The sequence below is a fragment of the Pogona vitticeps genome, chromosome 1, assembly GCF_051106095.1.
Source record: "Pogona vitticeps strain Pit_001003342236 chromosome 1, PviZW2.1, whole genome shotgun sequence".
Lineage (NCBI taxonomy): Eukaryota > Metazoa > Chordata > Lepidosauria > Squamata > Agamidae > Pogona > Pogona vitticeps.
The window spans coordinates 96,895,267-97,017,162 of NC_135783.1; the positions used below are offsets into that span (position 1 = coordinate 96,895,267).

Here is a 121,896-nt window from a genome sequence, read left to right on the forward strand (position 1 = left end):
CCAGAGATAGTTCAGGCTTCATTTGCTCTAAAGCCTACTTCGTTGTCTTTCTGGCAGTCCAAGATATCTGGAAAGTTCTCCCTCAGCACCGTATTTCAAAGGGAACATTTTCCACCCTGTCAGCTTTCTTTACTGTCCAGCTTTTATAGATATGCATAGTGACCAGGAATACAAGAGTGTGGATGATCTCAGTCTTGGTCTCCAGTGACACATCCTTACACTTTTCTAAGTCTTTCACTGCTGCCTTTCCAATTCTCAGTCTTCTTCTGATTTCTTGTCTGCAGTCTCCCTTTAGATTGCTGATTGAACCAACTTATTCAAAATCTCTAACTATTTGAACATTGAATTGTTTAGTTCTTCTGTAGTCATGATTTTTGCTACTTAAATGTTCAAATGCAGTCCTGCTGATTGAGTCCTTTCCAACCTGGGTGTCCCATCTCCCAGCACTATCTCTTGTTTCATTTTGGACTGACTCATTATAGAGTTTCCATGGTAAGAAAAGTTTAGTACAGTAGTGATTTTACCATTGCCAACTTCTGCACAGTACTAACAAAAGGTAGCTTGAGTGTCACTGCCATTGCCTCCTCTGCTAGTGTTACCTTCAGCCACGGCTGCTGCCCCCATTACTATTGGAACTATCCCTTCTCTTCTGCTTATGCAGCTGTTACCCTTGAAGAAGGTGGGTACATCTTAATCTGGTGCCTCAACTGTGGCCATTCCACCTTGGATGACCTTGTGAGGAGTATAAGCTTGTAATGGAGTCTGGCCTCCTGAGAGCATTGTTTTGGTGACATAGTCAAATTTCTCCACCACATTAAGGTGTGACTCCAAGGAGATCCAATTCTACAATAATTAAATTATTACATATAGTGGAGTTTCTTTTTGGGATCATACTATGTTTAATTCCAGTTCCTATTTCCTGCTGTTCCAATTGCAAGATAGCACACTTTGAGATGACAATAGAGTTGAAGGTGACACTGCCTCTTTCATATGTACACAGTTCCAACAGACCTTTCTTTTCCTCTCTGTATCCCACACTAATACAAAGGTGTCTTTAATATATGCCGTCAAGTTACGTCCAACTTATGGCAACCTCAAATGGGGTTTTCAAGGTATGTGAGATGTTCAAGGAGTGGTTTTACCATTGCCACTTCCCAATGAACCTTCATGGCCAAACAGAGATTTGAACTCTCCTGAGTCCTTGTTTGTCACTCCACCCACTATAACACGCTAGCTCTCTTCCTAGGTAAGACAGAAAATGTGAAAGCTGCAAGTAAGAAATTAGGGGTGTAATCCTGAAAAGGTGGAGAAACAGTGTAGTTGAGTAGAAGTCTAAGGACAAAAAGAGCAAGATAGAAGGATGTAATCCCCAAGCCACCGAGTCTGATTTATCAAGGAATAAGAAGTGGAAATGATGCTGGAAAGAGGCCTCAGTCTTAACATTATGTGCAGTTGTCATGCAGCACAATCCTTTGTTTTAACACTGTGCAAAGTATATATGGGTTGGTTGTTGTGGGTTTTTTGGGCTCTTTGGCCGTGTTCTGAAGGTTTGCTCTTCTTAATGTTTTGCCAGTCTCTGTGGCTGGCATCTTCAGAGGACAGCATTCTGGTGCAGTTTGTTTGGGAGTTGAGTATTTATGGCTGTGGGTTCAGCTTTTGTCCTTTTCAGGAAATGGGTGATTATGGTGATCAGTTTGTTTTTGTTGTGGGTGTATTGTTGTGATAAGGAGGAGAGATTATCTGCCACTGTGATTGATGGGTGTCGTTAGCTGGTCTTTTGTGAGTAGTGATCACTGGTCCTTGTGGCTGGGTAGAGTTTGCTGGCCTTCTGCAGGCTGTATTTTTCAGTGCTGGGAGCCAAGTTTTGTTGAGTTTCAAACTTTCTTCTTTTTTGTTGAAGTTCTGCTGATGTTTGTGGATTTCAATGGCTTCCCTGTGCAGTCTAACGTAATGATTGCTGGTGTTGTCCTGTATTTCAGTATATATGGGTTTTCAGTTCAAATATTATTTTAATAAATTACAACCGCATGTCTGTCGGACCGGCAGGCTAGTGTGCTTTGGTCAAAATTTTGTAGACAAATTTCTCAAATACAAGAATTGTTCAGTTAGCCAATGGTCTCACTAAATGACTTGGGTCCAGGTTACCTGAGGGTCTACATTTTAATTTTTTTAACAGGCAGGCTTTTAATGTTTAAACTATTGCTCTGGAAGGTGCTTTAAGGAAGTTGTCTTTTTTATCTTTTAAAAAGTGTGTTTTAATTGTTTTAAGGGGATTTTATTTAGTATCTTTTACTAGTTCATATGTTTAGTTGTTTTTGTTGGACATATTGTAACCTATGTATGCTGCCTTTGAGAATGTTCAGCTGGGAGGGACCTTTCTGGACTGGAGTGGATGTCAATCAATCAAGTAATAGCCAATTGTTCTCTCTCTACCTCAACCCCCCCCCCACTGCCAGTCAGAGTCCAGTTTCTGTTAGCAATGGAGTCTGAAGACAGAGTAGTGTTTTGTCCAGTATGTAATTAGTCAGTTAGTAAGCATGAAACTAATTAATCAGTTAAGCATGGTGATGTAACCAGTTAATAATTTTTACACAATGTGAGATTTGTTTTTTATCTATGAAGAACTGTAAGGAAACAGAAACATTTTATTCTTTCTCATTATCAGTGTCTGTATTGAGTGTCTGTCTTGAGTGAATGTATTAAGACAGTAAGTGTCAAAGTACCAGTTGAGGTAAACTAACAAATAAGGGATGATCTAATGAAGGGATACTTGTATCTCAATCTGCTTTGTAGATTCCTGCCTGAACCATTTTATCCACCATTTAATTAGGAGAATGTTTATTTTATTTTAAAGCCACACTCGGTTCCTCATGCACTCTGCTCCAGTAAAAAATTAATTTAACACTATAATTTATTATATTTGTAATTGTTTTAAAATCTGTATTTTGTACTCTGTTTTGGGTTCCTTTACAGGGAAAAAGGTGTGTAGAAATAAAACAAAATTTGTAGTCCTGGAGGAAATCACTTTGTAGATATCCATTGAACATCGTTCATTCACTGATAGCAGAAAGAAATGCTAGACACTGGGCGCAGATTAATTTTGGAGAAAGGTAACTGAGTTGATATTTCAGATTTGTGAAATCAAACTTCAAAGAAATCCAATGCTTATGTCTTGAAAAAACAAGCAGCAAAGCAAGCAAACCAATTTGCCCAATCCAATAGGTGAGTAAGGCTCCTCTTTTAACATTCAGGTGCTTTCATCAGTTAAAAGAACTTCATTTCCAAATCATGCACTACTACCTCCAATGCCTGTTTTTGCCCGAACTGGTTCACATTTAAACATGACTTTGAAGATCATATCCCTCTTTTGCTTTTTTGGTTGTTTTTCATGCTGCCATCCTTTCCTTTTTACACCAGTTACTAATAAGAACAATAGGAAACTCACCAGGAGGGGTGCATATTGATGCCCAATTCTTGCCTGCCATCACTAATCTAGTATTTAAATAGATGCCTGGCAGCATTTTTAAAAAGTCCTTTTGAGCAAGCTGAAGGCAGCTTCGTTGCAAGCAGGGACAAGCAGGGCTATGCCATTCTCCCCTGTTCCTTTCTTCAACAACCTCTCCCCCTGCTACAACTCATGCTGTTTTGGAGAATTCCCTGAATCTCAGAGGTAGTTTCCCTGGTTTTTCCCCCCACGCCTAAGGGTTTGCAAGACTAAAGAGGGGAAGGGGGAGAAAAATCCCATTATATGAGGATTTTCTGCATTTTGCATGCAGTCTTTGAATGGGAAGGTCCTCTATATCCATCACGACTAATAGCCACTTGACAGATGCTATCCTTCGTGAATTTGCTGGCACTCAACATTCAAAGTTGCCAGAAATCCTTTTATGATGAACAATATCACTGAGCAGACCTGAACATGTTGTTCATTATGTGTTCTTTGTACAGCCACTTGTAAATGTTTCACAGAGCATTATATGGCTCAACTCGTTAATGTTTATGGCTTCTTGAGCTCAGAGAGAGAACTACAAAAAAAAAGGCATAGACTTAAAAAAACTGTTGAAATTTATAGATGGCTAGGCATGGATATTATTTTCTTGACAAGGAAATCAATGTGCATTGATAGGCCTTTTTGCCAGACTTTTAAAGAAGTGAGATTAGTTTATTGTTATTTATATGACCAAATTGTTTCATTGCCAGTAATCTGACAGTGCAAAACTACAGCCCTCCATTATATCCATAGTTCACAAAAGCTTATGTCAAATAAAACAGGCTTGTCTTTAAGATGCCACCAGACTAGGCTTTTTTTACTGCAACAGACTAAGATGGTGACTACATGGGCATTTGGCCTGACGTTTGGTCTGCTGTGGGGACAGGCTGGCTCATTCTTTTTGCTGGTGATCAGACAACATAATTGCTAGAGCAAACCAGGCAGTCCCAGAGCACACCTACCCACACGTTTCTAGGTCCCTGTCAGGGGCTACTGTTTTTTAGGTGTGGGTAGGAATGCTCCATTTTGGCTTGCTTCCATGATGTGCAGTAGCTAGAATTGAGCCAAAGCAGAGCTTCCTGCTTTCAATTTCCCAATATTATTAGAGGCTTAAATAGCTCCACCACTTAATTATATTGGGAAAGTGGGAAGGAGAAAACTTCCTTCCTTTGCTAGTATGTGGAGCAGAGGAAGGATGCAAAGTTTTTTTTTTTAAAGACAATTAAGGCAGCACTGATGTACTGGACCTTTTAGAGAATTTTTTAAACAAATTCTCAGATTATTTCCAGAAATGGGAGGAGACAGGTGGGGACAAAGTGGTTTCAAATCTATCCCACCATAGTGGAACATACCTCTCCTCTGCCGGGAGCAAAGCAGGCTCATCTCTTATTGGCACTAAGTCCTACCTTTCAGATCAGATCAGATCAGATTCTTTGTTCCAATATTTTTCAGATCTCACTGTTTTCTACTGCAGTTAAAAGAAGGGAGAAATAATCCACTTAGAATAGAGTATTGTTTTAATAAGAGGCCAAGGGGGATGGGAGGGAGGAAATAAGGTTGGGCAAAAACTTACTTCTTCCTTCCTTCTTCATCATGGTTGCTGTCCACTCTTTCTGAGTGCAAATGACCCATTTCTCCCCAGTGAGACCTTCCTTTTCCTTGCTGACTTGTTTTTGTACCATCAGTTTGGAGGAGAAAGCTGTGAAGGATTTCTCCCCCTTCTCCACATCCCCTCCCCATGAGTTCCTTGTCAGTTTTTCCATTTTAAAAAAAGTCTCCTTGGGAATGGCAAAGGCAGTGACAGCTGGAAAGGAGGCAAGTGTGGGAAAAGGCACAGGGAACTGGAGCTCAATGACAGGGTGCAGGAGACTTGAGGAGGCTCAAACACACATCAGACAGAAAAAGACACCTCTCTTATTGCTGCCACTCCCACTGCTGCTGTGTATATGCCATGCGGATGCAAAGATCATACCACATGGCATGCCAGAGCTCTATTCAGCCCTAATTGGCCTGTACTAAGCCGTTCCAAATGAGCCATATAGCCAAGTCCTGACACAGCTCCCCTCCCAACATCATGCCAATGTTAGAGAAAACAAAAGTGAAGCTGAGAGGGTTTCCCAGAAATCTCATTACTTTAAAAATAAAATTACCCCCTATATCTTACAGATGCACATTTTTGCCATCCTAAAGGTTAGGGAGTTTTGTAACATAGGCTTTTGCAAACTGCAGTACATTCCAAAAGCTCACACCAATTAACTTATATATTTTTAAGATGACAGAAGACTTGGGTGCATTGGGTTTTGTTTTGTTCTGGGTCCCCCCCCCCGGTTCTTCTGGAATAGACTAACATGGTTACTGCTCTGCTCTGAAATGACAGTAACGTGACAGTTTGGTCTGTACATCCTGCAATTGTTTGCTGTGTTTACCTGTCAGTGACTGTAGCGAACAGCCCTGACCTCACCTGCCCGTCGCTGCAGAACATTGGCGCAGGAGCCAATGAGAGAACGGAGGGCGGAGCCGGGGGGGAGGAAAAAGATAAAAAGACCGGGAGAGAGAGAGTCTGGGAGGGAACTGTGTGTGGTTTGAAAGGAGTGAAGTGTGAGTTAGAGAACTGTAAGCGTGGAGACTGAAACAGAGGGTGAAAGAGTTAAGAAAAAGTATTGTAATAGATTCAGATACAGATTTGCATCCTGTAATTTATTCTACATGTCCTCACTAATTATCATCTTCTCTGTTAAATAAATGATTCATGCTTTGGCATCACACGTGTCCTGGCTTTGACATGATATAAAAACTTTAATATCTGGTGGCAGCATCGAGGAAGGAAGGGTGAGACCCTTGTGAAGACCAGGGAAATAGGGACTTCAAAGGCGATCATGACAGTGACCAATCTCAAAAGAAAACACATGAAATGCAAAGTATGCAGAGCCAAAATAGGTGATTTGTCTGGACTATTTTTAGAAGGAAGTAAGACCAGGCATGATCACTTTGGCATTAGGAAAATTTTCTAACTCTGTTCTATTCACCTGCAATGTCTCTTTGATTTTATTGATTTCTTAATCTCAGTGTGTAAAACTATTCCCCATCTATCATGCATGCATCTACCATCTTTTCAAATCACCAGTGAAGGTTCCATGTTGCAGTAAAATCTTAAATAGCCTTTAAGGATTCTCTGACATTTATCTTGATTTGCCAAGTTGTTTTGCATTTCACATGCAAATCACATTTGAAAGGACAAGTGTAGTACTGAAGACTCTGAAAGTGCAGAAAAGGTGTGTAACCATAAATATACTAATGACATGTTAAAAATGAGGAGGCAAGGCCTGAGTTTCTTACAAAAGCCTGAACTATACCTTTCAGTGCAAAAGATAATGTTATGCCGTATAAACAAGCACAATGTTATGCCGTATAAACAAGCATCAGTGAACAGTGCAGTTATTAGAGACAACAGGCTTTCTCTCTGGTGAATGGGAAAGGGCCGGCTAATTAATTAATTAATTAATTTGTTAAGGGAGAAAACAAAAAACTGCTCTGCCTTTTAGAGAAACTGTACTTCATATAATATTATGCTCGCCTACAGTTTCCTAGTATTTGCTTTAAAACAAAAAAGTAGTTAGCTCCTTAAAAAAATCACTGAAACTCACAGCAAGGCAATTTCTTTATTAAAATCAACTAGAATGTCATAAAATGGCTCTTATTTAGTTGTTAAGGAGGCATAGGCAGCCCACAAGTATCAGTGGGTGCATGCTAGCCCTACCCTCTACAATTGTTGCATGGGAAATGGATGTGTGACTACAGTGTATCTGAAGAGGGAGAGGCTGCACTATCTAGCTCAGTGGTCCCCAACCTTGGGCCTCCAGATGTTCTTGGCCAGCAGAGGTGGTGGTGAAGGCTTCTGGGAGTTGTAGTTCAATAACATTTGGAGGCCCAAGGTTGGGGACCACTGATCTAGCTGCCATTTCCACATCTGCCGAAAGTCTGACCCTGGGGAGTCCTGGCTCCTGTGAAGGGGCTGCCTGGGTACAGGGATCCATCCCTCTTCATGCAGTCGCATTGCTGTGTTCAGCGCAGTGACAGAGGGATATGGGACAAACATTCTCTGATTGATGCATTTGGGTTCAACACTGGCCTAAAAGTGCAACAGTAAGCAAACATTAGAGTATTCCGGAATTCTTTGCTCATGTTAAATAAAACTAGTTTGTGGAAAGGGAAGCTGACTAAATTATCAGGGCTGGACTCACAAATGTTGCTGCACAACACAAAGAATCCTCACATTTCATGTACAGAAGCTGATTTTTATGGGTCACTGGATCTTTTTTCAGCATTGGCAATAGGACAGCATCTTCAATGACACCTGAAGGAATGATGCTAATGCAAGCCATGTGGCATACTGCTCCCTCCTCTGGCATTTCCTGCTGTCTTCTAACACCTGCTATCTGAGAGAATTGTTCCACTTTGCCTAACAACAGGGCAAGCCTTGCTTGAAATGGACGCTATAAAGCATGCATTTAGTAACAAAATTATTATTTAGGACAATTAAAACACCACTGAAATAGTCTGCATCTAGTCTTAAAACACGTTTCAAATAGTGCCGAAGGCACAAGATACATGCAGAAGGATTATGTTGTACCTGTTGTTGTGCAAATTTCAGGTATCCTGTGTCTAAAAACAAAGGACAAGTCTGGTTTCAGTTGTGGGCTTAGAGGAATTTATTACAGATCTGGATCTTTTGGCTCCCTAAACTTTACAGTACGTTTACTATAAAGAATTGTCAGTGATGTGTACAACTATCCCTTACTTATTTTTATGGCACCAGATTGCTGACTGGGCTGGTAACAAGGACCACACACACACCCCATTACAGCAGTGCCACTGTCTGCCCATCTGTTTCTGGGCACAATTCAAAGTGGTGTTTTTAGTCTATAAAGCCCTAAATGGCCCGGGGGCCCAAGCTATTTCAAAAGACCTTGTCTCCCACTGTGAGCTGGCTCCGGTGCTAAGAGCATCAGGAGAGGCCTTTCGCTCAGTCCTGCCACCCTCACAGGTCCATTTGGTGGGGACACAGGAGAGGGCCTTCTCTGTCGCTGCTCCCAGACTTTGGAATATCCCTCCCACAGGAGGCCAGGTAGGCCTCACCTTTGCTGCCCTTCTACAAGCAGGTGAAGATATTTCTCATTAGGCAAGCCTTCCTTCAGTGACCTGAGCATGATTTTTAGATGGATGGGTCATGTGTTAGGACTTTGGCTGGGTTTTTAGTACTACTTGTGTTTACCATCTCTCAGGGTGGTACTTGTTTGGTCTTTTTTCAGTATTTGTGTACTTACTGTTTTGTCTTTTAATTATGTAAGCTGCCTTTTTGTAATTGTTCTCAGCTATAAATATTGTCTTTTAATGGCGTAAACCACCATTGAATACTCATTGTTTTCACTTTTAAATATTGTTTTGCAGTGATGTCAGCTGCCTTGGGTCCTTTTTAAGGAAAAAGGTGGAGAATAAATGAATGAATGAATGAATGAATGAATGAATGAATGAATGAATGAATAAATAAATAAATAAATAAATAAATAAATAAATAAATAAATAAATAATGAGCAAGCAAGCAAGCAAGCCCTCTACCGCAAAGTGAAAGGGATTTCCCAGAGCAAGCACCAGCTAAAATGCAGCTTTGGAAGGTGCAGCAGCCACCCCTTTAATCTGTCTCAGTTGTTTATCAATTTACTGTCATAACTGCCCCCTCTCCCGATTCCTCAAAACTGGCATTTCATGAGGCCTCTGGGAGATTCCTTGCTCTCCTCAGACAGCTAGTTTTCCAGGTCCCCTGAGAAGTGGCAAGGGCAGTTAAACCACTTTATTTGTTGTAGAGATACAGTATATCCTAAAATATTTCACTCCCTCCAGTTTTTACTGTGAGCCTGGTACAAGCATTAGGGGACTCATTCCTGTTTCTCACATCAGAAACTCTTTTTCTCTGATATATTAGGGCCAAATTAGGCATGAAATGCAAAGACCACTTCTTAAGCCTTGATGCATTTTGTTGATGAATGAACAGTTACAGTGGAAAAACCAGAAAGAAATACAGTTTGTCTTTTGTTTTCTATGATTTTTTCGTCTCCAGTTTACTCCCTCCCTCGTAACAGGCTCCAGATGTGAATTTGTGTAAAGACCCTTGCAGGGAATAGGGTAGAATAGAAAAAGTAAACACAATAGTGTTAATCTTCTGTTCTATGTTGCCTATTCACAAAGCAGTTTTCCTATAAACAAATGGCTATTTAAAAATGCATATTTGCCTGTCACATCTTATTTGGCCTGTGAGCTTGTTTTACAGGCAGAATAGGCAACCGTCTGCCTTTGGCCTAATTCCATGCCTCCCCCACCACTTAATTTCAAAACCCCTCTGTGAGGAAATCAGTTCAGACCTCTGGAAGAGAGATCTGCCCCTCCTCCAGTGATCCCCCCTGGGAACGAGGGAAGGAAGAAAGGTAGGAAGGTGTGATCAGAGAGAGGGGGCACGTGCAACAGAGTATAAGCAGCAAAAAGAGACAGAAAAAAAGAAGGTTGCCTTATTTACGGCTCTGGACCCATTCCCCATGGGCACGTGGACCCCAACAGATTATCTCTAAGGAAATTTAGTTTTTGACAGGAAAAAAAAAGCCCTGAAGTTCCCCACTCTTGGTTTGAAGGATGTGAAGAATTCTTACCAAACGATTTGTTCTGAATGAGACAAGCTGTCTTGATGTATTGAGATGGCCTGTTAAGAAATGCTGACCCCTCTCAAATGTCTTGCCCCTGGCATGAGAATAACAGAAGGAGCTTTCCCCACCCCCCACCCCTGAGGTTTCTGCACTTTGTACAAAGTGACTTTCTCACAAAATTAGTCTCTTCGCCTTATGAGGTAGGGCGCAAACCTATAGCATACAAAGACTGGCTGATCAGCCAAAAGCATGGGAACAAGCCACTCATTTGATGCTTCTAATTTTTAAAAACCCACTAAAGAAGCACTGATTATGAGTTTGTACAAGTTACACAATGTGTGCAATTTAAACAATTTTGCCAATTGATAATAAATTCATTCTTCCAAACATGGGAACACTTTGTGGCACAGGTAGAAAATATCCTGCTGTCTGCAGGTGAAGATCCAATTTTTATCTTTTTAATTTTTTTACACAAGAATGAGACAAGAAAGATTTACCTCTCTGCTTGGTTTACATTGTGTATTTAAACCAGTGTAGTTGCTTCCCGTCTTCATATTTGCTCCCATGCAGATGGGAGCCCATATATAATGTTCTCAGCTTCGACCCATACAATTCCTCTGAAAGCATGTTTTAAACACCAAACCAATCATATAAATTTGTAGCATTCAATTCAAAGTCAGACCGACTTTGTTAGGTGATTTAATAATAATCTTAGAATTGCAGAGCTGGAAGGGACCCTATGGAAAATTGAGTCCAGCTCCTTCCAATCCACCCCTATATTTCCATCCAAGCTACCTAACAGAAATTCAGAAACCGGTTTGTACTTGAGAACTGGATTTTACATTAGAACAGTGGGGAACAGGATTTTTTTTTAAAAAAATGTAACATCTCTCCTCCAGTTCAACAAACAAACAAAACTAGGCTGAGGCTAATGCCATTCTGCAGTGGTGCTGGGTCTGCCAGCTCATATTACATGACTCTGATAACACTGTATGACATGAGTGATATAACTAGACATGACAAGCCACAACAATGGCACATTTATTGAAGAAATGCAAGAGGACAGGGAGGGGTGACTGGAAATCACGGACCAAAAACTTTTTTGCAGGATGGAAGAGAAAATGAAATAACTTTTCTGGGAGAGTCTGCTGAGGATTTGTTTTTTTTTTTTAAATTCTGGTCACTGAGTTGGTCTCTAGAAGAGGAGAGAACCTGTGGAACAAAAAGCCTTTGCAAGGCAGAAGGTGGTTGGTGCAGCACAACATAGACTTTGTAGTGCTGTTGGTAACCACTGATTAAGCAAAGTTAAGCTTTCCATTTAATGTGAGCATCTGGCACATTTTGCTCATCACATGGCATGTTTTTAAGAAAAAAAATTATGAGATTTGGAATGTGTATACTCAGCCTGATTCCATATTTCCAATATGAGTATGGACCCAGTTGGGTGAACGAGTGCCACATGCGGAATATTTACACAGTTACACCAGAGATGAGCACGTGTGGTGCTTCAGATGTTATTGCACTGCAGCTTCCTCATCAGTCATGGGGATGATGGGTATCATAGTCCATCAATATTGAAAGGGCCATAGTTACACCAAATTTAAACCATAAGGCTTCGATATGACAATAGCTGTAGAATATGATTCAGAACATCTGGCAATGCTGCTGTTTTGAATCATCCACAAGCTGGAAGTTTCCCTTTGGAAGCTCCGCAGATGTGAATTGGAAGGTGTAGTGAACAGCCCGGCCCTCACCTGTCCGTCACAGTAGAAGAGTGAAGAAGGAGCCAATGAGTGGACGGAAGGCGGAGCCAACGGGGGAGGGAGCTAGATATGTGAGTGTATGGAGTCTGAGAGAGTTCCTGTGAGTGAGAGACTGTGTGTAACTTGAAAGTGTCTGCTAAGTGAGTTAGAGATCTGTAAGAATGATAATTGAAACAGAGGGTTAAAAGAGTTTTAAAGTTATATCAGATGTGATTCAAATACAAGTGATTGACAGCCTATGATTTATCCCATGAATATTCATCGTTTATTTGCTTCCCTGATCAAATAAAAGACTTTGGTTTTGGACAGCACACTTGTCTCTATAAGTAATTGATATTAAAGAATTAATATCTGGTGGCAGCAAAGAAGGAAGAAGAGCGAGAACCTCGTGAAGGCCTGGGGGGATAGGGACTTCAGAGGAGATCGCCACAGAAGGCGAAACAGGATGTGACAGGACACCCAAAGATCCACAAGATCTTGTGCCTTCTAATTTCACTGATATGTGCCCCCAGAGCCCCCAAAATGTGTTTGCCTAGTAATTTCCTTCCCACTGGGATCATTTGTAGGAAAAACAAGAATGGCTCCTATTTCCCACCTTGATTGCACTGCAAATTAAATATGACCTAAGGCCTCGTGAAGCATGAGGTTTTTATTGGGGTGTGCCAATATGGCATTGTCCATATTTGGCCTCATGGGTCAATCAGGCCACAGAGAAAATCTGGACATGGGCAGATAGCAGATTATTGTTTAATTTCAGGCAAATTGAAAGGATTAATTAAAAGGAGTGGGCATGCTGCCCGGACAATTCTGGGAGTCGTAGTCCACAAACCCAAATATGCACACCTCTAATTAAAACATGTCTGAAAGGCAGGGTGACCAAAGTCAAATCCTTTGAGAGTCATTTAAAACTACCACAATAGATGTTCAGATAAAAAGAAAGGATATCACTCAGACTTGAAAAGGCACAAATTGTTCCCAAAATATGGCAGCATGGTTGGCACTTAAGTCACGGACTGGTTTCAGACAGGCAGCTGTGAATATTAACTGACCACAGTGTGTCGGCCATTACATAATACATAACACATGGAATTGCAAGTGACTTTCCACCTAATCTGCTACACAGCTCCCCGCTTGTTTGCTATCTTGCTGAGTTTTGAGCCTGACCCCAGCAGTGGGCGAAAAATATCCACAATAGCTGGGGGAGATTCAGTTCACCATGTGACAAAAAGAGTTTCAAGCAATCCTTGTACAGTAAAAATAAAAAAGTAATTTATGCAGGGCTTATTCATATATAGTTACTTTATGTCTGTTTGCCCACTAGTATCAAGAAAGAGTTTTAAAAAGCTTTGTTTTGAATTGGAGGAGTAGCTTACAATGTTTAATTAGGAGGATTAAACACATTGCTAAATGGTTGTGAGTGGGAAGGGTTTTTTTTTTAAAAGGAAATATTGTGTTATGTCATTTCCTTCATCTGCAGTGCAGTTCTCGGCCGGCCTATGCAGAAATAAACTCCACTAGATATAGTGGGGCTTACTCCAAAATGAGTTAGTACAGATTGGAGTCCTATTATGTTAATATTTCATATTCTAAAGATATAACCAGAAAAGCATGTGAGCATTAGAATCGTTGGCTATAATTCTGTTTGCTTATCAAGTGCATAAGGATCATCCTATCAGTGTCTTTCCCAGTCCCAGTCCCCTGGACAGGCTCCCTCTCATAGGAGTGGGGCAAGAACTGACTGAAAAATTGGTCACCCAACCAGTATCATGATGGAATTGTCTGAGGGGGAGATTGGCGTGCGGGGAGGGGGGGGAAAGCAGTTTGAGTGTGGATAAAAATGTGATTAGGATTTTGGCTGTAGAATTACAGGATTGTCCTGTAGCCCAAGGCTTTGGCTGATTTTCCTTTGATCCCACTCTCTGCGGATCCATAGGTCTCCTTATATAGCTCATTGTAAAGCCAAGTGTTGCATGTCAATAAGGAAAAGGGACAGTTTTCAAATATTCTCCACAAATACATACACATAACACTGTAGTCAGCTGTAGTTCATCAGAGTTCTTTCTATTTCATATTGATTTCTTTCTTTCTTTTTGTGTCCATACAGAGGTGATCTAGTGCTAAACTCAGTAGTTTGTTTATTTTTTAAAATATATATATATATATATATATATATATATTGGGTCAGCCAGGGAGAAAGATCTTGGGGCTGGGTGTTCCCACTTTTCAAAACATCATGCCCAACTTAGTGCGTCGCCAGAATGTCACCCACAGTCACATTCCTTTTGGAGAATGAAACAACAGCTCAGATGGGGGAAACACTATTCAAATTGCTTTGGCCTGAAAAAAAGCAGAAGGTGGGGGGGGAACTCCACTTTGGAAGCAAAAAGGGCCAGATTGATTCACATTGGCCTTTGCATTGTGTGATCAGTTGTACGGGGGTGGGGGTGGGGAATGAATGTGTCCATTTTACTTCTGCTGTGAATCCTGTGCCATTTACACATGAAGTCACAGCCTTAGTTGCATTTTTCAACATATATTCCAGAACTGGACAAAGGATTCCAGGTTAACATCTCTCCAAAGCAGAACAGAGGGATACTATTATTTCTTGACCTGGATGCTACTTCTGAGGCAATTGAGAACGGCAATCACCCTTTTTTTTTTTGCTATCTATAAAAGTTCTATCAAAAGATCTACTGAAAGTCCAGTTTAAAGCTCTGTTCAAAACTACTTTTAAAGTATTTTAAAAACACATTGAAATACTGTGCACACCAACATTATAGTAGATATGTACTGACCTGTGGTAAGTTCACCTGCCAATATATCTCTTCCCATGTCATAACCATGCTTTCTTAAAAAGATGAAGGTACCACATTAACGGCTTTTATGTTTCTGCAGATCAAGCTCTTCTGTCATTGGGAAAAAATGGATATTTCACAATAGTAACAAAAGAAGAGGGGAAATGGAAGAAGCATTGGGTGCACACTTGAGGATCACAAATGTATGACAACATTGGATGTGAGTGAATAAGATCTGGTGATTCTTTGCTCAAACAGCTGGTGTGGAAGAAATAAAGATACTCTTAACATGCAATAAAGGTGTTTTTTCCCCATAAAACTGGAGGCTTTGGAGATGGTCAGCAAATAAATCAGCCCTTCTATCCATCCACCATCAGCTGAAGACCCATCTTTTCAGGCAGGATTTTAACAATCATGATTGAAATCCCTGATTGCCTTCTTACAGTTACAGTAATGTTTTCTTGCTTTTAATTATTCAGTTGCATTTTAATTAACATATAGTTTATTATTTTAATGTTTATTATGTTTTTAATTCTATCCCTTTTAATATTGTGAGCCACCTTGGGTCCCCTTATCCAGAAAAGGGAGGCCTATAAATAAAACAAATAAGTAAATAATAAATAAATAAATACAGAGAGCACATATTATTGGAGGGAGGAAGGCTCAGCAAGTTAAATAACAAAGGAACATAGATGAGAAAATGCAACAAATAATAACAAACATTCAATACATCAGAAAATCAGCCAGAGAAGCAATAGCATTTCAAGGGAAAAGAGTTGTGAGGTTTTTTTGCCTTTTTTTGGTTGATGAAAAAAAATGACTGGGTACCTGGTAAAGGTGCATAATATAGAAACAACATGAGGAAAGTAGATATATTAGCCCCCCAAAAAATACAAACAAAAGTATGCGCAGTCCTCAGCAATATGGTTCCCTCCCATTAGGTCCCACTCAAAGGCATGAAAAAAAAACTTGGGGGACCTTGTGGTTCTGACGTGTGTGCAAATATCTCCCTCTTGTTTTTCAGGGTCTTATGAGATAGAGACAGACAGACAGACAGACAGACAGACCTGTTTCAAGAAGCAATGCTTCCTGAAGTTGTGAAATGTGTGTAATTGTGAAACAATGTTAAAAGGAGGAGCATGCAGTATGTTTCATTGGAAATGTGTCTGGGATGTAAACAGTGGTTTCGTTTGCATGCACAATTCCAGAGTTATGCATGACAAAAGAGATCATGTTGCTGGGAGAAAATTTCTGAGGATCGGGAAAAATACATTTATCGGAACATGTGCTTTGGCCCTCAGTTGCATCACTCTGGTTAAATAGCCATCCTAACTAACGCAGTACAGTGCTCCCTTGACAGGCGAAAGAAATGTTTGTCATGGCATATGCCTTCTTCATGGCATTCTTGAAATGTAAAGTAATGCACATTGGGGCAAAAAACCAAATGTTTCTTTATAAGCTGATGGTTTCTGAGCTGTCCGTGATGGAGCAGGAAAGGGATCTTGGTGTGCTGGTGGATAGCTCGATGAAAGTGTCAACCCTGTGTGCGGTGGCAGTGAATAAGCCCAACTCCATGCTAGGTATCATTAAAAAGTGGATTGAAAATAAAACAGCTACATTATAATGCCATTGTACAAAATGCTGGTAAGGCTGCACCTGGAGTAATGCATACACTTCTGGTCGCCGCACCTCAAAAAATACATAGTGGAACTGGGAAAGGTGCGGAGTGACTAAAATGATGACTGGGCTGGATAGAGGGAAGTCCTTTTCTCTCTCATGCAATACTAGAACCAAGAGACATCCACTCCAATATAATGTTGGGAGAGTGAGAACAGACAAAAGAAAATATTTCTTGACCCAGTGTGTTGTTAGTCTGTGGAACTCCTTGCCACAGGATATGGTGATGGCATCTGGCCTAGATGCCTTTAAAAGGGCATTGGACAGGTTTCTGGAGGAAAAGTCCATCGCAGGTTACAAGCCATGATGTGGATGCATAATCTCCAGGCTTAAAAGGAAGGTACCTCCAAATGCCAAATGCAATGAAGGGATATCAGGAGACAGGGATCTAGTTGTCTCGTGTGCTCCCAGAGGCATCTGATGGGTCCACTGTGAGATACAGGAAGCTAGAGTAGACGGGCCCTTGACCTGATCCAGCAGGCCTCTTATATTTTCCCCCCTGTATCTTGCATTTCTGCATGCTTTTTTTTTCTTTCTGGTCGATGGAAAGTAGACATAGGCTTACTTTGCATCTCTCCTTGTCCAGACAGGGATATTGTTTTGTGGGAGGGAAAAAACAGAAGTCTCAGACAACATGCACTTCACTTAATGTCTGATTGGAGTTTGAATAATATACTCGCAGATGGAATCTACACCAAAATGTTGCATTGAAGGATGGTCCAACCCTCTTGTCTCTTTAAGAGTTCCTATAAATGTCCTAGGATTCTTTCTTGTATTATAGGACGCCAAACATTGAGGCACTGAGCTCTACCTGAATCTGCAAAGAGGACCTGGCAAGGAGGAAAAAGCAACATCTCCTCAGTTTTATACTTTTTGTACAGATGCTTCCATGAACTGAATAAACTGAAGTGAGCCAAAAATGTTCTAGTATACTACCTAAAATAGAAAGAGAAGATAGTACACTGCTAACTGATCTAGCAGTTGAAACAGAATGTTGCTTTTTTCTCCCTCAAATACTACAACAGGGTTTCCATGTGTTCACCATATCATGGTTTCGGTTCTTTCTTCAGTTCTTCTTCTTACTCCTTGTGTGTTAGAGGTTGGATGGCATCATGGCTTATCTGACTTCAGATGCAGCTGCTGTAAACATCAACACTGCATCCAAGGGCACTCTCCAAGAGCTTCTTTTCTTTCCTGCCCATCTTTCCAAGCTGTTTTACCTTGAATGATTCACTATAAACATCTGTACCCTAGGTTCTTAACTTGTGGTCCGCAGACTGCCAGGAAGTCCCAATGTCCTCACAGGGGGTCCGTAAAGGCTTGAAGAAATATTATGATCTTTTGCAGTTAAAATAGAAAGAATGAATGAATTAAAGCAAGCAAGAAAAGAAAGCGGAGAACAAAATCCCAATTTTCTTTGCTTGTTTGTGTAAAACTGGGCATTTCTAACCTATCACCTTCAATAAAAACAAATAAAAGTAAAAATTGGTTATGAAAATAACTGTTTGATAGCACATGGTGAGACCATGCAAGGGAATAATGCTGAGTGGCTGAGAGACAGCACGTGACATTTCTGGCAACTGCACAGATGTTCAGAAGCCACGGGAAAAGAGTCAAGAGTCAGTCAGTGCCAGTGTGAACGATTGCTCGGATGGACTTTGTGATCATGTTTCTATTTTGATTTCTGCTAACGAAACCGTTTGGTTATTGTAGGGCAAAGTGACTTTTCAATATCATCGCAGTAAATTTCGTAACAATACCTTTTGGCTGAGCCTCAGAATGGATTGCTGGCTGAATTTGAAGTGTAAAAGAACTGATGCTGTTGATGAGGGTGCATCCTGTTCAAAGCAAAATGAAACTTCTTCCACTCATCTTAAAAAGTGTCACTGTTATAGCAAGGAATATCTGTCGACAAGACTCTTCATGAGAAACTTTAAATAAACCTTTGATGTGCTTTCGGGTTTTAAATCTTGAGTTAAGCCTTGGTGGTCTGTGGCAACAAAAGATATTTAAAGGAGGTTTGTGATAAAGAAAAGGTCAAGAAGTGCTGATCTGCACTTTTCATTTCCCAAAACATAACAAGTATTCTAGCTTTATGCTTTTATATGTTTTTTATTTGTCAATCATTATTAATTTTTCCTCACTCTTTGTTTAGTTGTCACCCAAGTAAATAGCTATCACTGCATGATTAATCCATTTTTCAGTGTTTCTGTTTTTTTAATGGTAGTCTGTGTTAAAATCCATTATTAAAAGAAAATAGGAATACAAAGCATTACACTATGTGGTTTCCAAAGCCAATTTTACAATTTTTTTGCATACTCGATTCTTCATCTTCAGGAAGCTGTTCATCTGACCTTTATTACATAGCTATTGTCTCACTGTTCTTTTAAGCACATTCCAATATACATATATTTGTTAATACACTCCACATTTCCATTTGGATCTTTAACTGCATTTCTTGGGCTGCTTGCTTTATCCTGATTATTGTGAGCTTTGCTTTCTTAAAATGAATTTTTAGACTTTGTTAATTACTCATTTCATTGACTTTATCATGCAACCATTAGACAGCTGTATGGTAGCAATAATGTATTATCTGCATAACATATGTTGTTGATAACCTTTCCATTGATAACTGTACCATCATTTGAATAATCAAGTGTTTCTCTGAAGCTGTTCTTGGAAGACAGATTGAAAAGTAGTGGCAAGAACATACATTCTTGTATCAACCCCCCCCCCCTTCTATGTCATCTGATCTTCTGCCTTCAGTTGCCAATTTTGTGACTATCTCTTCAATGAGGACTTTGGTTAGCAAACAGCTCTGTCCGCATGCTGTGCCAGATTCTGTGAATAGCTTTCTAGTTATGTACTGTAGTTCCTATTTCCCCAAGAACTTACAGTACATGCAGAATAGGGCTTCTCTGGTTCCAAACATCCTCTGAACCCAAACTGAATGTCTCCTCCCACCTCTTCACACTTAATTAATGGATTATGTTGGAAAGAAGTGCCTCTTTTAAAGAAATAACAGAAGGAAATGATTAAAATGACACTCTCAGATTAGTTATGGGAGTTTTTTTAAAAAACTAAACTTTCAATAACAAATTGTTAATTGAGCATATGAGGGAACTGTTCCAAAATACTTTATTAATGGTATCTAATACCAGCAAATTTTTAAAACAAGAAACAAATCAATTGTTTGAGGTCTGCCCAATTAAATACATCAATCTATCATGTATGGTAGACCGGGGACTGGTCTGAAAATTATGTCAAAGGTTAAGTATATGGCTGTATTGATCTTAGGGTATCTGAGACTTTTAAACCCCCTCATAATATTATAGGTTATGTTAAAGACTGTATTAATGTAAGGCATTGCAAAATGATCTAGAATAATTTAATAGCCACAGATGCTCCTATACCTATTTTAGAAATCAGCATTAAAGTTATGATTAACAAAAAATACAGAGTATGAGAAAAGTGGTTAAGATTACTGAATATCTTAAAATAAAACACTGAAATAAGAAGATGGGATTGTTGTGACAACTGGAGACCATTTATTCAGTTTATGAGGATTATATATTAATTGATTCAACTCATTTGGAATGATATAATGAAATACTAAGTTGAACTCACTTCAAGAGACCAACACATAGATGGTTAAATATTAGTTATGTCACAAAGATAGATTATTGTATTACATACCTAACAATAAGATCCATATATTTTGAAAGTTCTGTAAACATTATTCCTTTCATTTAGTTGTTATATCTAAATTTATATACCATATATGTGACATTCATTTAATCTGGACCATGCATTGCTAATTACTCTTATTGGATTAGTGATGTTCTAAATTATAAGAAACCCTGCTAATTGAGGAGTATATAATAGGTTTTGTATGGTATCAGTGTTGAATTAAATTGTTATAAATTCTTCCAGAACAACCTCAGTGATTGTGCTTTCTCAACCTGTCGTGCTTCTCAAGAAAGGTCAGAAAGTCTGTGTTTTGTTACAACTCGTGTTGGAGGTTCAAGCTGCAAATCATGCCCTTTCCCATAATAATCCATTAGTCTTCACCCATCCCCTCCGAAGCATATTCAGCCCTCATCAACTTGTTTTAGAGGTTTCCCATTCTTAGAATCCCTGTCTAAGAATCCTTGCTGCTTCTACCTTTGTGATTCCCTTAACCCTGGTGTGTTTTTCTGTGAATATGTACTGTAAACTCTGCAAACTGCAATAGCTGAGTGGAGCTTCCACGTTCAAGTGCAGTTTACCTCTTGCTATTGGACAATGAGGGAAACAACAGGAGATTGTAAAATTTGCAGAGGCATGTAGTTGAACCACTGTGATAAACAGAACCACATAACTACATGGGCCTTGATGTCAACTGGCCTGAGATTTCTTACATTTGTCTAATATTTTTATCCATGTGGGCATATATAATGGGGGCAACTTTGGAATGTATAACAAATCTAATGTAGAGTTAAGTACGTATATATGTGTATCTATAGCTACATCTACACCTGAGCCTAGGTGGTGAAGGGTGCATGCAGCACTTCTAAAGGGCCACAGTAAAATCTGAACTGCCACCATCATTACGATGTTCCTGGATGGATGATCGTTCTAAAAGTTTATTGGTGATAGGATTTTCTCAATCCCTCTGGTACAGTTCTGTGCCTTGTTAAGTGAATGGAGATCAGATCTCCTCACTGAGGGAAACAGTGATGTAAATTGGATAAGGAGTAACTACCTTTTCTGGTTCTGTGCTTCCTTCATCCAGGTTTACTTGCTGTTGGTTCACTAGACAGCCTATAGATAACATTGCACACACACCCAGTCACTGTTGCATGGTACACACCTGAACGATATGCCTCTAGATCTGTATATGAGCATCAGTACATGAAACCCATCAGCCTGCACAAACAGTGCCATTGACTGATGACAATTGTGTTGCGTCAAGGGCCGTTGTCGTCTGCTATCATTATGATCACAAGTCAAACGACAGATCCTTCATGTCGTTGATGTCGTCTAAAGCGCAATACTGGGCCACATTGCTGCATGACTGGGACAAAGAGATGATGATACAGTCTGGTTGCTATGGCAACAAAGGAGGGATAGTTTGGGAAAAAGAGAGAGAGGTTCCAAACACCCACTCTTATTGCTGTCAAAGAATTCTTGTTGCTGTAAGGAACGCTATTTTTAAAAAATGCTTTACACTCTAAAGTGCTATGCTTTTACCTATTTCTGCAGACTTTCTAACATGACACTTTTTTCTCAGTTTAGCTGCAGAGAGAGAGAGGGAGGGAAAACACAGCACACACGCGCTCACACACACATACACCGAGGCCGCGTTTTCTGCATGTAAAGTGTGTGTGTATGTGTGTGTGAGTGTGTTCTTTAAAAGGCAGTGGTTGGCTGGTTTTCCGGACATGATGTGGTTGAAGCTGTCATCGTAATGGAAATTCATTGCTGTAGCTATGGTAAATCGAGTTTTCTGCCTGTGCTGAATGCATTAGTCTAATGAGATGTTTGCAGCTGGAGAGCGGAGCTGCTGGAGATGTACGGTGTGCTAACAGACAGGGAAAAGATGGCTTATGGAAAGGTCTGTGTGCATGTGCTCCAGATCCTCTACTCTTTGGGCCAAAATACCTGGTGTCTCTAAAGCAGCTGATCCATCATTAAGCCTAAGCAATAGGTAAGGGGACGGAGGCTTTTGTGTGTGTGTGTGTGCATGTGTGTGTGTGCATTCCCCCCATGCTTTGTTGCTGTCATTGAGTCACCCTGTTATTAAAAGCTGTCATCATATCAGCATATACTGCTATAGACACCAATATTTCCATAGACCACCGCATCTTCATGTGATTCATGCATGGACACATGCATGTGCATATACACTCTAGGTGTATAATTTCAGGGAACGATGAAGTTTATCTTAAGTTAAACCATCCTAATGTTAATTAATAGTTACTTCTTTGGAACAGTTGAGCACAGAAAGATGTCTCTTCACATCTGCATGTTTGGTGGTGTTGGCTTTCTTAATGTGTGCATATGACTGTCAGCCTGTGCGTGTAGTTGATTCTGTGTGACCAGTGAAAAATCAGAGTGGGGCTTGAAGATTTTTCATATGTCTGTCAAAGTGGACTTTCCCCATTTCTGATGAGTAGAGGGGTGTGTGTTTGTGTGTGCTACTTATCTGAGAACATAAACAGTGTGTTCATCTCATAGATTTTCTGTGAGACTAAAAATACCTTGAAGCATTCAGTCAAAACATTATTTTAACTGTGTTTCTTGAACATTTATACTGTACTGATATGCCTCTATCTGCAAATTGCAGGAATCTCTGCATATCTGCATTTTAAAGCATGGTGATTTTAACCTGGGGAGGATGAATGCAATTATTAAGTTCAGAGTGTTTTGCCTCCTTGTTATTATTTTCCCTCTTTTAAAGATGTATTTTTGGAATGCATATTTAGTGGTTAGACAGTGTAACATCCAGAAACAAAAAAAGAGCTTTCCACAGTCTTCACGTAAACCAGGTGAAAAGCATCTGTCGCTCGATAAAGCTCTTTCAGTGTTACTAACCTCAATACCTGCCACTTCAGACCAAGAAATTACCACTAAGTAAATGAACAATGAACATTTTTGGAAGTTGCTTTTTCTTTCCTCCTTTCCCAGCCTTGTTGGCTTGTAAATAAAGGGCTATGCATTGGGTTCAGGTGGTTCATTTCATTAAAAAAATAGTGTGGAGTTTTCTGTTCACGTGTGATATTTTCCTGAAATGAATATCTTATTTTTAAACAAAGTGCCTGTGAATTTGTGGTCAACTAGCCTCTAAAGGGTGGGTGTTTTTAAAAGAAGAAGAAGAAAACCCTGATTATTCCATGCTTCTAAAGCTGGAAACCATAGACAAATGGGAGGGGAAAAACACAAACGGGGTAGAACATACAGTGTATTTGTGTGTGCACCCAGGACTGCAACCTGAATCATAGCTGAATTAAAATGCATGAACCTTTTTTAACCACACAATGACTATCTTGACTTGGGATGAGCCTTTAAGAACAAATCCAAAGCACCTGTGAATTGGAGGACGTGATCCCCAAACCAATAAAGCCAGAGAAGTTGGATTTATATTGATTTGATGTCCAACAAATTAATTGGGTTTGTACTAGCTTCTATCCCACTATTCTGGTACAACCTATCAATAGCTCAGGCTGGAGAGGTTTCAGTAGCGCATGCCAACTTTAATTAGCAGAGGTTCTCTTGACCTTTACAATTAAACTGCTTTGAGAGGGAGATCTTTTGCTGATGTTAGATGCACCATATGTTATTCTTAACCATGGATGTGCAGTTTTAAAAGAATATAGTTTAGGTGATGATTTATAATTTCAATAAATTAAATCTGGTTTACTCCAGTGTTACTTGCAATGGTTGAATTTCCACTTCTGTGTAACAAGAAGGAAACAACCATGTCCTGGGCTAGATTTTAAAAAAATATATCAAGAAGGATTTTTCATCAGAATCAGTCCTGACATATAGCCTTGCATAAATGTGGCAGGAGGATAAATTTGATATGTTAGCATCTTCAGAGACTTGTCTGAAGCATTTGTAAGCAGAACACTTTGTAATACACAGGTGAATACTGTGGGGAGCAGACTTAATACAACAAGCTGGCATGTGAGTCTCATGGCCTTTAGCAACAGTTGACACTGTAAATGAAAAAATACTGACCACACAGCCTGCAAGTGAGGATTTTTCCCTACTAGGCACTTCCTAAGGTTCAGCTTCCTGAGCCAAGCAACCAGATTCATTTGGTTAATTTTTACCCCAACCGGTCCTTTTAATTACTGTATTTCAATATAGCAATAATTTGCTATATTGATTTGAAAGTGAAGTGGCACAGAGTCTGCCCATCCTAATCTCCTCCTTTGCAGCCCCACAAATGCTGTTTGCTGAACACTTTGTTGGGAGGTGAATAAGGGAAGCAGAGAAAGTGACACCCACACACACCCGCACACCCCAATGTGGCACCTTACTCCTCTGCGGGAGGCAGGCACCTTTCACTTACCTTCTCAGATGTGATCTACTAAAAGTTTTCAATATACTGGACTGGAAAAGCAGCACAATTTTTAGCTTCTGGGAGTGAACATTTCTGCACCTCTTCCCCTTCTCTGTAGCAATGCCCATATCAATTAATGTCAACTCTGCAGCATCCCATTTACTTATTAATCTTTTTATCCAGAAATTAATGCTAGGTTGTATCTGTCAGTGTTAGAGACAGAACTGTCTCACTAAAGATGACAGCACTCTGTGCAACAAAGATTTAGGTTTAAAGGGGTTAGACTTATTAATGGACTACAGGTCCATCCGTGGCCATAAGGATTAAGTAGAACCTCTGTGACTGGAAGCAGTATATCACATGCAGAGGAACATTGTCTACATACCCTGTCTGGCTTTCCAGACGTTATTGGCTGGGCCCCAGTATGTACAGGAGAAATAACTCATTAGCCTTTGCCATGATTAAGCTGAATCCCTTTTCTGTTTGTATATTTCTTTCTTCCTTTGTCATATGGGGCTTCTTTGTCTTTGCATCTTTGGAAGGTAAAGCAATTGGGAGCCCAAGGCATCCACAAGAATATTTCTCTAACCAGGTGCCATGCTTTTAAACAATATTCTCCTGCCACAGACTAATCCACCATGCGTTATGGCAGCTGCCCATATATTCTATTCCATGATTCTGATAGTGCATGTATATCACATTTGCAATTAAGATAGGGGAACTGGTGCTTTGCCCCAGGGCACCTACATTTACAGGACACTGAAATCTGGAGGTGATTCTACTAGTAAGTGTTAGGTAAATAAACAACATGTCCCAGCCATTAAAAAAAGAGAGAGGTACAAACGTTATCTTTTAGGAGAACCCCACATTCTCCCCTTCCTGTTTCATGGAGGGCTTGCATGCCTCAGAAAGGAGTGGATGGGAGATGGTACTACTTGCTCTAAGTGCCCAAATGGCTGATTACAGCTTGGATGGATATGCTTTAGTAAACAAACACAAGGCAAATGCTGCAAACTGGATAAAGTATTTAAATTGCTGGTGTCATTTGGACAGAATGCTGGCATGGTAGCTCAGTGAATGGAAGGAGTAAGTGGGAGGAGCCAGGGACTCTGCATCCCAGGAGAAAAGCTAGCCCCTGTCCCACCCCCCCAAGCAACCTCCAGAAGAAGGGAATGATAAACCACTTCTGAGTGTTTTATACCTAGAAAACCTTGGAAAGGGTCACCATAAATCAGAATTAACTTGGTGGTATTTATTTATTTATTTGGAGGAGGCTGAGCTGTAAAGCATTAAGTGCCCAGGTCAAATTTTCTGTCTGCCATAGTGTCAGCTATTTTCACCAAATCCCTTTCTCTCTGCCTCTATCCTCCTTTCCTCTTGAATTTCACCTTGCTGTAAATTGGCGCTCTCTCTCTCTCTCTCTCTCTCTCTCTCTCTCTCTCTGTGTGTGTGTGTGTGTGAAGGACCCCATTACCTCAAGTGCCTTTGGTAGGAGAGCAATTCCTCCCCCCTCCCTCCTGGCCATTGTTTAGCAGGGCAGTTTTCATTTTTCCCTTTGAAGGGAAGATGGTGACTGAAGACATGGCAGGAGAGGAAAGAGACTGTCTCCTTCTGAGGATTGTCTGATCGGTCTCTGGTGGAGATGGGCTTGTCCCCTCCATCTGTCTTCCTCCAAGGCAGGATTTCCCTTTCATGTTCAAGTGAATGGAGAAATTTCTCAGTTTACATGGAGGGGAAAGCAGCCCTGCCAGAAAAAGTTTGGACTGGCTTGGAAGCCCACTACTTGCCAGACTTTCTTCAGGCGACAGAGTCTGTGAGACATGAACCTCTCCTCACGCCATATGCTTTTCGGCACCCCACTCTTTCTAAAATAATTAGCTTGACAGGCACCTCCAGATGACTTTGCAGGTACATTGATGACACTTGGGGAATCACACTTGTATAAAATGGGTGCAGTCTCCTCTCAATACCCAACATGCACAGAGCTTTGTGAACAAACAGAAAAGTGTGAATGGACAGGGCTTCTGTAAAACAGATTAAGCTCCCTTCCTGTTTGGTCACACCACACTTAGCCACTACTCCCTCCAGCTGGCATTCAGAAAAAAAAACATTCAAAAATGGTCCCTGTTGTATTCACTAAACATTTATTTAACCCATCCAGATATTTGTAGCTTGCTTCCCCTATAACAAGCAAGGTAGTGTTCATGTCTGTCTTTCTCCAACTTATCCTCAAAATAAGTTCTATCAGTTAGTTAAGGCTCAGGGACCCAGGATCACTAAGATCACTTAGGTAATTAGAAGCAGACATTACAGTAGGTCATCATTAAAGATAAAAACACATTAATGCTACAGAAACATTACTGAGACAGCCTTTTGGGGTTTGTGAAACCTCACTTCAGAGAAATCACATGCTGAAGACCTGAAGCCCAACCACCAAACAACCAAGCTAATTTTCACCCTTCCAGAAGTGAGAGAAGCTCCCATTGTAACATATAGGTGAAGATGAAATCCTGTTGCACAGCTCCACCTGTGTGACAGCAATAATGTCATTGGCAGTTGAAAGCTTCTGATGATTAAAGGCTTCATTTTGTGATTTTAGGATGCATTAATGTCATACACAATGTAACAAAGTCATACCCTGAAATGGCAAAAGGAAGCCTTTAATCAGCCATAATCTGTCGTGGACAACGACACCATTCCCCATGGCACAAGTAGGCCCTGCCCAACGGAATGTTGGCCTTGAACACTTTCCTTAGTTACAGGTTAACTCTAACTTTTGTTTCTGGTTTCAGTAAGGATTTGAACTTGGGTGTTCCCCATCCTTCTAGCCTATTCCTCTTCCAATATACCACACTGACCTTCTCAGCTATAATCATAAGGGTGGAGGAGGGGAGCGGTATGGGTGGAATCACAGCAGGGAAAATCCCAAGTGTTCAGTTGGTGGTCAGAAAGGAAACTATTTAAATTTTCAAGAGAATTACTACATAAGTTCAAATGTCTGCTGAATGATTTAAAGTGGGTTTTCATTCAGTTCGTTGTCGTTGTTTAGTCGTTTAGTCGTGTCCGACTCTTTGTGACCCCATGAACCAGAGCACGCCAGGCCCTCCTATCCTCCACTGCCTCCCGTAGTTGTGTCAATTTCATGTTGGTTGCTTCACAGACACTGTCCAGCCATCTCATCCTCTGTCGTCCCCTTCTCCTCTTGCCAGCACGCTTTCCTAACATCAAGGTCTTTTCCAAGGACTCTACTCTTCTCATGAGATGGCCAAAGTACTGGAGCCTCAGCTTCAGGATCTGTCCTTCCAGTGAGCACTCAGGGTTGATTTCCTTTAGAATTGATAGGTTTGTTCTCCTTGCAGTCCAGGGGACTCTCAAGAGCCTCCTCCAGCACCACAATTCAAAGGCATCAATTCTTCGGTGGTCTGCTTTCTTTATGGTCCAGCTCTCACTTCCATACGTCATGACAAGAAAAACCATAACTTTGACTATTCGGACTTTTGTTGGCAAGGTGATGTCTCTGCTCTTTAAGATGCTCTCAAGGTTTGCCATCACTTTCCTCCCAAGAAGCAGGGATCTTTTAATTTCGTGGCTGCTGTCTCCATCTGCAGTGATCATGGAGCCCAAGAAAGTAAAATCTGTCACTGCCTCCATATCTTCCCCTTCTATTTGCCAGGAGGTGATGGGACCAGTGGCCATGATCTTAGTGTTTTTGATGTTGAGTTTCAGGCCGTTTTTTGCACTCTCCTCTTTCACCCTCATTACAAGGTTCTTTAATTCCTCCTCACTTTCTGCCATCAGAGTGGTATCTGCATATCGGAGGTTGTTGATATTTCTTCTGGCAATCTTGATTCCGGCTTGGGATTCCTCCAGTCCAGCCTTCTGCATGATCTATTCTGCATACAGTTCATCCAGAGAATGAGAACTCATTCAGTTACACCAGTGCAAATACGTATGTGAATAATACACATCCAAATACAACATTCTATATCCAGTGGTCATATTAGAGAAACCGTATTTACCAGAGACACTATCAAGCAATGGAAAACAATAGTAATGTGTGATCCATCCACTAATTCATAACTCTATTAAAAAATCAAATAGGTACAGAGACAATTCTGTGCTAATCAGTTATATCTGGGGAGAGAGATACAACCCCTCTATCAACTGTGGGATGAGATGCTAAATGTGGGTTAACTGCAATATAAAGCAAGCATCCAATTGTTGCATCAGCACAACTTGGGATCTTCACAGACAATACGCTTAGTATACTAACAGACAGTACACTATATATGATAAGCAGTGCTCTCCTTTGTGGTGAAAGAGATCAATTTGTCCTAGAATGTGCTTGTTGTCACCTCTGTATCTTGCATATTAGCATGTTGATTGGTTACTGGGAGGTATACATGTGATTAATTTTCTAAATGAAATAAGCAGTTGCAAGAAGATGACATTGCCAGAGGGAAAACATGTTCAATACAGGGAATTCACAATCCTCTGAATGTTTGGTTTGGTCCTTAACCTGTATTGTCAATTAATTAAATTTGTCAAAATGAGTTGTCCTTGCAATGTGGGAACAGTGAGCACAGTGAATGGGTATAGCTATCTGGCAAGCTTCATTAATGAGTAATCAGAAGCCTCTGTGTCAAATCAGATGCCAAATCTTAAGAATGATTTACTAATCCAGAGAATAATGAATGAGGAATGGCAGAAAAGTGAAGAAGATACTCCTTTGTGACATACAGCAAGGCCTTGCTAACAGACTCTTTGATGATGAGAGCTCTCACTGGCTGAACACACTCTTCTTGAGCTAACTGAGCTAGTCCCAAAGGTAGTGTTGGAGTCTCCTTAGCTTGTTTTACTGGGAGACTTCAACATCCATGCCAAGCCAGCTGTGGGAGGAGTAGTTAAGGAAGTCTTCATGACTTCCATGGCAACCATGGGCCTATCCCAAATAGTATCTGCCCCCATTCATGCTGAAGGGCACACTTTAGACTGGCTTTCTGTACCAGAGTAAATGCTGAAGATCTCTGTGTGTTGTCTCTGCAGTTCTATTGTCATGGACAGACCATTATCTGGTGGTGTTTAGACTCATGAGAACTCAGAGCCTTTGCAGGAATGGACATGGACTGGAGTGATGATAGTGGAAAACTTTGAATGAATATGAAGACTGGCTAAGGCCAATTGGAAGGCCTTCTCTGTAGCAGTGGCAGCAGCAAAGAAGTAATTTTTCTCTGCCACCATTGCATCTGCACAGAGGCACCCAGTGGAGTTCTTCTGAGAGGTCAAGACCCTATTATGTGCTGGCCCACAAGAACAGAATGCCAACCACACTGTAACTCACTGTGAAGAATTTGCATGACACTTTGCAGACAAAATTGTCTGGATCCACTCTGACTTGGATGCCATAGCTGTTACAGGCCCTGTGAATGTAACTGCAACCCCTATTTGATTAATGAGTTTCAGTTTCTGGTGGTGTTGACAAAACTGGTGGAGAGACAGATGCTGTCACATGTCTTCTGCGCCCCTGCCCATCCTGGTTTATAAAAGCTGCTTGAAAGGGACTGGTTGAGTGGGTAGGAGTAGTAGTGAATATCCCTGCATACCAAGGGATGTGGTGGCGCTGCGGGCTAAACCGCAGAAGCCTGTGCTGCAGGGTCAGAAGACCAAGCAGTCGTAAGATCGAATCCACACGACAGAGTGAGCACCTGTCGCTTGTCCCAGCTCCCGCCAACCTAGCGGTTCGAAAGCATGCAAATGCAAGTAGATAAATAGGGACCACCTCAGTGGGAAGGTAACAGCGTTCCGTGTCTAAGTCGCACTGGCCATGTGACCACGGAAGATTGTCTTCGGACAAAAACGCTGGCTCTATGGCTTGGAAACGGGGATGAGCACCGCCCCCTAGAATCAAACACGACTGGACAAAAAATTTCAAGGGGAACCTTTACCTTTACCTAGGATCCCTGCATGCTTAAAGAAGGCAATAGTAAAATCATTGTTGAAAAAGCCTTCCTTAGATCCTGCAATAGTGAATAACTACAAACCTGTTTCCAACATTCCTTTCTTTGGCAAGATGTAGGAGCAAATTGTGGCTTCTCAGCTCTAGGGGTTCCTGAGTGAAACTGATTATCTACTGTAGATCCATGGATTGATGGATGACCTATGCTGGGAATTGGACAAGGGGAGTGTGTCCTTCTTGGTTCTACTGGACTTCTCAGTAGCTTTTTAATACCATTGACCATGTTGTCCTTCTGGCCCATATCTCTGGAATAGGACTTGCAGGCACTGTCTTATAGTGGCTCAACTCCTTCCTGGAGGAGAGAACTTAAAGGTGGTGCTGAGGGACTCATGTTTGACACCTTGGCTAATGGCCTGCAGGGTCCCTCAGGGTTCTGTTTTGTCTCGTATGTTATTTAAACACTGGGAGACATTGTCCAGAGTTTTGGTGTTCGCTGTCACCTGTATACAGATAACACTCAACTCTATGTCTCCTTTCCATCTAAATTCGAGGAATCTGTTTTGATTCTAAATCAGTGTCTAGTATCATTAATGGTCTGGATGAGGGCAAATAAACTGAAACTTGATCCAGACAAGATGGAGGTGCTCCTGGTCACTCGAAAATCAGATCAAGGAATAGGGTTGCAGCCTGTGATGGATGGGGTAACATCCCCCCTGAAAACCCAGGTGTGCAGCCTGGGAGTGTTCCTGGATTCATCTCTGAGTCTAAATGCCCAGGTTTCAGCTGTCACCAGGAATGCATTTGCATGGTTAAAACTAGTGTGCCAGCTATGCTCATGCCTGGAGAGACCATGGTGACACATGCCTTAGGTACATCTCAGATGGGTTATTTAAACACACTGTAAGTGGGGCTATGGCACTATAGCAGTGGGTCCAAAATGCAGATTGCTTACTGGACTGTACACAGAGAAGACACAACCCCTCTTTTATAGCAGCTTCACTGGCTGCTGATCCATTTCCTGGCAGAATTCAAAGTGATGTTTCTAACCTATAAAGCCCCAAATTGGCTTGGACCCAAGCTGTCTCAAGGACTGCATATCCTTTCATGAGCCTGTAAAGTACAGTGGACCCTCTACTTAAAGAATTAATCCGTATTGGAATGGTGGCTGCAAGTCGAAAAGTCTGTAAGTCGAATCTCCATTGACCTACAATGCACTGAAAACCGATTAATCCCATAACCAGTGGTTTTTATTCTATTTTTATTCCATTTTGTTTTTTTTCTGGTCTGTAAGTCGATTCTCTGGCTGCAAGTCGAATCTAAATTTTGCAACCAGAGAAGTCTGTAACTCGAAAAGTCTGTAAGTCGAGCCGTCTGTAAGTCGAGGGTCCACTGTATTAAGGCAATTAGTAGAGAGCCTTGTGGTGCAGTGGTTAAACTTGGTACTGCAGCCAAAACTGTGCTCATAACACAGGGTTCAGTCCCACATAGCTGGCTCAATGTTGACTTAGTCTTCTATCCTTTCAAGGTTGGTACAATGAGTATTCAGCTTGCTGGGGGAGGGGGCAAGGTGTAGCCTGCATAGTTAACTTGAAAACCACCCAGAGAGTGTTTAAGTGCTATGGGGTGGTAGATAAGCAGCATGCTTTGCTTTGCTTTGCTTTGCTTTGCTTTGCTTTCTCTTGGTCCTACCACCTTCACAGTTTCCTTGGGTAAGGACACAGGAGAAAGCCTTCTCTGTTGCTGCTCCCAAATGCTGGAACTCCCTCCCTCAGGAGGCCAGACTGGCCTCATCTTTGCTGTCCTTCTGCAAGCAGGCAAAGATCATTCTCTTCAGGCAAGCTTCCCCTGAGTGAATGGCTGCCGAGTGTGGTTTTTAAAATGGATTGTGGTACCTTACCGCATTGAATGTGTTTTGGTGTTGCTTATGTTTTTTGATACTGTATTTATGGATTCTTTTAGTGTTGCATACTCATTGCCACTAATCTTTAATACTACCTTTTAATTGTAGGCTGACTTGGGTCCTTTTTAAGGAGAAAGGTGGGTTAAAATGTTTTAAATAAAAATAAAATAAAGTTACTCTCTTCTCTTTACTCAATGAGTTTCATTCAACGTGGTGTCAGTAGACTTTGATTCACATGATGGCCTATCCCATTTCCCCCCCCCCCCCGCCACCTCCTATGCTCATGCTGCAGATGGGAAGGTGCAGATGAGATGTGTCCAATCTAGTAATGGATGGACACAGTTGGAAACAAATCAATGCCCCTTAACTATATGCTACCCATTCCACAGTCAGAAGTGGGCTGGGCTCACCTATGGCTCCAACAGAGAAGAAAGGCCGAGGTGTCCAATGGAATGACAAAGGGACTGCTCTTGCTGTTCCCCAGTTATCTGCTGCTTAAAGCAGTTGCTTCACTCTGCCTAATGATAGGGCCAGCCCTGGTGAAATGAATGATTTATTTATTCAGAAATACGTAGTTCTATAAAAATGCATGCACCTGTACAAATCTGGCAACTCTGAAAAAAACCAAAAGGTTCTCGGAATAGCTAAGTATTTTAAGCACTTAAAAAAACCCAAAACAAAATTAGTCTGGTAAATATAAAAATACACCAGGTAAAGATACACCAGATGGTGTACTTCTTAACTGCCTCCATACTCTTACAAAAGATGAGAATAATGAGAAATGGGGGGAAAACATATCTTGACCTATTCCTTTTTATGAAGCAACAAGGATGTTAACTCTTCTGTCCACATTTTTTCTAAGCAAGAGGTAATAATGTCAGTGGAATATGAAAATGAGTCAAAGGGCTGCTATAGAAGGTGGAGAGGATGAATCATCCTTTGAAATACTAATTTTGAAAGAGAATTTCATATTTAAAAAGATAGCAAGACACCTCCAGAACTTGAAAGAGAATATAATTTTTTACTTAGAGGTGTACATGCTACCATGTTGTGTATGAGGGTTACATTTTCTTTCTGTTAAATTCTACAGAATTCCTATGAAATATATAAGAAGTTGCTGTTTTCCAGCACCACATTTAGAAATTTCCCAAAGAATAATTGCTATGTAAGAGAAAAATCCATCAAGTCTATACTATTATGCTGCAAGTGGACTTACAGCATTGCAAAATGCTAATGTTGTGAGGAATCTAATCACAGGTATCACCTAGGTAACCAGAGATTGTAAAAGAACTTTAAAAAGATTAACTATTGCTACTGTATGTTCATTGTTTCACAAAAGGTGATGGGCATATCTTTATTAGACATGAAAGACAGAGAGGATGTGCAAAATTCTGTGACTACACCACAGAATGCAGGTTGTTCCTTTACTTTCAGGCATGTGTGGCTTGTGGACCAGGACAGGGGGGTGCCTTACTCCCAAATTTTTGGGGGGATGACACACATGCTTTCCTTGCCTCAGACATGATCCATCAATTCTCTGTCTGTAACTAATTTTACCATTCCTGTTCACCCACATAACCCAACTGCTTACCCATTTTGCACTAAATGCATTATCAGTGATTCCTGAGATCAACATACTTGCAGGATTTGGAATCAGAATCATCTACTTCCAGCTTGTTGGGACTGCACTCCCTCCCACCAAGGGGCCCTAAGTGGGAAACAGAGGATTGAAATAGCCTTGGCACATGTGAAAACTCCAGTAGCATGAAAATGTCCCCGAGGAGCCCTACAGGGTTGTTTCTCTCTTATGCAACTGTCAGACATGCTCCAGTGCTCCCCAATCTATGGAAAGCAGAGTGTGACACAGAAGTTGTGGGTGAAGTAATAAAAGGGTGAATCCTGCTTTCCTATCCATGTACTTGTTAATTGACTTAGGAGGGTTCTTGCATAGGATTAAAGTGGATCTTATTTACTTGTTTTATTGATTACGTCCATCTACATCCCACTTTTCTCCCAATGAGCTCAACATTGTGTACATGGCTCTCCTGATTCTCTGCACATTATTTCCACAAAAGACACAGCCCTGTGAAGTAAATCAGACTCAGAGACAGTGAGTGACTCAAGTGCACCTGGTGAATTTATGGCTGGGTAGAGACTTGCACCTGGGCCTCTCAAGTTCAAGTCCAGCACCCTAATCACTGTTTCACATTAGGCTCCCAATGGTTATGCTGTCTTGGGAGCTGTATTCGAGGACAGATATTTTCCTCTTAGCTCCGATTTGGACTAGCAGTTTCCTAAGTAAACTACTATTGACGCTGAAGGGAGGAAACGATGCAGTCTGGTATTTATCACAATCTGTTAATTGCTCCCTTTTCTATTCTTCTGACACACTCTGTCTCACATATGAAGTAAAACTTATGTATAATTGGCATGTTCATCACTATGAGATTTTTCCACACAGGAGACTTAAAGCATCTTGGGTTTTTTTTTTTTTTTTGAATTATTTATGTTAACATCTGACTAATGTTTATGTTGGGCTACTAGAAAAAGTTGGATACCCAATGTGGTGTAGTGGATACACTAACAGGCTAGGACTCAAGAAGCCTGAATTCAAATCCCCACTTAGCCATGGAAAACTCACTGGAGGTGTGGAATTGGTAAAACCACTCCTTAAATATCTCACTTACCTCGAAAGCCCTGTTAGGGTTGCTATAAGTTGATTGCAACTTGGAGGCACATAACAACAAGAAAAAGTGAAGCAATCAATTTGCAAAGTAATATTTTGGCCAATGAAGGTTTGACCTTCACATCAGGTATATTTTAAGCCATACAAAACAATTTCTTCTCAGCCAATTTCTTTTTCCTCTTCATAATCATGCAGTGATATTTTTGTTGCAGAAACCAATCTGGAAATCAATTGTAGTGCTACCCTATATAGCTCGGTTCAGAATAAATGCTCTAGAATGCAGTAAGGTCTACTCCTGGGTAAGTTAGTATTTAAATGTTAATATAATTTTAATAACCTTTGTGATGAATTTAAAGTTCATATAGAGAATAGATTTGCATTACTAGACTCAATTGACCATGAACCAGAAGAACTGTTAGAAGAAAAGAAAAACCTAGATGGATGATTGAACAAGCACTTGAATTGTTAGACAGACGAGAAGCAAAATAAAAGATGACAGAAATAGGGTCAGAATCCTGAATGTAACTTTTCAGCAACTATTACACAGAGAAAAAAAGAATCAAGTGCTAAGAAATAGAAGAGAACAAGAGGAAAAAACAGATCTCTCCCACAAGATTCAAGAACTCAAAGGGAAATTTAAACCCACAATAAGGATGCTGAAAGACCAACAGGGGATATCCTATCTGACCAGCAGTAAATAGAGAGAATGGGGAAACAGTATACCGAAGAACTACTGTATGCAAGCAAAACACAAAGATGAGAGATCCCTTTAAAGAGCAATGCTATGATGAAGAATCTCAGTTTTAGACGTGAAAGCTACTTTCAAAGCACTTGGAAGAACTAAATCATCATGAGCAGATTGATACCAATAGGTCTATTCCAAGCTATGAGATGGAATCTGTCACAATCCTAACAAGAATATATCAACAAATATGGAAAATAAAACAATGATCTCTACACTTAAAACACTGAATGTTCAACTTGGATTCTAAAATGAAGAGCTAATAGAGATCATATTACAAACATAAATTGGCTTCTGGAACATATCAACGAATTTCAGAAGATGATCAGTCTGTGCTTGATAGAGTACAGCAAAGCCTTTCTGTGATTGTATGGATCATGAGGAGCTATGGATTGTTTTTAAAAAATGGGTTTGCCTTAACACTTGATTGTCCTTGTGTATAACTTGTATTCTAGACAAGAAGCTAGCGTTAGGACAAAATATGGAGAAAAAGAATGGTTTTCCATTGGCAAAAATGTAAGATGATGATTATGTGCTGTCAAGTCAATTCTGATTTAACCCTAACACTTCCCTTCCTCTGGAGTCGTCCTGGGACTGTGCAGCTTGCCCAAGGCCACACAGGCAGGCTGTTCTTCCTTAGAGGCACAGTGGGGAATCAGAATCCTGACAGCCAGATACCTGAACCACTGAGCTATTGTAAGATAAGGGTATAGTTTATCTCCTTATCTGTTCAGTTTACATGCAAAACATATAAAGCAGAAAGCTAGATTATATTCAGATGAAGGAGTGAAAACTGGTGGAAGAAGCATCAGTAATTTAAGATATGCAGATGGCATCATATAACTTGCAGAAAGCAGATGTGACTTGAAACGCTTAGGACATGACAATATCTTTCTTAAACTGTGGTGCCCAGAACTGTGGGGAGCGTAACAGGAACTAGAATTCCTAATGAAAAATGCTTCAGTGCTCAGTAGATTAGTAGCGTTTGGTGGGCACCTATCACCATAAGAAGCTAGGCTGGTACATACACAAGATTTTTTTTTCTGCAGCAGCACTTCACTTGTGATATTTTCTCCCAAGGAAACTCATGTGGCGCTGTCTCTGATGAGCATTCAATAGTTGATGAAAAGTGTATTGTTTTATATGTCCTTTGTTGTTTGAAAGTCACCTTAATGCTGGCTTTTAGGATTGTTCTTCATCTGTTCTCTGAGAATGCTGCCTTTCAAAATTGACTTTGGGGGGAATTCTCTTGTATTGATTTACAAGTAATGTTTTTATCTTTTTTAAACACCAGGCATCACTTGGGAATCATTGTGGGCTGAGAAGCTATAGATAGGCATATCAATCAATCAGAGATTGGCACAAAATGAACCATGAACCAAAAAACCTGACAAACCAGGCTGGTTCATGATTTCTTTCATGACCCAGTTCACGGATCCCATTTTGTTGAAGCAAGAATTGATTCCATGAACCACGAACTGTCATGAACCACCAGTTGTCCAGTTTGCGCCCATCTCTACTCAAGATCACATTGTAAATATCCACTGGCTATTAAGGTGTACAACAGTCTGTGCTTGATGGACTACCACAAAGCTTTTGTGTGAATCATGAGAAACTATGGGTTGTTCTGAAAGAACATATTATACGGAAAGCCAGGCTAGGTTCAGATAAAGGAAGAGTGAACATTTGTGGAAGAAGCATCAATAATTTAAGATATAAGGATGACAAAATCTTACTGGCAGAAAGCAGCAAAGACTGGAAGTGACTTTTAGTGAAAGTGAAAGAAGAAAGTGCTAAAACAGGACTGCTGTTGATCATTAAAGCAAAAATTATGACTACAGAAGTACACAAATTTAGGATTGGCAATCAAGAAATTGAAATAGATTTTGTATACCTTGGTTCAATCAACAATCCAAATGGAGACTGCAATGAAGAAATAAGAAAAAGACTTAGACTTGGAAGGACAGCAAGGAAGAAATTACAAAAGATTGTGTAAAGATGTGTCTCCGGAAACCAAGGTCAAGATAATCCACACTCCTGTATTCCCAACCACCGTGTACAAGTATGAAAGCTGTACAATAAAGAAAGATGACATGAAAAAAATTGTTTAAAATATGGTGCTGGAGCAAAGATTTGCTGATACTCTGGCCTGCCAGAAAGATGAGCAAGGAGATCCTAGGACGAATTGACTCTGGAGGCAAACATGATGCAACTGAGGCTGTCCTACTTTGGGCACATCATGAGAAAATAGGATTCTCTGGAAAAACCAATGAAGCTGGGAGAGATTGAAGGTAGCAGGAAAAGAAGAAGACCAAATAAGAGATTGGATTGATTCCCTAAGGGAAGCCACAGACTTGACTTTGCAGGAGCTGAGAAGCGCTGTTGAGGACAGGACCTTTTCCTCATTCATATGGTTGTGATAAGTCGGAGGTGACCTGACAGCACGTAACAACAGCTAGAACAGGCATCACTACCAAAACAACATAGAATGATACTAGATAGGATATGGTGTAATTGTCTGATTTACATGAACCTTTAACAGCCCAAGTGGGCAGATAAGTGATAAATAGAGATTTTAAAATACATGCATACATATATTGGTCTATATTCTATAAATTCCTCCTCTTGCCTATGAAGAGGGCTTTCTATGTGTCAAATGGTTCTCCAGCTTTAAACTGATAGCTGATGACTACAAACCTTGATATTGTTACCAAATGCTGCGGATGAAGCTACAAGCTATAAACATGATAGGTATTATCCAACCTAACTATGCAAAACCCTGAGGTACTGTATATGAGGTCATCAGCAACAGAATGTCAGTAAGAAAGATAGAAGATATTTGATTAAAACAGTCAATGCTGATCACTAGAAATACATGGGGGAACTGAAGCTTGGAGCAGAGAAACCAAGTCAATTTCAATAGGAAGGAGTTGCTTCAAGAGACATGATGATGATCTTTCCACTGGTGAGATCCCCAGTGTGTTGTATTTAATAGAATGATGGACTAGGGCTCTGGAGAACAGGGTTCAAATCACCACTTGATCATGGAAACTCACTGGGGGACTTAAAACCACTCCTTAAAATATCTCACCTTGAAAGTCTACTATGAGTTGGTTCTGACCTGATGACACAGAACACACAGCGTGGCCTGAGGATAATCCCCACACAGCCATCAAAATGACTGGATGGGCCAGTAAGGATCTTATAACCTATGATGTTAATTCTCATACATGCTACACTGAGGAACTGGGGGAAGTGTCCTGGAAGCTGACTGGCAGGAAGATTTCACACTGCAACATTTTGTAAATAGCAGCAGAAAAAAAAAATAGAAAGTCCTGAGTTATGAAACGCTTGGGAGCTTGATCCATCTCAGTGGAGAGATCTGCAATAAGTGAATATATGATCTGAAAATGTTATAGCTCATAAATGTGTGTACAACAAGAGAAAAATATGTGCATATCAAACTATTATGAAGAATGTATTCATCATTAATGTTACTGATATGGCACACTTTGCCCTTCCAGGAGAAAAATATTTTGCATATATCTTATCTCCTGATTCCATTTGTTGGCCTCCATCTATTTTTCTTATCAATGACAAATGAGAGATATGCATAGCAGTGCTCTCTCACGGCTCAGTAAATACTGGCATGTATTTGCATATTAAGCTAGCAGCACCACTAAGTGTTCCGTTTCAGAATACTTCATACTGGACTTAGATTATCAGTAATATGTGTAGAATTTGCAGTTCCAAGGCCCTTCAGCGCTACAGATAGCTGTATGTATTCAGAAAGCTGGGCCATCATGTGCAGAAATACTAGTTCTATCGAACATTTGACCCAAGAGGTTCTAAAGTCAAATGTGGTTCTTTTAGCCAGTTAATTAACTGTAAATACTGCAATTTTTTTCTGTACAAACATTTAATGTAAATTTTATCTTAATGAATATTGAAGCCACAGTTTACTTGAGTAAGAAAATACGACATAACCACCACCTGGATTGGGATGTCTCCCATTCTCTCATTTGTGGTCTCCTACCCACTCTTCCAAACATATAATTTTGTGAGGTAGCATTGACTGTATTGGATATTGTTTGCAAATGAGTTTGTGTCAAAAACCACACAAATAACTCTGATAAGGGCTGGATGCTAAGAGCTGTAATGTCCTACAAATATTAGGCATAGGACAAAGACAATTTTATTTTGCACAGCCTCCAGAATCTTACTGTATACAGTAGTATCTTTTAGAAGGGCCCATCAAATGTTCAGAGCAAGTTCATAAATTAGAAACCTAATGCTAAGGGAATGCTAAGAAATGGTTAAGGATTTGCATAGGGACCTTGCTTTCAGCTCTTGCCATTATGAGTGCAGACATAATATCGAGGGTTTGCACCTTCTTGTTCACTTTTCTTGGGGTGAACTGGCATAGAACCCACATGTAAATGCTAATTAAAATTCATGCAACGAATCTTGTTACTGCTAGGAGCAATTAAAGGTGGCCAAGCCCCTTGGTGTATTGTTTTAAATGTGCCGTTTTATATTTTGATCACTGAGAAAATTGACTTTAAAAACTAGAAACAATATTAAGTTTCACTGCTGTTTAAATTTTGTTATCTCAGCAGCCATGCAGGCATGGAAATTATGCTTTTTAAAAAGGCAAGTGGAGACAAATAATCATGAATGTTATAAAGCAGTGCACACTATTGCAAAGCCAGTGGGGCCATATCCCTAACCCTATGCATTGCCTACATAAGAACAAAATGAGTCTTGTTGTGGTGTCTTTGGTTTGAAGAAATGAACACTGAATGGATAACAAAATGAATGCTCCAAGCTTTCTTTTTCTTACTGAATATCTCCTAGAACTTCTTCCCTCAACGATACAGGCGACAAGATTGAGTGGTGTTGACTCTTCTCTTAGTACAGTGGCTCCCATCCTTGGATCCCCTGATATTCTTGGACAATAACTCCCAGAAATCCTAGCCAGCAGAACTAGTCATGCAGGCTTTGGGGAGTTTTAGTCCAAGAACCTCTGGGGTCCCAAGGTTGGGAATCACTGTCTTAATGCATCAGTTCATGACTATTATCATGACGCAACAAGAGTGACAATACACATAATGTAAGCCAGAGCTCAAATGCTGTGGGATAAGTATGACCCTTCTCAGACTCACTACTGAAATGGCAAAGACACATATCTCTCAGGGTTTGCCTTACCATAGAGTGAAGTGAGGCAGCCATATTTGATAGATACTAGGGACTAAGAAGTGGCAATGATGAGCTGAGCATCAGAAGAGTGTCACAACTGGCCTTCTCAAGACCCTCTAATTTAGTCTGTTGCAAACAAACACTTTTTCAAAAGCGCAAAACAGCTCTGGGTATGTAGAACAGTTCCTCAGTAAAAATCACAGGCGGGATGTTGATCTGCACCAGGTACAGATTGCTTCTGCTTCAGATTTGCAGAACTAATTTGTTAAGCTTGAATCTGGGAACAAATATTATATATGGACAAAGGTTGGCAAAGTTCAGAATGCCAGTGAAAGACAGAATTGCTATGCTTCTCCATACCAATATTAGTAGAGACAAATCTAAAGACAAGCAACCCTGGAGAGGAAGGCTTGATATGCCTTCTCTCTCTGTGTGTGTGTGTCTGTGTGTCTGTGTCTGTGTCTCTGCCTGTCTGTGTCTGTGTGTCTGGGTCTGGGTCTGTCTGTGTGTAGGTCTGGGTGCCCATCTCCATTCATTTCAGCTGATGCCAAGGCTCATTGTCTTAGTGTGAAGGTGTATTTGTGTACACTGCTGCAAATGCCACAAGGGAATCAAGTGAATAAAATTGCTGTGGGTCCATCATGCTAGAGTGAGGGAGGGAATGGAGCACTGGTGTGTTCTTGTTGCACAAGCCACATCAGTGGTGACATAAGGATCCATCTCTTTGATCTCAGGAACATCTGCCCGTAATCTCAAAGTTTAGTCGTGAAATCTCAGGAAATGTCTTCATCCACTGAAAGCCAGAGTTTATACCTTATGGTATGAAAGTATCATACAACATTTTTTTTCAATGATTCCAAAATTTGCCATTTCTATTTCATATTTACTTTATATGCTCTGGTTTTATTTTTAAAATTAAAAAATAAAAATAAAAGATGAATCCAATGCATTCTTAAATTCTGCTTTGCAGATACAGTATCTGTTATTCTTTTTTCCAAAGAAGGACAAAGGAACGGTACACTGCTTTGCATTTCATGGCACTAAAAAAGCATGCATTGTAATGCAAATTAAATTTAATTTCCTGCAACTTTTAGGGAGATGGCAAGAACCATTTCGTGGTGCTTTTCTTGTCAGAATTGCTTCATTAATCAGCCTGCTCACAGACATGCAAAAAAGTTGGTTTGCCTTTTCAAGCCTCCATATTTAAGACTTGCCCACTTGCTGTTTTAAGACAATCTTTCCCCCTCCCCTCCCTTCCCTTATAATGGCAATTACAATGGCTGTTTCAGGAGAATTCTCATGCTTGATAGGATTTGTCATGTATTTGTAACAAGTGGCTTTTGTGTTTTACTTTATTTGTTTTTCCCTCTGGCAGTTGGTTTGATTGCATCTGAATTAATCCCATGTCTTTTTGAAGTGAATTGTCATGGATGTTATCCATCTGAGGTAAAACAAAACCCCTACACTATCCTCTGTAAAGCAATGTTGTGTAACAGATACAATTTAGGACTAGAACTCAAGCACTGAATAAAGATTTCCCCCCTTCAACAATGCTACTGAATTGTTCTGTGACCTTGAAAGTGTCCTTGAAAATCCTGCCTTACCACCTCCTCTCTGTATTTTGTCTGGTTCTCAAGTCATTGATTTCTGAGGGCAGGGGGAGAAGGGTATCAGGAAATGCAACAAAAGAAATCTTGTGCCCCTTAAAGGCTGGCATGTTTTATTGGGTACGTATAGGATTTTCTGAATTGTAGCCTGAATTATCCTTGACATCTTTTGTGCTCCTTCCAAAGGCTGAAATCCTGTGCCCACTTAAAAATAAAGATCATTGACATCTCCAGGAATTTAGGGTATAGTCTCTTATGCATGTCTACTTGCAAGTAAAGTTACTTGCAAGTAGGGAGATGTGCTGTTTTGTGGAGATTTTGCTCAGTCTGATGATGTAGAGTGACAAACAATAAACTTGGTGACCTCTCTCTCTCTCTCTCTCTCTCTCTCTCTGTTTTGGAATATCTTGTCAACAAAGGACCTGAATCAGTAATGAAAGAACCCCATGAAAAAATATATGTCATTTCCAGTATTATCAAAACCTGTGGAGTTTATCACAAATTTACAACTACTACGAGATATTTTCCCACTAGACTGAATTTCTAGGGCAAATGCATCCTAGACATCAGTGACGAGGGATTAAAATCCCTTTGATATATTCCCACGATGATTATTTTAGTCAAGCAAATTGTCCATATTTCAAGCACTTAACAGATCCCTGGGAGTCTGCTCTCTTAGTAAAAATAATATTTCAAAAGCAATGCTTTTCTTTAGCAACAATGTGGATATTGGAGGCTTAATTTATATCCTTTAACCAGAGGGTGTTAAAAATGGCTTTCTAGGAGGTATGAAAAGCAAGATACAAAACAAAACAAAAAAAAATAGCAACAGGCAGTTTAAAAAACATATTGTGATTATTTGGTGAAGAACATGTTTCCAATCTGATCTGTTTCTATTACATCTGGGGCTTGGCCTCCATATGCAGCATATGTGACAAGTGAAGTGAACTATTCCAATCCAGATTATAGGTGGAACTGAGGTGTGTGTATTTTCATTGTAGCTGGTTGCATTAGTCCCCTCTATTCAGATGCAAGGGGTGAATTTGGTTGGCTTGCCCTACTCAGAAATCATTGTTCTGAACTGTTTTTTACAATATCATTTTTTGCCTGGAGCAGGTAGATACTGAGGAATGGATCCTTTGTGGCTTGCTGCCTCTGTCTCATCTCGTCACACATGTGTCATGGATTTGGTTTGATTATCCTAGTCTGAAGTTGCCATTCCATGCCATTGGGTTCTTTTTCTGCAGCTTTGGGGGGCAATAAAAGGTTAATGAAAAAAAAATTTTGGTGGGGTTCTGAATCTAAAATATTGTTCTTACTGTGTTTCCCCAAAAATAAGACGGGATCTTATATTAATTTTTGCTCCAAAAATGCAGTAGGGCTTATTTTCAGGGGATGTTTTATTTTTTCCATGAACAACCACCTACATTTATTCAAATACAGTCATGTCGTCTTCTTCTGGTGGCTGCACAAGGGTGGAGGGCAGGCTTTCACTTAACTGGGGCTTATTTTTGGGGTAGGTATATTACGAGCATCCTGAAAAATCATACTAGGGCTTATTTTCAGGTTAGGTATTATTTTCAGGGAAACAGGGTATGTTTGTCCACTGCATCCCATTTTTTTGCATCATTTTTATTTAAAAATCCCCATCCTGTTCTGTTACAGCTTTTACCTAGCTCCCATTAAAAATGAGATTTCTTGTTGACAAGCTGAAGTATTACAACCCATTTTGCCATTTCATTCCCATTTAATGTCACAGCTCTACGTACCCCAGGCCTGGACTGTAATTACATTATGGACTGTAAGTGACACATTATGCCAGGCATATGTGTGCATTGGTTTGAAGCCTTAATCACAGTTAGGCTTGGCTTATCCAGTCCCTTCAACCTTTGTCTCATGTGACATACATTCTAGGACTTGTGGCCAATCCATCAAAGATGTGCATTAAGCAAGACCTCAGCTGGGGTTCCTTGTCTTCTTCACAGAAGGTGGCTTAATTTAAATAATTTCAGTGAAACAGGACCCATTCCCATTATCTCAAAGGACTCTCTAGTCTACTGTTGCTTTCCTGGTTGTTTTCAACTGAACATGTTCCCAAGAGATCTGAAGATGAAGTTATCCTTGTAGTAAACAAGCAGCTGGATACCAATTTAACGTGAACAAGGACTTTTTAAACAGGTGTTTTAACTGGGCATTTTTTAAAAGTTAACAGATGGCAACAATTGTGCTAGGTTGGGTATTTAAGGTGCCAGTAGTACATTAAGCTTTTGTGCATGGCATAGGGGATTCCTATTAGACCAAAGGTGATTCAGTTTGAGGGCAGTACTGGCAAAGTAAATAAAAGCATGGGAACTGTGACACCGTAGCCAGCAATGTTTCACATAGTTAGCAAAGGCTGCCACTATTTATGACACTGAGCCAACAACCTGTGGTGGTGCCAACAAGCAGACTGCATAATTTGTCACTGCTAAAAAGCACATCCATTCAGCAGTGCTTCAATTAACATCAGTATGTCAGGTCTTTAATCCCTGAAGCATGTTAAAAAACTGCTTATTTACCAACACATCCAGAAAATAGAATGTGTATTATTTATTTATTTATATATTCATTCATTCAATCATTCATTTGCTGCATTTGGCAGGTGGGGGGGAGGTAATTTCTTACTCATAGGAAAGCAGCTGCTCAAAACAAATGCCACATGCTCCTCACAGCAGATTTACACACACCTTCTTTCCCTAGCCAAATAAAACATTTTCCATGTCACACAGATTAACATTGGATTTGATAGCTTCAGTCTAAATGGCATGCTGCTGTCTTTGTGCAACTTTCATTATTCATAAGCCACCACCCCAAAGGCACAAAATACCCTTCTTTTTTTGTTCAAAAACAGACAAGCTGAAACAAAACCGCAATGTATTATTATTCTTTTCCATGGCTATATTGGGATAATATGAATATTGCTATGAAGTGGGCAAAGCTAAAATCAATTATGAAATGTAGATTATTTTTTAAAAAGACGCATGGATCATTTTTGAAAGCAGGAAATGAAGCAATACTTGCCTAATAGTTTATTTGCATCATATGAAAAATCTGATATTCTGCTTTCAAAATTTAGGAATTCTGCAATGCAAGATTCCCAGAGCAGTTTGTACTTTCTGCACTCAACTTTTTAAAATGTTGTGCTATTGTCTTGCTTGTTCCGATAGCAGTGGATCTGCTGATCTGCTGAACAAAGTCCTTATCCCTGTCTGGTATCCCAGGCAGGTGTTATGCCTTCATGAATGGCATAAACTGATTTGTCCTTACATTGAACCTGTAAGCAGGGTAATAAATGTCACATGACACAGATGTTTCATCAAGTGCTCAGTAGGTAACATTACCTGATATGCCTTCATTACATCTGTTTGTGGGCATCTATGCAAAGTTAAATTTGCTATTTTAACAGTCATTATTTAATTAGCCTCTTCCCTTCTAGTGAAAATGACAGTTTCAATTTTTAAGTTCGAAAAGTTGGCTTTGGTTCTTGAAAAGTAGAAATCTACAACTGGTCCCTGCAGGTAGTGAGAAGTAAAACATAATATATCATAATGTAGACTGCATAAAGCTACAGTGGCTAGATAGCTCATTGGGTTGGAGGACCCTGTGGTTAGGAGTTTGCTTCCTCTCTGTGCCTCCCAAAAGGAAAGCCAGCCTGTGTGTCCTTGGGCAAGCTTTATGATCCCCAAAGAAGGCACTTGTAACTGCTTCAGAGTATTTCATAGTTAGAAAACCCTGAAAGGGGACACTGTGAGTCAGAATTAACTTGATGATATGCTATGATAATGATGTCTGATGATGGTGGTGGTGATGATGGTGATAACTTTCACTTGGTACTCAATTTGCAGGGCTGTTGGTTTCAAGCTGCTACTGATTCACTGGGTCTGGGGGCCAGCTTTCACCTCAGAATGTGTTGGGAATTCATTGCCTCTTTTAAAAAAGTTTAGATTTTCTGGGAGTTCACTTCCATTAAAAAACAACAGCGACTAGATTTCATATTTTCAGCAAAGCAAGGCTGAAAATCTCCATGATTTATGAGAACTTCTTTGGGAAGTTCCAGGAGTGTGTGTCCCAGATGCTCATGGTGAATGGGGTATCTGGAGAAATCGCAAAACAGATTAGAACCTCATGTGAAATAAGCTATTCCACATTAGGTGATATGTCCTCTCATGAGTCCTCTCATGTGCCCTGCTTTAAAGATCTGTGTGCAAGGGCCTTGAAATTGTCTTATCACCACTAAGCGCCTGGACAGCCACCTAAGCAGAGTAGACACAATGGTTTACTTGTCACGATCTTCTCCAATGTGTTCTGATATATTGCATTTACTCTATTAAAATTATTGTAACTATTTCTAATTCATATAAATTAGAATGTGCAAATTTAATCACATCTGTACATTTTGTCCTTGTTTTTTTGTGATCCCTCTGTGAAAGGTCAGCTGCAGACAGCTGAGCAACTGAAACATCACAGGGCTATCAACTTTTCTACAACAGTAGATAAAACTACTGTACTAATATTCAAACCATCTGAGTTCAAGGACTGATAAAATAAATGGCCAATATCCTGTTGTTGGTCCCAAGTAGAATAAATTGACTCAATGGGATTTACATAAATGTTGACTCAGCATTTCAGCAATCAATTAAGTGAGTCTACTGTTGGGACTAGCAATAAGATGCTGGCCACTAAAACAGAAATGTCTCCCCACCACCACCACTGTATTCTAATTTTGTAATTGTGTTCACAAATGTAATTTGTGTAGGATAGAGACCTATGCTTTCCGTATTGAGCAGTTTTGGTCCTTCCTGTAGGGGAAGTAAATGATTCTCTATCTCCTCCTTAGAACTACATGCTTCCCTATGGAAGCATCCAAATCCATTTGTTTCAAAAAGGGCTCTATCCAAATACAAAGCATATACTTGTCTGCAGATGGTCCTTGATTAAGGTTCCAACTATAGAACTGGCTGGGCGGCTCAATGCTTTGGAGTACCTGGCTGTGGAAGCGGTAGGGTGGAGGAAGCCGCTGTGCCTTGTAGGATAAAAGCCAGACAGAAGAAGAAATGGTAAATCCTTTCTGAGTACTTGTACCTGGCAAATTCTGGATAGGGTCTCTGTAAGTCAGAATTGTAATTATTATTGTTATGAGTTAGAGATAATTTGTTACTGTAAGAGAGAATTCATTAAGCATTGATTGTGTGTGATTGTCCTAGCTGAGGCTTTCTTCACCTCCTCTAATTTGCAAATGAACTTATTTTACCCTATGGTTTGTATTCAAGTCATAAACATGTTTTCCTTTGTAAGTCTAATTTTTCACACAGAAGAGTCTGCCTCACTCTTGTCCCTTGAAAGACAGATTATCTGGAATGGATAGTTTGGCCAGTTGTCCATAACATCTCCAGGTAGGTCTGTGAAAGGCTTCCCTTTGAAACCTTGGGGAGATGCAGCCAGTGGACACAGACTAGACTAAGCCACATGGACCAAAGGAGGGACTGTCCGAAGGCAGCTTCTCCATTTCTAAAATTATAATTGTCCTAGCCAGTCAGAGGCCATTTCTGCCTTTTCAGTGTCTATGTATTTAGCTGTATAGCTTGAGCACTTTGCAAAGCTGTAAATACCTGCCTGTATTTCCACCTGAGCATTAATAAATCTCTGTTTAAAAAGGTACATGGAAAGAGGGAGAGTTGTTTAGTTAATGCTGTTACAGAACAGCTTCTATCCTCCCCTGCTGGTTTCTGCCAGCTGAGACAGACACAACACTGCATCACAAGAACAATGTAGGTAAATATAAAATAATAGTTTAACACCTCACTTCCTACTGCATCCTGGTTTCTCATTCCTAACTTTGGTTGCTGTATACTTCTTATTGTTCTGTCTGAATGTTAACTATAAATTTTTGTATTCACGAAGGCTGAAACGTCAGGAAGAACAACCTTTAGAACATGGCCAAAGAGCCCGAAAAACCCACAACAACAAATAAATTTTTGTTGTTGTTTAGTCATTAAGTCATGTCCAACTCTTTGCGACTCCATGGACCAGAGCATGCCAGGCCCTCCTGTCTTCCACTGCCTCCCAGAGTTGAGTCAAATTCATGTTGGTAGCTTCGATGACACTGTCCAGCCATCTCATCCTCTGTCGTCCCCTTCTCCTCTTGCCTTCACACTTTCCCAACATCAGGATCTTTTCCAGGGAGGCTTCTCATGAAATGGCCAAAGTATTGGAGCATCAGCTTTAGGATCTGTCCTTCCAGTGAGCACTCAGGGTTGATTTCCTTCAGAATGGATAGGTTTGTTCTCCTTGCAGTCCAGGGGACTCTCAAGAGTCTCCTCCAGCACCACAATTCAAAAGCATCAATTCTTCAGTGGTCAGCTTTCTTTATGGTCCAGCTCTCACTTCCATACATCGCTGCTGGAACAACCATAGTTTTGACTATGCAGAACTTTGTGGCAAGATGATGTCTACTTTTTAAGATGCTGTCTAGGTTTGTCATCGCTTTCCTCCCCGAAAGCAGGAATCTTTTAATTTCGTGGCTGCTGTCCCATCTGCAGTGATCATGGAGCCCAAGAAAGTAAAATCTGTCACTGCCTCCATATCTTCCCCTTCTATTTGCCAGGAGGTGATGGGACCAGTGGCCATGATCTTAGTTTTTTTGATGTTGAGTTTCAGGCCGTTTTTTGCACTCTCCTCTTTCACCCTCATTACAAGGTTCTTTAATTCCTCCTCACTTTCTGCCATCAGAGTGGTGTCATCTGCATATCGGAGGTTGTTGATATTTCTTCTGGCAATCTTGATTCCGGCTTGGGATTCCTCCAGTCCAGCCTTCTGCATGATCTATTCTGCATACAGTTTTTTGTGCTCTCCTCAGTTTTCTTAAAATTTCTGTTACAAATTGGTAACTGGTTTTGAAAAAAAAAAGAAAAGCAAAGAGTAATATATGGGCAGTTCTCCATGGAAAGCAAGAGCAGTGAGGGAGTTAAGCTTATGGATAGAGACAAGCACGAACCGTTGGTTTGCAGGTTCATGCTGGTTTGTTTACCATCTCAAGAGGTGTTTGGTGGTTCAGTGCCTTGCCCCCTCCAGCAGGAATGCACTCAGAAGCAGTACCCAGAGGAGGTGGGGCAAAGAAGCTGCTTCTGAGTGGGCCCGTGCTGTAAGGGGCAGGGTGCTGAACTGCCAAAACTTGTTGCATCGGTGAACGAACTGGCAAAAACTGTAGAACTGGTGGTTCATGCCCATCTATACTCATGGATGATGCCATTATTCACAGTAGTAAAATATAAAAATTGGGAGAAATTTGCTGGTTTCTCATTTTAACATAACCAAACCTAATTTGTTTCCATATTTAATACACACATTGAATACATCTATCAGATATTGTACCTATCTCAATTTTGCAATGCAGTTCCCTGATTAACCCTAACCCTCCCTCCAAATGGCATCTTAAATATGCAGGTGTTAACTTTAGACAAATCTTTCAGATCTACTCTCAGTTACCCATCACTTACCCTTGTCCTTATTCAGTATCACAGTTTTCTGACACTGCCCCTCCTGCCATCTACTGTCAGTGTGTTTCTCCTGAATGATACTAAAATGTAATGGTCAGATTATTTTGCACATAGAGGAGGCAAGGGCTGGGCCTCAGCTGCAGAAGTCATTTACGAACTAAGCATTTACACAATGGGATGTGTTTTAATTCATCATGATGACTGACTTCTGACAGAAATGACCTATTTCAGTGATGTTAATGGAGCCATTCACCTGAATAATGGTATATTGAATATGAGTGCAAGTTTTCTGTGCATGCCCTTACTATTCTCATGAAATACCTTGTTAAATGGCATTACTGGATGTGAAAAACACTTATCTCCAAGGAATATGAAAGTCTGGCTCTTTTCTGAAGTAAAGTCCAGGGTAGCTTGTCAGAACAAACTACCATAGATGAGAGAAAGGAAATAGGACTGCCAAAAGTTAACGGTTAAATTTTCCTCAGGTGCACCTCACAATCCCTTGGCTGTGAAATTTGTAATATTATGCTAGATTCAATTCTTCAACAACCCCTCTCCACTTTTGGAAGTATGGGATATTGTGCTTCTGCAGCCACGATTCAAAATGCCAGGAAACTGCTGCACAATATTATGCCTGCAGGAAAAAAGGATGCCAAACCTGCAGGAAAAAAGGATGCCAAGCCTGCAGGAAAAAAGGATGCCAAGCTTTACATAGCAAAGGGCAGTCTAAATGTTGTCAACACCAATGGCAGCAGTCAGGATGATCTACAGGATGCCTTCTTGTGCTCATTACCACTCACAAAGGGATACCACACAAGGGAAAATGCCAGAAGCTGACTCCTTTTTTTCATCAGTTAACAATTTCTCACCAAATACAAAGCAATTGTTGGGGCTGTTTTTTGTGAAGTGTGAATGGTAGTAGTAGTTGAGTTTTTCTACTTTTAAAAGAAAAAGTGTCTTTTCACTGTTTGTGACCTTTCATTGCTCTCCAGACATCTCCCTGCATGGGCTACAAAGCTATAATTATGTATCTACTTTGCAATGCTTTTGCTAATAAGCCTGTTCTATGCATGTCCAGTTTATAGAAAGTAACTGTTTTACCGAATTGAAAGGCCTCTTTTGAAGATCAACATTTCAGTCCCTGAACCATGGATTCCTTTCAAATAAAAAAAAAAAAAGTGGATAAGCAAGATTGGTCCTTTCAATTTATTTTATCTATTTTAAATCTAAGGACATTTAAGATTGCTTGTTTTTAGACTTGGAGGTGGGGTGGGTTAAATCAGTTTTACTTTTTTTATAAAAATTGTCATTTAAAACATGTTGCCCAGTCTTCTCCAAATGTAGCACAGAGCAACAGCACATTGTCTGCTACATCTCTACCAGATTTGGAAATTATAAGTTTGGAAGTCCAGTTTCAAAGCAATAATTTCTTGTTTGGGCTGCACCTATTTTTAGAATTGCCTTGTAGAATGTTGATTTGCTCTCCTGCCCAGTAACATCACTGCATTCTCCTAAAATGATAATGAGAATATGAGCCTGTGAGAAGTAGAAAAGGGAGACTACAGGTAGGGTTTAGATAGGCTGAGGAGCAGTGCATATGCAAGCATAGAAGTGAAAGTGCAGTGTTAATGTCAGGAGGTTTCTGTATATGGCTTAATAAGTGAAGATTTTGGGAAGTTGCAAAGAGAATGACTTTCAAAGTCAAGGAAACTGTGCTCTAAAGAATTTGTGAAAGCAAATGCATGTTTCTTTTTATTTTTGTGTTTATCGAATGTTCATGTTCAAGGCAGAAAGCTGTTATTCTTTGTATTTCACAAATAGTCGCAAAGGAAGAATTGATCTTTTTCAGCAAGCTAGCTGAAATAATTCAGGCAAGAGTGGTACCTGATGGCTGAGCAGCTGCATACTGTATGTGTTGTATCTGAAAAGGGCCCTCAATTTGAACAGAATTCTTTCTGTTTCCATGGTAAATATTTCCCACTAAAGGCATCCATCATCCCCAAGATACTAACCATATTCCCTTGACATTATTCTGCAGCTGTTAATGTAGTTGTATCTTTCTGGTCTGCTTCACGACTATAGTCAGTCTTAGCACTGGGTCAACCCATATCACATTGTTCTTGCCTTTCCCAATATTAGCTAAACCATCTGCTCCCTCCTTTCTTCCACCAATGACAGGAAGGGATATATTGACACAGTCAACAAGAGTACCAGATCATAGTTAGGAGCTGTGCTCCAAAAAAGAAAACCAAAAATACCTTTTAAAATGAGGGATTATTCCTTTAGCATAAATGGGGAGAGAAGAATACAAGGAAGGAAGAATGGATGTGTATACCACTACTAAATTGTCTTGCAGCTCTTGCTACTGTGAGTGGTAGATAGCAAATGAGGCAATCAGCTTGTTTGCTCTAAACTCATTTTGACTTGAGAGAAAATTGTCCTGTTGGTCATAATATGTTTTGCTGCCTTCTCTCCAACTTAACCCTTGTAAAACTCGGAGACAGAAGAAACGATTCCTAGGAACAAATGTACTTTGTGGACTCATGGTGGGAAGTACAATTTGTTAAAGCAATAATAGGAAACCATGTTATGTGTTCCTACATTAATTCGTAAGTCTGAAATGACTTGATGGCACATAAAAATAACAGTCTAACATGCACATGATGATTTGGTTTGGCCGTCTGTTTTACATTAAACTTGTAGGGGGGGGGGAAATCCTCAGAAATGAGAACATAAAGGTCTGTATTCTGACTCTTATGTCCAAGTGGACATGTTCTATGTAAGCTTACACTAAAATATAGCGGTTAGTCTTTAAGGCGCCATAATATTTTGGGTGTTTTTTTTTGTTCTTTTTGTTCTTTTCTTTTCTTTTGTGTTTCTTGTTGAAATACTGGGAAAAGGGAACTTTCAGCATTCATATGGAGGGAAACTGGTTGAATCATTAAAATGATTAGGTTTGTTAGGAGTTTTATATATGCTGTATAAAGTCATAAAAGGCCCAAATGGAGACTGTGCCCTTACATTTTACTTTCGTTCTTTCTCTCTAATTTCAAGTGAATTCCTCAAAGTAGTATCTTCCTTCTCCATTTCTTTGCAGTATCAGTTTGGACAAGGAGCCTCTGCGTAGAACTAGGGAAACCAGGGGATTGTGGGAACTGTAGTGCGAAAAGTAACTTTCACAAACTCTGTCCCTGAGGAGAGGAAAGAGTCAGCATGGCTACGCTTCTGCAGGTCACCTCACATCACCTCAAGTCACTAGGTTTTTGTTCCAGGTTCTGAGGTGGAAGGAACATGCAGCACACTGTTTGAAATGAGAAATAAAAATTGTGGGTTTTCCCTTCATTTCCCCCCCGCTATGAAGCAAACCAGCATGTGATTAGACTTCTTACTAATAAAGACCAAGCTTATGTTGGTCAGACAAAGAATGGAAAGGAAGCTGCCCTCTGGGTTAGTATTTTATCAAAAGTTGATTTAACCACCCCCATTCCAGCAATGTATCTTCAGAGCATTGCGGTTTCCAGATTAGATTAAACACTTAATCTTGTTTTTCAAGGTCAAGCAGGGTTTGATTAAGTTTTCTGGTTCAACTCTATGAGATTAAAACCCACCACTCCTCCTTCTTTTCGCGTTTTAGAAAGTGCTTCCTGGATCTATGGCAAAACAGGGTAATTCTGAGGGAAACGCTTTGAAATGAGAGCAGACAATAACTGTGGGTACTAAAATAGGGGCCGTGGGTTATATTTTATTCTAGAGAATGTTTACAACTGTAATTATCTTAAAATGTATTTTTAGAAGGCAGCTCTCAAGAAAATTATAGAAGTATCACCCACAAAAATTATGTCCAGTGAGGGGTCAGTGCCATTGTGTTCAATGGGGCTTAACCTCATGACTTCTCCAGCAGCAATTCCACACAATGGTATTGGATGGGAGTTGCCCGCTCCCCCAAGAAAAGAATTTGGGGAGGGGGGAATCTCGCTGTGTAGATTTCACATAGGTCTAGAGACTCATTTACTCTAAAGTTGAATCTACAGTAGAGAAACAGGACAAAATATTGTGACGAGGCTGTAACGTTTTAATTGTCCTAATGTTTTGATTGTCCTGCTGTAGAACTTGAATATTTTTCTACAAGGCTCTCTGTCCCTGTTTAAAACATGGAATTAATTTTGTTCTTTTTAAAAAAAAAAAAAAGGGGGGGGGAGATACAGGTTTACCAGCAGAGATGGTGCATATATTTTGCAGGCAAAAAGCTGTGTTATGTGATCTAAGTATGAGGTGCCCTTTCAGTGTGGGAAACCAGGAAGATGTAGGGATGTGTTCTAGTGAATTTGTGAAAACCAATGTAAATTTCTTTTTATCTTTATGTTTATTGAAAATTTATATGGGTCGTCTCTTCAATGGCTGAAACTGGAATGTTTGATATATTTCTGAAATGGTGCTGTGTGTGAATCCTTCCTATTTCCTAAGAACAAATTAATTTAGTTTTCAGACACGAATGCCATGAACAATCAATGCATGTATGAGCGTGGAAGAGGGCAGAGCTATGTTCTTGGCATTTGTCTGATGGATGCATCAATCCTCCATTCCATTCACATTTGAAAAGTACTAGGTGACATACAGAAAAGCACAGCCTTTACAATGACACATAACGCGTTGTTTCTGGAAAAAGTGGTACTTCCTCATACTCTTTGCTTCCTCCACTGCTGGAGTGAAAGACATTTTCATGACCCTAATTATGTGGATTGCGGCCTTTATTTGTACCTTCAGCCCACTTATCTGAGTGGTAAGAGTTTCCTTGGGCATTACGCCGAGGGAGGCCCGGAAGGAAAAAACAAGAAACCGGGCCTTCTTGGCGGTGGCTCCTCGCCTCTGGAACAATCTGCCTCCGGAGATTCGTGCGGCCCCTTCGCTGGGTATTTTTAAAAACCAATTAAAAACATGGATGTTCAGGCAGGCCTTCCCTCCAGTTAATATTTGATTCTTTCCTCTTCTCTTTTTCTTTTTTGGTTTATTTATTATTTTTTTTCTCCATCTTGAAGAACTGGCTTTTGATGTTATAATTTCATTTTTTATATTTACTTGTTGTTCCTTGTGTTTGTAAGCTGCCTAGAGTGGTCGTAAGACCAGATAGACGGGATATAAATGGAATAAATTATTAAATTATTAATTAAATAATTAAGTACTTTCATAGGTTCAGCTTCCATTCAGAAGCAGCTCATTGAATGGTTGTTTGTTGGAGTGTTTAATAGTTTTACTGGTTTGTGGATTGAACATACTGTAGGTGGATGCATAGCTCAAACTGCTTTCAGGAAAATGCTGGCATCTGCAAAGTCTTGTTGAAGAGAGAAACTCATGCCCTGATACTCAGATGCTCACATTAGTTAACAAATTTCCTCTTCCAGTTATGGCCTATCTCTAATGTCTGTTTCTGGCATCAGATTCAGCACTGCAGTGTATCTCCTTGGTTTGCTTCATAGCTACCTAAATTACAACATTCCTAGGCAGGAGTGAATGAGTGAGTGTGTGTGTGAGAGAAAGAGAATGAGAGAAAGAGAAGGATAGAGGCATCCTTCTTTCAGGTACTTTCTTACCCTCACTAAGTCCTGTTATTGAAAGTGATCAGTCTAACAAAATAGACCTACTTGTCAACTGTGCTAGGAAGACTATAAAGAAAATCACTTTCCGTGCTCTTGATTTCTTTAACCCTCTTTTACCCCATATCATAGTATTGCAACATTACGTTGAAAATAGAAGGTTTTCTCTCCCCACCCCCCATATTCAGATCAAAATTGTATCTCTCCTCAACCTAACCAAGACATACATCTAAGGAAAGACACAACCAGGAGATAATTGTCATAAGATGACTCATACCTTGCTGTTTGACCATAGCATCTGGCAATCTAAAGTGTACTAGCAGCTTAGCAATAATTGTAAACAAAGTGCCATTTGACCCATTTTGCTGATACTCTGGGAGAAAGCGGAGTTTAAGTGACAGTGATCTGGCTTTATATATTCATGAAACACCATGAGAAGCATGGTGTCAGTGAAATCCATATACAGTGGTGCCCTGTATAGCGACGATAATCTGTTCCGGAAAAATCGTCGCTATCCGGATTCGTTGCTATGCGAAAAGAAAAAGCCCGTAGGAATGCATTAAAACCCGTTTAATGCATTACTATGGGCAAAAAACTCACCGTTATGTGAAAATCCTCCATACGGCCGCCATTTTCACTGCCCGGTATGTGAGGAATGGGCGCAAAAACACAGCAGGCGCCCATTTTTTCCAGCGGCCATTTTGGAACCGCCGATCAGCTGTTTTTAAAACATCGCTATGCGAAAATCGGTAAGTGAAACAGCTTACCGATCATCGCAAAGCGATTTTTTGCCATTAAAAAGATCGCAAAAAACAAATCGCTATGCGGATTCGTTGTTAAACAGGGCGCTCGTTAAGTGAGGCACCACTGTATAAGAGATTTCAGAATTAAGTAGGAAGAATTCCATCGTGAAAGTCAATGGATGGTAAAAAAAAGTCCATTCAGATGTTTGCACTCTTGATCTGTTGTATATTGTGGACAGCATAGCAAAACACAGTTCATGCATGTGTCCACGTAGGTTTTCCTTTTTCTTTTTGAAAGCATGGAAGATGTCTGAAAAAGGAGTGAGAATATGATTTAAAACTGTCCTCTATCCTTCTCAAAGGTTGATAAAGAGCAAAGAAATATTTGCTGCATGGAAAAATGATAAACTGTATAGAGAGGAGGAAGGGAGATAGCTTTAGTCAACAAGTTTTGGATATAAATATAGCTACATATAACTGTGATTCTGACGAGGAACCCCAATAAATCTTTACAGAGAATCAGCATGATGAAAGCTGTGTTTCTGAAGTTGGATCTTCTGCTCATTTAGTGACAACATTCCCTTTGTCTTCAGTGGTGCAGAATTGGTGCCAGACACACATTATACAGTTAAAATGTTCTGGCCCAGAAGAAGGACACAAATGGCAAAATGGAGACAAAGTAAAATAAAGAGAGGACTCAAGATGTATCCCTTTTGAAAGAGTGTTCAATGAATGACCATTCTGCAATTTATTACCCATTCCTCCTTTTCCCCAGGTAACTTTGAGTCAGTTAGTGTAGGACCACTATAATTTAGGCAAATATTTCTGTACTATAGTACAAGGAAACATGGAAGTTGGTGGTTTAAAAACTTGGGAACCTTTCTCTCATACTGTAGTACAAGAGTCCTGAGCACTGAGGATAGATAAGTAGCTTTCAGTAAACTACGGGCTCATCTAGACGGCTTATTTTTGAGTGGACTAGTGCAGGTTAAATAAGGTCACTTGGAGGTTGGGTGGAGGAGTGACATGCCATTTAGTTTTTGAAGATGTAGCCATGTTAGTCTGTGCAAGCATAACAGTCAAAAACCAAAGAAACAAAATAAGACAAAAACATGTGGCACCGTAAAGACTATTACATTTTAATGTGAGCTTTCACTTGATCAGACATATGGAAACAGAATGAGAAGTTGAATGAAATATTAGTTTTGTACTAAATATTGATTGGCTTTTGGGTGCATATTTACATGCAGTGTAAGTTTCATTCAACTTTTCATTCTGTTTCCACATGCCTGATGAAGTGGACGTGTCCACGAAAGCTCACATTAAAATATAATAGTTAGTCCTTAAGGTGCCACATGTTTTCATTTATTTCTTTGGATTTTGCCTGATATGCCATTTGGTGTGATCCTTGCATCCAAATACAACATCAGAGCTCAAATGAACATAATTGGTCCATCTCCTTCCATTTTGATTTTCCCATATATATATAGGACTAGTCATGAACCTCATCTAATATGGAACCTCATCTAATATGGAAAGGACTGGGACTGGAGGAGGGGGGGATCCAGAAATGCCGAGATGTTTTTTCTTTGTGAGGGTCAATGGAAGAAAAAAAAATGGAAGGAACAGAGGAATACCATGTATGAGATGGGTTAACTTACTAAAATAAACCACATACTTGAGTTTGTGAAACTGAGTAAGCTGTTATGATAGGGCATTTTGGAGGTCATTCATTCATAGAGGTGCCATAAGTCAAAGGTAAGTTGACAACAATGTAGTAAATGTAACCCTAATCAGAAATTGCTTGTTTGGAGTTTATGCCAATGAGAAGACTTACGGTTATGCATAAGTTATTGTCGTATGTACAATAAGTCCTTTTCTTTTCTGTACTGACTGCCACCATTTACCAGATATGGAAGTCTGAGAAAGCAGGGACACAGGTGTATTTGTATGGCTATAACAACACAATCTATTACAGAATCTGGCTTGTACAGAGTAAATCCAATGTTTCTGTCTGAGCTACATTTTACACCTACTAGACCTCTAGTCTGAATCTGCACTATGCTCATCTCAGACTGGATATTGTAAATGCACCCTACACGGAATTCCAAGTGAGAAGACAAAGGAAATAAATAAATGTGCTTCAAAGCAAAGTGCTGATGTTGCAATTGGATTCTTGTTACCAATGCATCACAGAAATCCAGCATTTCTGTTAGAAAGGACATTTTTGGGCATGCCTATTATCAATATCAAATTTCTTCTTTCCGTTTTGTTACCTTGAACATTCATTCCAAAGCATTTCAGTTTGAAGATGTCAGAAGCTGAAGTTACCACATCACTTTCCTTACAACTGAAAACAATGGAAACAGCGAAGTTACAAACATATAGTTGTGTTGTTTATTCAGGAATTCTAATGATGGAACCCCAAGCGCATCTCTCCCAGGTGACAATATATAGGACTGCTGCAGTCTCAAACCATCTGTGTTATTATTAGTTTAAAAAATGGCAAGTCTTTATGTTCCAAAGTTAGTGTTAGAGGGGAAATGTAGTTAAATTTAAAAAAAAAAATCCATGTGTGTTTTGCAGATCTGAAGCCTGGGTATAGATGAAAAAAGTTTTCTTGACATCTTCTGTTTAGAAATGTAGTATCATGTGTTTCGTTAGCTTGTTAAAATGATCCTATTAAAAGGCAATTTATAAATTACACTGACATTCTGTGTCATTAGTTTAATAATAAGGTCATTTGCTCTAGCCATCAGTTCATGGAATACACACACAAAAAAAGAGCTTAAAAGGACAGACCTTCCAATGTTGGTAAGATTTCTCAGGGGTCAATCAATTTCCAGTTTAAAGGAACAAGAGTTCTGTTTGGCTGCACTCTGTCAGCACAATTATTTTAATGTCAGCTCATTAAAACTAAGCAACTTAGGTACCCAGACAACATAAATAGTTTCTATCTTGTTCCTTTGAAAAAGGAACAGATTCAGAACTCCTCACTTAAAGCTGACACAGGCATTCCATGCACGGGACAGTTATGCCAGGTTTAAACCCTCCAATAAGCACCGTGTAATCAGCTGTTGCTTCAGTCAGCAGTTTGCCTGCAGCTCTTTGACTTTTTATCACCTTTTTGTCAAAACCAGATGTGATACTGTGCACTTCTGTTTTAGGTAGGAAGTTCTAAGGCCCACAAAGAGTTTCTTTGGACCAGTAGTATGTGATGCCTGGATAAAAGGCACCTTAACATATAAACACAAAGAGCTATGTTTCAAGCATCCAATAGGAGATTACACTGCATGGGGTATAAGGTGACACAGGAAAGAAAGACCTTCTAAACTATTTGGGGTGTATCCTTTTCAGTTGCTTAGTAACAAGTTAAATGGCAATGCCAGAATGTTCTGGAATAGCTGTTAATGCAGTAACACTAGGAAAAGCAACCGCTGAATAGTTTAAACTGAAAGAGTAGACAGAGGACGTAAAGGAACTGAACAACAGGAAAGGGAGGCACTGCTGTTTTATATGCAAGATATCATAATGACTGTGATAAGAGCTTCTTGTAGTTTGTCAGAAATATGCTCAGAAAGTGGTGGGGGAAATACTGTACAGTGGTGCCCCACATGACGACGATAATCTGTCCCATTGAAATCGCTGTTTATCGAAATCATTGTCTTGCGAAAACCGTTTCCCCATTGAAATGCATTGGAAACCCATTTAATGCATTCCAATGGGGAAAAATCGTCGTTTTGTGAAGATCGCCCATAGGGCAGCCATTTTGCGAAGTGCCGATCAGCAGTTAAAATGGCTGTCCTGCGAAGCATCGGTCCCAAAAACATAGGGAAGCCATTTTGTGAAGCCGCCAATCAGCTGTAAAAATTGTCGTCTTGCGAAAAAACGGTCCACGAAGCACGGACCAAATCATCGTCCAGCAAAAACCACCCATTGGAATCACTGTTTTGCAAATCACCCCCTAGAGTTGGACATGACTGGACTAAAATGTCAAGGGGAATCTTTACCTTTACCTATAGCGATAGCAAAACCTCATCATCATGTGGATTTGTTGTTTTGTGAGGTCATCGTCCAGCAAGGTACCACTGTACTGTAGTTTTTCTTTAAAAAGAACGATGCATCAAAATATTTCTGAAATTGCAATATTGGGCAGATACATAAGCTGCTTATCCCAGAAATTTCCTGGTACTGCCCTCAACATTCCTTCAACAGGCATTACGGGAATACAGTATACCGTATTTTTCTGTGTATAAAACAACACTTTCCCCTAAAATAATTAGAAAAAAATTTGAGGGTCATTTTATACATGGTAGTAAGGAGGGGGGAGGGATCAAAGTGCTTTCCCCCTCCACGTTTTGCAAAGAAAGTGGAGGAGGAAAGCACCCTCTCCACTTTCTTTGCAAAAAGTGGAGGGAGAAAGCAAGTTTTTGCAAAGGAAGTGGATGGGGAAAGCACTTTCCTCACAAGAGGATGCAGGGGGGAAGTGATTCCTTCTTTTCCCCACCACTTTCTTGAGAGGAAAATGCTTTCCCCCCCACTTTATTTACAAAAAGCTGCTTCCCCCCACTTTTTGCGAGGGGGAAAGCAGCTTTTTGCAAAGAAAGTAGACAGGGAAAGTACTTACTTCCCAAGAAAGTGGAGAGGGAAAGCAGGTATCAAAGCACTTTGATCCCTGCCGTCCCCCTCCACTTTCTTGCAAAGAAAGAAATTTTGGGTTATAAAAGTGGGGTGCGTCTTATACATGGAGGTGTCTTATACACAGAAAAAATATGCTATATTATTTTCCTTCTTCCCAATGGGACTAATAGTCCGAAGAAAAAAAGAGATAATTTGTTAAATGTTAACTCACATAAATTTGAATTTTCATTTTTCTCCCAAAGTTCTTATATAATGTATACTAATAGCTGATCACTGAATTCTTAAAATAATTCATGCATCTAATGCTTCAGTAGCTAGACATTTCTTCAGAGAGCATTAAATCTGTATGGTATCCACTCATGTGCAGTACAACAGAGCCAAAATGTTGTCAATGTGGGACAGAAATGGAAATACAGCTATCTCGAAATTAAATATGTGTTCTCACCAGTACAGTCATTAGACAACATGACCAATATTGCAAGAGAAATTACGTACAGAAGTATGGAGTGGTTAGCATGTTTGACTTTTATCCCAGTGAGACTCGAAGCTGTTTCAGACAAGCCATTTGTCACATCATCATCCTGTCTCATTCGCTGAATTTTTATGGGGACTTGTAGAGCACTCCATTCGTCACCCTTCATTCATTTCCCACTGATTCTTCTGTCTTTTTCCTTACTGAAGAAAATCCAGTAAAGAGAAGACATAAGAGCTCTATTGTGCCTTGTAACTGCTGGTGTGAAAAGCCTTCCATCTGGAAATGCAATTGGATTCAAATTCCCTTTTAGCCACCTCCTCCTCCACCTCCTCCTCCCTTTTTTTCCCCTGATTCCTTACAAAACTCTCTCAGGCAACTCCCAACTGTGCTCCCTAACTTTCCTGTCTCCTAACTACCTTTACTCAATTCTACCTTCTCTCCCTCACTGTATATATGATGAGAACTCTCTCTCTCTCTCTCTCTCTCTCTCTCTGGCTTTGTGGTTCCCAGTGTCAGTTCTTGCTTCCAGCTTATTCTTCTGAGGCAAAAAGCAGCACTGCCATGAAAGCACTCAGCAAAGGCTCTGTTCTTGGATTGGCAGGATGCAGGTCAGAAGGAAAAGGGATTGGGGGAAGGGCTCTTCTAGGCAGGAAAATTTCAATCTCCTATTTCTTCCTCTTTCCCTCACTTGATAACCACCTATCATTGGACTTAATGAGATTATTGTTCAAACCTCCATCTAAAGTCACTTCTCCAAGAGCAGCATCTCTACAGGAAATCCTTTCAAAAATACAAATCAGTTTTTAAAAATCAACACTCTCTGTTGGAACTTCTCTTCTGAGGAATGGCTTCTAAGCTGTTACAGTATTGTGTTTATTTTTGCAGTAGGCATGCATAGCATCTTTGGACAAATGTTGCAGATTTTTGAAATTTTGGTTAAATTCCTCTAGCAGAAGTGTAGGAATGAACAGCAAAATTGCTTCAGGTTCTCCAGAGTAGTCCACTCTTTATCTCATTAACTGGCACTTACAGTCTCACTAACTCACTATGAGACATTAGTAAAGAGGGGAAAAAAACAATTTTCTTTACTTCCTAGTTGTGAACAGATCAAACAGGAAACTGAGTAAGAAGACTGCTTTAGACAACATGCTTCAAGAGACTCAAAGGAGAAGGAAAATACACAATGCAGAGAGATGGTGCTCTCTTTTAATTCAGAGGCAGGAGGGAACAATTGGTTCATGCTGGATAGATGAACAGTTACCCAAACCCAGAAAGGTCCCCTCCAACCACACCTTCTCCAGGTAACATGCAAAACTCCAAAGGAAACTGTGCAAAACAGACCCAGTCAGAGGCCTTTGTTCAATTCTACGCTAACTGTAGACAGAACAAAGGGTGCCTATTCACTACCTGGGCATAGCAGCACCCCAATGAATCCTTCTATTTGCCATTTGTAGGGTTAGTAAAACTATCTGTGATTTTAATTAAGGAGAGAGAAAATAAAATAGTACTTGCACATTGAGTTCCTCACACCAAAGGAGGACAACCTGTGAAGCATAAGAGCTTTCATGAATAGTCCAACCATGAATGTCCTAGCAAGGACTCAGATGAGATCACCATGCACTATATATATATTCTCCTGCAGCCACTGCTACACCCATTTTGTGGAGCTGTGGGGCAAAGCAAAAGACTTGGGTTACTGTTTTTTTAAAATCTTTTTTGTTTAGTTCTAGAACAGGATTGTTTTTCTTTACTTAGAATTGAGTGTGTGTGTGATTGTGGAAGGATGACTGCCATGCAGGCTTTGATTGGATAGGTCACACAATTAAAGTGTTAGGATCTATCTTTCCTTTCCATGCTCCATCATTTGTTCTTGTCTCTCTTTCTAAAATCTTTTTTAATGTTGTAAATACCCACCACAGCCTACTGGGATTCTGACTGCAATGTTCAGATGCACCACGCCCCCAAAACCTGACATATATATTTATGTCAAAGACTCTGAACAGAGATTGAAATGTCTCTCCAAAGGGCACAAGGCAAGTCAGTCTGGTGAGGGGGCCTTCTGAATATATCTGAATAATTTGAAGTTAATTGAAAATCTCTGATGAGGAGGCTGAGAGCAGAAATGCACTGCCTTTGGGAAATGCCACAGCACTAAACTCCACCCCCTTGGGAACAGATCAGGATAAAAAACAAACCAACCTTCAAGAAGAGACCAAAAAAACCCCAAAAAAAAAAACAAAAACAAACCCACCCTTACAGATTTTCCATTATGGAAAGTTATGGATTTTGTAAACGTTGGAACTGACAACAAACCTTACATCATGTGGACAGTGGGGGAAATGATGATAAGATCATTACTGAATCAAGTAGAAAGTGGACAGCAAACGCTCCACCTGAAGGATCCCTGGGGGTACAATGCAAGGGAGCATCAATGTGTTTGTGTCTGTGCATGTGTGTGTGTGCAAAAGAAAAGTGTTGCCAAGGGTAATAAAAGCCCCTTCTTCTCTTTCCTTCTCATTCTTTCTTTTGCACATATCCAGTTTTGTCCACTGAGGGTCAACCTACAAATATATTCAGCTGGTCATTACGAGCAGAGACCCCGTAAGAGTGAAAGACTAGCCATCTTCACAGAAAGCTATATAGATTGAAGACACACAGTGGAATCAGGGAAGGGCATCAATCAACTCAGGCTTTCAGGTCACAGAATGAAATATTTACCCTTTGGAACTGATAGACATGTTGGGATGTGCATTGTTGTTGTAGCAGCAGCAGCAACAGCAGTACCTATTGTTGTTGTTAATCTTTTCATTTGTCAGCATTGCTGGTGCACAGGGGTCAGGGCTAAAAATTACGGATTAAGTCATAAATATTTTCAGGTGAAATGAGATGTTTACAAAACTCCTGATTTTTGAATTTCAGGAAGTAAACTAGCAGCTATTGTTTGCTTGTTTGCTTAATTTGGAACCACTCTGGTTGCTGAAATTAGTATTGGGAGAAGGATGATCTGATCTTGCTTTCATATTCTTTTAACTTCTTAGTGTTGGTACTTGGCAGACTTTTGAAGTTACTGGTTGATGGAACTCCAGCTTCTACAAGGTATGTTTTTCTATGTTGCTTATCCAGAAATTTAATATTTGGATTATTAAAGCTAACTGTTTTATTCATGATTACTTGCTTGTCTCAGTAGAGTATTGCAGTTTCATTTTTCAAAGCTGCAGTTGGTTAGAATTTATAATATGGGGAAAGGATGTGAGTAGTCCACAATATTTAGCCAACTGCTGAAAAAGGATCTTTGCAACTTGGTTATGCCAGCATGTACAGCCTGTTGTTGGTGCTTGCTTAGAACATCCAGATATGACATCATGAATGGCTTCTTTAAATTTGTGACAGGACCTACACCTTGCTTCATATTTTCTGGTAGTATCTAGTGCAGATAACTTGGTCTTGAATTTAGAAAATGACTCCCTCAGTTTCAGCCTGAAAACAACCTAATTTAAATCACAGGTTCAAGTGTTGCTTATCAGCATTATCATGCAAGAGGTTACGGGGCACTGTCCATGTAAATGTTTCTCAAGCCTCCACTGTGGCTCTTTTGTTAATGTAGGTTGGTTCTCAATACTAACAGTAATACTAATAATTATACTTATTATTATACCTATTTTTATTATTTGAAAATTTAAAACATCAATTTTGACTAGTATTATATAACAAATACAAAATTCAACCCAAAACCTAAGTATCAGTTAAATATCATCATGGTACAGTACATATGCTGTTCCTATTATTGCTGGTGTTTGTGGTTTTTATGGTGTTATTTCAGAGATCTGCAGCTGATTATGATATTTTATAAAATTCCACAGCATTGCTCCCAATACTTTGATGACTATGGGGACCACTGAAATATGTTTCATGCACAAACAACAGTAACAACAACAATAAGTAAACATTTATCTTGTGTCTAAACAACACCCACAATAGTATCCTTCACATTAATGAAATCTGAATTCTATTTTTGTCTCATTGTGATGTTTTTTCTTCGTCTTTTCAATATGAAAGCACAGTCATATTTTTCTTTCTTCTGTGTGAAATCTGAGTTCTGTATTTTCTTCCAATATGCAGTCACTCAACTTGGCAAACACGTGACCTTGTCAGTTAGATTTTCCATATATTTGTGTTTTTAAAAAGATTTTGTCGGCATCTTTCTTGGCTGTAGAGTCTTATATCATCAATTCATTGCCATAGGCTGCTAGTCTTCAACAAAAATGTCACACCAAATGAAGAAAGGTAAGACTGCAGGAAGGAAAGTTGGCCACTTCTACTCCTCTGGGTCCCATTCTTACAAAGACTCTTTCAGGTTCTTCTGGCTCATTAGCCAAACCTGAGTTAGAGGCAGACTGAGCTACCACTCTTCCTTCTGTCACTAGAGTGTCATACTTCAAAGAAACACCTCCTGAAGGACAGCAAAGTGTCACTGCTGGTGAATTCAGCTTAAAAAATGCTAAGAAGTGACACCAAGGACCCATTTCCTTCCCCGTTCTCCTTCGTCCCTGCAGTGAGGAAAAGAGCAGAGGCAATCAGTACTAATTTTGACATCCTGATGGATTTAGGAAGAATTCCTCTAGCTATGGCTCCACTGAGGTACAATCAATGACTGCAAGAAAAACATGATTATGAATCTCTGGAAATAACTTCACTACAAAAATATCCAAGAGAATTAATGAACCATAAAATGGCGACCATGAAAAACTGGGGAGCTTGACATGAACTAGATGTGCACAGAATTAGTGGAAGAGCAATGTGGCATCGACAACATGATTGAATCCTCTTGCTCTTTGTCACTGCCACTGAGTCAGTGGTTCATAACGTAAAGCATTGCTTTGCAATGGCATGCTACGTGCGTAATTCAAATGTTCACACCAGGCTGCTGTGGCTGTGTAATGTTGAGCTTATTCACAACAAACAAACAACTGCCAAAACAGAAATAACTGCTCCCAACAGAAGATTTTTTTTCTCTCAGTGAATTATTCGTAACTATCTTGTCTATATTCATCGGATTGCACCAATAACCATCCCAGTAATAGGATTATCAAATTTGCAGACGACACTACACTAGTAGGACTTATTTCTGGGGATGAGGAGGCTGCGTATCGGGATGAGGTATTACAGTTATCCCGTTGGTGCAAAAAGAAAAAAAACAAAACAATCTTCTATTTAACATCCAAAAAACCAAGGAATTTATAGTGGACTACAGGAAAAAAAGAGCAGACATTCAGCCACTGTATATAGATGGAGTTTGTGTGGAACAGGTGGTTGAATGTAAGTTTCTTGGGACCATCATAACAAATGACCTGACTTGGAGTGCAAACACCACTGTGTTAATCAGGAAGGCGCAACAACGGTTGTATTTTCTAAGGATTCTTAGAAAACAACAATTGACTGAGAGTTTGTTAACCACCTTTTATCGGAGTTCGATTGAGAGCATATTATCCTACTGTCTTTGTGTATGGTTCATGAGCTGCACAGTGGCAGAGAAAAAGGCAATTCAAAGGGTGATTAAGACGGCCCAAAACATCATTGGCTGTTCACTCCTCTCTTTGGAAGAATTGTATCAGAACAGATGTAAGAGGAAGATATCTAACATACTGAAAGACTCCTCTCATCCGGGACATCAGCTCTTTAAACTATTACCATCGAGAAGGAGATTCAGGGTATTGAAAGCAAGGACAAGTAGATTCAAGAACAGCTTCTACCCAAGTGCAGTATTGAGTTTAAATGCGGGGTCATAAGTTTTTGGTGGAATTTTAATTGCTGGGAGAAACGGGGTATCTATATTTGTATGGTGAGTGTTGTGTATATTTTAACTTTTTTTTTGTAGAGGTGTTGTCCAGTTTTACCTTGGGGAAGAGCACCTCATTTCGTTGCACCCACTTGTGAGTGCAATGACAAATAAATTTCTTATGTCTTATGTGTTATATGTGTTGCATTCCACTATTCTGTGCTACAAGGGATCAATATGTATACAGGAACACTTTGACATGAAAATACCAGTGTCATGTCGGCATGTATGTAAATTGCCTGCCAAGCATGTGAGCTTAAGCTTATTTACAAGTACTGTACATAGTTATCTGGAACTTGTTGTTTTTGGGGTAATAACTAATGTGACTACTAGTTGCATTATATTTTTGGTGTAACAAATAATATCCAAGGATGTAGTGATACCATGTTACTCTGAAAAATTATTCTCAAAAGGCATATTAAGATGGACTTTACAGCAGTTTCCCAGGTTTTATGCCTTGCTCTTATCTATCCCAACTGGCAGGGGAAATACCCTTCGGTTTTCTTTTTCTTTTCGAAAATCTGAGGTCTGATACCAGAATTGGTTTCTAGAAGGAACCAAAGTCTATTTCCCTACGTTTTTTTTGCCTTTTGGCAATGACAACACAACAAATTATTTGTGTGACTGGTGCAATAATAATGATGACAGCAATCTAGCTGCAAGTATTAATGATTGGCACAATGAGTTCCTTTAAAATGTAACATTCCAAGGTCTGAACAAATGGCAAAAATCCTATTGCTTAATGTAGTAAATCACACTACAGTAGTCTGACTGAATCAGTGGGGATTTGGTGAGTCAACTCATCCATAAACTGGACAGCTTTAAATGAACCTCCTTTAACTGTGGCTTACCACACCAAAGTAAGTTACAGTTAGAGCAGCCCATTTGAATCAATGGAAATTGCAAAGGACCTGGCTTACTAAATCCCCATTGATTCAGTTGTTCTACTCTAGTGTGATTTACTGTGGTAAGCAGTAAGATTTTGGACAATTAACTAAGATTCATACTGTAAAAATAACACTGCTAAAGAAGAATATAAAACACGGTGTATTTTTCCAATGTATAACTTACTAACACATTCCCATTTGCCATCATTTTATGGTGAATTTTATGTGAGCAGATTGAGATGAACACCTGATGCGGAAGGTGATGTGTAGTAAAAGCATTTGTGTTATAAAATTGCTAGCATGAAGACAAATCGAGTGCCTTGACATGGTAGAGATGTGTGGTAAAATCCAAGTCACCACCTCCTGGGGAACGTAGGAAATTTAGTTTGCACTAGGAGATGGCAAGTCACAATCTTGCTGTGGTTGTACATTTGTCACGTATCAAAACAGTCAATTAGGTCATGCTGAAACAAGGAGAAAATCACCGGTTTCACCATGTCTGTCATTCCCTCAATTGATTGGAAATTTCATAGGATAAAGGAGAGGAATGCACATATAGAACGCTATTAACAATGGAACAGAGCAAATGTACTTGAAACCACACTGTACTGTATAAAGGAAAAATGTACAGGGGGAAACATTATTGCAATTACTACTCTAAAATTACTTTTTATGAGGCCCTGAACAGAAGTAGAGAAATTCTGTGAATTGATACATAAATTATGCACATTTTAGAAAACAAGTACTGTATAACCCTACAGTACAATCGCATTTTGAGTTACTCAGTCATCCTGTAGGAAGCAAAATGGCTGCCACATGAAGGCTTCTTTAGATTTTTCCTCCCAATGTTGCCACTTGATAAGTGACTTAATATGAAGTAGACTGTTGTGTATATATAGAGGGGATTTTTCCATTCACACAAGAATGACTAAGGTGGTAAAAAAAAACCTGCCTTGGAATAATAAAATGAGCTCTGCATGTAACTGACAACATCTGCTGAGGAAAACAGCCATTTTGTTCTTGTTGAGCCATAAATTTATCATAGGTTTTCTCAACCACCTAAAAGCCTGTGCTGGAGCCCTCTTTTCTGAGCTGAACCAAGGACTGCAGAGGGAAGTGGGGGAGAAAATTGTTTTGCATGGTTCTGCAGCCCAAGTATAATATTTAATTTAGGCTTATGAGACTTTTTGCCACTTATGGAATTTACCATACCAGGTATTTCAGTTTTTCTACTGCATCTCATGGTGGTCAATTCAGAAAGTAGTCCATTACTTGCTTTTGGCCTCCACATGTAGAATCAGTGGCTGAAAGTAGTTGAAAGATTAATGCAAGCTGAGTAGAAGGTTAATATAACTCATTTATAACTCCAAAATCTTGACCTTTTGCAAATGATATCAAAAATCCATAAAGGCATTAAAACTGTCTATTATTACAGGTTAATTTATATAGTACTTCTCACATTCATGAGCTCAGAAACATGAAAGGAACTGTTCTTCTTTCAAGTATTATCTTCTGCATATCAAATTTCCAGTCCTCCACAGAAACCTTTAGCTCTGTTAAGCTAGCTATGTAGGAAACCATTATTTCCTGAAACTGAATCTGAAAATTAACTGCTTTCTCCTCACCTTTCTCTGAAATTTGCCCTAAGGGATTTTTTCAGGTGGTAGATTCTGTATAGATCTAGCACCTGTATTTTAGTAAGTGTTGGGAGTAGGATGACAATTTACATATCATCAAAAAGGAGGACAAAAGATAGCACTGATTTGCATAAAACTGCATATACTAATCTACTGTATATGGAGGAAAGCAAGACTAGAATGAGTTTTTATAATTTAAAGAGAATTACAGTGGGGAATATAGTGATTTACTTACCTGTACCTCTTAAGTCTGCTGTCCAGGTGCTGCTAATTGTGAATGGGCAACAGCACCAAGACCTCTCTCCCTGTGCCGCTTAATCTTTAAATCTGACTTGGACTACATAGTCTTTCAAACACAGAACACCTTAAAGCAGAAAACTGTCTTTCATAAAACATGTTTCCATACCCACCCTTATATAGGAAGAAGTCAATAACCTTGATGCTCTGAGAACCTGCTGATCCAAATCAACTACCACATGGATTAAGTGAGTGCTGCTGCTGGAGTCATTAACACTTGGAAATACCAAAATTTATTGCTGGTGCAGGAATATCCCTGTGCAGTTTTTATACTCATGCAGTCCTATAGATCTTCCACTTCATTTCCTAGATGTAAGTATTTGGAAGTGTGCAGTTATTCGACAAAATGTACATATGCAGATGAGTAGTGGAAATCTCTCCTCCCCCTTGACCCAATTTCTGTCAGATTGAGTTATTCTGCATTAACTGCAAGTCATTATCCTTTTTTCCTTTGCTAAAGAGTTTGGATCTCTGCCTTTTCTCCTCTTCAGTGGTCCACCAAGCACTGAAGGAGGTCTCTTGGGGAAGGGTGGTGGAATTAGTTAGGAAGGTGTGAGTTTCCCTTAAATGTTCACAATATAGTAGGAACAAAAAAAAAGTTTCTGACCCCTTATTATATCCCAGTAACTCAAACCCCAAAGTACTTGAATAGCACTTTCAAAAAAGGATTCATTGTTACTTACTGTTTTTTAAAAGACAGCTCGTTGATTTTAATCATTATTATCAAAGAAGTAACTCATTATTAAACTCATTACTAATAAACCGCTTTTTAATTACCACCTATTTATTTTTTTAAAATCAAGATAAAAATACAGAAATACTCCCAAATCTCCTTGAAGCAGCATCTTAGGATTCATGAGTAAATGCTACTTTTATTACTCTGCCCCAAGCCAGCAGTTATATTTTAAATGCAGCAACATTGATAATATCATTACTCTAACCTATGTTAAAGGTAACATTAGCATTTGTAATGTATATCAGACAGGAAACATACACAAAGAAAGCAACAAAACAACAGATAGAAATATTGTGGCACCTCAAAGACTAACTGCTGTATTTTGATGTGAGCTTTCCATGGACCAGGTAGTCTGATAACTGGAATTGTTTATAGCCTAATACTGTAATCCGATTCCTTTACTAATAAACCATTGTCACTTTATCTATTATCTTTATCCCCACCTAGTCATAGGGTGATAAATGTGTCAGTCATACAGCCTCACTCTAATGTCTGAGGAAGTGGACTTGATCCATAAAAGCTGACATTAAAATATAGCAGTTAGTCATTAAGGTGTCACAGTGTTTCTACTACTTGTAATGTCTTTATAAATAGCACCCCACCCCACCTCCACTGGGTGCTGCTGCCAAGGGAGCACCCACTGCATGGGGTGGGACACCGAACCACGAATCAGCTGTTTGGCCAGGAAATGAACCAAGCTGAACTTCCAAACTTCATGCTCATCTCTATGTAAAACCATTGCCTAATTTCCCCTGCAGGGAAAGTCATACTCAAGGTGGTACAATGAAGGCTTTCATCTTATATTGAGCAAGAAATGACTGGTGTCTAAGCTGGATTCAAAAAAGAAAGAAGCACTTGAGATCATATTGCAAATATCTACTGGCTACCGGATCACACCAAAGAATTTCAGAAAATCAGTCTATGTTTTAGAATACAGCAAGCTTTTGACTGTGTTCATCATATGAAACCATGGGTTGTTCTGAAAGAAATCGGTGTGCCACAGCACTTGATTCTCCTGCTGTATACAAGAGCCTGCATTTAGGACAAAATACGAAGACACAAAATGTTTTCCTGTTGGTAAAGGTCTGTTCAATCTGTACTCAGAACTAGACATGGGGATGAATATAAAAATGAATTGTGATATTCAGCATATATTGCTGATTCGTCTGATATTCGTTGCTTTGTATTTGTGAGTTCCAGAGACCTCGACGAACATGAAGCAATGAATATAACCCTTTTATATTTGTTCCTTCATCTTTCCCTCTCTGCTTATGCCCCCACGGATCAGCTGTTCCTTGGAGGCATAGGCAGAAAGCGGTTTTCCCTTCAGGCGGCTTGCTCAAGCCTGCCCAAAGGAAATCTTACACCCCTGTTTACAAAGACAGCAGTGGGGATCACTTTGGTCAGGCATTCTTTGTCTTTCTATGCCCCCCACAGCATAGATTGGGGAAACCTGACCCAAGCGATTCCCTCCTGTCTTTGCAAACAGTGTGTGTGTGTGGGACGATTGCTTCAGTCAGGCTTGCCCAAAGGGAAGCCCTCCCAGCTGCTATTTGCAATGGAATAGAAGCTAGGCTGCCAGAACAGAAACAGCCATTCCGGCAGCCGAACTTCTGTTTCAGCAGAGGTGGTGGCAGAGCAAGAGGAGGCAGCAGGACAAGTTAAGTGGCAGTGGGAAGGCAGCAGGGGCAGACTGCAGGGGTGGGGGCTCAGCCTTTTTTTTTTAAGATAGTCCTACCAGCTATCATTTTAAAAAAAGAAAAAAACTGATGAACTGACAAATTGATTTGTGGTTCGTCAATTCACCAGGGGGAAATTCGTGGCTGATGGGTCATCAAGGTTGATGAGCCACAAACCAAGACGAACTACCATTTTGGCAATTTATCCCCATCTTTACTCAGAACATATCAAACCAAAAGCCAGGCTAGATTCACTTCATGGAGGAGTGAAAATTGGTGGAAGAAACATCAATAATTTAAGATATACAGATGACGCCGTCTTTCTGGCAGAAAGCAGCAATGACTTAAAACACCTTAGAGTGAAAGTGAAAGAAGAAAGTGTCAAAACAGGATTGCAGCTGAATATTAAGAAGACAAAAATCATGACTACAGAAGAACTACACAACTTTAATGTTGACAATGAAGAAATTAAATAGTGAAAGATTTTCTATACCTTGGTTCGATCATCAGTCCAGATGGAGACAGCTGCCAATAAATCAGAAGAAGACTGAGACTTGGAAAGGCAGGAGTGAAGGAAATGTAAAATATCTCCAAGTATAACAGTGTATCACTAGAAAGCAAGGCCAAGATAATTCACACTTTTGTATTACTGATCACTATGTATGGGTGTGAAAGCTGGTTAATAAAGAGAACTGACAGGAAAAATATTATTTGTTTGAAATATGGTACTGGACGAGAGCTTTGCTGGACTGCCAGAAAGATAAACAAATGGCTTCTAGATCAAATCAAACCTGAACAATCTGTGGAGGCAAAAATGTTGAAACTGAAGCTGCCTACTTTGGGTACATCATGAGAAGGCAAGGTTCTCTGGAAAAGACATTAATGCTGGGAAAGTTCGAAGGCAGCAGGAAAAGAGGAACGCCAAATACAAAATGGATTGATTTCTTAAGGGAAGCCACAGTCTTGAATTTACAAGAGCTGAGTTCAGGACATGACATTTTGGAGATTGCTGATTCATAGGTTCACCATAAGTCAGAGAAGACGACAGACTTAACAACAACACATCAACATAGGTGAAATGAGGCAAAGATGCTATGAATTCTAGTGATGAATTATCTGAATTCTCTGTGGCAGAGATGCTGAACAAATGGTGTGGAAAGCAAATTCCCTACCCAGAAAATGCCTACAGATCATATTCATATATATTTTTCTTTTCCCACTGAGAAATGCCGGCAGATATCCATCCATCTGGATTGCAGGGGCAAAGCTTGTAAATCAGGCAGTGTTCCTTCTAGGTAGGCTTGAAGTTAATCAATTTACTATGCAGCAGTAGCCTTTTTGCCTTTCTAACTTATTATTTTTTAAGAGATGGGTATTAGATCACAAAAATATCACAGACAGGTGAGATTTCTCGTACTGCATGACTTTTCATCAGACCAGGTGCTATGCTCTTCCTTTTGTCACAATAATTTAGTTAGAAAAAACTTCTACACTTCATTTGCATCAAATTGTCCTCAGGGCATCCTGCAATACTTGAATTTTTTTTTTTTAAACATGAGGCACCTATCAGAACTTGGTAGTAACTAATCACACAAAATTGGTTATTTGCAATTAATTCCTTTTAGTGGAGGTATAGCTGTATGACATTATAAGTGTAACTCAACAAAAGACAACTCTGGCATCTTTATAGTGTGACTGCAGTGTTTACAGGAGTGTGGCCTCCAGAAATGATGGAGGAGGAATATCATATGTTCTAACACTATCTCATGCTGCTTCCTTGCACCCTATTGTGGGTGATGACACAGGGATCAGAGGGGAGTGTGATTTATACCCCAGGCCTGCATCTGTTAGCATCCAGTGCTTGTTGCAATATATGATGGATTTGCACTTTGTTACTTTCATGAAAAAAAAGGAAAAGATTAGTTTGTTTTCTTAATTGCAGCTGCAGTGGTAACTCCTGTTTTGATCATTAGAATTACTGTTATAACTAATCATTTTTAAAAACTCATTTTAATTTCCAAGCTCTGGCACCCACACCCCTTTCCCCCATTGACTTTTAGTCCCTTGACTGAAGGGAGACAACACAATGTGCTTTCTTTCAATTAACCCTGTAATGGCAACTGGAGCAAGGGTCCTTTTTGGCATCTATAGTTAGAGGCATCTACTTCATAATCCAGAATATAGTCATTGCTCTGATGGTGATTTCTAAAGATCGTTTCTGAGCAGAACTAGCATCCCTTTCACTAGATGACATTTGAAGGGATGTCTAACTTCAGGTGTTTGGAAAACACTAGAAAACTTTGAAAAAAGTTACTGTTCTTGGATTATACCTCTCAGAATACTTTAATTACTATGGCCACTGGCCATGTTAGCAGGAATATTCTGGCACGTGTAATTCAAAAGCATAATTTCCCCCATCTCTGATTGGTACATGTTGGGTCATTTAGACTGTGTTCTGGATAAGTCTAAGGTTTTAACATTTCCGTTTTGATAGTTTGTGTACTTTAAGAACCACCACTGTTTTTAATGTTCTCTGGTTCAAACTTTTAAGGCTTATTTCAGTTATTTAAATTGGTTGCTTTAATTCTTAACTACCCAGCAAATTCTTTGGGACTATAGAGCTGAATATAGTCTATATTAACAATTTTAAATTGATATGGCTGTTGTTAAATGAAAGAAAGTGGCAATAGATAACAGTAGAAGCTAAACAAGGTGTCCAAATAATCAGTATAGCTATATGAATATAATATTTAGAAAATATAGCATAAATGTAAGTGATAGCCAATAAAACATCATTCTAATAAGAAACGAATCACAGTAAAAGTAGCTCACAAGACCATTTTGAATGGTTTAAAACCACGATATTAACCTCTCACTGTTACATCTGCTGGCATTGAAAGAGGTAGGTCAAGAAAATAGTTTTTACATAGAAAGTAAAGCCTCTCCAGCCATATAATTAAGCAAGTTGCTTTTCTAATTGTGAGTTGGTTTGATGGTGGGAAGGGGAGGGGAAGGGAAGGGACCCCTACACATTTATAGAAAAATGACTATTGGCGGGATGGGGTATTTATGAAAGGAACTAGCAATATTTATCTCTGCAGCCTTCTCATATCATTCCTGGACCATGCCTTAATTTAGACTCTCTCCATTTATCAGATTTCTCTACACGTTTCATTTCTTGACTGAGAATTATAGACAACTGTTAATTGGCATTGTAAACAGGCTTCAGATCTTACCATCTAGAATGGATCAGCTAGGAGGGGCACAGCTCCATTGCCAAAAAGGATGACAAGGAGCACCAAACGGGATGACATTGATTTGGAAGTGCTAATTTAAATAGATACATTAAATATCTGTAGAATTAGACCTAACTGCTGTAATCTAAGTGGAAATACAATATTGCTCTCCTTTTTGCAACATGATTATGAACTTTTGACACAGCATTGAGGAAAAGACTGGAAATTAAAGAAATAAGGAATAGTGTTTAATAACTCTCTGAAATGCCCTGTGCCTTGTATTTTTTGCAGCTTACTGAAAACAAATATATATAGAAAGAAAATAAACAGAGCTCATGGTAGTGTTGTTGAAATAACTAGCTAGGCAACAATCAGTTATTTCAGAGGAATGGTCTGAAAAGGGCTTTCAGAATGTCCACTGCTAGGACTGATCACACATCTAACATTCACACACATGGGCATGCCATCCTATAGCTTCCCTGCCATTCATCAGTATATATCAGTATGTGTGGTTTGTGTCTTTTCTTACAAAATGATCCAAGCCACCAAACCATTTCACTTAAAAAGGAGAGAGGGCTGATTAGATATATGTACCAATCAAAGCATCTACTTTCCCTTCTTGACCAGGGAAACTGACTGAGTGTGTATGTGTAGGGTGGCCACTTGCACATCACCAAAAAGGAGGACAGCTCTTCAAATGGAGGACTGTCCTCCCTAAAACAGTAGACATGGCCAGCCTATCTCTGAGCATACTAGGTACCTGCAGATTTGTTAATGGTATCTAGCTTTTTGTCAAAGATAACTGCCTAAAAATTTGATGTGTTTTGTTCAGCACAAAATCTGAAGTGCCTCAGTTCTTGTTTCTAGGACCTGTTAAAAAATCATCAAAACTATGGAAATATCACTGGTACCATCTGCTATTATTGCAGGTCAAATTTTCTGACTTCTGCCACATGCTTCAGATTGTTTTTTTTTTGGGGGGGGGCAAATAGTCCTACAAGCATGCCTGTGTTTGTCTTTTTCTGAGCTCCAGAATCAGTTTCCAGGGCCACCATTTATCCCGGACCTTTATATAAGAAGGGTAGTTTTCTGGCCGCAGGCAGGGAACATTTTTTCACCGCTTGTGTAACTATTTACTTATTTATTATATTTATTTATTTATTTATTTGATTTATATCCCGCCCATCTGGTATATTTATACCACTCTACTTTTAGCCTCTGCATATCAGGGACCAAGAAGAAAGTCTGCCAGATATTCTTTTGAAGGGATCCTAAACTGTTATAAACATTTATTTTAGGATTTTAATTAGCCAGAGTTAGCTAGCTATTCTTTCCTAGAAGGAATCTTTTTTTGTTTGGTGTTTTTGAAACAATTTTAAAATTTGTGCTAAGATAGTTCTAAACTTAACCCCTTAGTAGCTGAAATCCTATTACTTAGTATAGTACATCATCCAAGAGTAGGCCCAATGAATCAGTGGGGATTTGGTAAGTCAACTTCTGCATAAGTTCCACTGATATTCCTCCATAGGTTCCAGTGATAGCTACTGATTCATTTGAACTAATGGCTGGATTTAGGCATCAGTCTTTGTTGTTGTTGTTATTGTTGTTGTTTAAAAGAATGTTTCTGTGACTTCCTAATTATTTAGACTGTCATTCTTTGACAAGTACGCTTTTCTTGAGCAATACAATTTGTATAATCAAGAAATTTCACACGTAAAAACAAAAAACAAGGAAAACTCCTTCCCTACAGAGTGGATAGATTATCTGGATTCCAAACCTCTGTTAAAATTTGTGTTTTTACAACGTGTGCAGTAATATTCCCCGTATTCAGTGGAGCACGCTCATTAGCAACTGTGTTTAGGACTGCAATTATACTGTGAAATAAAAAAAATGTGTATGTGACTGTTCCTCTTTTCCAACAATATTTGTCCTTTTTTCAAAACCACAGCTCCTTCACTTATGAATCATTTACCATCACTGCCTCCAAGACTGGATACTGTTGACATGCAGTCTCCCAGAATACCAGGCAGAAAAAGAGGAAGGCCCCCCCTGCATTCTGCTCCTATGAAAATGGCAGTTCATAATCTTTATTCTGCACCAGCTGGCTCTTTGCCAGTTGTGAAGATCCCAAAGAAACGAGGGAGGAAACCTGGATATAAGGTATGAGATTTTCCAAATTACATGGTGCTTCTTTCTCTTGAGAACACAGGGTTTGGAAAGAGGAATTTCTCCAGTGTTTTGTAGGCCAATGGTACATAATATAAGACTTGCCACCTCGCTTGCCAAGGCCAAATATAGCAGCACGTAAGCCTCACCAAAGAGGAGGACAGATGCAAAATAAGAAATGATTCGTATAATTTAAACAAAATTGCAGTGCGTATCATCTGAGTGGGAAGACAATAGCCAAAATCCTGCTGCTTGTTGCAGTACATTGCCCTAGATTAGGCCCATTGAGTCCTTGGACATTTGATGAGTCGCCTCCTCTGTACATTCCATTGATTCAAATGGGCCTACTCTGCAATTACTATGCTAAAGTAAGTAGCTTTTAGAGCAGGTTCATTTGAATCAAGGGAACTAACAGAGGAGGTAACACCTATTTTTTTTTTCCTGCTGGTAATATGGGCACAATATCAGGCCATTTCCTGGCATTCTGAATCTTGGATACAGAAGAAGAATATCTGACATTCATAAACAATAGATTCTTTAAATAACAGAATTTACATCAAAACAGCAAGTGCAGCAGAAGAGCCAGGATAAGTAAACAAGTTTTTAGTTGGTTGCAGAAAACTTGTGGTGCTGAAGGGTCAGGGAATTCTATAGCTGGTACCCTTGTATGGAGAATGCGATGTCTCCGGGGGGGGGGGGGTGTATATTGAAACCTTGCCAAGTGTAGCACTATACAGAGGATAATCCCAATAAGTGAAGGCAAGAATATATTAATGTGAGGTACAGGCTGCTTTGAAAGCAGCTGGCACTCAGAGTTAGACTCTGCCTAGAAGCAGGGAAATGAGGTATTTTGGTATAATTGTTGTAGTATATCCTGACAAAGATGGATTCCTATAAAGAAAGTACTGTAAATATATATAGAAAGAATGAGACAGTAAGTTGAAGATAATTATTTATGGGATTTGGTTTAATGAAGTCACTTCTGTTACAAAGTATCTATGAATGGCTTCTTCATGCCATGATCCCTATTGTTGATTAATGAAAACAAGAAGTAAGATGTCAGGTTCTAAGGTATTCATTGGTGATCTGTAAGGACCAGTACATCCAACGTGGTGCTTTTAATTAGCGTTGAACGATTAAAACATCAAAACAACATCACTCCAAGAAGTCAATTCTGTCACTCAAATATGGCTTGTCCTTTTAAAACATATAGCTCTCACTCAAAATTCACTGGCTGCTAGAGCTGGAAAATACATTTTGTGCTGGATAGATTGCTTGACTTAATTAGCTCAAGAATGGAATGGGTTCCTGCTCTTGTGAGACTAATGTTTATTTCTAAAAACTCCTGCGACCAACACACTTGGGTGGCAGGCAACCAACTTCTTTATGACATCTAGATGCTGGATTATTACAGAACAGATGGATCAAATTGTGCTTGTATTTTGCAAAAAAAAAAAAATACAATTTGTGTTAAAATTGCATTTTGCTTGAGATTCACTTTATCTCCACAGACGCCTGAAAAAACATCTTTATGGTCTCCAGAATGTATGTAACATTTTTTTCAGTTGTCATTAAAGCTTCATATCTGGTATAATTTGCCCTTTATAGAAACATAAAGATAAGACATGAATTTTTACATCATCCCAATTTTTTTTATCTCTTAGCAATTCACAGTGCAATCCTATCATATCTGCTCAGAAGGAAGCAGCAATGTTTTTATTAGGGGTTCAGTCCCAGGATAAGTATGCATAAGTCATACTTAAGCACATCTTGACAACCTAGACCGCAACTCAGTGAAAGCTGAAAATTATGTAAGCTTAATGTTCCACCAGGAGCTGAGATCATTGATTTAGACAACAAAGCCCTATGAAGCCCATGGGAGCCCATTACTTACCTCACCCATGAATTGGAGTCACTGTCTAGTCCAGCCTATGGGTTAGACTGCAGTCTTCTGGATACATGTGATCCTCTAAATCTACACGTGATGGTTTGAAAGTGCCTGCAGGGTATTTTTCATCTTTTCCCTCCCTCAAGTAGTCAAGTAACTGCTCTCCATAAAGACAAAATGATCAGGAAACTGATGTCCAAGGTAGCCCATGTAGATGAAGTAGACACTATTAAGTCAATTTCCATTGAAGCAAAATAAATTAACAAACAAACAAACAAATAAAAAATCAGAAATGGATGGTAGCTTTGTAGCTGTTGTTCTCACAAGTGTACAGACTGGACATATATTATGAGAAGGCACCAAAAGTAGAAGAAAAGTATCAAATGACCAAGCCCATATACAGTGGGTCTGTGTGATTTTCATTAAAGTTCTGTGCATTTCCCATGGAGTTGTATAAGATTCTTGAAGGAGAATTTACATGTTTTACATGTTGCCCATGGCAACTAGATGAGGAAGATGGACACTGAGCAAGAGAACTTGCAGAGGAGATGCAGTGATAGGACTTCACATAATTCTAGCAACAACAGTGTCTCTGGATTAGGTTCAAGTGGTTGGGAACAAATGCATGTGGCTTTTCTTAATAAAACTAATGGCACAGCCAATGCTCATTACAGGTCAATTCATTTTTGTTCAGTTACTTATACTTTACCTTCCTGTAGATGTGTCCCTAAATGGATAATATTTAGTGTAAAATAAAAATCATGTTGACTCAATTAGCAGTTAAGGAGAAATAATGACAGAAATACAACTTGAGTGTGAAACAAGATCTATACAAGAATATGAGGGTTTCTGTGTTAATCTGATTGCAGTGCCTTTAGGGGCTTAATGGACGGCTATAACACATTAAATTGGTTCCAGAAGCAAATGGGCAGCCAGCGTTGAGTACAGAATGTGTAATATGAATCTCATCCTACATGCTACAAGGAAACCACTTCTTTCCCTTTGCAATTGCAGAAGGTAAAGGCTCATGCAGCATAATCCCATGGCTGTTCTTCTCTGCTCCTTATTCATAGTTGAAGTTTATTTTAGCATCCACATTATAATCGGCAGCAATGTTTCCTCATTTTGGCTCCAGCCGTGCTACAAGGTTTTCTCAAGATTTCTTCAGCTGACAACTATAAATGTTTGTCTCTGTTTAGCTTAATAGATAACCGCTGTAAGTGTCAGCCTTTGTTTGGTTTTGTGGCTTTCTTTTCCCGATGGCCTAAACCTTTTCCTGACCAAGGCTGAAGGGATATATTGGCTTTGATGGCTTCTGCGATGTGTCATGTTCTTGCTCTTGCCACCTTGCTCTTTCACGCGATTGGAGCAAGTGCCCTGGGTAGTACTGTGTCTGGTCTTCGGTGCTGTCCTTTTCTTCCTAATACAAATATATCAAAAGTTGCATCCCATCAGCATTAAAACAGCAAGATAAGCCTTTTCGAGGGGTAGACAGAGAGTTCCAGGCAATGCTAACTTGTCAACTTGTGCTATGTTAACACATTTTGGTATGGTGGGGTTTTTTTTGGCAGTGCCATATTGGAAACCATAGTCCTTATACTGTATTTATTACACTGGCAAACCTTGTTTGCAATAAAAGGCCTGGTTCCTCTTACGGGGAATGGCATCTTTCACTTGCTACTCCCATGTAACAGGCTACATTCATGGTCATTTTTGGGGGGTAACTGAGTGATAATTTTTGGTCCTAGCAGAATAGTCTGTCTGTCTGTCTTTCTGTCTGTAGGCTGGCTGGCTGGCTGGCTAGCTAGCTCAGTGAGTTAGGTTGGGAATTTAATTCCCTACTGTGCCTCCCAGAAGAGCCAGCCTATGTGGCCTTGACACACTGCACAATCCCAGAATACCCCCGGAAGAAGGGAATGGGAAACCACTTCTGAGTATTTTCTACCTAGAAAATCTTGAAAAGAGTTGCCATAAATCAGAATTGACTTGACAGTGCAGGGGTATGTACTGTATGTATCTCAGACACCAACCATGTATACTGTATACCCTTAGCAAAGAAACTGTTTTTCCACAAAACTAGGGGCATGTTCTTCCTTTCCTAGACACCTCTGTGCAACCTCAACAATACTCCAACCCCGGCCATCTACATTAATGAACATTATGGTCTGGGAAGTTTCCCATCTGTCCTGAGATTTTCAGTGTGGTTTGTTGAGTGCTGGTTGTAACAGAGACTAAATACAGCCAAAGAAAAAGAAAAGAGCCATTCCAGTATACCGGGGTACATAATATCAGGTGTGTGAATTAAAAGGAAAGCAACAAATTTATTAACCTTTGCACCTCCAGTCCCATTGGGTTAATATGGATCAGTGAACCTGATGGCTTTGCTGTTATTTTCCAAATCTTTTCATTCAGGTTCAAGTCAAAAATGAATATTCATTTTCTCCATTGCCATATTCAATGATTAAATGGAGCCACAACTCACAAATTAAAATCTCTGTGGTTTCTGAGTAGCAGGGGTGGTGGTATTATCTGTCACACACACCCTGTGGCCCCTGTTCCCTCTTGTGATTAGCTGAAGTCCTCACAGTAGCTGGGAGAGGAAAAGATGTTCTCAGGAACAAAATATATTGTAAGTTCTACCTTCTGTAACACAAAGTATTTGAGATTGGTTTATCTTAAATGAAAATTTAAATCCATTCACTTTACAGAAGCCTTGATGTCGACATAGACTGATCCATTCATACATTTATTTTTAAAATCTCCTTATGTGGCACTAAGCAATGTGCACTGTCATGATCAGCACATATACCTCCAAATTTACCACTACACTACCAATCATCATTTTGCTGAGAAGGTCTCTGGACTTATCTCCCCAAAGTCTTAATTGAAGTGAGCTACTGATTATTATGCAATATATATATATATATATATGAAAAGCAGGAGAGAGAGTGGAATTTGGGGCAAAAGCATATTGCTTCTATCTGGTGATCTGCACCTTCACAGACAAAATGATCGTTTCTCCTACTGATTTACTGTGTTCTGTAAAGTCTATGTCAGATCCAAATTAGGACTTCTAACATGCAATTTTCTCCTCCATTGCTTTTGATTGTCTTCTTGAAAGATCTCTTAACGAAAAAGGTTATTCCCCAGCTTTGTATACTTATGCCTTTATTACAGGAAGGTTTTTCAAAAAATGTATTATGATAATTATTAAACATACAGCATATAAAAGTTCAACAGAGATGAGAATTTAACTAGACAGAGTTCTGTATATGAAACCTTTACAGCATGCTTACTTTGGACTGCACTACAGATCCTTAAGCTTTCATAAAGACAAAATTAAGTACTTACTGTTGTGACCAGAGAGTGTGACACTACTTTAAGCTGCCTAGAAAGATATCTTTCATAATAGTTAGTTCTCCATAGAACTTGTGGGCAACTGTAATTGCAAGCTATAGTCAGAAACAGGGCCTTTTCTATAATGGCCCCTTCTTTACATAACAAATGCTATTTTAGGCTGCATTGGTACAAGTATAGTTTCCAAATCCCGTAAGGTACTCGTTCATCTTTATCTAGCACTGGTTAGGCCTGATCTTGAGTACTGTGTCCAGTTCTGGACACCACACTTCAAGAAGGATGCTGACAAATTGAAACCAGTTCAGAGTAGGGCAGCAAGGGTGATCAGGGGGCTGTAAACCAAACCCTGTGAGGAAAGACTGAAAGAATTGGGCATGAGAAAAGAAAACTGAGGGGACATATGATAGCACTTTTCAGAATACTTGAAAGATTGTCGTTCAGAGAAGGGGCAGGATATGTTCTCCATCATCCCAGAGTGCAGGACATGCAAGAATGGGCTCAAGTGACAGGAAGCCAGATTTCAGTTGAATATCAAGAAAAACCTAACTGCTAGAGCAGCATAGCAATGTAACCAATTACCTCGAGAGGTGGTGAGTGCTCCAATGCTGGAGGCATTCAAGAGAAATTTAGACAACCACCTGGCAGATATCCTTTGATCTGTATTCCTGTGTTGAGCAGGGGGTCGGTGTCAATGGCCTTATTAGGCCTCTTCCAACTTCACTATTCTATGATTTTAGACTTCAACAGCCACATTTAGTTGCAGAATCTATAGACGACCAGCTGAACAATGTAGGCAATCTGTGATGTTGGCACCTGAACATTTGTAAACTGTGTGTGCCCAGGTTTCATTCACTTGCTGTATAGAGTCCGTTTTTTAAAAAGTCCCTGCACAGGTATTCCGAAGGCACCCCACACTCCCTTCTCCCATCTCCTCTGCATACTTGCTCATTCCCCAGCCAAAGTGTGCTTCTCTCTTTGCTGTCTCCTCAATGTTTTTCCCCACACAGTATGTTCCCTCCTCAAGCTCCTCCAGCAGCTGCCCACTCAGCAGCTGCCTGCTAAAATAGTCCATTTACTGTCTTTACTGAACCATGCCCAATTGGAAAGGCCAGCATGAGTAGACCTGTTGAATACATGGGAACCCATAAATCAACAATTATGGAAGTTATGAAAGTTCCATTGATTCAGTGTGTCTTTCATTGGGACTAACAATTGGATTTAATCCCAGTTCTCCCTCTAGGCTAACTTGCAAGTGGGAGATAAGGCTGATCTTTCAGCATTGTTATGGCAGGCTTGTAGTGTGCCTACAGGGGGCAGCCACAGAGAAAGAAGAAGACACAAAGTATAGATCTATTGGCACAATTTGGAAACATTGCTTTTTAAGACCAAAACTCTCACATCTCTCCAGTCACTCTGGCTAAAGCTGCATGGGGATTCTGGAAGTTGTAGTACAGAAAATAAATAAATAAATAAATAAATAAATAAATAAAAGTCAGTTCCCCCAACTCTGTTCACACCAATATGGATGTGTTCTGTTAGATGAGTGAAAAGAATGGACTTTGTATTCAGGAAGGAAGTACAGCTACTCCCCAATGCATTCTGTACTGGAATGAAGGGTAGAAGGGCTGACCTGTCTTGTAGCCTTTAGGTGACATTCTGATCCCCATTTCTGACATGTTATTGGTCTGTTTCCAGATCAATTTTTTTAAATCCCATGAATGGGGGGGGGGAGGATGCAAATGACTATGATCTTGGGGGCTATTCATAGCCCTTACTGTGCAATCTTTCTATACATCCATCCATACCACAGTCATCCTTCCACAATCACATACTAATTAAATGCTAATATTATAATAATTATTTCAGTAATATTTAGTAAGCTAAACTGAGCGAGAAACTAAAGAAAAAGAAAAGTACTGTATTTGAGAACACAGAAGGGCTATCTAAGCAGTGGTGCAAACCTTTCTCCTCACCCAGGAAGTGGCTAGCAGAGCAACTTCAAGGCATACTATAAATATATACTGCATGCTGACATCTCTCTGAGCCCTGCCTAGCATCTAAGTGGTCAGAGTGTCCAGGGAAGATCTTAGACTTTCATCTGTCACTTGCCTTCTCCTTAGATACCAGCGGCTTAGTCTGCTGTATTTCTTTTGATTTCCTGATTCTTCAGTTCATCTTTTTGACCCTATAATGCTGAATAGTCTATGAAGGATCCATTATGGTGTCACTCTGTCCCAAAGATGAAGAGTGTCTCCTTGCTTTGCTTTACCTTGTTGTTGTTGTTGTTGTTGTTGTTGTTGTTGTTGTTGTTGTTGTTGTTGTTGTTGTTGTTGTTGTTGTTGTTGTTGTTGCTGCTGCTGCTGCTGCTGCTGCTGCTGCTGCTGTTGCTGCTGCTGTTGTTGCTGCTGTTATGTGCCAAATTCCTTCCAACATATGGTGACCCTATGAATTGGCGACCTCCAAAATGTCCTGTCCTCAACGGCCCTATTCATCTCTTGAAAACTCAGGGCTGTGGATTCGGTTTTGGAGACAATCCTTCTCATATGTGAACTCCCTCTTTCTCTGTTGCCTTCAGTTTTTCCAGCAAATCTCGCCTTCTTACAATGCACTCAAAGTATGACAGCTTTAGTTTCATAATTTTTTTTTGTTTCCGAAGAAGTTCAGGCTTGATTTGATTTGACCCACTTGCAGTCACCCACATACAGTTGTGTGCACATGGTTTGATTTGACCCACATACAGTTGTGTGCACATGGCTTGGGTAGAGGCATCTCTGTAGAAATAGGGGTGGGTGGGCACCTCTGTGTGTTCTTGGTACTCAGTTATTTCTAGATAAATTGCTAAATGCTTCTAATGCCTTTGTTGCCTGTTGTTTATAAGAATTTCACTGAATAACTTTCACAGAAAAAAGTGAAAGGGATTTAATCTTAAGCTTTTCCAGTATTAAAGTTGACAGTCATGGAGATACTGTGAAATATATTTATAGGAACTTTCATTTCAGAAGGATAAATGGTTTGTGTATACCCACTTGAAGCATACACTCTTCAGCTAAGTGGAATACTTCTATTCTGAGAAATTCATTGTGGTCTTTACATGCTGTGCCAGGAATGGCATTTGAAAGGGTGGGTGGCTGGGAGAAATGTGACTTGATGTAAATTTCAGACAATTGACTTTTAAAATATACCTTTTCATGTTATCTGTTGTCATATTACTTCCTAATGGGTAATAAATAGGAGCATAAATTTTGTTGTCAGGCAGTGACAGGAAAGTGATGGGGAACATAAGATGAAATATAGTATTTAGCTTTCTATGTAGGCATTTGGAAGTAGTCCTTGCTTTGTGTTTCAAAGTGCACATGGTGTATTAGTTATGAATAGTCACCCTTGAAGGATAGAGTGGCCCCTTATTTGATTAGAAACAGCACTGTTCACGGTAGGTGATAATGGCCTGGTTTGGGCCAGTGGTTCTCAACCTGTAGGATATGTACCAGTAGCACCATTGTGATGAACCCTAAGTGAGGCACAGGGTATTAATAACAATCACTGACAACTCACTCTCCCTTCACCCCCATGTCCTCTTGCAAATGAGATGTGCTGTTTCCTACTGACTCCTCCTGCCACAGATTATTCCTCCTTGACCAAGGTCCTTTTGAGGTCTCGTGTGTCATTTGGGAAAATCCTTATGCAAAGATCCATCACTACAAGTGTTGCTGTTTGCATGATCTAGACCTATTACAAACGCACAAACAAAAATCCCTTTTCTGTCTCTTCCTCCATGCTTTGCCTCAGCCACTTAATGATCTTGAGAAATGGGAAACGTCTTCGCCACTCACCTGCAAAGGGAAAGGGAGAGCAAGTTTTCCATTTCTTTTTAATTATTGCTAACTGACACAAAACATCAGTGATGCTTTGAAAAGAAAAGATGCAGGTAGGCATTGATCGGGGCAGACTGGTTTGCATGACATGTTTGTCATGTGGTTGCCAGGAAAAAGCAGCAAACCAGCCTGTTCCCAGCCTAGACCAAAATGCAGAACAAATGTGTTTGTTGTAGGGAACAGTTTTTCTTCCCATTGAGCCAGTGGGGTGCATACTCATTTGACTACAGATACCAGGACATAGCTGTGGGAGACAGAGTGGTAAGGGAAGCAATGAGACAAATTTATTCTTAACATGAAGAAGAATCCTACTAGGTGCTTTCATGTATCCAGCCGTCTACTTATTATAGCACTGGACATGGAGGTTTCAGGAAAAAAAAAACAAGATAAGCAGCAGCCGCGGGGATCTTTGGATTGTAACCCGGTGGCAGCTGTATCTCAAATGTATTTCTTTACAGGCAAAGTAAGCAAGTACTCATGATTTGAGAAACTGATAGTGGCTATTCTGCATACAGTACTTTTAAAAAAAGCACCTTCTATACTCTGTGGAGCACAGTAGACAATTACTGAGATACAGATTTATCTGTGATGTCACCTACCTTACAGGATGTTTCATTACTGAACATTACTTTTTTTTTTAGGCAGCTAACAAACTATGGGGTTATTTAGAGGAGCTTTCAGACTTTCCTGATTTATTTTTAAATAACTAGTGCCAATTTTATAACTATTGTTCTTGCTCTATTATGTCAATATTCTTATTTTATTACAATTCTTATTAAGTACATGATTCTAAATATTCTGTGGTGTTTTTGCCTTGATGAGTTCTTGTAATTAAGGTGTAGTTTAGTATTACATTTGAAAGGAAACAAAAGGAAGGGAGATAAAAAGACAAAAAAGCTAAATCTTACTGTCTGACCAAAGGTTAGAAGAACGGAAAATACAATATAGATTGCAGTTGGCTTTGATGGAAGTTAATCACCTATGTGGCTTGTTGAACTGGTTGGATAGCTCAGTGGTTTAAGTATCTGGTTCGGAGCTTGATTCTGCGCTATGCCTCCATGGAGAAGAGCCAGCCTGTGTGGCCTTGGGCAATCTGCACAGTTCCAAGGTACAAACCAGAAAAAAGGAATGATAAATCATTTCTGAGTATTCTCTATCTGGAAAATCCTGAAAAGGGTATGCCAGAATTAACTTGATGGCACATATTATTATTATTATAATTATTATAATAATTATAATTATAATTATAATTATAATTATGATGATGATGATGATGATGATGGTGGTGGTGGTGGTGGTGGCTCATTATAAGTAGCCAGTTGCTTCTACCAGAGATCTCTTGTAGCTTTCATGCTCAGTTTTTAGAATTTTGTATGTGATCTGTTGTAAAGCAAAAATTCCAGCATTTCAAGGCCCTGACTATGGGTTTTAAGGTACTTCTCACTCATTAGGAATTTATTTCACCCCTGAAGCTCCAAAGCCTGTATCTTTGGATATATGTAACTTATGGTATCATTTGTTGCCCTATTTTGAATAGTATTTAAAGATTACCCTTCTTTTCCTATCAAATTTGGAGTGAGAGGAAGATTCTACAAACTAAAGTTTCTTTTAAAACCAAATGGAATAGGAGCATTTCTATAAAACATGCATTTCTTTGTGTTTGTATCTTCTGCGGCACCATTAATGTTATTGTTTGCAAAATATGCTGTGTGGTAGGAAATTAACTACTATCTTGGTGTTTAAATATGAAATTTGCTTTCAGAAATGTTGGGAAAGGTCCAGTCAGTGTGGTGGTGTAGCTTTGAATCACAAAAGTAAGGAGATGAAATATCCCATGCGAACTGTGGAATAATTAATTGACATTTGATTACAGAAGCATTTGCTCTGACTTCTAGGCAGAGTGATAATACTGTAAGACATCTTATGGAATTAGTACACAGGATAAACTACAGTATGCCTGTTTCGCAACAACAGAGTTTGGGCAACCTCTTTAGCCTCAAATACCAAATTCAGTTTCAGAAACGTTATCAGGCCAGTGCTAGATATGGCCAAATGTAAACAAATTGCAGTGTATTTTAGTGTAAATCTGTTACTGCTAGTAACTAAACTTGTGTGTGTTACATGCCATTGCATTGGAATGGAGTCATGGAGGCTCTAATAGGGCCTTCAAGTTGATATATTTAAGGAGTGGTTTTACCAGTGCCAACCCCTCCCCATGAGTTTCCATGGCTGAACAGGGATTCAAACTCAGGTCTCCTGGGTCCTAGTCCATCAATCTATCTATTACACAACACTGGGTATATACAACTAAACTTTGGAGAGGTATTTTAATCTTTTAGAATTTGGGTGGGTCTGTTCTAAAGATGGGAAAACGCCAAATGACAGTGTTATGGAGAAGGAGCATGATGGTCTCGAGAACCTCAGAAGGCTGTACTGGGACCCCAAGAAGGTTAGCACTTTAGGTGCCTACCCTGCTTTAAAACATTTGGGGGGAATGTTTGGAGGGAAGCTGGGTCTATGTCTTGGGTCAGACAACTGTAGAAATTGGCACAAAGAGATGCTGGCTTGTGTGGCCAGAACCCAGTTAAACAAGTAATATGGTAACCCAAAATGAAAGGGGGGAGGGGGACAGCAGCTAGATAGGTGGAAAAATAAGCCTAGAAGGGACCCAAAGTGGCTCACAACATTAAAATTTACACAATTAAAAACACAATGTTAAATATTAAAAGACAAATTAAACTACATGATTTAAAATAAAAGTAAAAGATTAAAACATGGAAACATGGAAAAGATTAAAATTATCTGCTGAAATGGGGTTCAGGGATTCAGTTGTAATTGTTAAAAGCCTGCCTGAAGAGAGAGGCCTTTGGCTTTTTTTTTTTTTGGAAGGATAACAGGGAAGGGGCCATCCTGATCTCCCAAGGGAGAGCGTTCCATAGCCTGGGAGCTGCCACAGAGAAGGCCCTCTCCCGTGTCCCCATCAGCTGTGCTTGTGCTGGCAATGGGACCAAGAGGAGGGGCTCCTCTGCTGATTTTAATCGCCAAGAAGGCGAATATAGGGAGATACGGTCCTTCAGGTAGCCTGGACCCAAGCTGATAGGGCTTTATAGGTAATGACCAGCACTTTGAATTGGGCCCGGAAACAGACTGGTAGCCAGTGCAGTTCTCGTAACAGGTGCGTTATATGCTCCCTGTAGCTGGCCCCCAGTCAGTAGTCTGGCTGACAAGTTTTGGAACAGCTGAAGTTTCCAAACCGTCTTCAAAGGCAGCCCCACATAGAGCGTGTTAACAGTAATCAGATGGTTCCTAGGTTTGGCACTGTTATGCTACACAAGTGCAACACACATTAAAATGTTTTCATGCTGAGCCAGTGAGCCTTGGGAATGAGTGGAAATGGGTGTCCACCTCACATCCAAAAATTAAGCTGCTTCTTCCTCTAGCACCACTGCCTCCCACCCACCTCCATCCCAGGGAGAAGCATAGCAATTACCATTTATTCCAGCCTGTGCCCTGAGACCCGGCAATCCTACTAATAACCCATAATAAATAATACCAGAACCCATGGTTGTCCACTGAAGCTGAATGATGGTAGATTCAGGACAGATAAAATGAAATATTTCTTCACCTCACATGTAGTTAAAACCCTGGGATTTATTACCGTACAATGTATTGATGGTTACAGATCCAGACAGCTTTAAAAAGGGATCAGATACATTTCAGGCTGTCAGTGGCCACTAGTAACAAAGGCTCTAGACAACCTCCGGTCTCGGAAACAGCATGCCTTTGGATACCAATTGCTGGGGAATACAAGTGGGAGGCTTCGGCTGCCCCCAGGGATTCCCAGAGGCAACTGGTTGGTCACTGTGCAAACAGAATACTGTGCTAGACAGACCTTCCATAGGACTGGCTGTGGCCCTTTCTACATTCATATGGTCTCTCTTTGCTGCTTAGTGACTGTGTTACCTAACAATTGCATTTTGCTTGTGGCTGAAATGCTACAAATGGTGCAGATGTACATGCATTTTTAAATTAAAGAAATAGCTAATTTCAAGGAAGATGCATGTGCCCAGCTAAGAATAAAATGATAAATTATAATTATAATAATTATCTTAACACTCTGAAATCTCACTCTTTGTGGGATTTCTCTCTCTCTCTCTCTCTCTCTCTCTCTCCCCCCCCCTCTCTCTGGATTTCTTTTTTTCAACCTCTGAAGTAAATTCTTAATGAGTGATACTTAGCATTTTCCTATGGTGTAACTATTGTGTGAACGGCATGATATTTTGTATCTTGCAGAATGGAATGTTAATGCATAATGCAGGCTAGGTTTTAATATTCTGTTCTCCTGCAAAGCATTATTATGCGCTTAGAATGGAGTGGGGCGCGGTAGCAATTTGCTAAAGCATGAGAGTTCAAAGAGCTTTAGGATGCTGCGTAATAGAACAGATCCTGTACATGTGTTTTCATGACTCAAATTGGTTCTGTCTTCCAGCTGAAATCTCGTGTTCTCATGACTCCTTTAGCAATCTCCCCGCCACGAAGCACCCCAGAACCAGATATTAGTTCAATCCCACAGGATGCAGCCACAATCCCTAATTCAGCAGCCCCACAAGCCCTCACAGGTATGTGGAATTAACTGATCTATCAGAAAGGGCACTTTTTAAAAAATTGCATTTATTCAAGGGATTTTATTCCCAGCGGGTTGCCAATTCAGTTTGCAAAATGAGACTGAAAAAATACAACATTTTATTGTTCTCAGTGATACAGACAAGTAGCTAAATTCCCCCTTCACTTTGTTTTATCTCCTCAGTTTGATTTTTAAGCTATTGTGGATATACATGGCAAAATATCAAACAGTGATGCATAAACAAAAGGACATATTGAAGTCAGGGGCATCTTGTGGACTCAAGTGGGGAACCCCCTCACCCTCCAAATTTTTTTTTTCGGGGGGAGGAGTTTTTCTGCTGCCCTGACCATGTGATAGCCATGTCTGCATTAAGAAATACGGTGTCACTGGCAGAAAGTAGTCTGTGCTGTTTTGTATAAATAAATTTATCATGAGATCACTGCAATACAGTTCATGTCCCTTGTTCATGCTTGTAATGGTTTCGCCTGTTTGTTTGTATAGCCCTTTGATGACTTAAAGTGCTATGTAATGCTAAGTATTATTATTGTCATAGTCCTATTTACCCTGAATAAATGGCTTTGAGTCTTTTTATTGTTCAGCCTGAGTGGCTGCTAACACTTCAAGCACTAGATTTTCATTATGGTGATACTAACTGTATATTATCCCCAGCACTGTGTAGCCATCATCCACATATTTCCCTCTTTTATAATTTCTTTTGTCACCTATCTGATTTCTGTCACAGGGTAATGCTATATGTTCTGAAAGATGACAACTCTGGCGTGCTGGCAGCCAGCAATAATAATGCATCTTATTTTATACCAACTTTGACTAAGTCTACAATAAATGTACATGCATACACACACACATACTCTCTCTCTCTCTCTCTCTCTCTCTTGGGCAGGGGAGAAAAAATGCTTGAATATCTATTATCCCTTTCAAAATAGAGTGCTCCAGTATGTAAATATGGTGTGTCAATATGTCAATATCGGTTCTTGTGTGACAGTCTATATTATTAATTGTACACTCGTACTCAGTAATGTCCTCTCTTCAAGGTTAGAATAAACAAAGTGCAATCTATTATGGCCCAATATGTGGACCTTCTGGGGTTTCTTGAAGTCCTCAAACCCATTTAAAAAAAATCTGCCAGATAAATGAAACCTCGGGGTTCTTTTAGCCCCTTTTAGGGTCTATTGGGGGAGGGAACCTGGTTTCATGTAGGAAAAAAAATCTCCATGATTTGATGCAGTGGGATACTTCATGTTTGTTTTACAAAAGGTGTTTTGTGGCTTGACACAGGCCCATGGAGGCCTTACGTTAACATTTAATTGACAAATGGTGCCCTTACGCTTCTGGGGCTGTGATATGCCATTTTATCAGCAAAAATAGAAGGAACCATTTCATGAGGGATACACTTCACTGAGGGAAGGAAAAACACTTTGAATCTTCTGAAATCGCCCACCCCTGGTTTAAGCACGGAAAGATGCAGATAAAAATCTGCATTTCTGTATCTCCACTTCTGTGGAGTATAAAGTTGGATCAAAGATGGGCTAACAAATAACAAGATCAACCCCCTCCCCATCACTCCACAGGAAGCCAATCTTGACTTTTACTTAAGCACTTTATTTTAATTGGCTCTTAAAAAGGTAGACTCCTAGATTTACTTGTTTTTAACGCTGAGCAACTGAAAATCGTAATGCTCCCCTCCTCCAGTTATTTTGTTTGTATAAGTATTAGAATATAATACATCCTTGCTACCATTAGGAATCAATCCTTGATGAACTGGAGGATTCTTTGAAAATGAAAATGGACCCTGAAACAAATTTTCCTAGGGGGGGATGTTCCACCCAGTGTTCCCTGTTTGTTTTCCCCAAACCAAGGTTCACTCTTTCATTCACTGCCACCAGTGGATATCCCTTATCCACACTTGCCCAGTGGTGGGATTCAAATACATTAACAACAGGTTCTATGTCCTAATGACAAATAAATAAATAAATAAATAAATAAATAAATAAATAAATAAATAAATAAATAAATAAATAAATAAATAAATAAATAAATGCCCAGGACAGTGGGATCCGATGAGGGTTTCTTCCACAGTGGTCTCCCAGCGGTATGCGCAAACAGTGTATCTGTTTGGGCATACCGCTGCTGTTACCCTCACTATGGGCATGTGCCAAACACACACACACACAAACACACACCTCACAGTGGGTGCTTATGACCAAGTTTGACAGAGAACTGACACATCTCTCCTTCCCTTTACCTCCTATTTCACCCTATAACTCACCAGCAAAAATTGCTTTCCTCCCCTTTCCTGCTCCTGAAATGACTGATAGCCCTGCTTGTTGTTACCTGGAGGCCGCCTTTATGCACCTGTTGTGGAGTTATTACCCCCCCACACACACACTTCCTTCTGGCTTGGAAGGTATGGTCTCTTTTCAGTCTGTCACCACTCCACCTCAACCCCACCACCTCAATCAGTCCTTCAGTTACTGACTTCTCTGAGGTCTCCTCCTCCTCCATCTTTCCCCTCCACCCCGCACCCACCGCTTCTCCTCACCAGTCGCTTTGAGGGGTGTTGGTGTTGGTGGAGGCGCTGGTGGTGATGATGGCTTCCCTCAGAGCCCTGGCAGGCTCCACCTCCCCCACTCACCCTCAGCGGCCGCTTCCGAGAGAAGAGTTTCAATTCCCCTTATCTATTTATATGTTTATGTGTTTTCCTTTCTTGGACCTGGATATATGGCCTTCAAGAATAGTAAATCTTACTAGTGTTAAAATACTGATAGCTGTCTTCCTCCTTCTAACAGAGTGGGCCATATGTGTGCCATTTGTCTCCCAAAATTGTCAGTTTTGAGGCAGGAGGAAAAGTTCTTTGCTATTCTAAATGAGGCTTGGAGGTTTGATCTCTTTGTGGTGTGAGTGACTTTTCTATTGCATACTTGCTTGCGTGGATCAGTGAGACCGTCACTAGTTCATGCATTGGATATTCTCTCAGATATTTTTAAAAAAACTGTTTCTAGGCAGAGCAACAGTCTTATGTGGTACCTTTAACTTGAAAAAAATCATAGTAAAACGAGGACGGTTGGGTGTTTGACTGAAGCGGTCTCACTCCAAAACTTTTTCCCTCTGTGTCCTGCCCACATGCCTTGTCAATCACCACCCCTCAAGGAGTCATCCTCCCCCCTTTCCTCCCAGTGATGCCTCTGCTCTTTCCAGGGCTCTGTCTCTCTCACCCCCACCCCACCTCAGACGGCTCAGTGTGGCACGGGAAGGGAGGCAGCTAATTGTGCCCCCTTCCCCCCCGCTCATCGCTGGTCACCTGGCCCCTCCTCCTTCATTCATCTCAAGCCAGCAAACGGTTCTAAGAACCAACAGTACATTTAGGAACTGGTTCTATAGAATAGGTGAGAACCTGCTGAATCCCACCTCTGCACTTGCCCAATATTTGAATCAGACACTTGCTGCCAACATTTGTTTATTTAGATTGTATATGAATCACAGATGTTCTTTTTAATCATTGTGTAGAATCCCTCATTAAAACTTCTTCTCTTTGGTTACATGTTCAATTCTTCATTTGTTTTATTGATTTATTCACTTTAACCAACTTATTAATATTGTTATTTTTTCTTTCTACTTCCCTGACTATCTATCTATCTTGACTATTCAATTTCTCTCCTCCACACTCTCCTTCTCTCTTTCACCTTCTCTCCTCTTTCTAACTCTCTCTCTAACTCCCTCTAACTGCCTAATTGACCCCGCCCCTCCTGTCCTCTCATAGGCTCCTGCACTTGAGCTTCCGCTATGATTGACAGAAGTGACGTGGGCATACCGTCACAGTCCCATTTAGCTTTGTTCAGTTAATGTGAGAATAGGCAACCTCTTTTCTGTTTGTTGGTGGCAAGCAGGTATAAAGCCAGTAACATATTGGGAGAAAAACCCTAGTGAACTCCAACACACCCCAAACAGCCACCTAGAGTGGTCGAAATGACTAGATAGGCGGGGTATAAATACAGTAAATAAATAAAATAAAATAAACACGGATTGGTTTTGCTTAAGTTGATTGTGTCATGTGTGTGGGCAGCTATTTTAATAACAACCAGGGATGGTGGTGGTGGATTTTCTTTGTCTGCAGTTTGCATTTATGTCAACAAGCAAGGAAACGTGGGGCCGTACCTTGAACGAAAGAAAGTGCAGCAACTTCCAGACCATTTTGGACCTGAACGGCCTTCAATGGTGCTACAGCAAGCAGTTCAGGCCTGCATCGACAGTGCGCACCAGCAAAAAACAGTCTTCTCACTTGTCAAGCAAGGCTATGGAGGTGAAATGGTGTCAGGTAAATGAGTGAGGAAATATATTGTGATAACATTGTGTCTGTTGGTAGATGTATTTTAAAAGGCCATAGCCACATTTTTCATTTAATTCCCTTTAAGGAAAAGTAGGACTTTGCTTCAGATGTTATATTACAGTCTATTTTTCATTAGGTCCATTTGAAAGTAAGTAAAGGGAATGAATTCTTCCGTTTGTGTTCAGTCCCCTTACGTTTAGTCTCCTTATGCCCTCTAGGGGGTGTGGGAAGCAATCTTGCTGTGTTATAAGGGGTCACCTAGGGCCCCCTCCATCATATTTTGTTTTTTCTTTTTTTTGTCCACTGAAGGGCACATGAGGACCCTTTTCACTTTTAAAACCCCCAGTTTTTCCGTTAAACCCTTCCCCCCCAAGTTTACAAAAAAGCGTTGTGACAACTTTTATAGTCCATAACGACTGCATTTAATTTTAAAATGATTTAAATTTAAATGTTTAATCTTTTGCCACTCCTCTCCTCCCTTTAGCCCAATCTCTTGGGTATGTGGCGCCTTAGGCTGCTGGCAGATCTGAAAAGGAACCTTCATCCCCTCATTGGAATTGCCCACCCCTGCTTTAAATGAAGAATGCTACCCTGAATGAGCACACAAACTTTTATTTAGCCTTCAAGGAATACCTTGCATTCCATTGTATTTTGCATTTTGTGAACAATGAAGAGGTCAAGTTAGTACTTGAACATAAAACACAGTCTTTTCATCTGGTATGGATGTACCAGATTCCTTCCTCAATCTCCTTGTTCATGATGTTATTGCACTAGATGCAAGCAAATAAATATATAGGCTGCCAAATGATGAATTAAACCAGATATACTGTTGTGTTTTACCAATTAGGCCATGGTTACTTCCTCACAGAGTTTAGTAATAGCATCTTAAAAATTAATCTGTTGCCTCTCATTCAACAGGGATTTAAAAATTCATGATTTTACCTGCTCAGTGCCAAAGACATTCATTTTTGAGAAACGATTTATATGTTTTGCCATTTTAATTTTTTATAGGCCAGTTTAAGTAGCTATAGTAGCTTGGTAGTTTATTCAATAATTTGGAATGGTTTACAAACAATTTTGTGATTTAACGATGTAATCAACAAAATAATTTGTAATAATCAACAAACTAATTTTTTTTAAAAAATCACAATACCTTAATCATAACCATTTAAATCCTTTGCCATCCTTAATGTTAATACCTTAATGGAAGCACAACAATGTTCTGCTTCATTGGGAGCAGGCTGTGAAATTGTGAGGCAAGAGCACTACCAAACAAGGGGGGGGGGGGTGGGGAGCGACACATTGCTCAACCCTTGGAGGCTCTCTGCATGCTCTTGGAGGCTGGTCCCCTGGCATTGCAGATTCATGGGGAGAATCCTCACACGTTGAGAAGGCTCTCTTCTGCAGAATATCATCTCCACATGAGGCAAAAGCTGCAAACACACAAGGAGAGCTCCCCCCACTTTTCATGTATTTTAAAAATGTTTTCGTTCAATAACATATACCTTCCCCCCCACACACTCCAATTATTGCTATGGTCTCATATGTTTCTACACCTTAAATACTCACTCTCTCACACTCAGTACAAAACAGATCATGATTACAATATTGCTTGGAAATAAAAGGATTGTAATTTGGAGTTATCTTATTAAATATACATTTGAAGAACAAATGCATATTAAGAATTATTTAGCCTGTTTTAAAGCCATAGAAATCAATTTCAACGTAACAAAAAAAGCAGGGGGAAGAGTCTTTTAACTTTCATGGGTTTAAAACCTATGGTTTGTATAAGAAGTGGACTGTAATCCACAAATATTCATGTTATAATAAATAAGTTAAATGTGCCATAAATGTGCTTTTCCTTCATTTTTTAAAATTATTTAGTCCACTGAAAATAGATGCAGAAAAAAACCTAGAAAACTGTTCTGTTGCAGTGATCCATAGCATTTCTACTACATCGCAGGGACTGTCCATGCTGTGCAACCCTGAGCTTTATCCTGCTGTGCAACATTTAATTATATCTTATTTCCACTTTCATTTCCCCTCGAGGCACTCTGATCCCAGTTTATTTTAGCTAATTCCTGAAAACATGCCAATCAGTTGTGTCCAATAGGATTCATTCTTTTCTTCTTGCAGGGGTATGATTGAATTCCTATTAACATTAATAAGATGATAGCCTTATAGGTTTAGGCTTCAAATTCATTTGACGTGGTTTCTCCAATTAGATTCAAAGCGAAACACCAAAGCTGAAAGATACGCACATTTATTGAGATTATTGGTTTTTCTCTGCAGGAAGTCAAAGACAAAGCACAGGAGCCATCAGTACAAAGCCTGATGTAGGAGACATTAGTGCAGCAGCAAAACAGGGCAATAGCCCTGTTCAGGCATTACATTCTCTGCTTTTATCCATCACATGAGCAGAGCAGTACTAGCCCCTCCCTTTATGTTCTGATGAATACTGCCTCTGCAGAGGAAATCCATGAAATGGAAAACTATGTTCATGTGTCCAAAGGATGGTTATTTTGAAAGTGCTGGTCACTGTCAGACAGAACAGTCTGAAGAGGAGATGGCCTGCTACACCTGTAGCTTTTCTGTCTCTCTTCTGACAGGGACAGGCAAGGAGCAGGGCTTTCTCTGCTCATGCTTTCAAATTAACACCATGCTGCCTTTGTTTGAATGCCTGAATAGGGCTCATGTGCTGATTACAGTTTTCTGTACAGCAACATTTTTATGTGGACTTGGAAGGAATCTGCACAGTGGATATGAAAAAGGTATCAGGTGGGTCATCTTTTTTTGGTGAGACATCTAGAGCAACATGAATCAATGCAGCTTTGTCTGCAATACTTGAACCCTTCATGTATTTATATAGTGGATGGCCGAGAGGTCAAAAGCCATGTGGGTCACCATGAGAGCAATGAAAACAATAGTCTTTTGTTAAGAGAACCTTGGTCTGTTTTTCTCTCTGTCTCTGTTGCTCATATCAAACAATCCCCTAATTCCCTTCCATTTCCCTGCTAGTTTCTGCTTCTTTTGATGGGAAACAACACCTCTTGAGCCTGCCAGTAGTGAACAGCATCGGTTATGTTTTGCGGTTCCTCAAAAAGCTTTGCCGTAGCTTATTATGTGACAATCTTTTCAGCAATCAGCCTTTTCCACAATATAACACTTCTGAAAACCCCGAAGAATATGAAAATGGACGGATGGAATCTGGTAGGTTTAAAAGCTATTAAATAGTATAAGGGTGAAATTAGCCCTTAAACCAACATTCATGTCTATGGATATAAATTTTTTGCTTATTTTATTCTGACAGGAGAGAATGACAAATGTTAAAAGTTTTCTCCCAGCTAGATGAGAGTACACAGTGCAAGTTTCACATTTGGGAACTTCTTAATAAAAAAAATTCACAGATGTTCTTTTGTGTAAAAACCTTGTATTTTGTGCAGGAAAAATGCATTTGCACAAAAGACATTATTTCATGGGAAATACAACTTTTTGCATAAAATACACTTTCTTTTGTAAATTGCAAGGTTCTTCTGCAAATTATTTTAATTTTGTTTCTGCTGATGCTGCTTATTATTATTTTTAAAAATCATTCATATCTGTGAGTGCTGGATGCCAATGTCCAAGATAGATTTTATTCTAAAGGCCCAAATCACGTAAGAATGATGAAGGAGATGTGTTATCAAATCTCTTGTCTTGATATGCTTTTTCTTATAAGATAAATATTGAGGGTGGGGACTCAAATGTTATTGCAAGAATATTCTAGGGTGGGTGAACCCCATGCTGTTTCCCAGATCATAAGCCCTATCTAGGCATTACAGTTTGAAATCAAGGAAGGCTGTAACCATGATGTGAACAGAAATATGCACATACGTTCGACACCCACTCAATCAGACCCTTGTGTATTCAGTCCAAAGTCTAAAGATGTGTTTCTAAGAGCATTCCTTTGAACATACTTCCATGACTGAGAGCCCTGCCTTACCTGGGCTCCTGATCATGGCAGCACCATAAGAGCATTCAGCTAAATGCATTTACAAATACCCTTTCAGACCTTCACACTGCACGTATAAAATACATGACATCCAGGGGGAACATTGAGGGTGAGACTTATGCATCCCCTCCCTCACATTCCCACTAGTTAAAACCCTATGTTCTTTCAGGCTGTAGTGCTTGAACAGGGCATCAGTCAATCTCTGAAACTGTTATTGGTATTACATTGAAGGCTGGCCTTTTGAGTTACTTGGTGTTCATTGATCATTGGGATTATTCATTTGGGTTGTTGCTGTTGTGTGCCTTCAAGTTGTAACCAGTGTATAGTGGCCATAACAGGACTTTCAAGGTAAGTGAGATATTTAAGGAGTAGTGTTACTACTTTCACACACCCAGTAAGTTTCCATGACAGAGCAGGGATTGGAACCAAGACCTCTTGAGTCCTAATCCGTTACTCTATTCACTACAATGGGTATCCAATGTACACATTTATTATAATATATTGATGAATGTTATTGGTATGATTGTTCACCAGTTTGATTGTGTTGCTTGTTTTGATTTAGTCATTACCTAGCTTGAGTGCATTTTACAACTGAATCCCTGAACCCCATTTCAGCAGATAAAAACGTAATACATAAAGTAAATATGACTCCTCTTTTACTGGTTCTCAGATTGAAACTGGAATTCCCCACAGTTGCTTCAAAGTACAGAAAGGGCTGGGGGAGCTAAACATGAATTTCCCACATAATGCCTACGTTTACTCTCACAACTCTGTTTACAAGATTTTCTCAACACTAATTTGATACTTTTAAAAACAGGATGTTGTATCTTCTTCCCTAACCACTCACCTCAGTGTATGTGGCAGACAAAGGATTGAACACCTTGTTGTTCCCTTTTAAGTTTTAGTTTCACATTGCTTTTGCTGTCATCATATGCCTTGTCTCATTTGATTAGCATTATGTATGCAATGCCGTTCTCAGTGATTTCTACATGTGTTACCCTTTCGTGTCTTCTGAATCCTGATTAATTTTTTTAGCTGGTTGCTGGATGATTTGGGGGATTGTCTGTCTGTCTGTCTGTCTGTCTGTCTGTCTGTCTGTCTGTCTGTCTGTCCATTGATCGATCGATTTGATCTGACTTTTATTCCACATTTCTTCCCTTGTAGAAGCCCAAGGCAACAAACAAAAGTTTAAAATAAATAATTAATTTAAACAAATCAATTAGAATTTAAAACCGCAATATACAATATTATTTAAAAGTCCTTTCCGTCTCAATTGCCTGTCAAATCCCCAAAAGCCTCTCTATAGAGGTAGGCTTACAGGAGCAGGTGGAAGGAAAGGCGGGAAGGGGCCCACGACACTCCCACAGAACAGAGTTCCACAGTTTAGGAGCAGCCAGAAAAAAAGTCCTCTCAGGTTCTTATCAGATTTGTTTCCGAAAGTAGAGGGATTGAGAGAAGCCCTCCCCTTAGGATCTTAACAGCATGGGGGCTCATACAGGGAGATCTGGTCTAGCTGCACTGTCACCTTCAGATCTGCCAAATATTGATATTTTGTGGTACAATCTGAAGTGGGAGTGGAAGTGCTTTGAGAATCGAGGTTGGTAATGACATTTGCCATTTTGTTCTGTCATAAAAAGTTATTAAATTTTAAAACACGTCAAGGACGTTATTAAAAACCTTTCAATGGCCAGACATAATAGTCATGCATGTCTCTTTCTTGACTTCAAAATGATATTCTGAAGGGGAGAAAAGCAACATGAGTTTCATCACTCAAATGCAATAAATGGGCTGTGTTATTCTTTCCCTTATTCATCCCATGGTGGACTCAATGTTGCCTTCCCAGTCAGTGCATGGCTTTGGAGTACAGTCAAAATGAATGGCTTTTATGGTTATCAGTAGTCTCGGCTTTGGTTCAGCATTTAATTACCTGCACAAGCCATTTATTGCCTCATATATTCCTCTGCCACGAACATTATCCCTTAAACAATAAATAAAATATTAAGGTCAGATTTAAAAGGGGAATGGGAGATCCATGCAACCCACTCAACCACAGCAAAATTTAATAGAAAACTATTTGCCTCGTCTAAAAAGGTTTGTGGAGAGGAGGCCATTATGTTGTCTGCAGCATTTGAAATGAGATGGAATGTGATGATTGTGTACGAGGATTTTTCATTCTTTCTGACAGCTGAGCTGCAGTCAAAAGTGGGGTTATGGCACTGCCACCCGTACACCCCCCAATTCAGGCACTGGTTGACAGTGATTCAGTGAAGGGGACATTACATTAGCATAATGTGCCATTTGTAAACACCTACTTTGCACAAAGGAGAAACTGACATTTATTTACTGTACTGCTTTCAATTCATGACAGCTGTCTAATGTCTCTGTAGACCTACACTGGGATGTTGCCTGGTAGATTTTTGTTAATATCCAGCCATGTGGTGGTTTGTTTCTTTGGCTCTCAACACACACCCATAATGCTTCCTTTTAGTACTGTAGGCAGTCTGATCCCCTTAGTTCAGACACATATGTGCAGGCTTCATCGTATGCTTGTACTGTGGCTGCCCATATTAGTAGCAAGACCTGCCTGCATGATGGACCTTGTCACCTGGTCTTAAGCAGCCCGGGCAGCTACATCAGCTGACACAAGTCACGGGACCTCAAACTTCCTGCAGGGGTGATGATCAGAGCACAGGATGGAGGGAAGTGTCCTGATCTCATTCACGTGTCCTCTTTAGCGTGCTGGGATGTAAAGATTTTTCAACAGACAGAAATGGAATGTCTAAAATCAATAAACTGTCCTGGAATCAGTTATCATCCAGGATAGCATAAGATGTTTGAGTTAAACAAACAAATAAAATCCATTGGTTTCACATTTTAAAATAATCTTCATTATATTTCCCTCTGCCCCCTATGTTCTTACCTCTAATTATGTGATGCGGGGTGGGATGTTCATCTTTGCACATTTACATATGAAGAGCAAAGATCAATTAGCATTGGAGTTCATTGGTTCTGTTGGAGAGCTACCTGTTTCACTATCTTCCTTTTCATAATTACCTGATCAGAATTTTAATGAACTGGGTGTCATAGAGTGAGCCCAGATAGAGAGAGAGACGTTAGAGCATTCTGTATAAAATAGGAACAGATATTGTTTATATTTTTCATAATGAGGTTTTAGGATTGATTGGGTGTGCTCAGTGTTGGCCTGCAGAATCACTAAAGCAGAGGGCAAGGCTGAGTGACCATGAGATCATAATGCTGAAAATGGATGGGTCACGTCTGGTCATGTCATTATAGGAAAAATATGGTAGCACTTTAAAAGATATAGGGGTGGGATCACAGGGCAATCTCAGGATGAAATAATAATGTTAACAGCACCAGTGAGAAGTGATCAGAAGGATGGAAGGGAATTGACCCAATTCTTGATTTGTATAGGTAGTGTATAATGTCTATTGTTTTACACCTATTCACTATGCACAAATTAGACCAAACATTGGATTAGAGTTTGGGCTGGTTTTCCCTCTCTCTGGCATACCTATCTCACTCCAAGATACACATAATAGATCACCATTGTCTGGAGAAACAAACTGTGTTTGGCCTAAGCTGGTGTGACCTGTACATCACCACAATCACCACAGAAAAAGGGATTGGGGGGGGGGAGTGGAGAAAAGGGCTACTAATTGTTTTACTATAGCACAAAGTAAAGAACTATTGCAATAATTAAGACAGAGAAAAGGGGTCACAGAATAGTAAGGGCCCTTTCTTGAGTGGCAGTGCAGACTGTAATGGAATATACTATCCTCACAAGTCTCTTCTGTATTATTTGGATAAAAAGGTAAAGGTAAAGGTTCCCCTTGACAATTTTTGTCCAGTCGTGTTCGACTCTAGGGGGCGGTGCTCATCCCCGTTTCCAAGCCACAGAGCCAGCGTTTTGTCCGAAGACAATCTTCCGTGGTCACATGGCCAGTGCGACTTAGACACGGAACTCTGTTACCCTCCCACCAAGGTGCTCCCTATCGCATTTGCATGCTTTTGAACCGCTAGGTTGGCAGGAGCTGGGACAAGTGACGGATGCTCACTCCGTCACGTGGATTCGATCTTACGACTGCTGGTCTTCTGACCCTGCAGCACAGGCTTCTGCGGTTTAGCCCGCAGCGCCACCACGTCCCTTTATTATTTGGATATCCACACTTAAATCATCTATACAAGGGATGTTTCTCTTAGCTTGTGAAATGCCTATAAGAATTCCCTCAAGGCACAGGCCACTTTCTTAGCCATGCCTTTGCAGAATCCCCATACCTCCTTCTCCATGGGCACCTACCTGGTTTTCCTGTTGTCCCAACCCTACTGCTTACCGCATGATCCATGGAAGCACAAAACCTTTATCCTCTGCAACACAGAATGTTGCTTAGTAAACATTTGGCATAACATAGACTTTAATAGTATTAGAGATAGATAACAGACACATCAAATACTAACTGCATCATGATAGCTGACAGAGCCATCATCGTAATAATTTCTGTTCCTGGGACAAGCATACAATTCCTTGCCTGTCACAGGGAGGCCACTGGGCCTCAGAATCAAGGGTACCACTTAACCTTAGCTTCAAGGGTACCACCTACTTAATCTTAGCTAGCTCATTATTAAGGTTTGTCATCTTCAGAGAACATGTATTTTGCCCACAGAAGGTCTTAAACGTAGAGTCAGATGAAGGATGACACTAAAACTGAAATGCAGTGGTGGGTTTGTTTTTCAAGAAAATGTATATATGTGTGAATTTCATGGGGATCATGGTTACAAAAGGAAGAACTAACTGAATCCCCTCTACTACCCAGTGGAATTGGCTCCATGGCTCTTACCAATTAAAAAGGACAACCACAGTACTTCAGGTGGCACATTGAGTGTCTTGTCCAGTTTAGTCTGCAGCCACTTCCATCACTGAAAGCCAGTGTGGGAAGGGCCTTTAACTGGAGCCATGAAACGAGGTGACATATTTGAGCTATGTTGCTAGAAATGGACTGTTATAACTTATTGGTTGAAATCCTGCAGCTTGTCATAGTAAGACATACTAAAGTAGGCCTACTGAATCAGTAGGGATACAGTGAGTCAACTCCTTTTTAAATTCCATTAATTCAAATCGGCCTACTCTAGCTGTGACAAAGTGCAATAAAGTCACAACTAGAATAGGCTCATTTGATTTGATGGAACTTACAGGGGAGTTGGCTTGTCAAATCTCCACTGATTCAATGGGCTGACTTTTGTGTGCTCTACCATACTAAGCAATAGGATTTCAGCCATTAATTCACATATCACATATACATGAAGAATTTTCCAGGATCTGTTATCCTGAGCACATGTTATCTGAATGCTTTTGACACATTTTAACTACATAGTGATTGCACCATAAGAGCATGGACCCCTGGTTGCACTCATTGATCCAGAGAAAGGAAGTACATGGGGGCAAGCACAGCTGGAACAGTCCACATGTTGTGTGATAAAGTGGTACAATCATATGGCTAATGTCCTGTTGCCTGAACACAGCGTGGTAGGGAAATCACAAGCATCCCACCACTCTGGCAGGCTCCCCATCACATACTACTTGTAAGATGGGTCGCACAAAGAGGAGCTTGCCAGAGTGGAGAGTGCTGATTTTGCAGTTTTACCACCTTCTCAGTGTTTTGGCAAGAGGATGCTAGTCTATTTCTTTAATTTGAGTACTAACAGCCCAATGAACTCTTTGCATGCCTTCAAAATGAAGTGGTTTTCTTCACAGTAACCAAAATACATTATAAGAAACAGCATTAAGTATAGGTTCTGCATGGCACCCAGTATATTCCATAACTGTAGAATGGAGGCATAGGGGGAAGGGTGTGAGTCGGAGTCAATGTATATTTTTTTCTTTGTTTCTGTTTTTATTGCCTTTTAAAGAGTTCTTCACCAAAAAATCTGTAGAATGTCCCGTTCTCTCTTGCCTCATTTCCCTGTTCCAGGTGCAGAACATGTGGTGAACAGGACAGCCTCTGCCTGCCGTGCTATATTCACATTGTGCCATTAGGCAAATAGGAAAGCCCTGTGGGCCAGCCCCCCAGAAACCTTCTCAGCCCCACATTCTTATTTAATCATACACTCTTTTAACCAAATAGAAAATCATGCTGAGGCCAACTAAGCACTGCTGTTAACTTACATGTATTATTAATTAATGCGAGAACGAGAAAGCTACTGTCCCAGAAATTAATTCAAATTCATTCCCTATTAAAACTCCTCATAGATAAATTAAATGTCACACCATCTAGTTATTTCCATTTTGTTCACACTTTACTTTGCTAGTGTATTTAAGCTACCTATCTACTATTTAGGACTGAAGGGAAATGGAAAAGATCATTAACAGAGAACTAATTTTGCTTTGCTGAAAAGCAATGGTTTCTTTCATTAACCACAAATTCTTTCCTTCTGGGCAGAAACAGTCATACCTGAAGACTACCTGGTTGATCCAGTGGCCACCAAACACTATAGTGTAGATCCCTCTGATTCTGCCTTTAATTGTATGGGATCTGTGTACTCTGGGAGGCAGAGTTCCGGAGATGGACGCCATGGTGGAGGATCCTCTTCGTCTTGTAGTCATCGTCCTGGTCAGATGGCTTCTGGAGGACCCTCAAGTGCTAGTTTGAGGCACCAGACGTCAAGCCCAACCCGAAATGGAACTTACCTGGAAGGAAACAGAAGTGGTAATTCTGTTGTATTCACTTTCACCTACTAATGCTAGCATTGTGTCGTAGGAATATGAAGAATCCTAGCAAAATTACTCTTTCTTGATGAGATGGGGTGTGTTGACGTGCCAAGACAGTTTGTCAAGAAATCGCTGAGATTTCTCACCTCAGCACGGCAACCATTTCTGAAATAGTGTTACAGAAAGTTAGTATTATAATATTACATTTCACTACCTATATAGGTCAAATTACTTTTTGTTATCTTACTTTTGTCAAAACCTCTTTTTTCTCTGATTTGATGGAATTACAGTTGGTAATGTGCAAAGGAAAATTAATCAGAGTAGTACTTAAGCTGAACTATGTTAATGAACACGAGAGGCCTTCATCGCAGTTTATATGAGATTTGCACAGCAGCAGCAACAATAATAATATAAAATTCTATTGCTATTCAACATTTCTCATTTTTTCCCCAGTTAATGATGTTTCCTTGGAGCAGGCTGCAGTGATTAAGTATCTAAAACAACTCTTTTTTTTCTTCAGCACAGCTCCTTGAAAAATCAGCTTTTGATTTAGTTCTAAGGAAAGCACAGGTTTTGACCTGGAAAAAAATTGAGCACAAAATCTTACAGTGACTATAGAGGTGAGCACATTAGCAAAAAATGCAGGAAATACTACCAGTCTGGGGTTGGCTGATTTGCATTTTTTTTCCTGTTTATCACATGACACAATGGGAAATGTGAATCAGCCTGGGGTCCTGTGTAGCCACTTAAATTGCACAGACTCCAGTTCCCTGGTGCGACTTCACAGCAAGTGAATTTGTGAGAAGTCACATTTCCAACTTGACTGATAGATCTGTCATATTTACTTACTTATGAACCTCGTGGCTCAAACGGCAGTACTGCAGTGAAGTCTCTGCTCACAACCAGTTCGATCCTGGCTCAGGTAGCTTGCTCAAGGTTGATTCAACCTTCCATTCTTCCTAGGTTGGTAAACTGAGTACCAAGCTCTCTCTGTGTATTTGTGAGTGGGGGGGTAATGTATAACCTGCATAATTTAATTGTTAATTGTCCAGGGAGAACTTTAAGCACTATGGGACTGTATACAAGCAGCACACCTTGCTCTGGTTTGCTTTTATTTCGGTGCTAATCCAGTAATGGCATAGTGTCCCCCAATGCAACAGAAGCTTTAGTTTGATTTCTGGAGCCTAGAACATTACTGGGCAGAGAGATATAGCTGCACGATTCAGGAAATAACAGCTAGGAGCCTGTTACTGTTTGTTCTCATCTGCTTAAGACTAGGAACAGCCTAGCGGTGTGTGCTGAGGTCAACCATGGCTTAATATAGTCAGCTGCACCTGGAAAAACCTTGGGATATTAATGCTTCATGTTGCTCCCTCCCTCATCACTGCATTCTTCACTAACAGATTCCTTTGAGCTAGGAAGCAGGAGAGAGAGGACATTCTTGATCATTCTTGTCAGAGACTGCTAGGTAGTTTTCCTTTAGGATGAGTGAATGTTTTTTGGGTTATGTCTACAAGCTTTTGAACCAAAAGTGTGTGTCTTTGTTTTAAATGTAATAAAGTGAATCTTCTGTGGCTGAAAATGAATGTTAAATGTAACCCATGACCAGAAGACAAAAATTCTTAACGAAGGTGTCTGAGTGTCACAGCATGAGCTTCTCTCAGTTCCTTTGAAGTCTGATTTCATAAACATGGGAGGACTTTGTCAGTCATAAGCTACATTAACATTAACATTCTGCTCTGCCACCCTATGGGCTCTCTTTAGCATCTGATTCTGGCCGAGGTAAGGAGGAGTAAGACACACTTGGAGGAACTAAGTCTAAAATGAGAATGGTTTGCAAACCCCTTATGTACTGTTTCAAAATATGTATCTAAACAAATCCATCTTTATTTCTATGCAGTGCTACCCCTTTTTTTTAGGAAATTCAGCTTTTATAGTCAAAGCTGCCATTTGGGAAAGGTCCTGATTAAGCTAACCGCACTGAATTGCCAGGACAGTGGTGTTTGTTGTTGTTGTTGTTGTTGTTTCTGTCCTTGTTGCCCTTGTTCATTTTCATTGTATACCAGCTACTTGGGCATGATTTTTTCTCTTGAAAATGACTGGGAATCCCAGCAAATCAAGATTCACATCCTAATTTAGAAATAGCTATTTCTGAATTAATATATAATTTTTTTTATGCCTAATACCTGAAGAAGGACACAGCAGAGACGTGTTGAGCCTGACCTTTTTAGAGAAGAATAAAGTCTGTGTTGTCAATATTTGTCTCCCATTTGTAGTTTGGTGGTCAGTGTTTTGAGCCTGGCTGAGAATAATCAAGGCCCTTTGACTGCATCCTCATGGCTGTTGCACATTCGTGCCTTTCCGTACTCGCTTTGGGAAATTTCATTGTTTATCAATGCAAGGTAGTTAACCACGTGCACCCAAATCCAACTTTAGTCATACTTATTTTATATACAACGTACTGGAGGAAGAGCATGGGTGAAGTTGAGAATTTGACTGCAAATTCTATTGGAAACAATGCAGTAAAGATGGATGACGCCGCTGTGAAATAGGAACACATACGTGACCAGAAATCTGAGATGAATGAATTTTCCAAACCCATTTTTCTTCCCAAAAAGAAAACAGCACAGCTTATTAAGCGAGACAGCTTATCAGATCTGCACTCCATTGTCTGGTCAAGCTTTGCCCGCTAAGAATAATGCAAGCCTTTCACAATCAACTATACTTTTCCTGATGTGAGAATAGTTATAACAGAATGTAGCTCTGCAATCCTCTTCTGCCCCCTTTCTTCTGAGCTTTCAGATGGTTTCCACTACAACACACCCACCGGCACAGAAAATACTACTAATCATCCTGCCATTGGTTCATCCCTTCTCCCAGGGTCCAATGTCACATGATCCTTTTCTGTGCTGTGGAAACATCTCTGGGGAAATACTGTAACTCTTTCCATTGGGCTCCCAGCTCAGCTCCTCCTTCCATTTAGATTTCTTTCTCAGCAATTTCTTTTTATGGTATCACATATTATTTTAACCATATTTTTACACTATCCTGGGCTTTGCTAAGAGTGAAGGGCAGATTAAAATGTCTTAATACATGTAAACAATGGAAATGCAATAAACTGTGGTTATCTGATGTGGGAAGTGCCCATTTATCCTTTACATAACAATTCTGAGCATGTCTACAGAGAAGTAAACCCAGATGAGTTCAGGTAGATTTAAAACCTTGGGAGCATATTTGCCAGTTTATTCTGCTTGCCTAGTAAGAAAGTCCCTTTATGTTCACTACGGAAAATTTAACACTGAATAGTTCCTTACACAACGAAAATCGGCTCAGATAGAGAACCCTCTCTTTAGCTTCATTTGTCTTATTAAGTCTCAAGGTGATATGAGCTGAGTCTTCTGCTAGCTACTCCTGTTAAATAGTATTTTACCAAAATCCAAAACCAGTACCAGATGCTACTAGAGGATTCATTGGCAGTATTTTGAAAAAAGGATAAATAGGTTCATATTGTCTCTCAAACGCTTCCCGAGTTTCTATGCACCTCACAGTTCATTTACATTTTTCTTGCCACCTGCCAAATCCAGGAAATTGGATTTTACCTAAATTATGATCTTTAAGGATAATTATTGGTGCCAAACCCTCCTCTCTCTTTGTAATCTGTGCATTCTTTATCATCTTGATTAATTCTGAAGACATAATGCCCTAGGAAGCCTTTGACATGTGAGAGATGAGATAGTTATTAATGTATTTAGTTCCTGGTGTGAATAATTTCAGGTGCGTAAATGCAGGATTTATATAAGGTAGGACTATTCCAGGAAGAACTTTTTTAAAAAAATAAAAATAATTTAAAAATTAACCATTATACACCATGCAGGAAAAATTGGAGGAGTCAACCATTTTCTCAATAGCTCTGCTGACTCGATCCAAATTAGCTTTGGATTCGAATTCAAGGCAATTATTTTAATTTATTAAGCCATACGTGGTGTGGGCACAATGTATATAATACAGTGCTACTCTACACATGACTCTGTTTCCATACAGTGAATGAAAATGACCTGCTCGGGCCCCTGTTTTTGCACAGCTTGTAATCTAGCAGGGCCCGATTTTTGCTGGCTCTGACAATGAGGCTTGTTGAAGTCATGAGGCCATCCTCACCTTTTCCTGGCAGACTATGGAATCCTGCCTGTTTATAGACAAGGATAATCAGTGCATGGCTAAGGGATTGAAGATGCTTTGCATACCAAGCATGTGCTGCTCTTGTCACTGACTACAGGGTATCTCTTGTTCTTATCAAGGACATGGATCGAAGCTAAGCTCCTGACACAGAGCCATAACTAGCAGTTCTGGCACCTAATGTTAGCGGTGCAAAATGTGCACCACCCAATCCGGCAACAGGCAACAGTCCATGTAGGGCTAGTCTCTAGATTTAGGACTCCAGAGATCCCCATGCAGTCGTGGTGCCTTGCTCTTTTCTGTTACTGCCTCCTCTTTGCTCAGCAACACACTTGGAAAGTTCTTACGCGAATGGTTGTGGCTTTTTCAGGCTGCTACTTACTGTCTTGCTGCCTTTTTTGGATAGCTGTCAAAATTCCCCCTGCTAGCATAGTAGTGAGAGGGTCCAAGGCATTTAAAAACAACCCCTGTAACTTTATTTCATATGATTCCTGTCTTGTCTGCTGCAGACACTCTCACAAGCAGACACAGAGGTAAAAATAAAGCTACAGTGGTGCCATTTATTCTAACACAGTGTTGCACTTTGAGAGAGGAGGGGGGGCAAAAAAGAAGGGGAAGTTCAGGAAAGAAACACAGCTCTGAGATAGCAATAGAGATTTATAATTCTATAGAGGCTAAGAAGGAAAAAACATAAATGCACTCTCATCTCAGTGCAGTTTATTGCCTTGATTTAATGTTGAAGGGAGCTGATGTGACCTTAAATCATTTCAGGCTTGATGCCATTAAAAAGTCACGTGCCCAACATTCATCTTTGTGCAATTTTAGTAGCTCTCCAAATAGGTATTCTTGAGGGACACTGCTTCGTAAGAACCCAGCGGTTATTGAGAAACTGGACAGGAAAACATCCTTCTGCTGTGGAGGGAAGTGGAGGCTGCCCCGCATGTAACATGTGTGTTTCCTTCATAGACCAAGTATCAGTGCAGTGCAGATGGGTACCTAGTCATTTGTAGGTCACTGAGAAAAGTCTTTCTTTCCCATGATGATATGAAATCCGAAAGCATCACCTTCCCAGCATGTCGAATCAAGCAAAAGAAGCCACTCCCATTGCATCTCCGTACCCAGCAGATGTTGTTTTTCTCCTCTTGAGCTCCTCTAGGAAAGATCATTTTGTGCACAACAACACTTGTCCTATTAGTACGCAGAAAGTGTTTCCCTGCACCCTGCTTCGTTCTTGCCTCTTTCAGCTAACTTTACTTGTTTATCATTTTCATGTTGTTAATTCCAGAGGGGAAGAAGGTGTTGACTTGATCCACTGTCTCAGCTGTGATAGCAAGGGTTATTCTATTAAGAGTATGGCAGCTGGCACATTTTTCCTTCTGCCCGCAGAAGATTGAGGCCTTTATTTTATAACAGAGCTCACCATCCAAAGGTCACGTCTTCTGCTAAGCAGTCAATTAGAAAATGTCTGGCTGTCTCTCCATTTTATTTATTTATTAAAGTGTTTCTTTCTCACCTGTGTTTACCAATCTCTAGAGTATTTCCATCCTCCCATTCTCTTAGCCTCTCTCTGTCATACATGAACTTGGACAAGTTATTTTATTGAGTTGCAGTTCCCAGAATCCCACAGCCAGCAAGATTCCCTAGCGACTGGTTAGGAGAAAGTGAGAGCTGTTGTCCCAAACAAGTTTCTTTTTCTGACCTCCGCTCATGCAGACTTATTTAGAGGTAAGTCCCAATGAACTTAGTGAGACTTAATTCTGTGTACAAAAAAGAAAGAAAGAAAAAGAAAGAGAAAGTGAGGAATAGGTAAGAAAGCAGGAAAATGAATGACATGGGCTAATTTATTGCTGTCTGCTTGGAGGCCTCTGAATTCGACTTAGCTCACTGTGACCGAGAATGACGTTTGTATTCACATAATCCCTTCCACACTTTAATTTAATAAAAAGTTCAAGAATTAGCCACCACTTATGGTGTACAATAAATTTGTCAAACAGTGACACTGTGAAAGCAGGCCGCATTAAATGGGTTACAATTTCAGTTGGATGGATTATAAATTCTCCAGATTTGGAAATAATAGGCTTGCCTATTGCTACTCAAAAAAAGTTTTGTCTGTTGCTTTTCATGCAAATAGCCTCAAGTCCTTCACCAGAAAGGCAAGATGCAGTTCGGCCCACAAGCAAGAATCCTTTGACCTGGACTGTTGATGATGTTATTTGGTTCGTGAAGGATGCTGACCCTCATGCTTTGGGACCTCATGTGGAACTCTTCAGAAAACATGTACGTAAAGAAGTTATTCCTGTTGGAATAAGATTATTCAAATCTGATCTTTTAATAGATAGACCAGGCTTGAACACTTTGGTATAGAACAAAGCCAGCCAGATGTGTATGATGGTCCAACAGCTCCTTGATCAACATACTGTTTTGTTATTTTGTCTGGGCCTATAGAAAGAGGAGGTAGCAATATGAGGCAGCTGGCATGGGCAGTTAGGTCACTGGAGAAATATATGCCATTGGCCTCATTGAGACAGTAATGACACAGGGGTATAATCAGTTATATTATTGTAGTTACTTTTGGTATCTGCTGGGCCAATGCTAACATCCCTCTGTCAGTATTAACCTAATGGAAGAGTAGAACATTCTTGCCTAGGGACCATTGTAAGTCCTTCTGATCCAGAATGTATGTTATCTGAGTAGTGGGGGAGATCAGGACAGATAAAAGGGAGCACATCTTCAAAAATGCCTAGTGCATTATGGAGTTCAGAACCACAAGACTGAGTGATGGCTACTAACCGAAATGGATTTAGAGGAAGATTAGAGAAATAAATACAGTGGTGCCTTGCTTGGCGACATTAATTTGTTCTAGCAAAATCACTGTAGAGCGAAAACATCATCAAGCGATATAAAAAAGCCCACTGAAATGCATTGAAAACCATTCAGTGCGTTCCAATGGGCTGAATACCTGCTCGTCCAGCGAAGATCCTCCATACGGTGGCCATTTTCAGGTGCCTGTTAAGTGAAAAATGCATCCTAAAAACAGTGGGGAGCCATTTTGAGCAGCTGGTGGCCATTTTGAAAACCCGACAATCAGCTGTTTTGATTGCTGTAATGTGAAGAATCGGTTTCCGAAGCAGGGAACCGATCGTCACAAAGCAAACCCCCCCCATTAAAACATCGTTTTGCGATCACAATTCCGATAGCAAAAACATCATCGTGAAGCGGATTCGTCATTATATGGGGTAATCATTAAGCAGGGCATGACTGTAGTGGTTTAGGCTACTAGTTTCAATAGAACGTAAGTAGGAGGGTGCTATAATCTTTATTTCTTACTTTTGGTTTCTCCATAGGCATTGGATTGGCCACTGGGCCAATACAATAGGTCTTTGTTCTGAGCTAGTATGGCTCTGCTTACATACTTACATTCTACTGCCCTTATGCAGAACTGAGCTCAAATGGGAAATAAATTCTATTAACTGTTCTTCTTGCCTAGCTGTTACAATTGGCAGGGTGTAACTGAATCCTCTCCTCCTGTATCAGAGGTCTGAGTAAAAGACAATGTACCTAAGAGGAGAGGTGTAAGGGCAGCTAATGGAAGAAAATGAGCAACATGGGCCTTCCAAAAGCAAAGAAGAGGAAGGAAAAAAAAGGGTACTAGAGAGCTCAGAGAAGATTTAAAATGTTAAGAGAAATCAAAACAATGAAAGAGCTGCTAGGATGATAGAATGACACACACACACACACACACACACACACACACTGCTTGAAACCTGTGATGTTTCTGCATTCATTCCTCTCACACTAAAGATGATTGGCAATTGTTCCAGGATAATTTTTATAAAATACTTTACACAACTATAGCTAATGGACTGAATTCGCTCACACTGGATGCAGTTGTGGCCACTGTCCTAGAGGGCCTGGCCAAATTCTCAGGCAATAGTTCTGTCAGTGGCTAATAGCTATCACTGCCCTGGACAATTAAACAGAACCTTATGGGTCACATAAGCATATGTCACTGAATACCAGTTGTTGGAGGATCAAACTGGGAGACAGTGCTTGATGTTAGACTTATCTTCATGCTCTGCATTAGCTGTTGTGGGAAGCCCAACACTCAACTGGTTGCTATCTGATCCAGCAGGGCCCTCCTTGGAAGAGTGCCTGAGAATGAAGCATTTCCCCCCCCCCCATCTGTGCCACACCATGGTTCCTGATAATGGTATGCAAAGGTAGATGGCTTCTAAATTTTCCATACTGGAGCACCCACTAACCTTCCGCTTATAATTCAGTCAGCTTCACAGGGAAACATACAAGAGGTCTGACGCTTGATTAAGGCCATCACACGATTCTGCTCAATTATGCCTTTGAATTACTCATTTCCCTGCAATTGTTCAACCTTCATATCTAAACTGGATTAGCAGGAAGACCCCAGAGGTGAGAGACAAGTGATTACTCCATTAACCTTAGCCATGTCTTCCTGGGAGTTAAACGATTCTGAGGAGCAGGTGCATAATTTAGTACGAAGCCCCGAATGCCTTTGACAATTCCCAAGTAGCACCTGAAAGCCTTCTTTTTTTTCAGGCAGCTGATTTGGTGATGATATGCCAGGACTGCTGAACAAGAGAGAAATGCAGGGGATGACCACAATAAGTTTAAATTCTTTGTGCTTCTTCTCTCTCTTTGTCACACAAGAACAAGCTTGTGTTGAAACCAAAGATGCAGGAAAGCTTTGTTTGGTTCGCATTTTTTTTCTAATCAAAAAGTGCATCGAAAATGCACATAGGAGGGAAAAGGATGCACAAAAAGATCCTTGTTTTAGGACAAAATATGTATCACATCAGTTTATGATTGGCAAATTGCTTGCAAAAAGACACATGTTAGGAAAAGTGTTTATAATGTCCTTTAAAAGAAATGAATACAAAATGCATACAGCTTTTCATACACATTTTAAACAGAATTCACAGACTGTTCTGGAAATGAGATGAAATTAGCTTAAGGTTGTGAAAATGAGAGACTTAATTAAACAAACTCAACAGATTTGCTCAGCCCTAGGTGTGAACAATATACTTATGGAAAACAATCTACTTTATGACATTGGGAATACTTCTGAATAAGTTTCATTTCTCCTGAATGATGGGATGCAAAACAAGGCAGGCTGCCCCTGGCCCCAATTTCCCAGACACACTTCCTTCACCTGCCCCCCCTCCATTATTTCTGAAGAAAGCACAGAAGAGTTTGGGGAGTCTGACCTGGAAAAGAGCAGGAGTGAAATTTGGAGAGAAAGCAATGAGGAATGCAGGTTAAGCTCAAAGGGAGCAAATACATAGCAATGCCAAGCAGAAAGTGAGCAAAGCGGAGCAATGGGCTTCTCATTTAATCTTGATCTGTAACTGGAAAATGAATATTGAAGGAAGAGTAAAGCTTTTGAGCTGAGGCCAATTAAACCTGTTCTTCTAGAATTATATCCTGCCTCTTCCATTGATGGATATTATAACTGAAAGCGTATATTGTTTCATGGAGCTGAACCATCTTTGTATTGATTATTCTAGCTTTCTTCCAATTAGCTTACCACCTTTTACAGTGTTTCCTGAGCAGCGTGACTTTAGTGCTGGGCAAAGTCATTCTTTTTAGTTCCTTTGAACAGCAGAATAGGACAAAGAAATTGGGTTGGCAGAGCAATCCTTTCATGGCTGTTTCATTACCAGACGTAGTGTATTACCCTTTGAGCAGTCATGTTCAACACAGCCTTCTGATTTAGTGCCTGTTTGTGTTGGACGGTGGTGGACCTTTCCACAGCACTTAGCACTAAGCTATTAATACAGATCAGATCTATAACTGATCCACTCCTATAACAATGGTTATTCTTCATGATCTCTGTGACTCACACACATGGTTTCTTGCAAAGAACAACCTGTGGAATCTTCCAGAACACAGTAGCCTCTAACATCTTTCCTCTTCCTGTCCCTCTTACACACAGTGAGCTATTCCTTCCTCAGATGTTTTTGCTCACCATGGCAGGAGCATAAGATTTCTTCAGAGATACATGCCTCAGTGATTCAATGCTATCCTGAATTTTGATTGCAGTGTGTGTCCCTTTTCAAAGCGGCAAATGCTGTAACACAAGCTTTACAGAGTCTGCAAATGTATACATTTCTTTTCTCATGCCTGGTTAACTTTGAATGATGTATATGTAGCTTCATCAGTGTTAATGAAATTCATGATACCAATAGGTACCAGTGAGTACCAATACTACCAATGGTAGGGTAAGTGAAATTACCTCTTTAGTTTTGTTGCCTCTGCTGGACCATTGCTGATGTGCTAAATCACTTAGATTGAAACCGCAAGTGCAGGCAGTTTTTCAATGTGAACTACACACAAAGAAAATGTTTCTAAAAAATTGATAATTCAGCACATCATTGATGGTCTCGCAAAGACAAAAATTAATAATCTCATTGCTCCTGCCCCTCCACAGAGGAACAGTGGAAGTGTTCAATTTGCTACTATTTTGAAGTGCTTCACCCTACCAGAAATTGATAGTGGAGAGTGCCAGACTCAATAAGGTCACTTGAGGTATTCCGACACAAGGATCATAACAAATGGCATATTGTTCCTCCCCAAAATCTCAGGCATCCCTATTTAGGCCACACCAGCCTGCTCCAAAAGGACCATTATAGTCACAGCCTTGGGCATGTCCAGACTGACCATTTTGGGTGGGAGTAGATTGGGCTGCAAAGGGTCTTTGGAAGTCAGGAGGAGGAATAATGTGCCATTTGGCATGCTCCTCCCATACAAACAGCAAATGGCCCCTTGTAGCCCAATCAGCTGACAATTAAATGCTTCCGTTGATCATCTGTGGGGGATAGGGGAAGTAATTTTTTTTCATATCGCTCCTCTCTCTGTCTGTCAGTGCTGTTCCATTACCCCCCCTTCTCCCTCCCTGCTTCCCTTCCCTCATTCTCTCCCTGGTTTTTCTCCCCTTCCTCAAAATCTGCAGCTACAATGACAGAGGCTGCTGGAAGCTTCTATCTCCAGGCTAAACAAAGAGTATGCCAAAAAGAGTGCATGCCCTACTGCTGGGCCAGAAAAATGTGCAACAGTTCTTAAAGGGGAAGGATGGGTCATTCTAAGTAGAAACACTTGCAAAGTCTTTTTTTTCCCCAGTACAAACCATGCTATCAGCAATCCATATATCATATCTGTATGCCAGTGGAGATGGGCCCTAATTTTGAAATGACAACCATCGGTTTTCTTCTTCTTCTTCTTTTAAATTCCTCTTCTTTTTTCCTTTTCCTTCCTTACTTTTTTTGTTCTTTCTTTTTTTGTTTTTAAACTAGGAGATTGACGGTAATGCTTTGTTGCTCCTGAAAAGTGACATGATCATGAAATATTTGGGCCTGAAGTTGGGACCAGCCTTGAAACTCTGTTACCACATCGATAAACTGAAGCAAGCCAAGTTCTGACTTTCTCTAAAAACACCAAACAATCTCAGTGTAACTCAAGAAAGTAGACTGAAGGTAATGTGTTGCCTTACAAAACAGATGTCCATTTTTAAGCTGTTTCCCTTCTTTTTGTACTGAGAACTTGATCTTTATACAAATATACATCTTCACCTTTTTGTATCCAGTGCTGAAGTGCGGGGCGGGGGGGAGGGTCTGTTGCTCTGCTTTATGTTAATATACTTTTTGTTTTACATACAAAAAGGTATATAATTATTATTTTTTATTGTTCATATTGTTATTATTACTATTGCTGTTGTTATTGTTAAGTCTATTTTTATAACCTCAAGTGGAAAATCAGGCACAGAGAGAACTTTTAGGGGAAAGCTTTTCCTGTTCCATTTGTTTTTGAAAGGCTTTAGGAACTTCTGGGTTGCTCTGCCTATGCATGTCTGTCCCTTGATCAGTGCAGCATCGGAGTGACATGCTTTGTGAAAAAGCTATCATGGTCACAAGGCTTTCATACAATCCCAGAGACAGTACTCTTCAATGCAGTAATTGTTCAGTGGCAAATAATCAACTGCTGATTAATCCAGTGATATACATACATACAGTATGTGAATCAGCTCTGCTCTAATTCTGCTGTGTAATCACTGACATTCTTTTGTCATGGGTAGTCCAGTTTTAAGAAAAAATACATTTGGGATATAAAAGGTGGCAAAAGTCTAAGTAAGTTAGAGATGTCAGGAGCCCTGGTTGCCCCTTTCATCTCTAGGGAATAAAGACAAGAGTTCTTCTCCTTGGGAGGACAAGAAAATGGTCTGAGAAGGAAGTGACATCAGCAACCCTAAGAATAGCAATATAAGGTTGAAAGAACGTCAACATAAGTCACAGCATGTAAAGGACTGTCTAGAAAATCTGTGGAATTCCTTTTTCTGCTCCTTCCCATGTAATGCTTTTGAGCGTATTCCGAGTTGGACCTAGTTACTTCCAGTAAGAATACTGATCCTTACCTTCTGAATGGAACTGGACACCACATTTGGTAGAGAGCTTTAGGGCTTGCATTAATGTCTGTTTGCTCCAAATCTTATGGTGCAATGACAGGCCTGCACAATGTTATCTGCAGTTGGTGAAGAATTAAGACAAGCAGGTAGGATTTGTTTGCCCTTGAACACCCTTGTCATTTGCCAACAAATAACTGGAGATCTGAAATCAAACTATACAGAGCAAATAGCATTTTACTGAAAGTTGGGATTCCGTAAGTAACAAAAGGCACCTGATTGTCCTTTCGCACACTTTCCTGTCTTGCAAATTAGCTGCTTCTGTTTTGTGATTGGTCTTTGGAAGGTGAAACACAGGCTTCATTTGCAAGTCTCATTACTCAAGCGTGATGGTGTGTGGATCCCTATCAACACTTCAGTCATGTTCTATCTGTATTGCCTAATCTGACCCTGAACAGTCAGCTGGTATTAATAATATTCCTCTTCTAGCCACATTTCTGGTAAAATAAGTAGCCTGGCTACCTCTTCTTATGGTTTATTTAATTAAGGATATACTGCTACAAAATATTCCTCATTGGCACCATCACAAGAGAGTTGTGAGATAACAGTGTCATATTACCATCAGGTGGGAAAATCTGCGCCATTCCTTCCACTATTTGAAAAACAAGAAATGTGGATTTCTATGAGCCCAAATGCCTTGTTTTTCTCCACTCGAACTGCAGATGATAATTAACTCCAGTTTTGAGCTGCGATGGCATCATTGCTTTCTAGAAGAGCAACTTCCCCTTGAGCAGTATCTCACCTTCAGTTAAATATGGAATCGCTGCTCCACTCTAATCAAGCTTTCCTGATTCACAGATGGTGCACTCTGCTCTTCAGGCCCAAAAACCCATTCTTGGGTGGCTGCCACAGCAACTGATAATGAACCATGTTGCCAGGACTTGTGGGTAGAGAGTGTGCTAAACGCGAAAAAAAAAGTATCTTGACCTGCCACTTTTCCTTCTTAATTTTTTGGCAGATGTTTCGTAATGCATTCTGGAAAAGAGAGGAGGCGGGAGTAGAATGCTCCAGGAAGGAAGGAAACAAAATTAAGTGCTCCGTAGTAGATTCACAATGACATTACTTGTAGAAGAAACATAGATTTTCCCTTAGCTTTATCTTGCAAATGTAGTGGCACTTTCAGAAAATCTTGTTAACAATCCACTGACATGTTATCCTATAAAATGGAAGTGCATAACCTCTATCCTAACAATAATAGGATTTTCTACATCGAATAGAGCCATGGTTGTAGGAGGCTAATAGGTAGATTTTTAAGAGACCTTAAACAGGTATATTTGAGAAAATGTGTATCATTTTGTTTTTCTCATTGTAACATGTGTAACTAAGTTATTACCTTTCAGAAAAAAACTGTTTTTCCATAATCTAGCAAATATGCTCCTAAGTGTTTACACTGTTTTAAAGTTTGCTGTTTTATTATTTTCATGTATATTAGTGTGAAACCAAACATCTTGGATATGTACATTAATTAATATAAGGGGTGTGTTTTTGTGTATGTGTGTGTCTATTTATTATGTATACACACACAACACACACACACATACTCAAGGTCTTATTCTGCCCATACATCAATAACATAAACAGCTTTGCACTATTATACTGCAATCAATAGCTCTCCATGAACCCACCAAACTTCTTTCTCCTCTTGGACATGTGCTCTACAGGAGAGGGAAGTATGCTGTTTGGAGTGCACGACTGTAGTATATATAAATGCTGCTGAACCATGACTTGGATTCCTATTAATATGGCTCCTGGATGTGTCCCACAGGAGTCTCCTACATGAACATTAGCAACTGAGATAGGAAACCTATTACCATGTGCTGATCATGTGTTTATCAAATTGGTTTTCGGGGCCGTATATCATTATACTGATGGTTCAACCTATTTTTGTGAGTGCATGTCAACTTGGTTACATGCATAAATATCTTGTCATTTTAACTGAAATGTTTGTGTGAATGAAGCTATTGGCATACAAAATGATTGGAAAGCAGATACTAGTTAATCTACAGCACGTTAGGTCCCAGGGGGCATATGGGGTGAACTGGAAACATCCTGTCTGATCTTAACAGGATATGTGTACAATTATACCAGTTGCTGTTTTACAGGGGGTTGGACTCAATGGCCTTGTAGGCCCCTTCCAACTGCATTATTCTATGCTTATTCCATGATAAAATAAAGGTGTTCAATATCTTCTGTATCTCTATATGCAGAGTAATAATGTTGTGTCCTGAAAATCCTCTGACAATCTTCTCATGTAAACAGGCTGCAAAGTGGACATGGGTGGGTTTCCCTCCCGGTGGGGGCTTTCTGGTTCTCTTTAAGACCAGCAGGTCATCTATGGCCTCAAGTCCTATATTAGCCTGAATGCATTGCCTGCCTTTTTCAGAAGCCCTGTATCACAGTAAAGACTGTTCCTGTTTG

General features: G+C 39.9%; 1 protein-coding gene across 2 annotated transcripts; it reads left to right on the plus strand.

Annotated features, from left to right (window-relative positions):
• Positions 1-21,841: 21,841 nt before the first annotated feature.
• SCML4 (Scm polycomb group protein like 4) lies at positions 21,842-121,040 on the plus strand. Of its 2 annotated transcripts, XM_078385249.1 has the most exons (10): positions 21,842-22,106; positions 64,581-64,638; positions 70,323-70,511; positions 77,799-78,010; positions 91,623-91,752; positions 95,890-96,090; positions 99,121-99,312; positions 106,549-106,815; positions 113,122-113,267; positions 118,316-121,040. In XM_078385249.1, the coding sequence occupies exons 3-10, from the start codon at positions 70,475-70,477 to the stop codon at positions 118,439-118,441; spliced, it is 1,311 nt and encodes a 436-aa protein (XP_078241375.1). In that variant the 5' UTR covers positions 21,842-22,106; positions 64,581-64,638; positions 70,323-70,474; the 3' UTR covers positions 118,442-121,040. The 2 variants fall into 2 exon arrangements, with proteins under 2 accessions (XP_078241375.1, XP_020657020.3); XM_020801361.3 differs by lacking the exon at positions 70,323-70,511 and having other exon boundaries at positions 21,870-22,106.
• The last annotated feature ends 856 nt before the right edge of the window (positions 121,041-121,896 follow it).

What these genes read in the sequence shown, in the direction of transcription:
- SCML4 (XM_078385249.1), top strand. Translation starts at nt 70,475, where the DNA reads ATGCAGTCCTATAGATCTTCCACTTCATTTCCTAGAT. An exon ending in TTCCACTTCATTTCCTAGAT is followed by an intron (nt 70,512 to 77,798) that starts GTAAGTATTTGG and finishes TCAAAACCACAG; the next exon opens with CTCCTTCACTTATGAATCAT. An exon ending in TGGAACTCTTCAGAAAACAT is followed by an intron (nt 113,268 to 118,315) that starts GTACGTAAAGAA and finishes TTTTTAAACTAG; the next exon opens with GAGATTGACGGTAATGCTTT.